General features: G+C 35.8%; 19 protein-coding genes and 1 non-coding gene across 25 annotated transcripts; 10 read left to right on the forward strand and 10 right to left on the reverse strand.

The window, feature by feature from the left end:
* Positions 1–4,422: 4,422 nt before the first annotated feature.
* On the reverse strand, positions 4,423–8,542 carry LOC106411162 (E3 ubiquitin-protein ligase ORTHRUS 2). Its single transcript, XM_048735932.1, has 9 exons — positions 8,021–8,542; positions 6,904–7,433; positions 6,628–6,753; positions 6,239–6,338; positions 6,093–6,157; positions 5,915–6,017; positions 5,640–5,784; positions 5,295–5,509; positions 4,423–4,912 (listed from the first exon to the last, which is right to left on the reverse strand). Exons 1-9 carry the CDS (start codon positions 8,471–8,473, stop codon positions 4,661–4,663), a joined length of 1,989 nt encoding a protein of 662 aa, XP_048591889.1. The 5' UTR covers positions 8,474–8,542; the 3' UTR covers positions 4,423–4,660.
* A 1,124-nt stretch (positions 8,543–9,666) lies between these two features.
* Positions 9,667–18,017, forward strand: LOC106410865 (DNA polymerase zeta catalytic subunit-like). Of its 3 annotated transcripts, none has more exons than XM_048735928.1 (22): positions 9,667–9,870; positions 9,971–10,053; positions 10,177–10,234; positions 10,311–10,360; positions 10,455–10,567; positions 10,646–10,688; positions 10,803–10,871; positions 11,039–11,182; positions 11,272–11,452; positions 11,532–11,623; positions 11,709–13,179; positions 13,307–13,501; positions 13,655–13,968; positions 14,362–14,504; positions 14,599–15,181; positions 15,245–15,391; positions 15,484–15,756; positions 15,892–15,999; positions 16,118–16,323; positions 16,398–16,701; positions 16,793–17,407; positions 17,499–18,017. In XM_048735928.1, exons 1-22 carry the CDS (start codon positions 9,759–9,761, stop codon positions 17,670–17,672), a joined length of 5,478 nt encoding a protein of 1,825 aa, XP_048591885.1. In that variant the 5' UTR covers positions 9,667–9,758; the 3' UTR covers positions 17,673–18,017. The 3 variants fall into 3 exon arrangements, with proteins under 3 accessions (XP_048591885.1, XP_048591886.1, XP_048591887.1); XM_048735929.1 differs by having other exon boundaries at positions 11,275–11,452; XM_048735930.1 differs by lacking the exons at positions 9,667–9,870; positions 9,971–10,053; positions 10,177–10,234; ... (2 more) ...; positions 10,646–10,688; positions 10,803–10,871 and having other exon boundaries at positions 11,041–11,182; positions 11,279–11,452.
* Positions 18,018–19,622: 1,605 nt separating this feature from the next.
* LOC106411018 (mannosyl-oligosaccharide glucosidase GCS1) lies at positions 19,623–25,734 on the forward strand. Its single transcript, XM_013851691.3, has 22 exons — positions 19,623–20,082; positions 20,176–20,249; positions 20,332–20,589; positions 20,686–20,854; positions 21,018–21,104; positions 21,213–21,281; positions 21,410–21,506; positions 21,704–21,786; positions 22,133–22,240; positions 22,358–22,479; positions 22,672–22,779; positions 22,862–22,935; positions 23,232–23,357; positions 23,605–23,672; positions 23,977–24,126; positions 24,203–24,256; positions 24,385–24,441; positions 24,556–24,705; positions 24,811–24,902; positions 24,985–25,094; positions 25,193–25,256; positions 25,338–25,734. The coding sequence occupies exons 1-22, from the start codon at positions 19,789–19,791 to the stop codon at positions 25,480–25,482; spliced, it is 2,559 nt and encodes an 852-aa protein (XP_013707145.1). The 5' UTR covers positions 19,623–19,788; the 3' UTR covers positions 25,483–25,734.
* A 1,080-nt stretch (positions 25,735–26,814) lies between these two features.
* BNAA07G25000D lies at positions 26,815–27,399 on the reverse strand. Its single transcript, XM_013849822.3, has one exon. It carries the CDS (start codon positions 27,214–27,216, stop codon positions 26,986–26,988), a length of 231 nt encoding a protein of 76 aa, XP_013705276.1. The 5' UTR covers positions 27,217–27,399; the 3' UTR covers positions 26,815–26,985.
* Positions 27,400–27,998: 599 nt separating this feature from the next.
* Positions 27,999–29,446, reverse strand: LOC106410829 (60S ribosomal protein L17-2). Its single transcript, XM_013851445.3, has 6 exons — positions 29,348–29,446; positions 29,220–29,256; positions 29,098–29,138; positions 28,442–28,775; positions 28,290–28,357; positions 27,999–28,201 (listed from the first exon to the last, which is right to left on the reverse strand). Exons 1-6 carry the CDS (start codon positions 29,429–29,431, stop codon positions 28,157–28,159), a joined length of 609 nt encoding a protein of 202 aa, XP_013706899.1. The 5' UTR covers positions 29,432–29,446; the 3' UTR covers positions 27,999–28,156.
* Positions 28,880–29,012, reverse strand: LOC125576809. Its single transcript, XR_007315233.1, has one exon. It is a non-coding gene; the product is annotated as a small nucleolar RNA snoR74 (small nucleolar RNA).
* A 724-nt stretch (positions 29,447–30,170) lies between the features above and the next one.
* Positions 30,171–36,251, reverse strand: LOC125576274 (endoplasmic reticulum metallopeptidase 1-like). Its single transcript, XM_048735933.1, has 21 exons — positions 35,426–36,251; positions 35,262–35,347; positions 34,961–35,062; positions 34,573–34,679; positions 34,392–34,492; positions 34,176–34,263; positions 33,732–33,820; positions 33,472–33,611; positions 33,205–33,370; positions 32,982–33,117; positions 32,802–32,895; positions 32,574–32,703; positions 32,425–32,484; positions 32,209–32,327; positions 31,878–31,999; positions 31,522–31,746; positions 31,272–31,432; positions 31,013–31,176; positions 30,688–30,770; positions 30,515–30,600; positions 30,171–30,442 (listed from the first exon to the last, which is right to left on the reverse strand). The coding sequence occupies exons 1-21, from the start codon at positions 35,642–35,644 to the stop codon at positions 30,299–30,301; spliced, it is 2,622 nt and encodes an 873-aa protein (XP_048591890.1). The 5' UTR covers positions 35,645–36,251; the 3' UTR covers positions 30,171–30,298.
* Positions 36,252–36,563: 312 nt separating this feature from the next.
* Positions 36,564–39,543, forward strand: LOC125574793 (probable arabinosyltransferase ARAD1). Its single transcript, XM_048735934.1, has 3 exons — positions 36,564–37,363; positions 37,436–37,843; positions 38,249–39,543. The coding sequence occupies exons 1-3, from the start codon at positions 36,749–36,751 to the stop codon at positions 38,663–38,665; spliced, it is 1,440 nt and encodes a 479-aa protein (XP_048591891.1). The 5' UTR covers positions 36,564–36,748; the 3' UTR covers positions 38,666–39,543.
* A 165-nt stretch (positions 39,544–39,708) lies between these two features.
* On the forward strand, positions 39,709–40,940 carry LOC125574794 (REF/SRPP-like protein At1g67360). 2 transcript variants are annotated; one of them, XM_048735935.1, is made up of 3 exons: positions 39,709–39,921; positions 40,014–40,256; positions 40,337–40,940. In XM_048735935.1, exons 2-3 carry the CDS (start codon positions 40,014–40,016, stop codon positions 40,793–40,795), a joined length of 702 nt encoding a protein of 233 aa, XP_048591892.1. In that variant the 5' UTR covers positions 39,709–39,921; the 3' UTR covers positions 40,796–40,940. The 2 variants fall into 2 exon arrangements, with proteins under 2 accessions (XP_048591892.1, XP_048591893.1); XM_048735936.1 differs by lacking the exon at positions 39,709–39,921 and having other exon boundaries at positions 39,936–40,256.
* A 689-nt stretch (positions 40,941–41,629) lies between these two features.
* Positions 41,630–45,994, reverse strand: LOC106408654 (putative F-box protein At1g26515). Its single transcript, XM_048735937.1, has one exon. The coding sequence runs from the start codon at positions 43,137–43,139 to the stop codon at positions 41,997–41,999; it is 1,143 nt and encodes a 380-aa protein (XP_048591894.1). The 5' UTR covers positions 43,140–45,994; the 3' UTR covers positions 41,630–41,996.
* Positions 45,995–46,204: 210 nt separating this feature from the next.
* On the reverse strand, positions 46,205–47,772 carry LOC106411297 (F-box protein At1g67340). Its single transcript, XM_013852039.3, has 3 exons — positions 47,471–47,772; positions 47,222–47,384; positions 46,205–47,141 (listed from the first exon to the last, which is right to left on the reverse strand). Exons 1-3 carry the CDS (start codon positions 47,686–47,688, stop codon positions 46,419–46,421), a joined length of 1,104 nt encoding a protein of 367 aa, XP_013707493.1. The 5' UTR covers positions 47,689–47,772; the 3' UTR covers positions 46,205–46,418.
* A 21,365-nt stretch (positions 47,773–69,137) lies between these two features.
* LOC106409865 (probable methyltransferase At1g27930) lies at positions 69,138–70,446 on the reverse strand. Its single transcript, XM_013850416.3, has one exon. The coding sequence runs from the start codon at positions 70,221–70,223 to the stop codon at positions 69,348–69,350; it is 876 nt and encodes a 291-aa protein (XP_013705870.1). The 5' UTR covers positions 70,224–70,446; the 3' UTR covers positions 69,138–69,347.
* Positions 70,447–72,214: 1,768 nt separating this feature from the next.
* LOC106411368 (ranBP2-type zinc finger protein At1g67325) lies at positions 72,215–75,234 on the forward strand. The gene is made up of 10 exons (XM_013852118.3): positions 72,215–72,389; positions 72,611–72,656; positions 72,745–72,860; positions 73,444–73,717; positions 73,833–73,915; positions 74,023–74,068; positions 74,185–74,297; positions 74,468–74,501; positions 74,582–74,736; positions 74,937–75,234. Exons 1-10 carry the CDS (start codon positions 72,381–72,383, stop codon positions 74,937–74,939), a joined length of 879 nt encoding a protein of 292 aa, XP_013707572.1. The 5' UTR covers positions 72,215–72,380; the 3' UTR covers positions 74,940–75,234.
* Positions 75,235–76,345: 1,111 nt separating this feature from the next.
* Positions 76,346–80,076, forward strand: LOC106409334 (probable DNA primase large subunit). Of its 2 annotated transcripts, XM_013849979.3 has the most exons (17): positions 76,346–76,542; positions 76,625–76,790; positions 76,887–76,968; positions 77,055–77,114; positions 77,208–77,265; positions 77,544–77,563; positions 77,658–77,741; positions 77,843–77,907; positions 78,009–78,057; positions 78,134–78,181; positions 78,261–78,350; positions 78,448–78,507; positions 78,709–78,768; positions 79,010–79,084; positions 79,191–79,276; positions 79,546–79,639; positions 79,750–80,076. In XM_013849979.3, exons 1-17 carry the CDS (start codon positions 76,404–76,406, stop codon positions 79,876–79,878), a joined length of 1,365 nt encoding a protein of 454 aa, XP_013705433.1. In that variant the 5' UTR covers positions 76,346–76,403; the 3' UTR covers positions 79,879–80,076. The 2 variants fall into 2 exon arrangements, with proteins under 2 accessions (XP_013705433.1, XP_048591895.1); XM_048735938.1 differs by having other exon boundaries at positions 77,055–77,265.
* A 577-nt stretch (positions 80,077–80,653) lies between these two features.
* On the forward strand, positions 80,654–81,390 carry LOC106408652. The gene is made up of 2 exons (XM_013849382.1): positions 80,654–81,040; positions 81,250–81,390. The coding sequence occupies exons 1-2, from the start codon at positions 80,654–80,656 to the stop codon at positions 81,388–81,390; spliced, it is 528 nt and encodes a 175-aa protein (XP_013704836.1).
* Positions 81,391–83,995: 2,605 nt separating this feature from the next.
* Positions 83,996–89,327, forward strand: LOC106410961 (calmodulin-binding transcription activator 4). 2 transcript variants are annotated; one of them, XM_013851599.3, is made up of 13 exons: positions 83,996–84,296; positions 84,385–84,510; positions 84,598–84,713; positions 84,789–84,877; positions 84,976–85,030; positions 85,130–85,733; positions 85,857–85,933; positions 86,019–86,106; positions 86,179–86,408; positions 86,497–87,119; positions 87,614–88,151; positions 88,579–88,872; positions 88,948–89,327. In XM_013851599.3, exons 1-13 carry the CDS (start codon positions 84,011–84,013, stop codon positions 89,065–89,067), a joined length of 3,246 nt encoding a protein of 1,081 aa, XP_013707053.2. In that variant the 5' UTR covers positions 83,996–84,010; the 3' UTR covers positions 89,068–89,327. The 2 variants fall into 2 exon arrangements, with proteins under 2 accessions (XP_013707053.2, XP_013707054.2); XM_013851600.3 differs by having other exon boundaries at positions 84,003–84,296; positions 86,022–86,106.
* A 1,413-nt stretch (positions 89,328–90,740) lies between these two features.
* LOC106410112 (transcription factor TCP1-like) lies at positions 90,741–94,862 on the forward strand. The gene is made up of 2 exons (XM_013850604.3): positions 90,741–92,287; positions 92,385–94,862. Exons 1-2 carry the CDS (start codon positions 91,240–91,242, stop codon positions 92,393–92,395), a joined length of 1,059 nt encoding a protein of 352 aa, XP_013706058.2. The 5' UTR covers positions 90,741–91,239; the 3' UTR covers positions 92,396–94,862.
* Positions 94,863–95,000: 138 nt separating this feature from the next.
* On the forward strand, positions 95,001–96,187 carry LOC106407431 (cyclin-B1-2). The gene is made up of 4 exons (XM_048735940.1): positions 95,001–95,178; positions 95,353–95,453; positions 95,587–95,684; positions 95,942–96,187. Exons 1-4 carry the CDS (start codon positions 95,053–95,055, stop codon positions 96,040–96,042), a joined length of 426 nt encoding a protein of 141 aa, XP_048591897.1. The 5' UTR covers positions 95,001–95,052; the 3' UTR covers positions 96,043–96,187.
* Positions 96,188–97,747: 1,560 nt separating this feature from the next.
* LOC106408650 (histone acetyltransferase HAC2-like) lies at positions 97,748–100,825 on the reverse strand. The gene is made up of 10 exons (XM_048735596.1): positions 100,806–100,825; positions 100,573–100,729; positions 100,370–100,498; positions 99,775–99,975; positions 99,539–99,681; positions 99,183–99,453; positions 98,961–99,100; positions 98,165–98,651; positions 98,038–98,051; positions 97,748–97,787 (listed from the first exon to the last, which is right to left on the reverse strand). Exons 1-10 carry the CDS (start codon positions 100,823–100,825, stop codon positions 97,748–97,750), a joined length of 1,602 nt encoding a protein of 533 aa, XP_048591553.1.
* Positions 98,888–103,528, reverse strand: LOC125576275 (histone acetyltransferase HAC2-like). Its single transcript, XM_048735939.1, has one exon. It carries the CDS (start codon positions 101,645–101,647, stop codon positions 100,874–100,876), a length of 774 nt encoding a protein of 257 aa, XP_048591896.1. The 5' UTR covers positions 101,648–103,528; the 3' UTR covers positions 98,888–100,873.
* Between the last annotated feature and the right edge of the window lie 2,126 nt (positions 103,529–105,654).

Consider the following 105,654-nt stretch of genomic DNA (forward strand, 5'->3'; position numbering starts at 1 on the left):
TTCCTGTCGCAGAATACCTATATAGACAAAACCTTCGAACTGATTCCACATGCTAGTCATGTAGCCATGCTTCTGAAAGCACAAATTATATGATGTTCCATTGCAGAATGTCTCTTCAGTTTTTGGACGTCTCACTTGACTTAAGCCCACCAGCCACCAGGTGATCTATCTATCTATAATAATAATTTGGAGTTTTCTCCCACCTCAAGCAGCCACGTCCTTCTTTTAGTATAGTGCTTTTACTGACACGTGGCATACTCTTTTAAGACTATTCTCTCGATGTATTGCAATGGGCTTCTGCGTTTGATTTTTTCTACACAGGCTGACCCAGATTTTTTTAGGGTTTCTTTCAAGTAGTCTTTGGGGATCAGTCACCGTACCCCTTCGGATCTCACCAAATCCGATCAACATCTATGTAACGGCTTCGATTTTCCTTAATATACTACATTAATCCAGCATTGGCGTCGTTTCCACCTCTCCTCCCACTCTTTCATAATCGGCCCAAACATCATCGAAGGTGACCGATTGAAGTTCCAACAGCTTCACAGCTCCAAAATCTGAAAGAACAATCTATGTCAAGCATCAATTCCAACTATGGTGAGTTTATGCATTCTTCTTGCCGCTTCTCAAATACGGCGGAGGTTCGTCTTGCTGCTGTTCAAACACCATGAGATTTAGAAACGTTTTAGCTTCTTCATTACCTTGATTGCATGTTTTATAGTTGTCGTAGGAGGTTCTTGTCTTAAATTTGAAAGTTTTTGATGATCAATGCCTTATGTTAGCTTTACCTTATCATTATGGCTTTATGTTTATATCAGATTCCACGATTGAGAGTGATAAATAACTTATAAACCTTGTGTGCTCATGTTTGTCAGGAATGGTTGATAGCTTTCTTGTCCTCCAGATTATAGAGAAAGTTTGTGTCGGACAAATAGTAAGTTCTGCCTTTTTTTAATCTTATAGTTAATTAGCATGGCAAATACTTTAATGGTTGGTGCAGATCTTGAAGCTTGCTTTGGAGAATGGTTGTGGCATACTCAGGATGATCCGCACGTTGGACTCTGAATCTACAAGACTTTCAGAAATCAGTAACAACTCTTAAGTGAATTCTTATCAATGGAGTATCTGCCAAGGTGAGATTATTGATCTCTTGATCTGGAAGTAGTGTTGCTCCTTCGACAGAAACTGGAATGTAAAGGTACAAGTACAAAAACTAAATGCCTTAATTTTCCTCTACAAGTCGCACTATTGACGACCTGTAAAAATGATCTCTTTACTTATTTTTTTTTTTTTGACATCAAATGATCTCTTTACTTATAAAGTTACAAAAAAACTTATTCCCTAGGTTGTAGACTTTGGGCTGTCAAAGTGGAAGAACGCAACATTCTTAAGCACTAGATCCGGGAAAGGAACAGTAAGCCATCTCTGATTCTATAAACCGATAAAACATTCTTGCGGTTCTGTAACGAACCATCATTCATATTTTTCTATGTGCAGCCACAGTGGATGGCCCCTGAAGTTCTAAGGAGTGAACCTCCGAATGATAAGTACATATTAACCCTTGCTTACTCTCTTTCTTGTGATACATTGTTCAGTATCTTAGAATTTTGGATTAAAAACTCAATACTTTTGTTGTAACAGGTGTGATGTGCTCAGCTTTGGAATCATCTTATGGGAGCTAATGCCTACTTTAATTCCATGGGACCGTCTAAGCTCTATCCAGGTACCTTATCAACTTGTGAGATTATAGCACAATAATAAAGATTCTAATCAAGTTTAAAATAGGTTGTGGGATTCATGGACCGACGGTTGGACTTGCCTGAAAGATTAAATCCTCAGATCGCATCCATAGTAGAAGATTGTTGGCAAACGTAAGACACGATATACGTATTATACATTGTTTCACCAAATATTCCCTCAAATCATTGGTTAGGGTGTCTAGGGTATCTATAACCTTTTTGTGATACGTTCTTGGAACAGTGATCCAGCAAAACGACCGTCGTTTGAAGTTATAATTAGTAGGATGATGAGCCTGTTCTGCAAAGCGGGGTCGAGTGCACAGGAAGAAGAGGATTGAGAAGGTTAAATTGGTTCATGGTCAGAGGAGATGGTTCACACAAAGCAAAGGACGTCAACAAAAGAAAAGCATACTTTTATAAAGTTAATATAATATGGTCAATGTGAGCACTTACGTTCTTTTTACTCCTGCTGTCCTAAATGTTTTATTTTTATTTCTTTGCCAAACTCGCAATGTGAGCACATACTTTTATAAAGTTAATATAATATGGTCAATGTGAGCACATACTTTTATAATGTTAAATATAATATGGCCTGGAGAGCAGTGCTGGAACCATCTCCAGTGAGACAGGGAGAGCAGTCAAAGCTCATTCAATTTGGTACAATGTATTGTCTCTGTGATCTTGCTGATGAACAAGGACGTCAAAGTTAGGAAGATGCTATAACCATTCAAGTCAGAAATTGATTTGATTCTGCACAACGTTATCACATTGCAGGTGATCATTTGTTTTTTTCTCCTACTCTCTTATCGTTATATATTGCAAAATTCATGCTGCTGATTGAGTTTTTACCTCTTTAATTTCCTTTGCAGTCCTCTATCTTGACTGTAGAAGTAAAACATATTATGAAAACCACAGAAAAGCAACTTAGGATTGCATCAAATAGTTTAGTAGGCTGTGCAACTGTGCCAGTATAATGATTTTTGGCTCTCAGTTGCAAAAAGGATATGTTTTTTCTTTGCTTACTCGGGAAAGCACCAACTTTAAGTTCACAATTTTCATACGTTTCACGGCTCGGACATGTTCCATGAGTAGCAGCAAATCCACACTAAGTGTGCTCCCAAAAGGCCAGGAGATCAGATTTTTTTTTGGTTGTTTCCCCACAAGATATAACCAAATAAATAATAAGTATTTAGTGAAAAGACCTAATTAAAGTCAACTTAGTTAGTTTGATAAAAAAAAACGAAAAAAACAAAAAAAAACTTATTAAACAATTTTCATAACAAAATAATAATTTAGTTAAACGTATATTATATTATACAAAATACATAAATTCCAAGAATAAATAGGAATTTTTTCACAAAATCAAAAAGAAGAGAACTCTATTTACAATATTTTTCTTCAAATGTCATCAAACACCCATGAAAAAAGGGAGTCTCACATAAAAAAATTTATACCAAGTTCAAGCATAGATAAATAAACAAAAAGATGATGCAGCCCACAGTAAATTATTAATACATAATAAAAATAAATATTTTGCAAAAATCAGTTCAAAATAATAATATAACAAATAAAACCATAAATTTACTCAAAATACTTAATAGAACTTGTGTTTGGTAAAAATATTAGTCAACAAATACCAATTTGGTAAAAAAATACATAATATAATTCAAAATATAACTTCAACAGTATATAGAATTTTTTTTATTAAAAATCCATTTACGCTAATATATTTTTTCCGTCTCATCAAATCCATGTTAACGTTAATAAAATAAAAAGTCAATCTCACTTACATTTCCCATTTCTGGACATCAGGTTCAATTTTTAAATAATTAACAAGAAAACTGATGTAAAATAGTGATTAATACAAAATCAAAATAAGATTTAGCACAATCAAAAAAATCACAAGATCAAACAAATAAAACAATAAAATGTAGTACCATACCTATTAGGCTATTACCATTATTGACAAACACTTCTAGAAACAACAAAATAGCACCACAATGCTTTTTATGCACTTTAAAAGATTCTATACAAAAATAAATACGGAAAATTTTTTACGCATAGCACTATTTTCTTGAACAAGCATGTGTTACAGAGTCACATTGGTTCTAGCATAGGCCGCACAAGTCCGTCGAGTTTACAAGTCCGTATAAAACTTTAACACACAATTAAGAAAATATATTAAAATACTACACATATAATCTCATGCAAATGCAAAAGAAAACGTATTTCCATCAAAAATATAATTGAAATGAATACTTAAAATAAAATAGTATAATTTCATAAAATATAGTTGATAACAAATAAAAATCTATACACGTAAGAATTATAAACAAAGGTCAAATGTTAACAAATAAATATAAAATTCTAAAAATTAATAAATTTATAATAAGATCTTAGAAAACAAATATTTATCATATTAAATTTAAAGTAATTTTCAAATGTTTTATAAAATTAAAATATACTTGATATAAAATGATTTTGTTGTAAACTTACCCGCCCGTAGGGCGGGCCAACCTCTAGTTAAATATATAGAATAGCTCGTTACAAGAGAAACTTGAATATTTTCTGAAGCTTAAACAAAGCTCTCATTTGTCCAAAAAAAAAAAAAAAAAAAAAAAAAACAAAGCTCTCCAACCAATTGGATATGGAAAATGAGAAATGACATGGCCTATAACGGTTGTTAGTTGTTACTGACAAAGCTCTCATTAATTCGATTGCATGAACAGATGAAAACAAGGCTAAAAACAAGACAAAGCTTTCAAAGTCACTTCCCGATCATAATACATACGTTCCACAATAGACGTACTAAGAGTTTTTTTTCCGTCATTGGTTCCGAGATACAAAAAAAAAACCATCTCTATTTTACCTGATGGTTCGATCCAAAAAAAAAAGCACATTAGAATGGCCCCTCTCCCTCACTACTTCATGCCAGATTCCAGCATAGTCGCAGGAACTACTGTGTCAATGTCAAGCTTGGCCCTCTTCCTCGGTTGTTCGGCTTCTTCAGTCACTACTGGAGTTTCTTCTTCAGGGTCGGTAGTCTCACAGTTTTCCTCAGACTCTGACTCAGCTTTTTCTTCCATACTTGCGTCTTCAACTTCTTCAGACTCTGCCTTGTCCTCTTCCTTGTTCTTCAGCTTCTCTATCACCTCCATTACTTCTCTGTTAACCTGTTTACACATGATTACGTTTAGAACACAATGGCAATTTCACAAGGCAGGTTATTTCTCAAATTTGTATGGACGTAACGATAAATAGCGTATAATAAAGATTTCTACACAACCACATTACAAAATGAATAATCTGGTGGTCTGACGATCTTGCTACCACTACTAGTCCAATTTTTTTAATCAAGCAAATCGCCATATTGGCAGATACTGTAATAAGAAACATTTAGTTTACGACTGAACCAAATTCTTCATCTAGTTCTAGCAAAGATGAACCAACACTAATGCAACTTGCACTTGTATTCATGTAAGTGTATGAAATAAGTAAGATACGGAAGAAAGAAATTCATTGCATAAGACCAATGCAAGAACAGATGATGTTCACCTGAGGGTTCTGGAGAAAGTCAGAGATGTCAGTGGGGCAACATGGGCAGTTCATGACGTTCTTCTGTGCACGAAGTGTCCGCCCACCTCTGCTTCTTTCTCTCACTAGAGTTTGCCCAGCAAACTTATCTTCTAAGCAAGCCTTGCAGAAGTTATGAGCACAAGGTGTTGTCACAGGAAGAGTCATTACTTGACGGCAGATCTTGCAGCTAAACTCTGCATCAAGAAAATCAGAACAAGGGTTTAGATGTGTACACAAACCACAGAAGAAATTGATAATTGGTGCAAATTCATAAACTTCTTCCCAGAAAATTAATAAAAGCAAAGGCCAGACAGAGACTCAAACCTTTCAGAAGTTTTTCTCTCACGGAATTTGAATGTGCCGCCTTTATGGCTCTCTTCATAGTCTTCCTCTCCTCAGGATCCAAAACATTAACTGCCTTTAAACTAGCAGGTGGAGGCTTCATCCATTTCCAACAAGCCTCACCTTCCTGATCAGTTAATCATCAGTAGGTAATAAAATTTGAAATCTGGTCACAAGCCCATCTGTTAATAATTGGGAATTTGATCTAGGCGTATTGGAACTAAGCTATGAGAAGATAAAAGAGAGACGAAACTTACATCAAAATTCCATGATGGACTTTCCTTTCTCTCAAAGAGCTCTGTTGCCATCTTAAGCTCTGGAATGTTAGGCAAAGGTCTTGGACGATCCCCATGCTCATCACTGCGTGCATTATATCAAAGAGTTAAAGCTCAAATTGAAAATATAAAGAAGGCGCTTTCTAGAAGTAGATCAAACCTGGTCCATGGAGCAGGCTCATTGTCACACCTAACAAATAGGTAACGACAGACCTTGAAAGAACCCTACGGAAACAGAAGAATAGGTCAGGAAAAGAATCCAGCTCTGCATAAAAGACTAGGTGAATCACTCAGACACAGACATACCTGTATTCCAACTTTTCTCCAGCACTTCTCAATCCTGTAAACCCCATCATATCTCACTCCTGCCTCAGGGGCATATGCAGAACGCTTCTCCTTGTGAGACCTACGAAGAAAGGAATTAAATAAGTAGGATCACAAAGCTCAGACTTTATTGGTGAAGGTAAAAAAGGAATTAAAAGGTGCATCCAAGGAACAGCCAGTTAACACAGAAGATAACATCAGAAAGTTTAGCTAACTCTATAGGACCAACAACCTCTTATTAACTACAGAAAGCAAATTCAATGCAAGGAAAAGCATTTGACATCACCTTACTGATTCAGTTTTTAGTACAGGAAAATAAAAGAAAAACTAAGAATGTGTAAAGATGTTGAGCGAAATTGACTTTCACTAACCTGACAACTCGAACGGGATAGCCCATTTTGCAACTAACTCTTAAAGCTTCGTTTGACTTTTCAAACTTCTGATCAAAGGATTGATCCTTGTTAGTCCTTTTGTTGCCGCTAAGGTCTCTTCCTCCACTGTGTGACACATTCGCACATATTCAAGACAAAAAAAAGAGGACAAGTCTATCAGTAAATTAAAGAATTTGACTGCTGCTATACACGTGAGAGAAGTACACCAGGACTACTCGAATGGACCAAAAAAAAAGAGAGTACTGAAAAACAAACCTTCCTGTGTACAAAAACCATTCTCCATGATCCTCATCGTCCTCGTAACCTCCAGAGAGTGCCACGGATTGAGCTCCATAATTGGATTGTCCAGCAATGCCAGCAACGTGCGGGAAATGAGCTCCCCACTGCCTACATTCCAACCTATCCTCCCAGCTTTCTCCAACTAAGACACCTTGATTTCTGACAGGATCATTTTCAGCAGGAATAGGACCAAAGTGATCAGGCGGTATCGTCACATAGATCCTGCCACTGGCGGCATTTGCCTTCCCGGTTTTCTTTGCGCGCTCGGTTGTAAATGCTTTATCTGGACGGTCTTGGTTACTTATAAAATGAAAAACTTTCCCAGTACCCGCACCAGCACTCTTCGAAACCCTGGCCAGACGAATGGCAGACACGAGGGAGGAGTTAATCCTGGGATTGCTTGCCATTTTGGGAGGAATTGGGCTACGGCATTTTGCACAGGTTCGCTTCCCTTGACCAATCCACTTCTCAAAACACTTCAAACAGAAGTTGTGCCCGCATGGTGTCTGTAAAAAATACACATATAAAGATAATCCATCAGCTCTGCTTCATAGTTTTCAACTTTTTCAAAAAATACTCATCTACAAAACTAAAAGAAAAAAAAGATACTAGTAAAAAAGTCTCGCCACTCAAAATACTCGAAAAAAATCAAAACTTTATGGTTTATCTTTTACAATAACAAGAAATTTCAACAAATAAAAAGAAACATCCATAAACTGCAACAAACCATCAAAAACAGAATACACATATACAATCATTTGCAGAAACTAAGCTGCCTAACAAACACAATAAATTAGCCACCATAAAACCTACCTACTAAGTAAATCATCAAAAGAAAGGGTAACACAAACAACAACGTAATGGTTAAGATGCCAAATCTGTTATATATAACACTAACTTATTATTAAACACAGTTAGTCAGAAATGGTAAGCCCAATAAAAGCCCATGCCATTGTAACAAACCTACTGCTGGAGTTGAGGTTTCAATCTCGAATTAGTAAATCACCAAAACTAACAAAACCCTAGATACGAAAACGGCTGCAAGAATCCAAGAATACACACTCGATCTAAGGCGAGTTGAGAGAAAGCGAACCGTGACGGGCCTCTCAGGCAGCTGAATACAGAACGAACAGTTTAAGTTTTCACCGAGCGCCTTCAAGAGATCAACATCGAGCCCACCCGCGCTCTTCTTCCCTTCTTCTTCATCATCCTCATCGGCGGCGGATTTGCCGCTGAGCAGCTCCTGCCTCTTCTTAGCCTTATCCGCGTCCGTCAGAGACTCGTCGGCCTCGATCGCGCGAATCGCCGCTACCAGGTCCGATCCGCCGCCGGATTCGACTCCGGAAACGGGGAGGAGAGGGTCGATTTCGCCGGAGCAGTCGGGGCAGTGCCACTGTAGAGTGGAAGCTAGGGTTTCGGGAGGGGAGGAGAGGCACGCCGCGTGCCAGGGAGTACCGCACGTGCCGCACGTGAGGGTTTCTTCCTGGGGAGGCTTGGCCTTGCATCGTAGGCACGCCCCGTCGTTGTCGCAAGGAAGCTGGGCCATTTCGATGGAGAGAGAGGGAGAGGGGGGAAGGTGTTTCCGAGATTCGAGGTTGGAGAGAGAGAAAGAGAGAGGAGTGGAGGTAATTAAAGAGGGAGAGACGAAAATTGCAGGGGCGGGGTTTTAAAATATTTTAAAATTCAAACAGGCGCCAAAACTAAAATATATATATATATATATATTTTTTTTTGTCATCTTTTTTTTTGTCATCAATATTTATAACAAAAAGTTTATTATTCCATTTTTTTTTTTTGAATTTTCCGATTTTTTCAAATTTTATCTTGAAATCCCAGAAAATATTAAAAATAGTTTTAAAATAATTATTTTAATCCAAATCTCCACCCTATAATCTTAAACCTTCAATTTAGATTATAAGAGTAATGCCTTTTATTTTAATAAAACATGTTTCGATTATATTTTTTACGGTAAAAGCGTTTATAGTCTTATTCTAAGATATTTTTCTAAACAGTAGTCACTAATGTTAAAATGAGAAAAATGGTGGATAAGATTAGGTCTAGCTTTTAACTTTTAGTTTTTTTTTTTTTTTTGAAAAAAACTTTTAACTTTTAGTTACACACCCATCCTTCTATATATCTACTTCTTTTGTCTTATTAAACATTTAGTAAAATAATCACATTACATGTTTGTTAATATTAAAAAAACAACTGCAACTGTGTTTTTCTAAATGCAGCTCCATGATGGCCTATGATCTTTATCAGCTTTTGGGTTTTAAATTAGTAAACGGACACTGTGCTATTTCATGGCCTATGATCTTTATCAACTCGTTAGTCTACAAACATTAGAGTTATTACAAATATCAGATCTCGAATACAAATGAAATTTGGATATTTCAAGTACCTAAAAATGTATAATGTTTGTTAATATATAAAAGTGGTGAAGTTCTGAATAATTATCGTTTCATAAATGCTTCTATGTATGGTAGTTTAAGAAAGACTCTCTTGACAAGAGAAGTTTCCACTTTCCACAAAAGAAGATTATGTAAACGATTTACCTTCTTCCCAAAGGCAACACAGCGGTTGAAATGATCCAGAGACAAACAATTGATACTATACACATCAAAATAACACTTTCTGATTAATTCTCTTTGGGCCGTCACACAAAGTTCAAATCGACCCACTAACATATCAGGCCCACTAAGTTACTCCACTACCGAACTGAACCGAACCAAACCGCTTGGCTAACTGTCAATTTCGGATTCTGTGGAGACCTAAACCCACCGGCGGGAATCACAATTTCAGGGATCCGACCAAAGTCTCAGAGGGCAGACATGGCTGAGTCTCTGTCGGGTCCGAATGTTTTCAGCTTAAGGATTGTTTCGATCGACTATTACATGGCTTCTCCCATCCCTGCCTATGATCTTTGCTACAACAGCTTCCAAGGTATTAAAAAATAAATAAAGCTTCCACTTTTCACCAACATCATCACCATTCTCGTTTAGATTAAGTTAAAGAAACAATTTTTTGTTGCTGAAATTTGAAGGTGGCGAAGTAAAGGAAGTCCCTGTCATAAGGGTTTATGGTTCCACACCTTCTGGTCAGAAGACTTGTTTGCACATTCATCGTGTAAGCTTATTCATTTCGCCCCAGCTGTCACTAGAACTCGAACTGGTGACCTCTGGTACATGCCAGTATCCTTATTACATTTGTGGCTTCCTTTGAGTTAGAAAACTTTGTTTTCTCTTGCAGGCATTACCATATCTCTATATCCCATGCTCGGATATTCCACTTGATCAGCATAACGGAGGTATGATGAAGCCACCACTCTATCGAATAGTTCAAGCAACCAATAACATGTTTCATGTTTTTTTTCTTTGCTTTAGTTGATGGAATCATACCTACCATATCACTTGAGTTGGAGAAGGCTCTAAAGGTGTGTTTTTTTTTTTTAAATACCAAAAGTTAGCCATGGTTTCTTACACTATGAGCTGCGTTTATGTATCTGTCTACTTGATATGGACTTGTAGCTTAAGGGCAGTGCTGCTTCAAAAAGGCAACATGTTCATGATTGTGAGATTGTTAGAGCTAAGAAGTTTTATGGGTACCACTCAACAGAGGAGGCTTTTGTGAAGATTCACCTGTATCCTTTGTATTTACTTTTGGTGTAGTATCCTTTTAGTTGGCAGTTTCTTGTTTGTTCACCTTGACAGTATAATAGCTACCATCCCCAAGATGTGTCTCGTGCTGCCAGTCTTCTTCTGGTATGAATATTTTGATGAGACCACTCACTCCACCGTTATTCTGTACAATGCACAAAACTCTGTGAAAATAGTATATATTAATAACGATTTTTTTTTTGTCTCCACTCTCTCTAGGCAGGTGCTGTTCTTGGTAGAAGTTTGCAACCTTACGAATCTCATATTCCTTTTATTCTTCAGTTTCTGGTAATCTTTCGTTGTTATGTATTTTCACAAGACATTGTTTAGCGACTTGGTATTCTGTTCACTTCAGCAATTTCACATATGAACATAGCTTCTAGATTGATTATACACTCTGTATTTTTTCTGAAGCTTAAGTCCACTCCTGAAGTTTCTTTGGTTCATTTCTTTAGGTTGACTATAATTTGTATGGAATGGGTCATGTGCATATATCAAAGATGAAGTTTCGTAGCCCAGTGCCTCACCAGTTCCATCCAAGGAAATTTGATTTGGATGATTGTGTGGGACAAGGGATTGACGAAATGGCTAGTACAAAGGTAGATCGTCAAATACTTGAAGCTCGGCAACATATTGTTTGATAGTTAGTTACTATCTTCTTTTATTTCACAATAATGAAACAATGTAGCAGGCAGATTCTAGTGCTGCTGCAAACGTCAGTTTCCCTGTTTGGAGTTTGTCAACAATCCCAGGTCAATGGATGTGGAATCTCTCTGAAGAATCTGATACACCGTTGAGCCAAAGCCAGCATAGTCACCAGTACAGACGTCAGAGTCTCTGTGAACTTGAGGGAGATGCTACTATTAGTGGTAATTCCTGAAACGAAGTATAGTTGTCTCTGTTTCATGTATGAAGAGCCACCCTTTGAACTAGCTCCTTCTTTTGTAGATATTCTCAATCAACAACTTAAGATGTACAACTCCCTCTCACAAGCCCAGTCAGATACTAAGATGGTTCAGTCGCTTGTGGCAATTTGGGAGGTTCATCCTTACTTTCTTAGCTTTATTCTTTTGAAGTTATTTTGTTGGTCTCTTCCCTGACCTAACCTTGTCACTGTTTTCTCAGGAGGAGTATGAAAGGACTGGCGTGTATGATGCACCTATACATCATGATCCTGGCAAACCCTCTGCAGCTGATGTGCTTAAGACTATGTCACATTATATTGGGTTTGAGAATATGCTAAAAGAAATGTACCACGAAGTTGGCATGCCTTCGCCTGATACGAAGGCTACTGCAGTGTCTTCAGCCGTTTCAGAGATGCATGCCAAACCTGAAATTACCGATCCGCAGGCGTTGGGTCATATATTTGGTACAGGGAGTGAGTTTCCTGCATCAGAAAAGCTTTCTCCACTTGATGAGAGTGGAGAAGCATCACTGGAAAATGATGCATATATGAAAACACCCACGGACATAGATATACATGCTGAAATACAAGATGCTGAAGCGTTGGGTCTCTTTAAGTGGTTTGCCTCATCCCAGGCTGCAGAGGACATAAACTCCGACGATGAAATTCTTCGGGAAACAATCCTTAGCCCTCTGGTTCCTTTAGCGTCCATGAACAAGGTTCTTGAAATGGCTAGTACAGATTATCTGAGCCAATCCCAAAAGGAATGTCAAGACATTCTTGATTCTCAGGAGGATCAAATTGACTTGGGGAGTTCGACGAAACCTGTACCTTCATCAGACAAACAATCTATTGACACGGAAGTCTCTAGTGATGTTCCCAATATCTCAACTTCAGATGCATCATACGAAAATTCATTCCAGCGATACAGAAAGAGTGAGTTACATACGACCTTCTCTAGGAGTAGCAAGTCTGTATGGGGGCCTTTACCTTTATCCTTGACTAAAAATCTTCAGAAGGACTTTGACAGTACAAATGCTAGCGATAAGCTTGGTTTACCAAAGATTAGTTCCGACGCCACGAATGAGATGAAGGACAATTTTGATGTTCCAGTCAAAGAACATCAAGCGGATGTTTGTAACACGATTGACGGAAGCGTTTTGGCTGGATATTCGCTGCGGGACTTGATGAGGAAAAAACGATTAGCCCTTGGGGACTCGCCTGGTTCACAACATAAGAAGTTTAAAAAGGTTCTACCACTGACTACAGTGACTCGAGACTCTGGGGATGGGAAGAAAAAGGAGTGCAGTGCTACTCTTTCTGCAGAAGTTAGTGATGCAGGAAATTGTGAGTTTAATATATCCACTCAGTCATCTGAACTTCATTCTGCTGATAGATGTTCGGCTAAAGAGACAGCAGCTGAAGACAGTGATGAAGCTTCGAGGAAATTTTCATCTGCCAGTGCTCCACTTTGTAAAGAATCACAAACTGTGGAATCAGGAATATTGGTGTCTAGCAATAAACTTGTGGGGAATGATATAAATAATGTCCAAAAATCTGGGGATGAGCAAGAGTTAACTGCCAATGTAGCTGTTGAGACAGGAAGATTAATATGCCTAACCTTAAGCAAGAAGCCTCCTTCACTCGATTGCTTAAGTGCTGGACTGCAGGATTCTTCACGTGATGGATATGGTACTTTTACTCATCTTGTTCTGATTCTAGTGCTAGTTTGTGCTACTTACAAATATATAAATTTGAAGTTAGGTCTTCTCTTTATCTTATGTTACTTCTGATATCTTGTTGTTTCTTCTCTTGGAAGAGGGGAGTTCCAAAGAGATCTCATTTTTTTCCAAGGAGGACACTGAAGTCAACGAAAAGAAACACCTTTCCAAAGGAGCTTCCCTTGGTATTCCCATGCATCATCTCAATGACGGCTCAAGCCTTTACCTACTGACCCCTGCCTTTTCACCCCCTCCTTTGGATTCTGTTTCACAATGGATATCGAATAACAAAGGTATTGTGTATAGTTACATCCTCTAAAAGGTTCAATATACGTTGCTTATAGCCCATTTGCCACTGTTCCTGATTAAGATAATAGTTACTGTGTTGGATGTTGTAAACGCAAGTGAAAATGATGTTTGTGTTTTGAACTTTTTGAATTTTCCAGGTCCAGTGGACTCTAGTATTGCTTCAGAAAAACAAACGTTAGGAGATGATCATGTAATGTCTGTGTCTGAGCACGTGGAGCAGCATGATAACGTTTTTGTGAATTCAGAATCAAATGCTTATACGGAGTCTGAGATAGATCTGAAAAGCAAAGGAAAGAATCCTAACCTTAATTTGCAGACCACTGTTTCACAAGAGATGTCTCAGCTCTCAGGTCCTGATGGGAAATCAGGGGCCACTCCCTTAAGTCAAATTGGATTCCGAGATCCTGCGAGCATGGGCGCTGGGAAACAGCTTACAGTGCTGAGTATAGAGGTGCTTTAACTCAATCTCTTTTTGTGAAGTTACACATAATTAGTCATGTACATTTTGAATTTCATATATTAACCCTCATTTCATGTTTATCAATTCATGCCACATTTGCCATTTCTCGAGCCTCATAGCGAGCAACATGATGTTCTGTTTTCATTGTGATGATCTTACAGTTAATAGAGTAATAATCATTTGTTCAATGCTTGAGGATACTTGGACTTAGAAAGTAAAATGTGCAGCTCGTTAAGTAGTTTGTCTTAGTACATTTATTATGATGTATGTTGTTTAATGCTTTTATTAAAATTCTCTATGTGGTAAAAATGAATGCCCTTACTTTAGGATGATGTTTTCTGGGAAAGTGTTCGTTGATATATGTCAATATCTATAAAATTACAGGTTCATGCAGAGTCTAGAGGGGACCTTCGACCTGATCCACAATTTGACTCTGTCAATGTCATAGCTCTCGTCGTGCAGAATGATGATAATTTTGCAGCTGAAGTATTCGTACTTTTATTTAGTCCAGATATCGTTTCTCAGAGGTAAACTACTTATATTTTTCAGCTGAAGTATTCGTGCTTTAGTCATTTCCTTCTCTAAGATGCTTTTCGATCTTGCTATTGTATCCCACTACAGAAATGTTGATGGCCTCTCTGGATGCAAGTTGTCTGTCTTCCTTGAAGAGAGGCAACTATTCAGATATTTTATAGAGACTTTATGTAAATGGGATCCGGATATTCTCGTGGGCTGGGATATACAGGGTGGATCCCTTGGTTTTCTAGCTGAAAGGGCTGCACAGCTTGGTATAAGATTTCTCAATAATATCTCCAGGACACCAACGCCAACCACGAGAAATGATTCAGATAATACGAGAAACCTTGGTAACAGTCTGCAGCCAGATCCATTAGTAGCTGGTCCTGATCAAGTGGAAGAAGTGGTGATTGAGGACGAGTGGGGCCGCACGCATGCCAGTGGTGTTCATGTTGGAGGTAGAATTGTTCTCAACGCGTGGCGTTTGATCCGCGGGGAAGTGAAACTCAACATGTACACTATCGAAGCTGTGTCGGAGGCTGTTTTGAGGCGGAAGATTCCGTCGATCCCGTATGAAGTATTGACACAGTGGTTCTCAAGCGGTCCTGCAGGTGCAAGATACCGATGCATAGAGTATGTGATACGCAGAGCAAATTTGACACTTGAGATAATGAGCCAACTTGACATGGTATGTACATTTTTTCAGCTTGATTTATATGTAATTTGTATCCTACTAAATCATCGTTTGCAGATAAATCGCACCTCAGAGCTTGCTCGTGTATTTGGCATCGACTTTTTCTCAGTTCTCTCCCGAGGTTCCCAATACAGAGTGGAATCCATGCTTCTGAGATTAGCACATACACAAAATTATCTTGCTATTTCTCCAGGAAACCAACAGGTTCGTTGTATCAGCATCCATAATAGATGGCCTTGCAGTTAAATCTTTAAAACATTTTCACGCCTTTCTAACTAAATCATGTTACTATGTAGGTTGCTTCTCAGCCAGCTATGCAGTGTGTACCTCTTGTGATGGAACCAGAATCTGCCTTCTACGATGATCCTGTTATCGTGTTGGACTTTCAATCACTTTACCCTTCAATGATTATAGCATATAATCTGTGCTTTTGTACATGCCTTGGAAAACTTGCTCATTTGAAGATGAACACCCTTGGTGTCAGCTCATACTCTCTAGACCTTGATGTTCTTCAGGATTTTAGTCAGATCCTGCAGACCCCAAACGGTGTTATGTACGAGTCACCAGAGGTAATGTGCATTGCTTTTCTTGAGTAAATTAGATCTTGAATCTAAAGTCGTCATATTCAATACAAACCAATGATCTCATTTCCCTAAAGCATCATTAGCTTAAGCATAACAGTCACCTCCTCTTCTTACATGTAGGTGCGCAGAGGAATACTACCGAGGCTGCTGGAGGAAATTCTATCTACAAGAATAATGGTGAAAAAAGCAATGAAAAAATTGACTCCTTCAGAAGCAGTTCTTGGTCGGGTATGGTTATTATCTTGATCAGAGTCCGTACTTAATATTATGACTAGTGATTCTGAGCTCATCTACAAACGTTTTCTGCATTTTTTCTAAAAATAAATGGTATTTGTTTTTCTTTCAGATATTTAATGCGAGACAGCTTGCTTTAAAGCTGATAGCAAATGTGACGTATGGCTATACTGCTGCTGGCTTCAGTGGTCGAATGCCTTGTGCAGAGCTGGCAGATAGTATCGTCCAGTGCGGTCGTAGCACGCTTGAGAAGGCTATTTCGTTCGTCAATGCCAATGAGAATTGGAACGCGAGAGTTGTATATGGCGACACAGATAGGTACATTTCCATATTACAGTTTCTTTATTTGCTTCTTCCGTGTGGCCTCATGCGTGTTTAATTACTTGTGTTAGTATGTTTGTCCTCCTCAAAGGACGAACTGTTAAAGAAGCTTTTGAAATCGGACAAGAGATTGCATCTGGAATCACTGAAATGAATCCATACCCAGTCACTCTGAAGATGGAGAAAGTCTACCAACCTTGTTTCCTTCTTACGAAGAAGCGTTATGTCGGGTACAGTTACGAAAGTCCCGATCAGGACAAGCCTACGTTTGATGCAAAAGGTATTGAAACTGTTCGGAGAGACACTTGTGAAGCTGTTGCAAAAACTATGGAGCAGTCATTGAGACTCTTCTTTGAAAAGAAGAACATCTCTATGGTACAAAATTTGATTTCTTCCCCTCTTCTTAAATTATCAGCTGACAACTGAAGTGGCTTGCTTACACTGCTTTTCTCTTTTGATTCTGCAGGTTAAGTCCTACTTGTATAGACAGTGGAAACGGATACTACAAGGGAGAGTGTCTCTTCAAGATTTTGTCTTTGCAAAAGAAGTTCGGTTGGGGACTTACAGCGCAAGAGACTCTTCACTCCTTCCTCCAGCAGCTATTGTGGCAACCAAAGCAATGAGAGCAGACCCTCGGACAGAGCCACGGTACGCCGAGCGAGTGCCTTACGTTGTGATCCATGGGGAGCCAGGAGCTCGCCTTGTCGATATGGTGGTGGACCCGCTGGTTCTTTTGGACATCGATTCGCCTTACCGGTTGAATGACTTGTACTACATCAGCAAACAGATTATACCAGCGTTGCAGAGGGTGTTTGGACTTGTGGGTGCGGATTTGAACCAGTGGTTTTTGGAGATGCCGCGTCCCACCAGAAGCTCTCTTGGTCAACGTCCCTTGAACTCTAGAAACTCGCACAAAGCTAGGATTGATTATTTTTATCTCTCGAAACATTGCCTCTTGTGTGGAGAAGTTGTTCAGGACTCTGCTCAGTTGTGTAACCGGTGCCTGAAAAATGGTGGTGCTGCTGCAACCATTGTTTGGAAGACTTCGAAATTGGAGAGAGAGATGCAACACTTGGCCACGGTAAGTACTCCACATCTAACATTTAAATGAGAGAGTGAATCTCTGTAGATGACTTGCTTTTTTTTTTTAATATTGATCATCTTATTTGCAGATATGTAGACACTGTGGTGGGGGAGACTGGGTGGTGCAGTGCGGAGTGAAATGCAATTCCCTTGCGTGCTCAGTCTTTTACGAGAGGAGGAAAGTTCAGAAGGAGCTTCGTGGCCTCTCCTCCATTGCTACTGAGAGTGAGCTCTACCCTAAATGCATGGCTGAGTGGTTCTGACCTTGTCACCTCGGAAGTTGATTGCTTATGTATTATATGTTGTGATCAAAGAAGCATTTTCGTCAAGGACTTGTGGACATGGATGTAAAGATAGGAGTACAATGATCAACGTGAATCTCTGTGTAAATTGTAATGTAGATCTCTGTGTTGTTGTGCAAGTCCGAGTATATAAGCAAATCTTTTTCTAAAAAAGAAAGAGAAATTCATTTTTTAGGCAGAACAATTATATTCTATGTTTATAAAAGTCCAATGCTTTTTATTACTTGTATGGCAGACGTTCGAACCTGCAGATACATGTATGAACCAATACTGTAATGAGCTTTGATAATTAGAGGGTTAAACTAATTAGTGCTTATTTTTTTTTATCTAATTCATGCGTTTTAATCCACACATGTTATATATTTATATTGTCTATTATTTTAATACGTTTTTGATAAAGTTTACAAGTACATAACCAACAAATGATGGATGTAAAAAAAAACAACAAATGGGGTGATTACTATATAAATTTTATACTTATATACTTGTTTACTCTATACTTGTTTTGTACTTCCGAATAATTTAACTAGATTACTTGCTATTTGATTTGATCAAACTAGGGGCGTTCAATCTGGATATCGGTTCGTTTTTTTCGGTTTTCGGTATTTCGGTTAGTAAAAAATAACTACTATTCTAAATCTATATTTACTTCGGTTCGGTTCGGTTTATATACCGTCAGTTTTCCGTTTATTCGGTTTTATACCAAAAAACATAATTTCTTTTTTTGAGATAATATTGTATGAATTTTAGAGTCATATTATCAACACAATCATTTATTAAAAATATATTACATGTTCAAATAAATGAACAAAAAAATAAAATGTTTTTACCATCAAATAAAATATTCAAATCTATAACTAAAATCAAAGCTTGCAATTTTGAAAATAAAAATATGAAACAAAAAAGAAACATGAAAGAAAAGTTTTTCCACTCTTCCATATTTAGTGTTCATTAAAGTCATGCTTTTTCAATTGAAAATTTTCCATTAATTATTGTCCATCAAATTTATAATCTTCATATTAATTTAGTGAATACTAAAATAAATCAAAAAGATCAAAAAAAAACTTAGAAAATAAGATGTCTGAATTGCGATGTATTGTTATTTAGTTATAGTTCAAGTGTTTTACAAATTAAGATTTTTTATTACTATAAATTTATGGTAATAGTTATTAACACAAATTTAACTTATGTAACAAATAGATTTTCATGTATTGTTATAAAATAGATACATATTTACATGTTTCTACTTTTAATCGGTTTTGTTCGGTTTATTCGGTTTAATCGGTTATATACCAAACCATATCCAAATCCTACGGTTTTTATAAAATTATATCCATTCGGTTTATATGGTATATACCAAAGCCAAACCATATTATCTATTTCGGTTCGGTTCGATACGGTTCGGTTTTACCATATTAAACAGGCCTAGATCAAACCAACTATTCGACTTTACATATCAACTATCAAGTACCGACAAAATAGCAAGTACACAGCAAGTAAAGAATAGTGTACAATGGTTTATGAGGAAGATATGGTTTGTTATTAGTGAAATCGTCTATAGTAATTAGTATACAATGTAACATTAAATTTTTTGAGTAAGATAGGAAATAAAAAGATATAATTTCATGTAATGTAAACATAATTTTGGTGGTCATTGTAGGTTGAATTTATGAAGTTCACATTTGACAGTACTTCTTACACTATGCTAAAGATTTCACATAAATTTTTTTTATAATACGATTTTACGAGATTTGAACCACAAATTTTTTAGTATAAAAACATTAATAAATTTTTAGTCAAACTATAAATTTCCGTCGAAAAAGCCTAAACTTAGATTCAAATTGAAATAATTTAACCCTCTGAAAAAAGTATATAGAATGATAATCTTGCTGAGAAAACTGATCCCGTATCAGTTAGGACTTATTAGGAGTTTAATTAGAGGAAAAATACGATTGGTCAAAGTCAACCCTTCACACTCTCCCTCCCGACTCCACTGATCGTAGCAATCAATCACAAGGCCCAAATCGTTCATAAGTTTATCGATCCGCATTCTCTCCGACCTCCCGTTCCTGCGATCATGACCGGAGCAAGCCGTCGGAGCGCGCATGGTCGCATCAAATCATCATCATCATCTTCCGGCGGCGATTCGCTTCGTTATCCACCGAGCATCCGCCGAGGAGGCAAAGGCAAGGAGCTCGTGTCGATCGGCGCTTTCAAGTCGAATCTCAAGATACTGGTTGCGTTAATGCTTTTGGGGATCGCAATCATCTACTTCGTCATCAATCGAATCGTTGTTAGCCACGAGTCACAGAAGCAGCCGCCTAGGGTTATCACTCCTTTCCCTGCTCCGAAACTCATGGATTTGTCTATGGTATACACTCCAATTCTTATATCGACGATTCGTTCATTTGCTTCTTCTTGTTGGGAGAAATTGAATTGAAATGAATCGTATGTGTGTTATCAGTTCCAAGGTGAGCACAAGGAGAGCTTGTACTGGGGAACGTATCGTCCTCATGTTTATTTTGGAGTTCGTGCGAGGTAAGATAGAGAGAGAGAGAGTTACAGTTCTTGTGTTATGTGAACTTTGGGTCCTTATTGTACTTACATATGGCAAATGCAGAACTCCAGAGTCACTTGTAGCTGGCTTGATGTGGCTTGGTGTTAAAGACGAGATGTATGTTATGCGCCATTTCTGTGAGAACTCTGATGATTTAAGCTCATTTGGATGGAGGGAACACAATGGGCGTGATTTTGGGAGGCAGGAGCTGGTTGAGAACGATATGATTTTGGAGACTAGTTTTGTCAAGTCAAAGGGTGATGATGGTAGCTTTGGTTATGGAGGGGATTGGTCTGTTCGGATCGATGTTAAAAATAAAGGGTATATTGCTGATTTTTCACTAGTGTGTTCTGCTTTTTGTATTGCACTGTGGACTGAGTGACGAAGTTTTTGTTGTTTTTCGTTGACATTGACTAGGTTGAGTGGTGATGCAAAGAGAAGCGCGCATCTCTTCTTTTATCTAGCTGATGAAGGTGGCAGTGTTCTGAATCTAGGCCGAGATGCTTTAGATTTTCAAGGGAGCTCTCTCCTGGTTTCTGGTTCACGTGAAGATGTAGGAGATTGGCAGATACACTTAAGATCAGAGGTATTTTTTCACTTGAATTGCTCTTTAGAGACCTTAGGATTTGTTTAGCTGTCTCTGCTGTAAGTGGATCTGTGTGTGATTTGACATTCTGGTGTTATGTTTCGTATGTTCATCCCCTGATGCTCATCTGGATGTAACCATTTTAATTGTTCTTTAACTGCAGAATCAGCTGGAGACACATTATTCTGGTTTTAAGACGCCTCACATATATAATCTGTCTGATCTAGTTCAGCGAAATCTCGCTCTGCAGGTCTGCTAGTTTTTCAGTTCATTACTTATTTGAAAGAGCCCAATGTAGTTGATTATATTTTCTATGAAGATGGCAATGATTAATGTCTCTTGGCTTGTATGTTTTCAGGCTAGGAAGTTTGGACGACTTCAGCTCTCTGACACATCAGAGGATTCTTCCAACATTTACGTCTTTCAGGTAATCAGTCTTAATGAGATGTATTTGTGTATACTGTTGTATAAATAACACGAATGTTCTTAATCCCTATGGAATCTATGATCAGTATGTTCGCCGTTTCCAGTGTCAACATTTCTTTTGTCATACAGATTTCTGGGAAGCTTCCATTTACCATAGATATTCCCTTCGTCTCCGGGATCAGAGGAGAAAGTTCAAACGTGGAAAAACGTCTAACAAGTCTTACAGGTTAATTACATGTAACTGCTTCACTAGGGATTACTAATTATATGTATCCGCTGTGAGCTATCTTTTTTGTCTCCGGCAATGAAAATTTTCAACATGGAAAACATTTTGAACACTAATGTCGTCGATATTGTCTAATTTTATTGTATTTACGCTGAGTTTGATATATATATATATATATATATATATATTTCATGTAGGTTTACCACTCTCTGATCTACTTAGAAAAAAACATAGAGAATTTGATGCAAAGTTTACCGAATGCTTCAACATTTCTGAAGAGGTACGTTACTTTTTTTATAAAATGTAGGGACTTCAGTTACCCATGCTAATAGATGATCTTTTAGCGCATTCATAGGTCTTGTGTCATAGATGATCTTGATGTAGTTGTGAACTTATCTCCACTAACAACATTGTCTGGATAAATTTTCTGTATTTACTGTAGCACTTTCATTGTTTACCGTTCAGAGCCTCCTTCCACTAGGAATAATTCCTCTCACTATTCTTATGTGCATTTCTGTTTCTTCTCAGTGGCCAGCATATGTTGTCATAATGTACATATAGTTTATGATTTGCATCGATGTCTACAGACCAGATAGGATCTCAATCTCAGTTTCTTGTGGTTCCAGCATGATTCAGAAACAGTGAGGGTTGGCAAGACTGCGATGGCAAACATGATTGGTGGCATTGGTTACTTCTATGGTCAATCAAAAATTTATGTTCCCAAAAGCAGCCAGGCAAGTATTTCCGTCATGTTTATTGTGTATCAATTTTTTTCTCATTTTATGTTCTTCCCATCTGCAAACTAAGTAAGACCTCTCACAGAATCATACAGTTAATATCTTCTATTGCAGCCTGAAAGTGGGGATAATCACTTGCTATATTGGCCAGCCGAGCTGTACACAGCCGTTCCAAGCCGGCCTTTCTTTCCTAGGGGCTTTTTGTGGGATGAAGGTTTCCATCAATTGTTGATCTGGTATGTTCTTATTGATCATTTGTACGTTGAAGATTTCTTTGCTATGATTCTGTTGTGATTCTTTCTTAAATTGATTCTCTGAAAGGAATGTTCTTTTTTTTCCCATAGAAAATACCACATTACAGAGTAAATAGCTATAACCATCCTACTGGTTGATCATTCTTTTGAGTATGTTGTGTGGGCTGTGAGCAGGCGCTGGGATTTTCGTATGACCTTGGATATCGTTGGACACTGGTTAGACCTATTGAACATAGATGGATGGATTCCGCGTGAGCAAATTTTAGGTGCTGAAGCTCTGAGGTATTTTACAGTCCCCCCTAGCCTTGGTAGTCATAGTTATTGACATTATTGTAAATGTTTTTGAGAGTGTCTTTAACTGCAGTAAGGTTCCAGAGGAGTTCGTAGTTCAGTACCCGAGTAATGGCAATCCACCAACACTATTTTTAGTGATACGTGGTAAGAATCTGCTGTACTTATGCCTGCGTTTTCTTTTATCATGGCTCTCGAGTTATTTATTCTAGTTTATTCTAATGGCAACCCTTGATCAGCAATATCCTTATTAGCTTCCTTCTGTTTACTTATATTTATGTTCCTTTTACTATTAGATGTTTATAACGTCTTCGCCAAGATCATATGAGTGCTTTCACTTAGCTACTCAGTTTCTGGATTAAAAAATGTAACCTATTTATGTAGAGTTAGAAAAAGGTTTCAAAATCAATATAATTCCATGTAGTGACAATCTTCTTTTCCAGATCTAATAGATGGTATAAAGACGGAAAAGTTTATCGCATCAGAAAAGGATGAAATATTGTCATTCCTTGAGCGGGCTTCTGTTCGCTTAGATGCATGGTTTCAGTGGTTTAATACTTCCCAGACAGGTAACATCATTGTTATCTACTAGTTATCTGTTGTAAACCAGTTTATAGATTTACAGGCTCATTTTAGCATTCAACTGCTCTGTGTTTTAGAGTTTGTAGTATCTTAAGTGACTATTGTTTACAATCACAGTTGGATCACTAGTTGTTAATCGTGACCACTAGATGTGACTAGCTCTTGTCTTCAGCTGGTACTACAGTCTTAAGCTACTTCATATATTATGTTTTTCATGGCTTGGTTAAATACTAGGAAAGGAGAGAGGAAGCTACTTTTGGCATGGCAGAGACAACACAACAACTCGAGAACTTAACCCAAAGGTACTGTTTTTCTATTTCTCTTGAAAATGCTATTGCAAGCTATATTATACTGCAAGTCTCGAGTCCCAAATGATAGGGTTTTCTCTAACGCAACGTTCATCCATGTGCTCTTTACCAATATATGATAACAATGATTGAAGAGTTTTTGCTGTGGTACCATATATTTTAATGATAAGATGTCTCAGAATTCTTCTGTCTGGGCGATGTTTTTAAGTAGGCTAACTGCTTAGTTCAGTTCTTATCTGCGGATTTGGCAGTTCCATTGACGTATTTTCAGAGATATAGTGTCTTATATTTTTTGCAGACGCTTTCCTCGGGGCTGGATGATTATCCCCGGGCCTCGCACCCAAGTGAAGATGAGCGACACGTTGATCTTAGATGCTGGATGTACCTCGCTGCAGATTGCATGCATTCCATCACAGAGCTTTTAGGAAAAGACGATAAATTTTCAAAGGTTAGCACAAATAGATGGCCAACGGGATGTCTCCCTTATTTTTTTCCTTCACATGTTACTGACGTAAATCCTGCAGGAGGATTACAATTCAACTGCCACGCTGCTTTCAAATTTCGATCTTCTGAATCAGGTCTACTCTCTATCTGATGTCAATTTTTTCTCTTTTATTAATAATGACGCTGTAGTTGGTATATATATATAACCTCATTTTAAAGCACATGATTGCATTTTTCTTTACATATTCTCGTTTCTGCGCAGATGCACTATGATAAGGACCATGGGGCTTACTTTGACTTTGGTAATCATACGGAAAAAGTAAGAGAAGCTTCATAATTTAATAAGCTTAAGTATCATTTTTGTCATAGAGAAGAATAAAATAGGATTCTTAGTCTTTTCGTTAAACCAGATGTTGCGTTGATTGATCCACAGGTTAAGTTAGTATGGAAGGAGGTAATTTCAGAAAATGGTCACCTATCTCGACAGCTTGTAAGGAAGACTTCTGGAAAACCAAAGTTAAGATTGGTTCCTCAAGTCGGTTATGTCAGTTTCTTTCCCTTCATGTCTAGAATCATCCCAGCTGTGAGTTTTTGTGCTAATATCTATTCCGTTATCCGTGATCTTTGAAACCTTTATGGACCAGTTACTTTATAATCTAAATCTTCACATATTTTTTGGTCGGTATAGGAATCTCCAATCCTGGAGAAACAGCTTGATCTCATTTCAAACAGGAGCATATTATGGAGTGACTATGGATTAGTTTCGCTTGCCAAAACCAGGTGAGCTCACAAGGACGAACATAACCAGTTCAGAAATTTAGTTCTTCCATGCATGATAAGAAAGAATATTTTTTTGGTGCAGTTCGATGTATATGAAACGTAACACTGAGCATGATGCACCATATTGGAGAGGTCCTATATGGATGAACATGAACTACATGATTCTTTCATCTCTGCACCATTACTCTACAGGTACTTTCCTCTCCTTTTACTTAGTAAAGAAGTCCGACATTACTCTACATGGCTTCTGTCATATTCATTTGGTTTACCTTGTGTCCAATTTCTTGCAGTGGATGGGCCATATAGCGACAAAGCAAGAGCAATTTACAAGGAACTAAGGAGCAATTTGATAAGGTATATAATATATACATAGATGTCTGTGGTATCTGCGATAGAAGTTTCGAGTGATAATAACTTGAAACATACTAAAAACAGGAACGTGGTTAGAAACTATTATGAGACGGGGTACATCTGGGAACAGTATGATCAAGATAAGGGAACAGGCAAAGGCACGCGTCTCTTCACGGGCTGGTCTGCACTTACCTTGTTAATAATGTCCGAAGAGTATCCTATCTTTTGAAATCTCTTCATCAAAACTTGAGGAAAGAAAGTTAAAACTACAGACATGTTAGTTAGAAGATCAGTTTTGATGTGTTTAGGTCTTCTGTTTCTGTATTCGATTCATAGTTGGTTTATAGAGAACATGCTGTCACAGATCTAACTTTGGTCGAGGCATGTCCCAGACTTGTGTACGTGTTATGCCCAAAATGACACTATCAAATGTTGGCATAGATATAGCAGAGAATCATATAGATTATTGTGGTATTTACTGCTTCATTTTTTGATTCCAGAGCCTACAAATGATTGAACAATTCCGAAACATAACACGTCAGGATTAGTATCAAAACCTCTGTAATAGAGTCTGGACACGAAAAGAAGATCATCTTGCCCTTTTTTTTGAATAAAAAGACATGACCTTTTGCTTTTTGGAGATAGAGAAGAAGTCACTTCCTCTCCTATGCCTTCTCTCATATCTCTGTTCGTCAATCTCTCTTCCCCTTAAAAAAGACACTTCCCTTCACACCTCTCTCGAGGCAATGTGCAATATCTTCGAAAACGATGAAAACAAAGTTAAAGAATTCGCTACTACTAAATGGTTGAATCATTCGAAGAAGCTCCTCAATAGCTTAACTTGCACAAGAAGAACTACTTTTGATAACGAAGAATAAGAGCCATGTGGAAACTTGCATAAGAAGAACATTGCCCAGTCGCTATCTCCTTCTCCTTCGAACGGTCCCAACACATCTCATTTCGATGTCTTGAAAGACCAGTTATGCAGAGACGAGACACGAATTATTATGTACTTCTTGCAAGTGAAGGGGAAGTTCCCACCCTACTATGTCGAAGCATTGTGCAATGTACTTGAACACGATGAAGAGAAAGTGAAGGTATACGTTATTAGAAAATGGTTGGATCAATCAGAGAAGCTCATCGATAGCTTAGCTTGTTCTTCTCCATAATATTTGGTTGATTAAAAATAATCAAAAACTTTACATTTAAATTTTGATCATTGCTTTTCTATTACATGTGTTACTGTTTACGATGATCTTTAAGAGCCATTTCGCCTGACCGTGAACCTTCAGATTGTGGAGCTCTAGATTATCTTTTAACATAGTGATAGTGAATTGTTAGATCCCCGTTCTGGGTGAGAGTTAACATGTAAATCGACAGTTAATCATGTTATCAATCTCATTTATCAATAATGGAGAAACCTCTTCTTTTTTTTGCTAATTGCATAACCAGTTTTAACATGATTACCAAAAAAATTGCATAACCAGTTTACCAATTACCACTTCTGTTTGATTAATAGCTAGTTTAAGGAGTCTCTTATTATTTTGCTGATGAGCGGATGATTTTTCTCCTTTGTTTTTATTTATTTATAACCAACCATTACTTTTACTTTTTTTTTTGTTTGGTGAAACCATTGCTTTTACATTATTTCCATCTACAAGACAATAATAAAATACTTGATAATTACGAAGATGCAACCAGTAAAAACGACATCACTAGACATTGTGAAAAATTACCAGCAGCTAAGTTCAAGAGCTTCTTGGAAACGCTTCTCAAGTGTAGCGGGATCGCCAAAGACTAGGCGGCTGAGACCGACCTCTTCACTGTCCGATGTCTTCTTCCATGGCAAAAGAAGATCGAACATACGTCTCGACTTAAAGACTGGCGATGATGGAGACTGATTTGTCGTTTTGTGGCTAATCAGAGGATGTGAAAGTATGAGCATTGCAGCTGATGGCGCCATTGATGAGGGCTCAGAAAATCTTTGAACTATAAAGAACTGGTGATTGTTTTTGATCTGGATTTTGGAGGATGCATGTGTGCGTCAATATATATACACACAATAATTGTTGGGAACAGATAGACATGCAAAAATTAAAGTGATGGAGGAGAGTAGTTTTCTGTGGTAGCCGCTGAATTGATTGGACGGAAATACTAAAATAGTTATATTAAAATAGTTATATGTAATAGAAAACTATGGCATGTGGTTTAACAAGTCTTGCTTGTGTCAAAACTATGTAACGTAGGAGTTGCACACGCAGTTCCTATGGGCGGCAACTGATTTTTTTCTTTAATTTTATAAGAAATTTATTAATATAATAATTATTTCAAATTTTCCGAAATAATTTAAGAGTTGAGGTCCAAATCCGTTATATTGAGATCAAAAAGGCTAAACTGCTTCATGACAGCGAAATGTAAAAGGTTTGGAACCAAGGGGAAAGGTGATGTTAGGTAACTGTTTGATTCTCGTGGAACAACAGCTTTCGTTACTGATTTTTTGTCACAGGACGAATCAGGCAGGAATCAGAAGGATGGGTGTGAAACAAGCTGAACTACAGGCACAGCCTAATAATCATAGGAGAGAGTCGGGGAAGAAGGTGAAACAGACGATGATCTCAGAGCTAGACGAGTACAACGTAAAGACAGCGACTTGGTTCTATTGTCTAAGCGATTGAGGATGACAAAAGGACACGAAGAACATTTGTGAAGACAGGGTAGTTAAATGATCTAGAAGGCAGATAGAAATTTAGCAAATAATATTAAGATAGAATAAAATACTGCCAGCACAAAGATTAATAGTTTCATAACATTGAATAATCCAAGAAAATCTATCCATTGTCTTGCAAAGGGATCAAAATCTCTTTCAGGAACACAAAAAGTAGAAACCAAAAAACAAAGAAAGCTTAGGCAGATGATTTCTTCGACTTGGCTGCCAACTGAGTCTCCGGCTACAATTATCAAAAAAACACAAACAAAATGAGAATCAATCTTATCAAGAGACTAATCCTGATATTAAAATTAGATTAGAGCAATTACCTCTTTCTTGACAGACTCTTCCTTCTCTGACAAAATCAACTCAATGTGACATGGGTTGGACATGTAAGCTGCAGTCAAAGCAAAGACCAAATGAGTCATTATATCCAAGAGAGAAACATTTCAAGACAATTATGAAAACTCAAAAGACTTACGGTTGATTCTTCCATGAGCACGGTAAGTCCTTCTCCTCTGCTTAGCAGCCTGGTTCACTTGGATATGCGAAATGAATAGCGCATCAACATCCAAACCTTTCACCTCAGCATTGCTCTCAGCATTCTTGAGCAAATCAAGAACGAACTGAGCAGACTTAGCAGGCCAACGTCCTTGACCATTGGAGTGCCTGTTCTTAGCTTGAGCAGTCCTTCCAACACCTCTGCAGAAACGGGTGAAGGGGATCGCCTGCTTGTGAGCTATCACATCCTCAAGGTACCTCTTGGCCTTGAGCAATGGTAGCTTCCTGATAGCGTGCGCTGTTTCCCGAGTGTTCTGTTTCAAACAAAAAAACTATGAGAACTAATCAACAGAACAAGAATGTGGCATCATCATTAACTGAACAACTACTCACTATAACTCTACACATCAACTATAATCAATGTACCATCATGTACTGAATCTTTAAAGCTATAAGAAAATGAAACTAAGATTCACCCAATCACGATGACCAATTCAATGTCCCTGAAGTATACGTTAGATCTGTAAATTGCTTCAAACCTCTGCTTTTTCTCAATCAGGTTTAATCTCTACAGTTCTCCTAATCTCAAATCTAACTAACTTTAAAACAGACGAAAGAGAGAGAGAGTTTATATACCTTGAAGTGAACCCTAAGATCGGATCCTCTAGCCTTGCAAGCTGCAATCATCAAAAAGCAAGTTAATCAACCAAAAAAATCGAATATAAAAGAGTGAAATGGTAGTGAGAAGGGAGCTTTACACTTGGTCTGATTGTCAGGTTCTTGCGAGTACTTCACCTGCGAAATAGCAAACGCGGTATAAGAAAACCATAAGTACGATTCGAGAGAGAGAGAGATGATGATGTGAGAGAGAGCTTAAGGAAGTTACCATGGCTGCGGCTAACGGAAGGAAACGGCTGCAGAAGCGATTCGAGTAAAGTTGTGAAGAGACTTTATAGTGCGAAAACGGCATTAACCCTAAAATATAGCGGAAACCTAGTTTTTTTCTATTAACATGGGCCTGCTTTTGTCCCTAGGATATAGCTTAATGGGGCCTTAAATAGCCCGTTAAGACTTTATGAGCCTTATTGTAAAGACAAAACTTTATGCATTAGGCCTTATTTAATGGGGCCTTTAAAATCCAAAAAAACTTAAAATTGAATCGTAAATTGTAAGTTGTTGTTGGACTTTTTTTAGGCTTCAAGTTGAACCAATCAAATTATACATATATTAATTATCAAAAAACCAAGTTAATAATTTACACAAACACTAATCAACAAAGATAAATCATTATCATATAATATCGTTCATCTACAAATGCACGATAACAAAAAACATTGAACTTAACTACAAGTGCTAAGAACAGATTATCTAAACTATTAAAACTGAAGTACAAATAAATCTTAATCCTTAGTTTTCCACAAATATTACATACCTATGCTATTACTTTATAAATATCAACTTCCATAAAAATTGTTAAGAAATTGCCTAATATTTAGCTACCTAATAAATTTAGAAGATATGCAATCATTCATTTATTTAAAAAAATCAAAAAGTTAATTTTGCAATATATAAAAAACTATAAAATAGTCAGATTAATTTATTGGTTTATTAAAAATTAAATTGATCAACATGGTTTAAATTTTTCAGAATAATAAAACTAACTCAGTTATATTTAATTAATTAGCATCTTCTAATTTAATTAGTACAATAATGTATGTATTTAATTTTTAAACGTTTACAAAAATTAAAAATAAATACCCGTGCGGAGGCACGGGTCAAGATCTAGTTCTCTATTATTTTAGAACAAACAAAAAATGGAGAGATTACAGTTTTTTTATTAGAAGAAGTAAGTAGAAAGAAAGCTAGTGTAGGCAATGACGTCCGACCATCCAGGGAAAAGACTTTTCAAATGTCTAGTTTCTTCATCAAGACGTTGATCAAGAACTGCTACATCTACTCTCACTTCTTCTTCGCTATTAGCCTGCCATTATCAACTTGGAATCAGTACTAAATACTAATTAAAGGGCTTTTAGAACAAGAAGCTTGGTGTTACCTCTAACCAGAAGATCCATTTCTCACTGCTGTTGCCACTCAGTCTCAATAGGTAAGACGGAGGACCGCCCTCTGGGAGTTCAGGAGCTGCAACATTAAGACCATTTTGGTTTTATGGATTTTCTTAAAAGTAAATGTCTAAGAGAAGGACAATTAAGGGGGTCTTTGTGTGACCTGGAAGTTTGCCATCTGCAAAGGACCATCCTGATAATGGCCCAGTTATGTTCAGAACCGTGACCCATATCTCCTCCAGCGAGCTACAAATGAAAAAAATAGAAATAGTTATTAGCAAAACATGGCCGACAGAAAGTTTATTTTTGGATCCAACCGGTTAGGTGTCGCCTCTAACGGCAAATCAGTCATAAACAAAACAATTTTTCTAAAATGTTTTCTTTAAGGTCTAGACAGAACCTATGGATCCGTCTTGGCCTAGGCACTTATCTCATGTAAAAAACTTAATCATCGCCTATCGAACTTTTAAATATTGGATCCAACTAACCCGAGAGAGAGTTCCAGATGAACTCTGCGAGTTCCGTCTTCTAATGTTGTTGGTGGTTTGTGAGTTTTTAAGTGCGGCAAGTGGCTATATCGTTCCACAATCCTGTTGGCTTTAGCAGGGAACCTCCCACTTTTTGTTACTACACAGGAAACAGGGAAAAGTGCCTGCAGATACCAAACAAATGTTTACTCCAAACTGAAAACACTTACTGTCTAGTCAACTCCACGTAAGGAGGAGAGAATCTAACTAATTAACGTACCAACCAAGCTTCCTGAGGAGACACTTCAGCGTTGCTCAATGAAAAAGAAGGGCCAGCATGAAGTTTCTCAGCCACCTCTGGAGCATGCTTAAAAACAAACTCCATAGAATTTGAATCAACGACCGCTAAATCGTAAGTTGAGTCTGTGATTTCATTTCCACCTACAAAGTCACATTTAAAACATTTACTCAGAAAAGTATGTATAAAAAAAGGATAACAGCTCCATATTGGGTGGGCAATTAAAGGCTACCTGAAGAGAAGACTGTGTGTTGAAGTACAATTCTCTTAGGTGCATCTTTGCTATAAGGAAAGAACTGTGATGATACCGCAAACATAACCACAGTGAAGTGCAGCAAGAACTTCAAGATGGAAGCTTTGGCTAGCCAACGATCACATATTGGTATTATTGGGCCTATACACAAGCCAGTGACAAGTCCAATGACTGCAGCTACTGCTACATCTGCGAGATAAAACCCTGCAAAGCAAGATCTTGTACAATAAATATCTTACACAATGACTTGCAATCACAACAAGCATTTTGATGAACTAATGGTGAAGTTCTCAAATAGCTTAATCAGGGAAACATTCGAGTGCAGTAAAACTAACCAAAAGGTGGTGGAACTCCAATCATTCCTGTCTTCTCAATCAAAAACAGTGCAAGAAAACCACCAAAATAGACAGAGTACAGAAGGCATGGAACCATAGCTATCACATAAAACATGGGTGACCTGGATAAGAAGAACTTTTATCACACAACAGTTTAAAACAAAGATATATAGTCTACAAAACATTAAACTAGAAGAACTATCAGAGGTGAAAATCTAGATTACTGTATAAATCAAATTTATGTCAAGTTTATTTATCCTCAATGTCACAACAGTTAGATAATAATGTTAAAAGCAACACTGATAGTTCAGTGAAAGACTAGCAGTCTTACTTGATCGAATCATATCCATATGACTTGACAGATAAACAGAAAGCAATCCACCCCAACAGCATAGAAACGCAGATGACAAAAGTCAAGAACCCTCCACCTAATCCGGCGAAAAAATATGCCTGAAAACGTTTCTTCAGTTAGTCATGGATTAGTCTAACAAATAACAAAATATTGGCGTAAGGTGTAAACTAAACTGATCAAACAACAATCACATACCGAAGTTACAAAAGCGTAGACCCCAAATGCTCCCCAAAACCTTGCTTCATCAGATGTTTCCTGACAGATCATAGTTTTAAGAAAAAAAAACTTTTCTAGTAATAGACAGGGATGATGCAACTGAGGCAAGAGAAGAATAAGGACCTTACAACTTTCATAATATTCTTAGATGAAAAACTTTGACAATGTGAGACACGATCAGAGATAGTTCTTGGAATTAAAAGACCAAAAAATGAGCAGGGGATGAACATCAAGAAAGCTAAGTATGAATGAGCAAACCTACATTTCCACAACAATTACAGTGAGCCTCCCCAACCAATAAAAACTGAACAGTTTAAACACCATGTGGAACAAAGTAGAAGGTATATGAAACCAACCAGCTCATGGGATTAGCAAACAACAATCTGATGACTGAAAACAGAACAGGGAATATGACACCAAGTAAGATCCCAGCGGTGTGCTGTATAAGTCCTAATCAGACAACCATTTAAAATGGTTAGATCTCCAAAACATGATAATAAAAAGATTAAGAAAATAAAAAAATTGCACATTATTACCTTTCAAGAAAGCCCAGAAGACTGATAAGAAAGGGTGTGTCCGAGAGTCCCGCATATACAAAAAGAAAGGAGCAACAAGGAACAAAGCAGATGGAACATTATGAAGTACCATGGCCACTCTTTTTGGATAGTACACCTGATATATCATGACATCAGCTTGTCAAGAGACAACTGTAAACAGGCTATGAAAAAAAAATGATGAATGAGAGTCAAAAGCACCCACCATGAACCTTGTTAAGTAATCAAATAAAACAGCTCTTTCAACCATGTCAACGTCAGCATCCACGTCAAGAGACTTTCTTTCACCTGCAACCTTCAGATTAGGAGAGCTAGTGAAGGCTTTAAGCACACTGATTAAGTTTTCTCCACGTGCTTGCATGCTTCCAGGTCTGGTTTAAAGACAAATCTGTGAAACGAGGTTTGTACTAAATAATAAACTATAGCAAGGAAAAATAAAATAATAGATATATGTATCAAAATAATGCATTACATTATTCTGTCAATAGTATCAAAAGAAGTATGGTAGTAGTAACCACCAAGAAGGAAGATAATGTCTAGCCCAGGAATGTCACCATAATCTTCTGCAAACATTCTGTAGTCGGTGTCTCCAGGAAATACATCGAATATATCCTGGGGGATATCACAGGACAACTTATAGTCAATGACTGAGATGAAATAGACACAAAATGGTTTTATCATGTGTGTGTTCATGTCTGTCATAGAGTGAAAGAGTGGGAGAGAGAGAGAGACCTGTGCAGAACTCTGCGCCATCGGATACACTGCAGCTTGAGAGTAGACACTGGACGGCCATGAGCCAGGCCCTGATTGGCAGACCAAATCTGCCAGACGTTAACATCAAGTCAAATGTACGAGCAATTAGCACAATAGAAACTTAAAAATCAATACTCATTGACAAGCAAAGGCTTTGATACTTTCAGGAATAAGTCATTTTCCTAGTCTCTAAAAATGATAATGTATGTGTATGCATGAATTTCTAGAGAAATCATGTTGCAAAAGAAGTTTAACTACAAAGACAATGGTCTAGAGAATATAAGAGAAAATTAAACTTAAGAACATCTCATCTAAAGGGAAAATGCCTGATCATAAGTAAAAAGATTTTGTTCATTTATAATTTCACATAAGCTGGACCGTTTTTTAAGGGAATGCTCATAAAACTTTAGGCCAGAAGCTTACCGATACCCCCTGTCCCAGAAGCTTCCAGGTTTATAAAAGCTCCAACGGTGTCTTTCAACTTATGCTGCGTCATGAAGCCGTGTGAGCCCTAAAGACACAACAAAAAGCCACACCACCATGTAAAGTATGAGCTTAGTTTCATCATCCTATTTACCAAACACATTGATGAAAAAAATAGTCCATGTGAAAGAGTACAAAGCACCATAAATGTGTTACCAGCATAAAAAGCTCTTCGGCACCATTGAAGAGGAAAATTATAGGTCGAGGCGGGGCCCATCCAGAATCCACAACCAGTCTTGCTATTTCAAGCAGTGATGCTGCAGACAGAGAGACACAAAGCCGTGATGTTATAGTGGTATAAATGAAAAGAAAAACTAAAGAGATGTAACAAACGCACCTACACATGACCCACAGTCACCAGCTCCAGGGGAGTTGATAGGGCTGTCATAATGTGCATTCATCAATACAGATGCATCCGTGTCATGAGAATTCATTGACGAGATACTGCAAGAAAACAGCAAAACGATGAAATGTTTAGCATTAATACGTGGGGACACAATCATTCACTGTTGATGACTGAATAAAATAACACAAACAAGGAAGTCCTAAAGTGAATGATAATTACAAAGAACGAATCTAACACAATGGACTTTACTTTGCATCATGGTCTCAGCCAAACTTGTGAACCAACAAAAGAAGAAAAAGCTGAACAAGGGTAACTGCAATATTTGGCTAGAACAAACTTTACAACTTGTAAGAATATTTTGGATTAGCAAAATCAATACCGCATAAGGATATTAGTATGGTTTCTGTATCCAAGTGATATGCTGTGGCCAATAAACATCATGCTAAAGGAGCCATCCACCTGAGCCTCCTCCACCTCAACCCTACACAAGAAGCATTTATTTTCAGCTTCAGATAAGAAAAAAGGAACATTCTTTTTGGTACTTTGGAATCAATTAATATACTATGATATATCAAATGAGTGCACAGATGTTAGTTGGAGTGAGCATTTATTAAACAACTCGTGACAAAAAAAAAACAATTGGAACCACTTTTTTGTTTGATTCAGTCAAAAAGCAAAACCTTAGATTAGGACCAGCTCTCTCCTTGACCATCTCCAACTGTGTTTTTATGTAAGCTGCAGCTTCTCTAAGCCCAGGTCGTCCTTCCTACGAATGTACAAAATCCATCAGAAACAGCTTTTTTCTTTTAGGAGAGAGAGAGGGAAGAAAACGACGTCGAATCACCTGACGACCGCTGTTCTCTTCGGACAAGACACGAATGTGCTCGACGGCTCTAGCTTCGGAGAACTGATCGAGAGGCGCGTCAAAGGGAAGCGGCGAGATATGTTTCATGTGGAGGACGAAGTAAGCAATGGCTGCCATTGAAGCGTAGAGGAAAGCGAGTGAGAAGAGGAACTTGAAGCCAGTGACGTCTCCGTAGCTCAGCCTCCTCGATAACGCCATCACTGTGGTTTAGATTTGAGATTGAGAAATCGAGTATTTTAAAAAGACAAAGGATGGATCAAATTTTTGTTTTTACGTTGATATAATACGGTGAAACGGAACGGGAACGTGCAGACCGTCGATGACGCTGAGTGTGTCGGAGAGAAAAAATGGTTTTTTTAGGTGGGTCCAAAAAGTTACTTTAAATAGTCCCCACGTTTTTTGATTAATTACGTAATTGTCCGTTTCTTTTCATCTAATTTTTAGCTGCTTCTTCCTAATTCTGTAGTAGTTAGGAAAATTGAAGTGAATAACAAAATAAAATAAAATAAAAGATGCTTTTTTCTGTTTTCAGTAATGTGGGACACAGTGACAGTATACTTAACTTAAATAAAATATATTTGACTAATTAAAATTGTTTTGGAGCAGAAGTGCTTGGGAACAAGCTCAAACAGGGGATGATATCATTAACAAAAAAAGCGGTAAACCACTCTCCGGCGAAAGAATGTTAAATCACTAGTGGTTACGTGTTATGGATATCTGAGTGTAATCGGATTCGAATTCAGCTCGTTTAGCGATGCTGAAATGCAATGCTACCACCCGACCACTAGCACGTGGTTAAGATATCATTAACAAAGTAAATGTACTACAATATAACATAAGTGCTTTGGAGCAGGCTCAAATTGACCTAAAAGAAATATATCTCGAAAAATTCCAACGCGTAGGAATACGACTTTTCTTGTGGCGTAGCGGTTTTAGAATGTCTTTGCTCTCGCCTCCTCTCGTGTATTAACCTTACAAACTATCAACATCTGAATCCATAACCTTACAAACTATCAACATAGTAATTGGCCATGTCCCCTCGTCAACTTATTTGGTTCAAAAATCAAAATTCAAATATCTGTAATAGATTGTTCAACGGCGGGATTAACCGCATTTTATATGTTTTGGATTGATAGTAGATCCATAATCAAAAACGTGTTTGTGATTGTTTTAGAAGAAATGAAACATTTTTAGCTAAAGTAGTATTGCTTAGGTTTGTCGACTCAGCTTTTGTCTCTATGATCCTCTGTTTTTTTTTGGTAACAGACTCTTGATCCATGGATCAAGTATTTTATTATTCAGATGAAAAAAAAAAATATTATTCAAATGACTGAAAGAATCTCTTGCTTTACGACTCGATACATTCCTCGTTGCAATCAAAACACGAAACAGATTGGATCCAAATCTCACCAATTTGACGAAGAAGAAGAAGAACAAGAAATGTACGGCAAAACCATAAGCATCATCGTCCTCTTCGCCTTCCTCATTGCTTCCTACTCAATCTACATGGGCACCATCGATCCAACACCTTACTTCTCTCAGCTCGGTAAACCTTCCCCTCCCTGTAACACCACCTCCACCAAAGGCCAACCTCTCCGTGTCTTCATGTACGACCTCCCACGCAAATTCAATCTCGCCATGATGCATCCTAACATCTCAGACGTCGAGCCCATCACCGCCGAGAATCTCCCTTCCTGGCATCAGACCTCTGGGGTCGGGCGGCAGCACAGCGTCGAGTACTGGCTCATGGCCTCGCTTCTTAACAACGGAGGCGATGAAGAGGAGAAAGAGGCGGTTAGGGTTCTTGATCCGGAGTTGGCTGATGCCTTCTACGTCCCTTTCTTCTCTTCCTTGAGCTTCAATACTCACGGGAAGAACATGACCGATCCAGATACTGAACTTGACCGGCTATTACAGGTAAAAGGTCAAATAGCAATGCCCTTCAGACAATGATCTTTATGGTGCATTGTCTTGTCGTGTTGTTGTCAGGTTGAGTTAATAGAGTATCTTGAGAACTCCAAGTATTGGCAACGTTCAGGAGGTAGGGACCATGTGATTCCGATGACTCATCCTAACGCTTTCAGATTCTTGAGGCAACGAGTGAACGCGTCAATCCTCATTCTTGTTGATTTTGGGCGTTACCCAAAAGAGATTGCAAATCTAGATAAAGACGTAGTTTCGCCTTATGTACATGTTGTTGAGTCCTTCGCGGATGATGTTGTTGTTGATGATGGTGCTTTGGATCCCTTTGAGGCTCGCAGTACTCTTCTTTACTTCCGTGGGAATACGGTGAGGAAAGCTGATGGTAAAATCCGTGTGCGCTTGGAGAAGTTGCTAGCTGGTAACTCTGATGTTCACTATGTGAAAAGCATACCAACAACACAAAACATCAAAGTGGTAAGCTCTTCTTATATCAAAGTGTTACTCTTGGCAAGGTTTCATGAAAACCCTAAATCAACATAATGTGCAATAGTTGGTTAATGAGTACAAATAAGATAGTGATGTGTTTAGATGTTAGAGTGTTTTAGGGAGCTTAAGGGTTATATCTTTGGTTCTTATATCGGTTAGTTCTTGGTTTTATCTTTGTTTTTGTGTCCATTAGTATTAGCTAGAGACAACATCGCATACATCACATTGAATGTTGGAAGGGATTTAATTAATATATAAAATAGATGAGGTATTCCACTTTATATTATTGGTTTTAGGTTGGAAATCTATCTAACTTATCATTAATTAGTATTTCATTTCACTGTGATAGTCATTCTTATTCTTTTTTTTTTCTTTTTTTTTGCATGTCACTAGTCTACGGAAGGGATGAGATCATCAAAATTCTGTCTGCATCCAGCTGGAGACACTCCATCTTCATGCCGACTATTTGACGCCATCGTCAGTCACTGCATTCCTGTAATCATAAGCGACAAAATCGAGCTGCCTTTTGAAGATGAGATAGACTACTCAGAGTTCTCAGTCTTCTTCTCAGCGAACGAGGCGCTTGAGCCAGACTTCATCCTCAGCAACCTCCGTCAGTTTCCCAAGGAGAAATGGCTGAAAATGTGGGAACGTCTCAAGAATGTATCTCATCATTTCGAGTTTCAGTACCCTCCCAAGAGAGAAGACGCAGTTAACATGTTGTGGAGACAGGTGAAACATAAGATCCCTGATGTCAAGCTCGCTGTACATAGACACCGGAGGTTGAAAGTCCCTGATTGGTGGCTCTGAAGAATGACAGTTTTTTTTCGCAAGGTTTAGTCTTTTTTTTCATTTTTTCTCCCTTCCAATACTGTAAATAGTTTATTCTTTTGTTACCTTTGAGTCTCATGATTTATTTATAGGCTGATGCATACTCTAAAACATGAATTTCTTATAACAAGACACTTTTATCTTTTAAGGTTTGAGATGAGAGTTCCTATTGTTGTGATATTATTATCTACCAAAATCCATAGACTCTCATGATACACTCGCTTTTATTTTCACCAACTTTCCTTCCTACAAAGACTGTTTTCATGCTTAACTGCTTAAGTATATATCTTTGTGACGTTTTGGTATGAGACTTATGGCATTAAAGGTCACACCACTGGCTATGATATTAACTCCATAATCCGTATCAGATACTTCGGTTCATCTCCCACATACTGATACCAGTTTTATGCTTGTTTTCCCTTTAAAGTATCGTTATATCTCCTACATACCAATTTCATGCTTGTTTTGACTTACTATTTTCATGCATAAGTAATAATTATTATATCTTTGTGACTTTATCGTTTCTTTTCCCCATTTTGCATTCAGTTCACCCCCCACGTATAATATTTGCATGCTTAGTATTGCTATATTATCTTGTGCTTATTGTGATCCTTGTGACTAGTTACACTAGTGTAAATCCTTTTGTCAATTTTCTGTCATTGTTTCTCTAATGCTCAAATATAGAATCATTTAAAATCTGGATCAAATAATGATTAGATACATTATAAGAATATTATGAAATGCAGAATAATTTAAAATCTGGATCAAATATGATTAGATACATTATAAGAAATGGCGGAAGGCCATAATAGAAAGCTACTTCCCTTAAAAAGTTAACCGACTAATCAAAAAAAAAAAAAAAGTTAACCGACTAATCAAAAAACCTTAAAGCTTATACGATTACTATGAGATCTGGCCGACACGTGTTCTTGCCGGAATCCCCTAGAACAATTTGGGCCGGCTAAATACTAGAAACATCCACACACGACACGAGTTTCCAGAAAATGATTCTTTCTTTTGTTCGGAGGCCCACACTACCAGATCTATTCTCGACCGTTAGATCACGTGGACGAGTCCACTCCCCTTGGTTTCTTTTAACCAGTCCCTCTCATCCCGTCACTCCTCAACGTGTTGTGAAGATACTTGCTGTTTCAAGAAGACAGGCGATAACTCCGAAGAGCAAAAAAAAAAAGAGAAAGAGTCGTTGGTAGAAATCTCAAATAAAGAACGATCAGGTAAAGATCACTCCTCACTTTCTTCTTTTTTTTCTATCGTTGGTATCTCAGTGTGATCTCTCATCATACGTTTGGTTGTTTCTTTGATCTAGATGGAGACGGAGAAGAAGAAGAACAGCCAGGAGCTAGGTCTGAAACACCTAGGGTTCGTGAGAGTTGCGGCGATCCATGTTCTTGTTAGCCTCTCGAGCCTTTACGACTACGCAAAACAAAACTCCGGTCCTCTTAAACCGGCTGTGGGGAAGGTTGAAGGAGCCGTCACCACCGTCGTCACCCCTGTCTACAATAAACTCAAGGATGTTCCAGATACCCTCCTCCTCTTTCTAGATCACAAGGTAAACATGTTAAGATGTTTCTTGATCTCATATTTTGATTGTTAGATCTGATGACCTAATTTCTTTTGTTAACTTTCTAGGTGGGTGAAGCTTCGGACAAGTTTGATAAGCATGCTCCTCCAGTGGCTAAGAAAGTAGTAAGTCGAGCTAATGTGTTGATCCACAAGACTACAGAGAAGGCTCAACGCTTTGTGAAAGAGGCTCGTACGGGTGGTCCTAAAGCTGCTTTTAACTATGCTGCAACCGAGTACAAGTGTTTCCTTGTCACTAACTCGGTCAGAGTCTGGGCCAAACTCAACCGGTTTAAACCGATTCATGCAGTGGGGAACAAAGCTTTTCCCGTGGCTGCACACGTGTCTGGTATTTACAACGATCTGGTGACGGACATGACTCAGATGGGTTACCCTGTGGTTGGTTATCTTCCTTTAGTTCCTGTCGATGACATCGTCAAGGCTTATGAAAAGGAGGAAGGTGCAGCGCAGAAGAAAGGAGATGTTACAGATGGAAACGATTCGTCGTCTGATTCGGACACTGATTGATAACGCTTGTGTGATGATTGAAGACGTTTGGTTGGTTTGGTTTGGTTACTTAATGTAAATGATCTTATTAGGCACTCTCTTGTTTTTTTTAGCAAGTGTTTCATTTCTTGGTGGTGTGACAATGTGATATGCGTTTGCTTCTGTCTTTTTTCAACCAGGAGAAATATAATATTGAGCAACAGAACTATAAGAACATCAAACACTTGTGAAAGAATCAAAACGACTTTGCTAAGAACCAATGAATGCTTTTCTCTCATTTAGTAAACAACAAGTCTAGGTTATTATTTGAGTTTATACCAGAGAAACAAAGGGAATACAACTCCGGGTATTGAAACAGAGACAAATTTTGCAACAGACAAAACAAGCGGTTCAAAACTGAGTACCTTTTGCTAACAGCAGCTAGTAATGCTTAAAGAACGGAAATAACGACGCTGGAACATAAATAAGCACTGCAGATTCTAAGTACACACATGCCATGAACAATATACACTACTCCACGCCTCTATGCGGATGACCCAAGGATACACTACTGAAACATAATACATTTACCACCAAAAATCAAGATAGCTTACACAAATTTGATCAAAGTGCAAGCACTAATAGTTCTTCACAGTTTAGACCATTTCCTCCAACCAATTCTTTCTATACGACAAAGACAAAAGCTATAATGTTATTAAGATATGCAGAGTATTATTTATATTGGATCATGGTTGTGAAGCCTGTGTTCTTCTTTTTTACATCAGAAGCTATAATGTTATTAAGATGATGTTAAGAGGATGGTCTAACCATCCAGTTTAGAACCTAGAGTCTACATGAGAAGAAAATAATACCGCGAGTTTGGTACTTTTTGCAAGACTATCGGTTCAGACATTTAAAGAACATGATACAAAAATATTGACCAATAAGTAAATTGAGAACGTAAAAGGGAGAAATTCTGTAGTTTCGGCTTAAAGAATGACCAGTCTTCATCTTTTAAGTAGATTAACTAGTTGTAGACAATCCGATTCAAAATTTGTGTTCATAGCACAGGTTGTGACATAATAATATAGAAAAACCGCATCTGGGATTAGAAATAGTTTAAGTAGACATAAATTTGAAAAGAGGAAATAGTGAATGCAACCAAAAGAAAACAACATTTTGAGATAAAGAGCCATGAAATTTAGTGGCAACATCCCAAAACAAAAACAAGGAAATAATAACTCTACCTAGCTTTAATCAGCATGGGACTCTCTACGTAATCCACGAAACAACTTGAATCATTAAACCAATCTTGCTTTACATCAACTTCAAGCTTCATCTTCGTAAAAATAGCTCCCTTGACATCATGGTGGATAACACTAAACTCACTTCTGGAACAGCTAGGTGCAAAAATAATGTCACCCATATGATTACTAACGCATTTCATACGTAAATGAAGCTGGGGAAGATTATAGAAAGACTTTTCTTTGTAGTCTTGTTTTCCTGCTTCGAAAACGAACAAATCAATTGAAGGCACTGAGTGAGAAGGTTGAATGGCTATGGCTACTTTGCCATGGTAGTTTATCAAAGTTCTAGAACCGTTGTGATGAAAATACAAAGCTTTCATTTCCTCAGATACTCTAGCATAGATATTAAACTTCTCAGAGTTCAAATCGAATCTCATCAGACACATCATTCCTACGTCCGTGCTCGCAATGTAGTACACAAATCCATCAATACACAGACCGTTACACCAAATGCCGTGAGGAATTCCACAATCGATGAATCTCCATGTTTTAGGTTTAGCTCCCAATGTGAATATTTGATAGTGATTAAACTCGAGTGTTGCATGTCCTGCAAGATCCGGGGTGATGCACAACACTTTGTACTGATTATTGACAGGATCATATCCGAAAAAGCGTCTGGCTAGCCTTGGTTTACTAGTGGCTGTTGTTTTGACAAGCTTTGGTAATGATATGGTCTTTCCGGTGCAAGGGTTACATATGATCTCACCCACGTTGATCAGACCATTGACGTAATAACTAGGGTACGAGGCTCTACGCAGAGGAAATGTTATTCTGGATAGAAAAGTGGTTGATATCAATGGTGATGACGACGATAGCGAAGAAGAAGAGAAGAAGCTGCAACTTAGGCGTCCAGTTTGGTTATCTCTATCGTGTAAAGCTAGTAGGAAACGCAAAGGCTGAGTCAAGGATCGCAATCTGATGAAACTCTTGCTTGAAATGATTTCTTGCCATGATTTAGATACGAGCATAAACCTAACTACGGATTTTGAAGGCAACCGGCTAAGAATCTCGATCTGCAGATCCAAAGGAACAACATAGGTTCTCCTCTTGTTGCAGAGACGGAGACTTCTTCGGATCATGGTGGTAACCCTAGTTCTCCCTCTCTACATATTTTTTCCTTGTTGATATGTTGTTTTAATAGAGACTCCGCAAGGCCGCAGTAGTATGGTTAATGGGCTTCCCACTTTCATTTGGATCAGTTTCCGGTCTAAAATCAAATTAAAAATACTGTATTTTATATTTAAACTAGATTTTGATCCATGGTTTGAAAGAACATAATTATTTTTATGTTCATACAATTTTGTTAGTTCATAGTAGAAATTATTAATCTACTTGTTCAACTCATTTGTACTTGATAAATATTTTACATATTTGATGGAATAACCCAAAAAATGGTGATTCTAAAAGTTCTTTTCGTTAATCGTAGATTGGTTTAGCCGTTTAAGACAGTTGGCGTTATTTTAAGTTTTAAATATTAACTTTAAAAATAAAGAAAATTTATTAATCATGATTTATATAAATTATATTTTTGTAAGCGCATATTTTGTAGATCTATGTCATATTGATTTAGAAAATAGTTATTTATGTGATTATAAAATATTTTCGATATTATGAGTAGCTATAACATTTTTTAAATAGTCTGTTTAAATATTACCTATTGTTTTTAGAAAATGCGATATTTGTGGTTTTTTGTTTTAATTAAAAATTAAATTTTGTGTGGTCATTTCTAAATGAATAAATGATAAGGCGAGCACTATATATATATATATATATATATATATATATATATATATATATAAGTACACATGTGTTTTCTTAGTGGTAAAAGTATATCTGCAATAATGATTTTGAACGCAAACTGTAAAGTATAAACCAATGATGACGGTCCAAACAAATCAAAGATATTTTTATGCTAATATTATGGTTGTGGAGACAATAACGTATCAAAGAGGGTCCACATTTACATAAATCAGACGTTAGACTTTCTGTTAATCCAAATTTTGATCTGCAGTGAGAATTTACCAGTCTCCATAATTACATAGATCGCAGACCCCATGATACTTTGTCACCCACTTAATCTTAATTTTATTACTTAATCACTTCTTATAATTATTAATTGCTGCCTTCAAGAAAGGGTATCACAATGTTCAATTTTAGCATACAACTTTACCTTGGAAGCTAAATCTCAATTATTAAGACACGTTCATGTGTCTATAATTATGCCTGAAATCTTGAATTTGGTGTGCTCTCAAACTATCCATCATTAATAGTAACCCCTCAGATTTATTTCGTCAAAATGTCAACCATCTAAAGAAAATGTGCAAGTTCATCGGCGAAATTTAAATGTATACATTTTGTGCATAAGATATCAAAATTTCATATGCCTTCGAAAACAAAGAAAGCAAAACTTAATTTTGAGAAAAAAAAACGAATTTTGTTTGTGTTTCCAAAAGAGCACGTAGACAAATTGTTAAACCATGTTTAAGTAAAGAACCTGATTTCCACTCTAATTTTCAATATTATATAGTGTATATATCAGTATTTATAGATAGGCATGCTATGATTCAAGGAATCTCTTAAAGAAACCATACACTAACTTTTGTCTTAAGATACCTAAGCTATACAAACAATATCATTGTGATACTTCCTATAAAAATCATTAGAAATCAATGATGAAACATCTTTTGACCCATGATTGTTTAAGATTTGACGACAGTTTTTTATAAATATAGGCGACCAAAAATGTACAACAACAACAAAAATATACAACGACGGTTCCACCTATCCAAAAAAGTAAAAAGTAAAAAAAAACCATCAAACTGTAAGAACTAAAAACCAACACGAGACAAAACAAGGCACATCCATTATCTTATTAGACATCTCTCATACCTTTATGCATATTATTTTCTCAATTATGTGGTTACGCTGCTTTTATTTGTCAACATGTTTACTTTTATTAACTATCATCTAACTTTTATTTTATTTTTGGTTTAGGAGTTTCTATTCTATATCGACATCTTCATTCATCTCATTTTGCTCAAATTTGAGCAGAGCGGGGCATATGCATGTGTTCTCATTTACGACTTGCCACATTAGTACTAGCAAGGGACGTGACAAGTTAAAAGTACATTTCAGAATTTGTTGAAAACCTTTTTATAACCTAATACGATGTATTGACTGAAAAAACAAAAATACATCAGATGTTGCGGGCAAATAAGGCATGAACATTAGGAAAAGAAAATTGTTTTGACAAATAAAATGAGAGTAGAATTCTAGGCGAAAATCGAGAATTGGAGCACCATGGGAGCTGAGACAACCATGGGGAAGGAAATTAAAATGGCATTCTGACGACCAACATAGCCCGGCCCAATGACCACCGAGTGAAGAACTCCAGGGATTTTGGTCCATCCACGACCAGACTTGGAGACTGCCGTATGTTACCCTTGTTGTTGGCCAAGCTACTCGTTTTCATTTTCATTTAACTAAGATTTGATTTTACGCAAATAAAAGAGCGCAAGAGAGATATAGGAGTGTCGATGTAAGCTTTAAACTTCGAGAAAAGGCAAAAGATAGCGAAAAGAGTAAAGCCCTGCCCTGGAATTTTGTGTGCTATCACATAGGATGTCTTAAGTCCGGCCAAACCAGTTGACAACTGGTGTTTGCAAAATGATTTAGCCTACGACATGACAGATTATGTAGTTAACGAATAGCAATAACCATTAAAAAAAAATCTATGCATGACGAAATAAGAAATTAATGATGGGGATCAAGATGTTCCAAATAATTAAATGTGTCTATTCGACCTTCTCTCTTTTTTTTGGGTCAAAATTCGACCTTCTCTTTATATCTATAACCCATAGGAAAAAAAAAAGCTCGTGTCCATGTTCGTATGTTCATAGAATGATCTAGCATTCATATAGTCTTTTGAATAGACACGGTGCGGGCCATGGTTTTCGATCTTTTTTTTTTGCATATAATCACATCTTTTATTGTTTTATTTAGGAAACCTCTTAATGACCAAACGAGCTCGTGTTATGTTCAAAAACAATCATATTCTGAGAAAACGATTGAACGTGAGAGAGAAACGATTGAACCTTAGAAACGTACCAAAGATATCTAAGAAAAGTAAGCACCCAATCAAAAATAAAGAAAAGTAAAACTAAATTAAAATCAAACAAGGAAATTAACATTGCAGCCGTTCGTTGATTGATTTGACGATACTCTTTACAAGCGATTAAAATACAAAAATTACTCTAACGCCGCATCTAATCTTTCCACTAATAAAACAAAACAACGAAACTAATTAAGCTTCGTTTACCTCACCTGCGTCTAATAAAACCAGCCGTTACTAGTTGCCGTTAACTCATGGGCACCACTGGTACGTTATCACCGTTAACGTTTCCCTCAATCTGAACGTTACCCTCTCCGTCACCGGCTGCACCTTGGTCCGCCGGCGCACAAGCCATCTTATGTCGGAGTTTCCAATCCAGAGCTTGACAAGCGCGTGAGCAGTAATTCACAACGCCACAAACAGAACACCTCCGGAACTCATGTTTCCTTATCTCCGGCCGTCCACACCCGCCGTGAGAACACAATCTCAACCCATCTCCGGGAGAATCTCCGCCGCGTAAAGCGAACCAATCCGCTAAAAACCGATTCGCTGGATGCGTTTCCGGCGCCGGGACATTACATCCAAAATCGCTCAGCAACGGACAACCGTGGGTTTGAGGCTGCGACAAGGTTAGCCACGACCGAGCCTCGATCCCGGAAGATAAAACGGCGGCGAGTTCACGAGCGTTGGCTTGAACGAGGAATCTCCGACCTTCGGAGATGTTCCGTGGAACACCGTAACCATCTTGGAGACAGTGACCAAGCTCACGGAGCGCGTCAACGTGTCCCAAGAAAGCCGCACGCGCACACAGAGCCACACCGGCTCGAAGATCCTTGTCGTTCTTGGAACCACCGCTTCCGTTGAACTGAATCACGGCTAGAGAGTATAAAGCTGGCGCGTGGGAGTTAATCGCGGCTTTGGCCATTAGCGACGCGCCGTTTCCTCTGTTTTGCAGACAGTAAAACCGAATCTGCACCAAATCAAGACACAAGACAAAACGTTAAACCAAAAAAAAAAGATAAAATATTTTTTATTTAATTTTGGACTAACCATTCCGAGAGTGTAGCAAGCATCGAGACTTCCGGCGTCGGCACAGCGTTTGAGAAACCGGTGAGCTGATTCCGACCAATTCAGAGCTTTTATGGCAATTGCTTTTCGAGACAATCTCGACAGAACATAAGGACACGTAGCTAAACTCTTTAATCTCTTACATCTGTTGACACATACCAAAGTTATCAATTAGACAAAAGAGCTTTGTCTGAATTATAAAAAAAATTAATGATAAACGGGAAAGCTTACGTCATCAAAACGCTGATGAAATCAGCGGGACACCGTGATGTAGAAGCAAGTTTACAAAGGATAGAAACAACAAGATCGTCCGGGATTGAATCTAACAGACCGGGTCCGGTATTAGTTTCCGGCGCCGGTGAAACAGAAGAAGAAACACATCGCCGTCTTTTCCTCGCCGGCGTAAAGACACCGGCGGAGTAGAAAACTCTATTGGTTACGGGCAACATAATCTTCTATTTTGGTCTTGAGAGGATTACAAAGCTCTCTCGCTTCTGGTCCCCTTTTATCTCTTGGCTTATAAATATACAAAGTGGTTGGGCTGTGTCTCTCTCCTCCCTGCGTACATACGTATGGGATACTGTTCAAATGACTACTTTACCCTTGTACTTTCGTCATATTTTCCGGTCAAACGCCGTTGACCCAAACGTCTGCTTTTTCCGTAGATTGATGATCCCTCTAGCTCGAATATTTATTATCAATGGAGGTACTACAAACAATTTATTTATAATCCGTTACTCGAAACGGTTTAAGAGAGGGTAAATATGAATTTTATCCATGTAAAAGGATAAAAAAGAAAAAATTAGAGAATTAGCGCGTGTGCGAACGAAGGTCTTGGGGAAGGAAGAGACTGGGGTTCACCTGAGGTTAAAGAGAGAGTGGGGGTTTAGAGTAACAAACAAAGGTATAACTTGCGAACAGAAGGAGAAGATCAGAGAGGTCAACCGTAAAAGAAACAGCCAAAATTTTACATTACAACGGTTACTCCTTTTTATCTCTTTTCCTTTTGCCGTTTCTCCTCCACGGCGTTACTTTTTCTAGTTTTCTATTTAATTTCTTTTATATTTCTAAAAAATAAAAGGACAAAAAGAAAAGTTCGTTTTTGAAACTTTGATAAAAGTTCGTATTTTACTCCAAGAAATAAGTAAAGTTTGCATTTTTTATTGAAAAATAGTTGATATACATTTCAGAATATACTATAAACATTACTGAAAATATAGTTACTCCTACCCTTCATCACAAAGATTGGAAGAATCAAGGTTACAAAAACGGAATCACTAGATAAATATAATATGATTGGTAAACCTTTCCCAAAATAGTAATTTAAGGAATGAAATCAATATAAGATTATTTTCTTGCTCTAAATAATCTAGAACCATTTCTGGAGCTTTTTGGATGGTTCATAATATACTGCAGGTTTATGTTCACATCATAGTTATCGTTTTTTTAAAACATATTTGAATACAAAGATTAAAAAATGAGGACATTTCAATTTTCACCTAAAGAACATCACGCTTGGGGCTCATATATGTAATGTCGTTTACGTACGCCACAACAATTGGATGGGAATATTTAGTTCCGAATGTCCAGTGTAACGATGAGTTTTGGAAACCTAAAAATGTCGGTATCATATGTGGTGTAAACTGGCGTTAAATGGTCAATTCTAGATTTTTTTTTGTCATCTGATAATATTAAAACCAAACAAAAAGCACAACAGGAATGCAGCAGTCTTGACAAAAAAAAAAAAGGGAATAAGCAGTCGGCTGTCGTGAAGAATCGACACCAAAGTCAAAGCCTAAACAAAGGAAACACAGTTCAAACAAGGGAATCTTACACCAACACAACACTAAACACTTTACAACAGAAAGCCTTGACGCACAAACAGTGCGCACAAAGGAATTAAAGTTACCATCAACGACCACCAAACTTGAAGGTCCTAAACTCCATTGAACACTGGGCAAAGCGGAAAGAGCAGTAGACACGGCACTACAAGCTCATAAGACGTACCAGACTGGCAGACTGGAGGACTACACCAAAAAACGGAGAAGATCCAAAGCTAAGAAAATCCACCGCACAGAAAGAGACCAAGAGCAAGTTGCTATAAACTATGATCGATGCAAACATCAAAACAGCGGCATTTTCTTTCCGACGTAGTCACGTAGATATCGGCGGCTATGATTCTACAAATTTTTATTTTTATTTTACAACTTACCCCTAATTCTTTACTCAGAAAGAGACACCCGAGGGAAAGAAAAAAGAATTTCTTGGAGAGTAAAAAAAGGAAAGTTAACCCAGCTAATCTATATCCTATTAACTTGTCTTTTTTTTTTTTTTTTTTTTTTTGATCAAATCCTATTAACTTGTCTTTCTTTTGCTTTATTGGAGAAGTCATCCCACGCCTATATTGTTTTTCCTCGTCAGCTCTATAGTGTATAATGCTCCTTGTGCATTTAAGTCACCTTTATTCTATGGATCTCTTAGGCCATCTCCATCCCTACTCCATTTTTTTCTCTAAAATAGAGTAAAAGTGATTATGGAGTAAAGAATACTCCAACCCAACTCCATATCTCACTCCATAATGAAGTTTACTCCATAAATGGATTAATATCTTTTTTGTTTGTTCATCACTCCATTATAGAGTGAGAAATGGAGTAGGATTGGAGCAATTTTACTCCATTTTCACTTTTACTCCATTTTGGAGGAAAAAATGGTGTTTTACATTGGAGATGCTCTTATAGCATCTCCAACCCCATTCTATTTTTCACTCTAAAATAGTGTTTAGAATAAAAAATGCTCCAATGATATTCTATTTTTCACTCTACAATAGAGTGAAAAAGAGGTTTACTCCAAATATAGAGTAATTTTTTTTTTTCATCACTCTATTTCCTACTCTAAAATAGAGTACCATTTGAATAAATTCAAACTCTATTATAGAATTACTCTATTTTAGAGTAAAAAATAGAGTAAGCCATTGGAGATGGTCTTAACAAGTATGTGATGATCCATATATTATTTTTACTGAATCTATAAACTCTTAATTATAAAAAAAACTTAATGGGAAATATCATAGGATAGCACTAAAAAAGTTTCTATCACAAATATATATTCTAAGAATCAAAATGACAAAAATGTTTTATCAAAAAGGTAAATATACACTTATATTCATAGGGTTAAGTAATCCAAACCTTAGGATTTAGATTTAAGGGGTGAGATTTGAGTTTGAGCTTTAAAATTTTACAAAATAGAAAATAAATATTAAAAGTTTGAAAATAAAATTTTAAAAATAGTTTCAAACAGTATTTTCGAATTACAAAAAGAAAATTCAAAAAACAAAAAATTCAAAAAAATTCAAAAAAAAATTTATAAAAAAAATCGAATTTGAAAACATATAATCTAAAACTATAAAAAAATTATTTCCTTTTAATTTTTTTTTATGTTTTAGTTTTTTTTTTAAAAAACAATTTTTTTATTATTATTTTTATTATATCTAGGGTATTAGTGTCATTTTACCCATTAAATGAAATATTTTGGTCATTTTTCTTCTTGTGATCTATTTTTGTAACCAAAACTTGAAAAATGTCTATTTATGAGAATTGCCCAAACTTAATTATCAATACAAATTTCTAGTACATTTGTTCGTATATAATTTTGTATATAAACAATTAAATCTCATACATAAAAAACAACCCATTTATATTACCACACCTTTAATAGTTTTTCCGATTTGGTAAGAAATCATCTAAAAGTTATAAAATGAAAAATAAAAGTTAAAACGGAAATCCGGTAAAATCAAGACATATAGTATATGTTAGAACTCTTGCTCTAAAAATCGGGCGCCTAGCCGCTTAGGCGGCCGCCTAATCTATTTTTAATAATATTTTTATCTATTTATTTGATTTAAAATTTGATAAATATAATTTATATTCATAATTTTGATGAAATTACACTATATTAAGTTTATATACTTTTATCTCTGTGTTTATACAGTCTTAAACATAAAATATATTAATGTTATACACAATCAAAGATTAACATGTTTTATAACATATTAAACAATCTAAAAATTTTGCGCCGCATAATTTTCGCTTAGTCTCCAATTTTCTTTCTAAGTGGTAGGCCCAACCAAGCCGCCAGCGCATTCCTGAACAGGATTTAGAACACTATACAGTTTTTTTATTTGTAACATTTTATCACATCACAAGGTGTATACTGATTATTTTACTACCAGTAAATTGTGTACAAGATAACATCAATGTAATGGTTCTTATATCAGTCCACTTCGGTTCTCTTTTACCTATTTTCTTATTCATTATAATTATTTCGTTATCGCTTATAAAAATAGTCGACGAGATTGATATGCCTTGCAGAATGTCTAATAATTATGGAAGCAGACAGGATTTGACATTAGTTTGTGCCCAAATAGGATACGTCTCAAAATAAATACGTTTTTTTAATACGTATTAGACTACCAGTTGACCTTGTGACCCTGTCACTAGATTTATCCAAAACCTACGCATACTTTCTTCGTCCATCTGAACATATCCAAAGCTCTAGTTGTTAGTTACGTCTCTTAAGCGAAAGAGGATATCCATACTTCAATATTATTTTCTCTTTGATTTCTCATATTTCCTTCAGTTTTATGAACATGAACCTCGATGTTACTGTTATGATTAGTACACAGGGCCAGCTGAGGAGGAGATAAACGGTGCGACCGTTTCGGGTCCAGATCCGTGTCCTCTGTATATTAATAGTTAAGAGATTCAATTTTTTAAAAAAATCTATATTTTATATAAAAAATTATAAATATAATAAATAAAATTGAAAAGGGTTCAAAAATATTTGATATGCATAAAGTTTTATTTTCATCACAAAATATACAAAATATTACTGATTAAATTTTAAAAATATATTAAATATTATCTGAATATAAATATTAGAAGGTAAAATAAAAAAAATTGCCCTAGAATCCATAACAATGTTAAGCCGGTCATGTTAGTACACAAACGAACAATTAAAAAGCTGTAGTGTTCTAACATATAGTATATCTCTTAAGATAAAAGTATATGTAAAGAATTAGGGATGTTATTAATTTATTCACCTTAAAGGTAAAGAAGCAAAATCTAGTCACCTTAAAATAGTAAGATCGATTTCCTAACCCACACGCAACCTAACATTTTCTGCTTCTCTATGGGCGGTTTAATATAGGAAAATGCATGGCTAGTAGCTAGTTATAGAGGCCTGATGATGATGCTAGTTCCGAATTTACTAGGGGTACTTTCAACTGACGTCCATTACAAAACGGTACGATTTGATTGATTCGTGCGTTTCATCAAATTAGTCAATGAACGTGACTTTAGATAGAGAGGGTTAAGACGTGATAAGACCGTATTACATAAACTACGGAGAGCTGAATATTGTAAAGAATAAAATTGATAAAAGTATACCAAAGATTAAGAAAAGGATGATACAACTGCAGAGGCGAGATATTATCTCTTTCCTTAACTCAAAATACGTCCCGTAGTGCGACGGTTTGATAACGTAATGAGTCCCAAGATACAACTGCAAAAATCTTCTGATTTGCGTCACTCTATCAGAAGCCTGGCGAAACTAGTTTTGTGTATACTCTCAGACTCAAAAGAGAATCAAAGAGAAAGATAAAAGAAATATGAGGGATTGATTTGTTTTGTTCGTATGTCTGAGAGTTTCACATTTCACGTATTGTTTTATAACTTGAAAAGTCAAAATGTACGTTATGTGATCTTGGAGTTAACTAATGGAATAATGAGAATTGATTCTCCATTACTCACGTTAGTGACCAAATTAATAAATGGTTTGACCAAGCAAGCCAAATATAATTCTTATGGGTTTGCATTTCTATGTTCCAATAAAACATAAAAGATCATCATAAATAAAATTTGAATGGTTAAGTTAATTGACATATTGTCCAACCAACAAAATCAATTTCAAATTCAAACCCAAACATCCAAAGTGATCAATTTGCTAAATATTTTATACTTAGTCAAATTTAAAGCTTTATAAGCTTTGCAAGTTACTCACTTTGGACCTCCATTTCTCATTCAACACAACTCTGATTTTGACCAACAAATACACTAACTCATAGTGTTTATGGTGACGATTACATCGTGTCCAAATTTCTGTTCTTCCGACAGACGTCTCCATCGAAAAACTTATAGGAAAATTGGTCCGCACCACTTTGTCAAAAACGAGTTCCAACAATCCCCCACATGAATAGAAATGACTCTATACACATGACTCAAGAAAGAAAAAGACTTTTGAGAGTATAAGCGAAAAATCCACTGCATGATGAGTTGGTAGCAATTTTTCAGCCTTGAACCAGTCATTGTTAATAGCTATCGGATTTACTCGAACAGGAGGTGGCCATGATGTCTTGAACCCCCCGGACTTTGGTGTAAACCGAGACAATAGCTATAACACAGTTTCATTCTCTCACAAAACTAATTTCTCTATTGTGTTCATTTTGGCCGTGAACATTCTTGGTAATCATGAGTGAACTTGGAGAATATAGCCTTTCCTTCATTCTCCTAGAAACGGCCCCATTTCACACTCACAAGGTGATTTGCCATTAGTTTTGTTTAGAGGAGTATCATGTACTACTCCATTCATATCTCAAAACAATGGACACAAATCATTAAAAGCTAATGCTTATCCTATATTCCTTACATGTAGCACTGTTTAATCATCCTAAGAACTGGGTATAGACCGAAGTCTGACAGTGCTTTGAGCAGATTTAGTTTGACTTAGTTGTCTCCTTGAACCTATTTCTTGGGATCTCCAGTCAATTAGGTAGAGTTACCGCCAAACCTCATCTTAGTTCACAGGCTTTAAACCCATTCCTCTTGATGATTTTTCTACTTGATCTCGTGACAAACCTTTAGTAAATGGATCCGCAAGGTTTTCATTTGTTCTGATGTAATCAATCGTTATTACACCAGTTGAGATCAAGTGTCTAATGGTTTTATGACGTCTTCTTATATGACGAGATTTACCATTATACAAACTGCTCAGTGCCCGGCCTATTGCCGCTTGGCTATCACAATGTATACGTAATGCCGACACTGGTTTATCCAGCATAGGAATATCTTCCAAAAAATTTCGAAGCCACTCTGCTTCTTCTGCAGCTTTATCTAAAGCTATGAACTCAGATTCCATGGTCGATCTGGCCAAGAGAGTTTGTTTGGAAGACTTCCAAGAAACTGCGGCACCACCAAGTGTAAAAACATATCCACTCGTGGATTTAGAGTTTTTGGAGTCGGAAATCCAGTTGGCATCACTGTATCCTTCCAAAACTGCTGGTTCTTTACCATAGGTCAGCCCATAAGTTTTAGTATGACGTACATAGTCTAATACTCTTGTTATGGCATTCCAGTGGTTATGCCCTGGATTACTCGTGTAGCGACTCAGTACATTGACTGCATGTGCTAAATCAGGTCTAGTACAATTTGTCAAGTACATCAAACTTCCGATGACACGAGCATACTCTGACTGTAACACTGCTTCACCCGAATGTTTTGTCAAGTGAAACCTAGGGTCTACAGGAGTTTTTGCCTTTCCTTTTGAGTAGGATTTAAACCTCTCAAGTATCTTTTCAGCATAATGAGTTTGAGACAAGATGATTCCTTCGGAATTGCGAAAGATCTTAATCCCTAGGATAACATCAGCTAGTCCCATATCTTTCATTTCGAACTTGCTACTTAGCATGTTCTTTGTTTGACTGACCATGTCTTTATTGCTACCAATAATGAGCATGTCATCTACATACAAGCCAAGCAATACATATCCATGTGGTGTATTTTTAAAGTATATACACTTGTCACATTCATTAATGCTGAAACCATTTGACATCATAACATTGTCAAATTTTTCATGCCATTGTTTTGGAGCTTGCTTAAGTCCATACAATGATTTTACTAGTCGACAGACTTTGTGTTCTTGTCCTGGGACAACCAACCCTTCAGGTTGTTGCATATAAATCTCCTCCTCTAAATCACCATTTAGAAAGGCAGTTTTGACATCCATCTGATGGATTTCTAGGTTTCTCAATGCTGCAATTGCAATCAGCATTCTGATTGAAGTTATTCTCGTTACCGGAGAATAGGTGTCAAAGAAATCCAAGCCTTCTTTTTGCCGGAAACCTTGCACCACAAGTCTACACTTGTACTTATCAGTTGAGCCATCAATATTCAACTTTCTTTTGCAAATCCATCTACACCCTAGGGCCTTAAACCCTTGGGGCAAATCGGTCAAATAATATGTATGATTTTGCATAATGGAGTCGATTTCACTATTGAAAGCTTCCTTCCATAAATCAGCGTCTGGTGAAGACATAGCTTCAGCGAAACTTCTTGGTTCATTCTCAAGAAGAAAGACCATAAAGAAATCTTCACCATAAGATTTTTCCTTACGAGCTCTTTTGCTGCGTCTAGGTTCATCTGCAAATATTTCTGCATCATCAAAAGATGTGCCAGAAGTACTTGCCTCATTTGTAAAGATGTTTGCATCTCTTACTTCATGAGTTCTTTTAGGATTATCTCTATTCTTACACGGAAACACGTGTTCAAAGAAAGATGCATTCCTTGATTCCATAATTGTATTAACATGAATATCTGGTACATCTGATTTATCTACCAAAAATCGATAAGCACCACTATTATGGGCATATCCGATGAAAATACAATCCACGGTTTTAGGTCCGATTGAAACCTTCTTGGGAGGTGGTACTGCTACTTTTGCAAGGCACCCCCACACTTTCAAGTATTTGTACGAAGGTACAACACCTTTCCAAAGTTCATATGGTGTTTTACCAGTGACTTTGTTTGGTATTTTGTTGAGGATATAATTTGTGGTAAGCAAAGCTTCCCCCCACATGTTCTGGGCTAACCCAGATTCCTGCAACATCGCATTCATCATCTCTTTAAGAGTTCGGTTTTTACGCTCCGCAACTCCGTTAGATTCAGGTGAATAGGGAGCGGTGGTTTGATGAATAATGCCATGCTCTTTACAGAACACATCAAATGGTCCATCATACTCGCCTCCTCTATCACTTCGAACTATCTTTATAGTTCTATCGAGTTGGTTTTCAACCTCGAGTTTATATTCCTTGAATTTTTCCAAGGCTTCATCTTTGCTTCTTAGCAAATAGACATAACAATATTTTGTACAATCATCTATGAAAGTCACAAAATATTTTTTTCCATTTCTAGTTTGAACAAATTTTAAATCACACAAATCTGTATGAATTAGACCAAGAGGCTCAGTTGTTCTCTCAACATGAGGGAATGGAGTTTTTGTGAGTTTTGCTTGTACACATACTTCACATTTCTCTTTGCTCAATTTGCATTTCGGAATTAGGTTTAAATTAATCAATCTTTGAACAGATTTATAATTTACATGCCCCAATCTTTCATGCCAAACTTTGAACGGTTCAACCAAATAAGCATTTGGTTCATCTGCGAATAAGACTGTCTTAATACACATTTTGACCAGTCCATCCTCAACAAATCCTTTGCCCAAGAAAATATCATTTTTCTTTAGGACAAGTTTATCAGACTCGAAAGTTACTACAAATCCAGCTTTGCTTAATAGCGAACCGGAAATAAGATTCTTTCGCATATCTGGGACATATTTCACATTTTTGAGAATTATCTCTTGTCCAAAAGTTAGTGCAAGTTTCACTTCGCCACAACCTTCAATAATAGACGAGCTGGTGTTACTCATTAACAACCGCTCCTCATCATTGCATTTTTGATAAGTACAAAACATGTTTTTATCAATGCATATGTGAGTGGTGGCACCTGTGTCATACCACCAGTCTTTTGAATTATTTTCAAACGTATTGACTTCTGTGACCATAGCACACATGTCATTTTCAATCTGAATGCTCTGATTAGTTTCAGCAGACATCTCAGTTTTTATAGCAAATGGAATCATAAATGGCAGACCACTCTCAAACTTAATTTGAGGCGTCGACTCATTCAATCCATTGCCGATCACACCATTTGATCTATCAAAGATTGATATATTTGTGTTGTAACTCATCCTTGATTTTCAAATCTGCTCACAAAGACTAAGATACAAATTAGTTTATTTCAATAACACTCACAAATAAGTTCAACAATTTGAAAAAATATCCGATTTGTTCAATTTAAAAAAAAACAGAAAAATAAATTCTGAGACCTTAACGTTACGCAAACGATCAAATTTTAACGTAATAACAAATCAATTGAACGTCTAATCAAACACACAGACCCAAGATATTTAAAAGTCAACTTATAAATAAAATAATATTACTTACTTTGCCACTAGCAACGATAAGCAAATGATAATATCAAAAAACAAAGAAACGATTGATTGCTGATTGGAAATTAAATTAAACCAGGAACGTAAACCGGGTAAACCAAATAATTGAACCACTACGCAAATCAACCTTTGACAAATAAAAAGACAGCAGTAAATTTTTTTTTTCCTTTTTTTCTTTTTAGCTTGACGTTAAACAAAAGAAAGCGACGAGGTTAAAGAAAACGATTTATATACTTAAGACTTTTAACCAAATCTGATTGAAATCCCGTTTAGAAATATCAACACAGAAGCGTAAATTGCAGAAATATCAATAGATCCTGCAAAATAAAAACGTTAGACCAAGAATATGACTTTAACGCTGACACCGAGAGCAATCGGAGCCCAATTCCGATTCCAACACCTTTTTAGAAAATATCAATCAACCTGTTCTTAAACAAAAAACTTATACAATAATCAGTCCGGTTAGTGCAAAGCAATAAACGGATATTTTGAGTTAAGACTGATAAGACCGTATTACATAAACTACGGAGAGCTGAATATTGTAAAGAATAAAATTGATAAAAGTATACCAAAGATTAAGAAAAGGATGATACAACTGCAGAGGCGAGATATTATCTCTTTCCTTAACTCAAAATACGTCCCGTAGTGCGACGGTTTGATAACGTAATGAGTCCCAAGATACAACTGCAAAAATCTTCTGATTTGCGTCACTCTATCAGAAGCCTGGCGAAACTAGTTTTGTGTATACTCTCAGACTCAAAAGAGAATCAAAGAGAAAGATAAAAGAAATATGAGGGATTGATTTGTTTTGTTCGTATGTCTGAGAGTTTCACATTTCACGTATTGTTTTATAACTTGAAAAGTCAAAATGTACGTTATGTGATCTTGGAGTTAACTAATGGAATAATGAGAATTGATTCTCCATTACTCACGTTAGTGACCAAATTAATAAATGGTTTGACCAAGCAAGCCAAATATAATTCTTATGGGTTTGCATTTCTATGTTCCAATAAAACATAAAAGATCATCATAAATAAAATTTGAATGGTTAAGTTAATTGACATATTGTCCAACCAACAAAATCAATTTCAAATTCAAACCCAAACATCCAAAGTGATCAATTTGCTAAATATTTTATACTTAGTCAAATTTAAAGCTTTATAAGCTTTGCAAGTTACTCACTTTGGACCTCCATTTCTCATTCAACACAACTCTGATTTTGACCAACAAATACACTAACTCATAGTGTTTATGGTGACGATTACATCGTGTCCAAATTTCTGTTCTTCCGACAGACGTCTCCATCGAAAAACTTATAGGAAAATTGGTCCGCACCACTTTGTCAAAAACGAGTTCCAACAAGACGTGACGACCATAATAGCAAAGTGAAGGCATCCCGTGCCCGATGCTATCGCGGCCGTATCACGTGCCGTTGCTTCGTCTCTGCCACCTCAATTCTACGGGTATATCGCTTTGATTGTTGGTGAGGCCACCACGTGATTCTAACAACTTCAAGCTACTCATATTTACGTTACTCATAATACATGCTACAAATAAATTATATGACTCAGGTTACAACAAAAATACGTATAATCTTCTTCTTTTTCTTCTCGGCTATGTCTAATCTTTTCTCATCATTTGAACACATTTTTCAACAAAACCACTTCTTTTTCCTCGTTAAAAATCGTAGAGGAAAACTAAAATTTCTAGTCAAATATATATATATATATATATATATATATATATATTCAAAACAAATTAATAACAATCTATATTGCATAGAATCGAAAACATTTTGAATTGCGAAGCGAAAAGGGGACATATGTGCTGCCTAGACAACAAGTATAAAGTATTTTCTTTTAAAGTATAAAGTATTTTTTGTAAAATATACTCTCGGATATACATAATCTGCTAAGTAGTCAAAATAAATAATGAGAGGATGTAGGACCCCGAGAATTCCAGCCGTTCACTCTACTAAACGAAGATCGAATCAGTAAAAGCAGGAAAGCTGTTAGGAGGCGGGACCCCATTTCTGCTGGGAAGTTTGTAGACAGGTCTTTTGCTGTTCCCTCCCTGTGGTGCACGTCTCTCTCCTCCTTTTGCCACGTGTCTTCTTTCTTTACATACTGTACACTCCCTCGAAACAACTCTAATCTCTGTATCCCTTTTAAGAAGTGATTGGAATTTCTCTTTTTTTGCTTCTAAACATTATTTGTGTTTTGGTGTTATTTTCTTTTCTCTTTTAATAAGAAAAATGATTGGAAACTTTCGACTATGTAGTCACATAATTTTCGCAAATGATACAACCATATACCATGTTATTTTGTAGAACAAAACATTATTTGTATGATATCATACTTCTTATTTTGTTTATGGCACTCTATCACATATACATTTCTTAATCATCTTATGTTGTTTTGAATGATGATATATAATTCTCTTATAACGGTGCTTTAGGAAAATAACACCAAAACTTGCACGGTCCATAATATTTTTTGTCAGTTCGAAATTTAAATGATCTTCATTCTTTGAATATTTACCATCATTATTATTTACCTGAATTCTTTTCATTTCATGATCATTTTGCGAAGTAGTAATTTTTATCTAGTAAAGAAATAATATAGCGTTAGGATCGATCAGATCAATCGTGGATGATATGTATTATTGTCACAATTGATAGAAAAAAGTTAAAGGGAGAGGTAAACATCGGCATGGTCGTGGTTCTTTTCATTAGCTACTATCGCTCTTTCTGTTGGATAAGCTTCAAAGAAAGATTATTTAGAAAAGAAGTTGTTCATTAAAGATAAGTAAAATAATTTATATGTTTAGGATAATGATAAGATTCCTAGATATACTTGTAATAGAATAAGCTTTACAAGCTAAGAGGATCCTATATAAAGAGATCTAATGTAAGATAATCTACACAACATTATTAAGAAGAAAGCGAAGAAAGAAATAAACAAAAAAACTGTTTTATAGTTTTGTGTCTTGATCTACTTTACTTTATAATTTGTTGGCTATTCTAAATTCGGCCTAACGATTTCTTAGATTTAAGACTTATCTCATCATGAAATGTTTTTCATGCAAACTTTACCAAATTTCAAGCTCTTATAACCTTCTCTTCTAATCGTTTATATTTTTAATTTAAAAGCATTTAGTCCAAAAAGGGAAAGAAATGAAAAATGGTCATAACCCCTTTTCTTCAACCGATAAAATGTAAAAGGCGTTTGTAGAAGGCTAGTAACAAAGTCGCACACGTGGGTTGAAAATATGTACAAGGCAAGTACGCCTCCTTCGTATAAACAGATGTATTTTCACGCACGTAACGTTTGTCTCTGACCGTATATACAACGTATGAATATATAAAGACGATGTAGTGTTGCTAGGAACAAACACTAAACAAATATATTGCACCTTTTAGAGATATCGCCATGCATGCAAATTAAAAAAGAGTACGTAAGAGTTATACAACCAACAGATTCTCGAAAAATATTTAATCTAACAAAAACTTTTGGGAAGATAACAAGTAAAGGCGTGATTAACCTCGGTCTCTTAACCGGAGTTCTAATTCATGATTTGATATTTTTTTAAAATAATTTTCAGATAAGAGACGATTCTTATATTTCTTATTTAATAGACAGTTCTTAGTTTTTCTTAGTTAAAATCTAAGAAAAATTAAGAAACATCTCTTAACCGAAGTTAAAAACTCTTTAAAAAACTGGGGTTAATCATGGTCGAAACCAACCTTACGCGGTAACATAAAACTCATATGCAAACAATGAATATATATTAGTTTCAAAGTTAGCCCCGCGAAAAAGTGCATTTCAATCAATTTAGAACATCGCCAATCTATACCCTCCTCATTCTTGGCGTAAGATGAAGGGATTTAATTAATGAACTTCCTTGTTTAGGACGGGACAATTTAGGCTATATTAAATGTTAGTTTGTCGAAAATAGTAATTACTTTATCTTGGGTTTTCTAAAGTTAAGACGTATATGTAGTGTAAATAGGTTAGGACGTGATAATTAGTATTAAGAGGGAAAAAGATATATGTTGCTGCGTTACGCATGCGGAGTCGAGTCAAAGCTGGCCTCGTAACTGCAGTGATGTGTACTAAGGGAATGCCACGCCTGTGAAATGTACGTTGAGTACTATTCAAGAGTCGAAGTTTGGTTCTTAAATAACCCAAAAGGGCTTATAACATTGTTATTCTACTTGTTACCGATAGTATCATTTTTTTTCTTTACAAAATTAGTATGATTTATAAATTCAGTGTGGTTGGCTAAGATCATCTCAAACCCTCAAATTTTCCCAATTTCTCTCTCTTTCCATTGATCTCGTTCTCAAACATTTAATATGGTATCAGAACAATTACAAAGCTCCTTTATCTTTTTAACATGTCTAGGAAGAGAGAAATTGGATTGGGCGGTAACGTACGATAGAGCAGAAGAAAAGATTGACTGTAACATGAGGAGTTGGTGGAATATCAAATTTGAGAGATTTTGGCATGAAATTTTTAAGTTTATAAGAAACTCGCTAAAAAAATCGAATTGAGACATCCTTTATAGTATTAATTGCCTTAGACTTATAGTTTAATCAAGTAGGTTCACATGTTATGAATTTTCATATAAGCAACTAAGTTTTATTTTATTTGAAAGGCAAGAGTGAGACATTTGTTCCTGGAAGATGAAGTATCCCACACATGCAGTAACCTATGTGCAAATTTATGCACCGTATGTGTGTGTCAGTGTATATGTATCGTATGTAATTAATATAAACAGTACAGAGAATCGATATAGCGCATGCATTAGCTTCTTTTTATAACACTATTTGGGTATCTACTGAATCGCTGATTAAATTAAAACTGAAGTATCTTTGCGCAGAAGGAATATCAGAAGCGTTATTCTTGAATTTGCCAAATCCAAAGCTCGTCTCATTTATACGTTTCTCTTATAAAATTACGCAAGTTAATTATTTTCCATTAATCAAAGAGCGGTTGGTCTTAACCATCACGCATTTACAAGAGTTTTATTAATAGTGTACCAAAGTTAATTTGAACCCTCAGTGTGTGTTTCAGAAAAAAAGATAAAAAAATCAACAGTAATACATTTGAGGATAAATAATTTTAGTTGGTGGATCCGCTATAGAAATTAGTATTCTTAAAAAAACTGTCATATCATTTTTAAAAGACTTTCAAAATATTTTCAAATGTTGATTTTGGATTTTAAAGAATTCCGAAACTTAGTATTAAAAAAAATACGAAACTTAATCGATGATTGAAAAAAAATAAACAAAGTACGGAGCACTGTATATACTTACTTAACATGCACATGCACCACGTATATAATTGATGTGCATCCTCGCCTTTTCGGTTTACACCTTTTCCCGATAGGAACTTGAGGAACGATTTCTTTTTCAATGTTAAGTTAGGAATAACATTCATAATTTGATTATGGGTTTATTCAATGAATTACGGATTGTTAAAAGCAGGAAAAATACTTAATACGTATGCATAATTCAAGCCCACCCTAAATTTGATATAATTAAGGATAGATAATATATTAATATATATCTAAACATGAAGGAAGGTAAAAGTGGGGATTTGTGAAAATTTAGCGTAACGAACCATACTTATTGATGGGATTAAGAAGAACGAAACCGAATACATTACTTAACGTTGTGGGAATCTCTTCAATAATTTAAATTCCAAACATATATTTTCCAATTAATGATATCAAGGCGCAAAACGACATTTAAATATAAACGAAATAATGATGATACAGTCAGCAACCAGCTAATATGGTCAGGTATCATCACTGGTTATTAAATTTTAAATTTTAAATTTTGAGTGATAAAGTAAATGTTGGTCCCATGAATCATATAGCTAAAAAACATAAAAGAGAGAAGAGTGGTACAAAATGTGAGACATGCGAAGAGAGAAAGCGTGCTTCCTTCAATTTATGTTTGAGTAACATTTAAGCCATCCTAACATTCTCTGTTCATCATTTCCCTTTACTCTCTTTTTAATATATTTCCTATATCAACTCTTGTCTTTTTATTTTTGTAAAGAAATAAATAAAATAAAACTCAATCGAATCCAACTTCAAATAATTTGGCTGCTTGCTAATAATAATGTCCTCTTTTCTCTTTTTGTACAAGTCTACAGAAGTCTTCTTTTGGGTCAAAGTCAAATTTATGCACCTGTTTCTCTCTTTTTTTTTTGTTGCTTTTATGGTTGAGCGTGTACTGGCCTCGAGTGGATGAGGTTAAAGATGAAAGAAAGATGTCCAGGAATCTAGATTTTTGAGTTTCCACTATTATTATCAGTTTATCACACAGAAAAGCAAAGCGAAGGGAAAATAAATTAATCAAAATCTAAGCTCAAACATATGGGTCCATTGGTAATCATTTGTGTTCAAAATTGTAAAGCAAAGCAATATATAGCAAAAATGAGTGTTAGCAAGAAGATTTCTTTTTGGATTAACTAAATTTACTTATCTCATGCCTACGAAGGACCCAGACTATGAAAATTAGATTTGGTCCATTTTAAAGATAAAAACTGCTTTATACCTCGAAAATTATTAGGACAACTCCTGGTCATATCCTTTACAAATCTGGATGGACATATGCATCAGTTTCTAAAGTGATAGTTATGTATTGTTTTAGTTAAATTCTGAACTTAGAAGATTACTTAATTACTAAACAACCCATTTGTTGACCGAGGAAAAAGGGAAACGTCTACAACATTGAGTCTTTTACCTTTTTACGCTAGAGAAGTCAAAAGTTGTAATTAAGGAAAGCTTGGGATGATACAATGAGAGAAAACATGGTCACATGATCGACGAGGGGATAGAAATGGAAGACGTACGTCAACGGCATTAAGTAAAGTTAGAATTAGGGTTTCACAAGAACGTGCTCATAAAACCAAAGCTCCATAGAAGACTCTTAATTATTGCTTAATGCCTGCTACTTCTTGGACAGCCTTTACGTGAATGATAAGTGAACAAACTTAACCTCCTTTTAAGCTATCCTCTAATTTTCCCTTTTCCGAAAATGAACATAATTGATTTAAATTATTTTATAGATATGATCATATTATATATGTATTTTTCTTTTTTGATGATAGCCAGTATTAAAAGTTTTGACAATGCAATGGTAGGAGAAAACATAACTTTTTGGGATAGTAAAAGTCCCCAAATCTGTAAATTTTTCATATGAATTTGAGGAACTCGTTTGGAATATTTAATGGAAGTTGGTCTGCGAATTTTTGGTATATATTCTTTACAGTCACTTAAAGTTAATCAAATATTCCGAAAACTCAGACATAATATATATGATATCATTCGAAAACATTTAATTAAAAGAATTTCGCGACCTAAAATTTAGGTTTTACAGATTATGAACCACTTTGCCTTCTAAAGCATGGAACCGTCCGGTTGATGTAACATGTTCTAGATGGCCAGTAACTTCTATGCACACTCCGCCAAATTGTACTCACTCACTAAAAGTAACACCAAACAAGATTTAATTAATACTCTAATTAATCCATAATTATCAAATTTGATTTTGGCACAGACCATCCTCGCTCACAGCCGTGATTAATAAATTATTTCTTTTTAACCTAAACTCGTCAACCACTTGAAAAGTATTCTTACACATATATGCATTCGCGTCATCTGAACCAACGACAAAATTTATTAATCATTTCTTTGTAATGTCAGCTGAAAACTACACGAGGCATGTAGATAGCCTTCGCAGTTTTTTTTTTCACTTTCTGTTTAATATATAGATAAAACATTTATATAAAGTTTGTCTGGATTAACGTAACTATAATATTATATAATTCGACTAACTAAAATTTAGAATTGAAAAAAATAGTAAGATAATTACTGAAATTTGATACATGAAGAGTAGATTAAAGGGTGTTAAAAAAAAAGAGTAGCTTAAAGAAGTGATCTTCTAAAACACATATCAGTATTTTAGACTGGTAATCCCGTGGTTAGTAATAACTTTGAATATATACTTTATATACTTTAACGGGACATCATCACTCACTCAGACTGATATTTCACGAGACAATCTCGATTGATACTTGGCTACTTTGTTAGAGTAGACACTCGAGATGGTAGCTTGCACGTTTAAAGCTACTTATCCAGCTTCACTTTCTTATTGTCTGGTCATTTTTGTTTTAAAACAAAAAAATACAATTATTAATTATTTTCAAACTCTTTCATCACTTAAAAGTTAAAATAACCTTGTTTTGTCTACCTTCTCCATTGTAAAATTCTTTGAATAAAAACATTATGCGTAATCAAGGGTTTGTATGATTCTTTGATAGAAAAAAAAAATCATAAACAAATGTTGCTGTCCTTTTTAATAAAACGATTCAAACACTTAAGCATGAGCTTCTTGGGAGTATTTTAGTTATTGCTATTTCTATTACTTTTCTTTCTCAACATTATATAAATTAAAACGGTTTAGAAATTCAAATTGGAGATTCATATATAATAATATCATGCAAATATGGTCGAGTATCTTATGTTAACTTGGCTGTCTTGGCATTAGAAGTACCTTAGATTTTGATTGGTTTATTCTTCATATATGTTGTGCAGATTTTTATTTTTTTGTATAAATTAAATATCATGGGAAATTTGAGTTAAATATTATAAATTAACTTCTCGGATTTGTTTTTTTTTCTTCTTCTTCCTGGTTTTGCAAAAGCATATGAGCACTTTTCTATCGGTGTTGGCAATTTTATTGAAGAGTTATGCTAATTCAGCATGCTTTTCTAATTGTGTTTGTAACTCAACCCATGCATGACTTCATGAGATTGGCAAGGGATAGAAAGGCAGACAAATTGCCTGGGGAAAGTTTGAGAGTGCCCTTTCATCTAACTTCAATCTACTCACTAATATTTTCTCGTTGACCCAAAATATAATATATTATCCATTTGCAATCACAAAAGAGCTAACTCCATATGCAAATGACATATGCAGCCGCCGCCTTTTAACCTTTGGCCTTATGATTTGAGTTTGAAAGCGAGAGGCGGTAGAACAGCTAAGTTTACAAGCCATTGTTTCCCTAAATTTCATTAAGATATACTCCAATCCAACTTTTGTCACATTTTAATAGTTCAACTTTTGAGAAGAAATAGAAAGAAAGATGGTCGGTATCTAATTTCGATCTAGATAATAGAACGCTTAGTAGTTATTACAAGACTGGTGATTTCATTTTCTACTAACTACTTGACTATATTGTTCATTTGATAAAAAAAGACTTCGCGTATTCAATTGGTCAATGTATCTATTTGTCTCCTTGTGAAAAACTGCTAATGGCATGCCGAGTAGTTGGTAATGAGTTGCATGCTAAACCTTAATATAACAATTAAAAATGTCTTGATTTGTGTAATACGGGCTTATTACTAACCATATGCTAAACCTTAATATAACTTTACCTTACAAAACCAGAACATAATTAACGCTACTAATCCATTTAATTCATCAAACGATATATATGACCCACCCATGGACGAATTCAATACATAATTTGCACTATATTCAAAACTTAAAAATTACCAAGGTACAAATTGACTAAAACTACAAAATTTAGTTTTATATAGTTATGCATAATCGTTGACAAATACCACACGTTCTAGTTAGGTGGTACCCTTCCAAACTGTTGTTGAGGAATGTTAGCACAAACAAAACAAACTACAACCGTGATACCATTATGTTGAGAGAAACAAATGTTCTAAGCACTTTTTCTTAAAATTTGCTATTGCGGCCAGAAATTACACACATGAAAATTGGCCAATCGTTTATTCTCTCTCATTTCTATCCTTTCTAGCTACACCCTCGTTGTATCCTTTGCTTCCATTTCTCTGGCGTCCGTATCTTATTCTCCGAACCGTAAGAGGTGCCTCCTTTTCCATTTCTTCCCCTAGTTTTTATATATTGGTTTTGTGGCTATTTAAAGTAGATTAAGTAACGCTCATGAGGTTTTTGGTGTAGACCTTTAGTTTGATGGTGTTTGAAGGTATGGTGAAGCTTCCTCATGGATTATCGTTGAAGTTTCAGATGAAGCTCTCTGTTTGGGTATGTTGGCTTATTGCCGCTGGAAGTGAAGTCGTTGCTCGTCTGTGTTGGAATTTTGTCAATATCGACTCTCGGGTGGAAAGTGTGTTTAGGTGAGCTAATTTTAGGGTTGTATGAACTATTGGCGTGTTGAGTGAGCTCTTTGCTTCAAGGATGGTGGAGGGTGTTTTGAAAGATTTCCTTATGACAGCTGACTACGGTGACAATCTATTACCAGATCTGAACTCCTTTTTTTTCTGCTTCAATGCTTCTTCATACAATTTGTCCTTTACAATTTTTATCGGTGGTTGGTTTCTCTTCTTCATTGTGGTGGCTTTTAATTAGCATTTTGGTTCCGGTTCAGTTTCAAGCGATCTTCCTCCTTATCAAAGTGGCGGCAATGTTTCTTTATGTCTAGTGTCTAAAAAAGGGACCATTTTAAGGTTTTTGGTTGAACTTTTTAGTTGTAAATTCATTATTGTTCTATTTATTTACTTTTTTCATTTGTACAAAAAAATCCAAAAAATTTAAATATGAAGACTTTAAAAATTCTTTTCTTAGCCTTCTTTCTTTTGAGAATTTTTTTCTGATCCTTCTTTAAGACCGATTAAAGTTGGATAGATATATAAAAATCAGTTCCAATTCAAAAGGGGTGGAAAGAAGTAGGACGCTCCAAGGATATTTTCTCACTTAAAGATTCATCTTTAAGGAGATTAATTTTTGTTTATTTTCAGTATATATAGTTTCATTTTATCTTAAGAATATCTAAAATAGTTTCCGATTTTTTTATTCATCATGGCTTTATTTCAAAATGTAACAGGTGTGAGTTAATCTTGTAAACAATTATATCAGGAACTTTTGACTAAAAAACTTATGGCTGCTTATGTACTGTGGGGGAAACTGCGATATCCAAAACTAAGGTGGAACAAAATAGTGTGATTCAACAAATGAACTAAGTTGCAGAATCATCTTGTAAGCATATAACTATAATTTTTCACTCTATTTTCCACCAAGCCTTTCAGTACACCCATGATAAAGAGTCTTATCAGATGCGTGATCATAATTACAATCACATAGCATAAAATGATGTATGAGATGGATTTGACAAAGATGTTGACAACAAAACATCTAACACGATTAGTAAACTCTTCATCATGATGGCTTACCATTGACCTATTTTCTTTGAGAACTATTTAACTATCGCGGACTTGACATTTCCTATTTGTGCAATTAGTGACTGAATCTCTCCATATTTCTTAATTTACAGATAAACGTTTTGGATTTTAAATGGTAAATGTATTGCTAGAACCAATAAGTCATTTTAATCTTACAGTTCTTTGTTTCTCTCACAGTTCACATCAACCAATCCACCATTTCATTCTCAACTCATAGCTCATAGAAAATGTCAAAATTATAACTCAATAACCGTATCAATATATTGTATTTTCCTCGTCATATCGAAAACTGCATAGATGCACTCTTCAAATATCACCACAAAGTATGCTACTGTCCAAAATATGTAGAAACCAAGTCTCATAAACCATACGAAACAAAGAGTAACATCGATACGATATATATGATTTATCTTTATGAGAAGCCTCCGGATAGTTATATTTAAAAATAAACAGTTGTAAATTCAGAAGAACTATGCGGTGTTTAATTTAAAAGTAACGAAGAATCAAAAGATCGGTTCAACCTAGCAAAATCGGTCCCCAGGCTGGTCGCTCATGTTAGCAGCGTTGGGTATCTCAAAGTGCCAGAGCCTACCAGCTGAATTGACTCTGTACTTCTCGCATAGGAACTCGTTGGCGTACGTCTTCTCCACTATGCGGTCAACATCATGAAGGAAAACGTGGGTGGTGCCCGCACCCTTCCGGTTACGTGCCATGATGGCTGCGGAGAATATAGCTGCCATCCTCCCTGGCGCGGTTGGGAAGTACCCTTTTGGTGCGTCCACCATGATGAGATCCCACTCGGTATCATAGAACTCATCAGGAAGTGAAGTCAAAGCCAATGGACACTTTTCGTTGTAGCGGATGGGGAAAGCGTTGGCAGGTAAGCACTTGGGTTCGGACCGGTAGGTCGCGAGAAGATTGTCGGCTTGAGAAAGTTGGGTCCGATACTGAACATGGTGGGCCCTCAGGGACGGTGCATCCTTGAGGACGGCCTGGATCCACTCAGGATCGTCCTCAAGGAACACAGTGGTGCCACGTGGATTGAGGGAGGCCCACATGAGGGAGTCATGGCCGAGGCCAAAGACAAGAAAATTGCAAGGTATACGTTCCTTAAGGACGTTTAAAGAGATTGATATCTCCTCGAAGGATTGTTGAGGAACGGTCTGTGAGGTCGCGTAGTGGACGATGGATTGAAGCTGGATTGGTGTGGTTGAGTATTCGGCTATGGACTGCGCCGTGGTTTTTGCGGTGGAACATAAAGATAGAGTGCTGTCCGTAGCTCGGATGATACTTGTGATGAGCAGTGCGCCACCTAAAAGACCAGCTAGAGCAGCTATGATGAACCATGGTCGCTCTAGAAGCGTGTGCTTTGCTCCTTTCCACTTCTCTGGAATCATGTTTTGTTTTTTTTATAGTTTTTTTTCTTGCTTTTGGCTAGAGAGGGTGATTACTTGATCGAGTTATACAAGGTGGATGGGATCGGATGGAAGGTGGAGAAATAATGGTAAGGGGAGAAGGCAACGAATATAAAAGCACGTTGGTCTCAGCATGCACGTTTGATTGTTGAATCATCATTTCTTTTCATAAATCTTAACTGGTCAGATATCTTTGATTATTGCTTTAGTTAGTTGTCAGTTGGAAAAATTTAAAGAAGGTTACTTTTAAGTAAACATTTACACTACTTGACATTATAAATAGTAAATCACATAATTTGGCAACTTCGTGTTTATGGCAAAAATATCGTTATCGAAAAATTATAATGAAAACAACACTCTACTGAAGAAATTTGGATGCCAAAGATTTTATTTACAGCTCATGTACGAAATTGGATTTTTTTCATATTTCCTTATCTTTATTAATGGAATAGACAATTAATTATATCAATGTATGTATAGGAAAAAAGTTATTTGACTCTTTTAAAACATTTTCATATATGATTTGATATAAAATTATGGATATAAAAAACTATAGACATTTTGAAACTATTATATTTTCAGGGTAATACATTATTTACTTATTCTTTTTATTTTTTGTTATAAATGTAAAAGTTAATAGCTGATGACTTGATGTCAAGGATAACTATAAATTCTAGTGTAACACGTGGAATTTATAATTTAAGAGAAACTTCATTAGATGAGAAACTATTGTATGATGTTTAATCATATGATTTATTGTTTTATAATTTTGTGAAACCTCTCTTAATTAGTTTTTAGATATTAAGGATGTAGATGATCTCAATACTCCTAATAGATCATAACCCGGAAAGCCACATCTTGGCATCCATTCAGGAGTTGTAGTTTTTAGGCTTTTTTAACAAAGTTAATCATTTACAGATTTGATAGTCTAATGGACAAACTTGACATGGTAACGATTTCGGTAGCAGAAACTCTATAAATTAATATCGCATATATCTAATTAACAAGATTCAGTTGACATATAATCACTACTTAATAATTTAGAGGATTCAATCGATAATTCATAGAAATTTTGATTTGTTTTATTTTTTTTAATTAAAATACATGTTGAAGTTTATGGAATAAAATCTCAACATGAAGTTTATAGAATACAAATGCAAATTTTCACAACATAAATGTTGTCCCATCCATTTATTTAACAAGAGTTGAATGGAGTTTAACTGGTAGCCTAGATGAATAACTACACTTTTCATAAGATAACAAACTGATATTTTAATTTCATCTATTATGGCTTATTTTTTTTAATTTTCATAGATTTTTTTTCTAATTTTTTTGCTGTCCTAATTTTTAATGAAAATATAAAAAATTGAAAGAAAATTTAATATGAAGTTTATAGTATACAAGTGTAGTTCTCTACAACATAAAAGTCACTTTCATCTATTTAATTATCGAGATTTTAATGGAATTTAATTGGTAATGTAGAAGGTAAAAATTGACATTATATATAACAAAAACTTAAATTTTAATTTATAATTTAGCTTATTTATTCAGTTTACATATTCAACTTGGTCTTTTTTTTTGAACAAAGTTTTTTTGGGAAACATGTTTTATTAAAGATATTTGAAAGTCTGTTATGAATTTTTAATTTAATTTTCCACAACATTAATTTTTTTTAAATAAAAAAAAGAGAAAAAGACCAAAATAGCACTAAATCAAGTTTTTGTTCCCAAACTAGCACTCAAAGTCAAAAGTCACAAAAATAGCATTCAAGAGATAGGGTTTAGGGTTTAGAATTTAGGGTTTAGGGTTTAGGGTTTAGAGTTTAGGTTTTAGGGTTTAGAGTTGAGAAGTGAGGTTTTGGGGATAAGATTTCAAATTTTGAAAAATAAAAAAATTTAAATTTTTCAAAAGATAAAATGCTATTTTGGTCATTTTAGTTTTTGAGTGCTATTTTTGTGATATAAACTTAGAAATGTGCTATTTTGGAGATTTGCCCTAAAAAAAACTTATAAAATCCCATCGTGTACCTAATGTCACATCTTTTTGCTCCTCCCGTCCAAGTTTGATCTAAGGGTTAAATCGCCGCCGTGCCTCCTCCTTCTCCGCTCCTCTCGCTACTTCGCAGACGATTCCGCCGATATGTCTCAGGTACAGTGTCCACCCTCTTTTGTTGTTCCCGTCTTATACTCTGCTGGGAGATAAATAGTATCGCAGATCTAGCTCTGAAATCGAGATGGAGCTTCTTGCGATCAATCCTACGATTCCAGTTACCAGAATCACATCGCGAATCGTTCAATTTCAGCTGAGCGATTACTGAATCAATCTCCAGAGATCATTCCTTTGATTGGTGAATTTGACTGATATTGCAGGTAGACAACAGAAACTCTTCAGCAGCCAAGCGTGCTAGAACTGACGGTACGGCGTTTGACTAATGGTTTTTACTAGAAACTATGAATATATGTTTTTTTTTAATTTTTTTTTTGGGGGGGGGGGGGGTGGATAGGGGGACGCAGGGAAGATGATTGGACCTGCCCCAGTTGTGGCAATGTCAATTTCTCATTCCGGACTACCTGCAATATGCGTAATTGCACTCAGTCTCGACCTGCTGATCACAATGGGGTATGTAGTTTGATTTGAGAATTGATTTTGCATAACAGTCATTACGTTTTTTGGTATGGGGATGAATTAGAGCATTTGTATGATGTCTCGTGATGCGTGATTGTAACCTTTATGTTTATCAGACTTGGTAGAAGCGCACATTTGTACACAAACATCCAGGTCGGTAGTAGTTTTAAGTTAACAAGGACTTTCAGGTGTTTTGTATGAACAGTAAGAACTGAGGTGAAAGTTCAGCCTTAGTGTTCTGTATATATTGCAGCCTATTGCATTTCACTGGGGTCGGTATGTAGTAGATCGTAGCTCTGTGACATCTGCAGTTCCAGCAGCACCAGCAGACGTTGCTGGAAGTTTTAGGTTCATGCATTTTCTTGACTTTTGTTAGTTCATGTGGGAGAGTTGGGAGTTTTTTGACTAATCCACTGTTTCTAGGTTTCGTACTTTGATTTCATTTAAGAAACATGAGATTTTTTTTTCAGATTAAAGAAACCCATATCTTCCAACAAGTGCAGCTATATGCAGACTACTAAATTATGCCTGTGATAAGCAGTTATCTTTTCTCTCATTATTTACTACCTGTTTGCAGAAGTCTGCTCCCAAACATATGCAATCTCCACAAAGCTTCTCATCGCCAGGGAGATATTTAGGATCTGGGGGTCCCCCTCCAGTATATATGGGCGGATCACCGTATGGATCCTCTCTCTTTAACGGGTCTATGCCTCCTTATGACGTTCCCTTTTCTGGGGGTTCGCCTTATCACTTTAACTATAGTAGCCGACTTCCTGCTGGAGCTCATTACAGACCGTTACATATGTCTGGACCACCACCACCATACCATGGTGGATCTATGATGGGAAGTGGTATGTAATTCTTTTTATCAGTTTATTTTCTTTTGCGATTTCCCAAGTGTATGAAATGTCTTTCAAGTAACCATCGTTTTACCCGTGTCTAATTTGGCTGGTGTTTTTGTTGCAGGAGGCATGTATGGAATGCCTCCACCACCCATGAACAGGTATGGCCTTGGGATAGCCATGGGCCCTGCTGCTGCCGCCGCTATGGTATTTATAACAGTTTGATTCTTGTTTCTACATGCAAATATCTTATAAGTCGTTGGACTTGTAACGGGCGCTGAATTTTTTAATAATATGTGGGCGCCATTTTGCAGATGCCAAGATCCGGGTACTATTCAGATGAAAAATCACAAAAGAGAGGTATTTGATAGTCTGGTTATGCTTTTCACTATTCTAGAACATGTCAGATGTTAAGTTATTTATCTTATTGTGATAAGAGTCAACTTGATATATTCGTTTGTGTGTTTTATTTACAGATTCAACTCGTGAGAATGATTGGACATGTCCGAATTGTGGTAATGTAAACTTCTCATTCAGAATTGTATGTAACATGAGAAAGTGCAACACTCCAAAGCCTGGGCCTCCTCAGGTTTGTGCCGCTTTTTTTCTTTTTCAGTTTGACCTTATTATATACTGAACAGATACATCTATATGAAATAATAAGGATTGACTAGCTAGTTGGGTATCAACTATCAAACAAACAGCTAGCTAAGTCATGTAGAAGGATAATTTGGATAATCTGACTTTTAAATCTTGCAGGTGCAGCAAGGTGGAAGCTCAGATCAAATCTCCAGTAAGCCTCTCATAAATCTAAAATAAGGTGGTTTATTTGAGGAAGTTTGAGACTTATATAGTGGCATGTGTTGTTGTCAGAACAAAAGGCACCGGAAGGAAGCTGGAAGTGTGACAACTGTGGAAACATAAACTATCCGTTCAGAAACAAATGCAACAGGCAAAACTGTGGAGCTGATAAACCAGGGGATCATTCGAACGAATCTCCTTCCAATGCACCAGAAGAGAACGATCAGGTTCGTTATGCAACGTATCTATGTAGTCACATCTGTTTGTTAATTAATTGTTTGCCTCGAAAACTCGCCGATGTAACAGTACGTTTAGATTTTATGTCTAGTGAAAGTAGAGGTTACTTGTTTATGAAAAAAATCAACGCAATCTGTAGAGTCCAAAATCTCTGAACGGTATGTGTTTTCAAATGTGTGGTCTATTCCAGTGAGTCTTGTTTGGGGGTTGAGAAGGGTGTCTGATCGAGCGGGTGTCGGTAATGTCAGTCAAATATTGCGTCAGGTCGTCGTCCATGTTGCAGCGGTCGTCAAGTTGCTTCTATGCATTTGTCTCTTTACCTCTCTCTGGGTTAGCTGTGTTGTATCATTAATGCCTAAATCGTTTGTTTTTATCTACATTGTGGTCGTTGTGGATCTTTGCTATCGTTAACTCCGTCTTTACCCTGTTTACATCCTGAGATCTTAGTTGGCACTTTTGTTTATACATTGTTGAAGTCCACCTGGTCATTTACTTTCTCCCTTATTACCATCTTTACAAGATTAGACACACTTCTAACGGTGCAAGTGATCGCTGTGATTATAGACTAAAGTAAGTAGGGTTAATTTGTTAGTACTTAGTATAGTAGGTTTGTAGGTAGATTATTAAGTAACTAACAATAGTGATTGATGAAATTATCTTTCTACACATGCATCATATATAAACTATACTGGACACGTATCTAGAAATTATTTGTTCAAAGAAAAGGAGCATGTTACTTGTTTGTGTAATTTATATAGAAATTCTTTATAGTATCTACTGATTTGAAAATATAACATGTGGAGTATTATTAATATTTTTTTTAATTTGCTAAAAATAACAAGCTTTTTTCCATGACTACAGTTACAAATGGTTTATTTTTTCCTGTGTTGGTTGAATATAGTTTTGAGAAATAAGGCTCAATGTTTCTTCAATAACTAAATAGGCTCACTATTATTACTTCCATAGTTGGTCTTTGTGTATTGAAGTCAGTTTAACACTTCCTGATCTTCACTAGTCACAGTTAAATGCAATAAATTAAAATAATATAATTGGATTTGACCAAGAAAAAAAGAGGGACACAGATGAGGAAGCAAACCACTGAGATTCAATAACGACAGAGATGGAGGCTGATCAACTAGACTTATATCAACTTACAAAACAAATGCTATAAATTAAACAACAAAAAAACATGGTCATCAAAACCAATCCGTACATCAAATTTATAAACGAGTTTGGAGCTAAACTGGAAGTAGAGAGAGGCCGGTGATGTCAGGATGACGTCCTTGTTGTTCCCAAGAAACAGCAGCCAAGGAGTGGATGGTACATGTGACCATCGGGAAGAAACAGAGGCTAAAAAAGGAGGGCGTCCATACCTCTTTAGCCATCCAAACATAGCGTAGCAAACATCATTCTCAAAGACATTGCGAATGCAATTCTCTTCTTGTATTTAATGATTTTGTAATCATTTTTATTATAATGGTTGCTTATATTCATTTAAACTCGATATGAAATAAAAAAAATGCAGTTATAAGCCCATTACTAGGCCCAACAAGGAAAGTCTCACTCTTCAGCCCGCATATTTTCCCGCGCTTTTATTGACAACACTTCTTGTTTAGTGCTGCCGAGAGAGTAAGAAAACGTCGAAGAAGTTAGAAAAATGGAGGTGATACGATCTCAGAAGCGGACAGCCTCCAACGACGTCGTTTCGAATCCCAAGATCCCGCTCTATCTCACGGCTCCTCCGTTGGAAGTCCGATTAGAAGAGTTCGAGCTCTTCGCCATAGATCGCTTACGAGGTTTATTCCATCCAAATTAAATTATAAAAAAATCGGTTTCTTATGAGGGAGAATCTTAGATCAATTTTGTGAATGATATTAGTTCTGAAAGGGGTGTCAGATGGATTAGCCCGTGGGAAAAACCCAAAGGAGATGGATGATGTGGTGGACGCGTTGTGGAAAGAACATATGAGACATTCTGATGCGTCTGAGATGTTAAACAAGGATATCATCTCGCATTTCGTTATACGTCTCGTTTATTGCAGATCGTAAGCTCTCTCTCTCTCTTTCTTATCTTATTTTGATTGTTTTTTTTAGTTTTTTTTTTCCAAAGTTTGACTCTTTTTGGGGTTTTGGTTGAAAAGGGATGAGTTGAAGAAATGGTTTCTTAGCATGGAGACTGCTCTTTTCCGACACAGGTTCCGCCTTCGGAACTTTGAAGCTCAGGTGCTTCTTGTTCCTTCCTTCTTTTGTTTTTGTTACCTTTCTTTTGGATGATGGTTAAAGACATTGTCTTCTCTTCTTGTTTGCAGAGAGCTATTGTAGGAGAGTTTGGACTACCGTATAAGGCAGTCACAGGAGCAGAGCTTGAGGTAACTGTTGGTTCCAGGACTGTGGTGTATGTTCTTTCCTCTTGGTGGTTATATGTAGAATCCAAATATTTGTATTTTCTTGACCATTTTCAGAGTTTGAAGGAGAGATTGGGGCAAGTCGTACGTTCACTGGGTCAAATTTCACCTTCTGGTATGTAATGATCTTATTAAACCTGACATCCCTTTTCTGTCTCTTGACATATGGATGTTTTTCCTTGTCCTGCATCTGGTGATATTATCCTTAAGTATTGGCATAATTGTTTTTTTTTTTTGTCTTAGAATTTTTTTCTGGAGAGTGTCAATAAACTAGTTGTAAATGATATTTGTTGCGTTTCCGTATGGTTTTTACCTTCAACTCTAAGCTATTTAGCAGTAAGGCTTGTACTTTTTTTCTAATGGAAAGTTTCTTTTCTTTCTTGTCCTTTGCAGTTGAAGCCGTATACTATAAGGTAGAACTGCGTCTTCTTTTGTTTATGTTCATATATCAAAGGCTATGAATTCAATCAATCATCTGATCAAGTTATCCATTTGCACCTGAAAAAGGTTCCTTTTGAAGAAGTTCCTGACCTTGTAGCTGGCCGGAGAGTACTTATACAGAAAGGCCATGCCTTTGTTGCTGGCAGTCAGGTAACTCTTGGTTTCCATTTTCAATTTCAAAACCTAACTTCTCCACTGTTGTTACTAGTTTATCCTGAGATAACTCGGCTTCCCTCCATTTCTCTTATCAGTTGGTTTCCCTTGTTGTCACACAATTTCGATCTCATATATCAAAAGCCCTCATTCTGACAAACAGGTTAGGTTATTCTGGTATATGAATATTTAAAAGCTCTTCTTATACCTCTCATGCTTTAGTTTGCACACGCGTTAACAAGATTTTTCTTTTTTTGTTTGCAGAAAATGGATGACTACCATTCGAGAGCGAGAAAAAGACAGACTGACTCCAGTAAGCACTTGAACTAATATCAACTGCTTTATTCACTGTCCCTTGCTTCCTTAACTTAACTATTGTTATCATTCAGATAGTGGAAGCGTTATCTACAACCTACGTGGGTCCTGATTATTCTCAGGTGAGGATTGTCATTTGATAATTTTTTATGTACATTTGTAGATTCGGAATCAATTGAAGTTGTTAATATGCCTCCGCAGTCAAGTGAGTACGCTGACATATCACTCAAGGACATTGATCAAGTTTCCAAGAGTTCCTTTCCACTTTGTATGAGGCATCTATTTGAAAAAGTAAGTTTTTTCAGCGCATTCAAATATTTTGTTCGTTCATTATTTACATTACTCTGCTTCCATGCAAACTGTAACACGTGAACATTTACCCACACAGCTTCGAGAAGACCACCATCTAAAACATGGAGGAAGAATGCAACTGGGTCTGTTTTTGAAGGTTTCTTTTTTATCCCTCACCCCCTTGTCAAGTTTAGTCCCATCTGATGGTGACATAGTGCAGCTAGATCCACATCTATAGTAGAGGCTAGAAGTAATAAATTTTCAATTGGTCAAACATCTAGTAAATAAGCACCGGTTACTTTTTTCTCATGTTATATCTTCTATTTGTACCTCTCTGAAGCTGTGTATTGACATGTAGGGTGTGGGTCTGAAGCTGGATGACGCCCTAGCATTTTGGAGAGCAGAATTCTCAAAAAAGGTAAAATGTTTCATCTGTTAAGTTTTTAAATCTGTTTAGAGGTTAATGTGTATTATTTAGAGTTTAGGCCAACTCTCTCAAAATAATCTAGTTTTCCATGGTCCTCACCCTCTTGTCATGGTTTTAGTGTGTGCAAGCAAATTTGAATAAGGAGAAGTGATAAATAGACTTTTGTGTGCAGAACTAAAAGTAATACTGAGCGACTGGATATGCTTATTTATCTTTTCCTTCTTACTCTTAGGTTGGCTCTGAGAGATTTGATAAAGAGTATGCGTATGGCATTCGCCATAACTACGGGAAGGAAGGCAAGAGAACGGTAAGATGCTTACGGTTTCATATACTTTCTTTATGTCAACGAAAGCTGCAGTGATATCAGTTTCATCATGTAAGCTTCTGACGCCAAAATTACATTGCAATTTCAGGATTATACCCCTTATGCTTGTCAGAAGATCATTTCATCTGCTCCTGGCGCTGGGGATCATCATGGCTGTCCTTATCGACATTTCAGGTCAGTGTTCTTAGTAAAAGTTTGTTCTCTTTCTGTAAAAGAAACAGGAAAGCATTATATTTTTTCATGCAGGATCTTCTATCCACCAATTCACATATCTTAATAACAGCAGTTGCTAGCGGCTGCAAACATTTTGAGCTTTTGCTATAGTGTCCATTTCTATTTTATTTAGGGAACATGAGGATATCTCTAAACCGAAACAATAGTTCATGTAAAGATGTGTGAATCTTGAAGTAATGTATCTCTTGCATTCTGCTGCTAAATGACAGTGAGGATAACCTGAGAGCAGCACTTGGTAGAATGGGATTGAGTTCTCGTGGAATGGAAGATGTAATGGATAAAGTGCGCAACAAACACTTTCAGGTGACTAATCTATCAAGTTCTTATCTCACTTTTTTTTCGAATTTTATTTTTTGTTTTGAAAAACTAACGTGGCTTCTTCATATGTATGTGGGGGCTTTACAATATAAAAGCTTGCATGCACATTGACCTTTGAAGCTGTTTATGGTACATCGTGTGATGTTGGTATCAACCATCCAAACCAATACTTCGAGGAGAGTCAGAAGATTTTGAAATCCAAGACGCCAGCTGCTCCGGTTTAATCCTTCTCCTTTGTATGTGTTTAATGTAGTAGATTATGAAGCCAAGTTGAAAACTAAAGTTGATGGAAAAGCTGTTTGATTATATATTTATCGTTTCATAAAAAATAAGCCTATTTACTTACTGTCCGAAAATTGGGTGGTTGTAAATTTAAAATGGTTTGTACTTCCATCTATGTAAAAATTAAAGATGCACCCGTCCATGGACACATGCATGAGATCTGCAAGGACATGATTATACGAAATTGACAGGTGTAGTTAATGTCTCAATGATGTAATTTTTTTGTTGTTTCCTTGTATCGTGTAAGTTGTAACTAATGTTTCGAGAGTGAATTACATCTAGGATAACTCTATATAAGTTTTTATTATACTGTGAGATAGTTGGTTTTACGTAGTACGTAGGTATTTTTCTCGCTGAGCATTTCCAAAAATATTCTCTATTTTTAACTTTAAAATTGTTTGTATTTATCATGATCCTTATATTTTTTCATAATTAATTTAAATTTATAAAAAAAATTATAAATAACTAGCACATATATGACTGGTGGAGACTAAAGCCAAGTGAGTCACGTAATGAAAAAACTAAAGCCAAATCAGGAAAGGGAGATAGAGATAGAGGACTTTTTGGAGATAGAGTTTTAGTTGGCAAACAGCGGAGAAAAAGACAAAATACAGAAAAAAAAAAGAATAAATGGAGGGTTGTGCGTAAATCAGATGTAATATTTAGTTAGTTTATAAGTAAAAATCGTGGGTTTAGTTAGAGAAAACTGTTAGGAGTATGTTACAGCTTAAACATCTATTACCAACGTTCCTTCGGTGTTCTGTTGGTAATGGTACCACCGCTTCCTTCTGGTTTGATTTCTGGACAGAATTAGGGCCTCTACATTTGTTATTCGGCTCTACTGCATCTAGGACACTAAGGCTTCCAATCTCTGCAACTGTTGCTGATGCAGTCAGGGATGGTCACTGGAACCTCCCTTCAGCTAGAAGTCAAAATGCAGTAACACTGCAGATTGTTCTCACCACCACTCCGGTCCCCGCTCCTGCTAACGACAAAGACTCCTTTCTTTGGAGATCTCACACGGGTGGGTTTGGGGCTAAATTCTCTTCTTCAGTCACTTGGGATTTTTTGCGTCAACGATCTCCCGCAGTTGAGTGGCATGAGGTAGTTTGGTTCAGGGAAGAAGTTCCCCGTTATTCCTTTATCACCTGGTTGTCTTTTTTGGGGAGACTACCAACTAAAGATCGTCTAATTTTTTGGGGTTTAGCAGTTCCAGATCGTTGTGTCTTGTGCTCTTCTCACCTTGAATCTCACCAGCGCTTATTTTTTGAGTGTTTATTCGCTGCGTCTATCTGGTCCATGTTTTGTGGCAGATTTATCACCTCCCCACCATCGGATCTCTCCTCTGTGGTTTTGATGATTACAAGATACAATGGCCTATATTTATCACAAGTGAAGACTATCATGAAGCTACTACTGCAGGTTATTGTGTACTCCCTATGGCGCGAGCGTAATGCAAGAATATTCAGGGATGTTGCCCACCAACCGGTGGCTTTCTTCAGGATTGTGGACCGACTTATGAGAGACAGGTTGCTCTCGCTCTCTCCGGCTCCTGATCAAGCTCACTCTCTTCTAGAGCTTTACTTTTGGTTTGTTGATCCTTTTAGTTAATGTTGTTTCTTGTTCTAATTTCTATTTCAGTTTATTTCCTCTTGCTCTTGTAATAAGTTGCTAATGCAACATGTAAAACTCAGAAAATGATTATAAATCTTAACATTTAGACCCAAAAAAAAAAAAACTGTTCTAATAGAAAAAACGGTCCTATAGTGTAAACTAGAAAGTGACCCAAGTGCAATATTCTCATGACAGTCATGAGTAATATTCTCATGTTTCAAAGATGTACGTAAAGTCTAGATAAAATAGCCAAAGATATGAAAAAAGAGTAAAACTTTTACGGGGGGCGATTACTAGTGATGGGCATGCGGGTCAACCCGCCTCGACCCATCCCGTCCTGCTGAATCAAATTATTTTTTGATCTAAAAATTTCACCTACATAACCCACAAACAAAAGGTATTATATTTGCATCCGCTCTGTCAAAACCCACATATAATCTGCCATACTCACTGGTAATATTAGTTATATTGAAAATAATTATTTTAATTGTATATTAATTATATTAAAATATATATATATTTAAAATTAAAATTATATGAATATTTATAGTATTTTATATTTTTTACAAAAATAATATGTTTTTAAAAATAATTTTAAAAAAATAATTTGCGGGTTGACGGATATCTGCGACTTCTACTAATCTGCACCCACCCGCTTAAAAAAATTACAACCTACATCCATATCCGCATTTCAAAAAATTTAAATTGATTGGCCTGCACTCGTTCCGCGGCGAGTCAAACGAAACAGGATCCGCATGTTTGATTAAAATTCTCAGCCGCGACATATCAAACGAGGCAGGACCCGCATGTGTGATTAGAATTTTCAGCTCTAGTCATCACACTGAATAGGAAAAAGGTGAATAAATAATGTGTATAAAAGTCCATATAATAGCCAAAGAAGATCAAAAAGATAAAACATTTGTGGTGGGTCATTACTACTGATGGGTTTGCGGGTCAACCCGTCTCGACCTGTCTTGCTTTGCTGCGGGTTAAATTATTATTTTTATTTAAAAATCCGATCCATATAACTCGCAGACAAAAATCTTATCAGTGCATCCGCCCGCCAAAACCTATTGATAATCTGCCATATCCAAGGGTAATATTAATTATATTAAAATAATTATTTTAATTATGAATTAATTATATTAAAATTAATATTAAAATAATTAAAATTAAAATTATATAAATATTTATCATAGTTTATATATTTTTACCAAAATATATATTTTTAAAGTAGTTTTTTTTTGCATTAAATTTGCGGATAACCGCGACTCATATTCAACTAATCTGCACCAACACCCTTAAAATAATTTCAAGATGTATCCACATCCGCAATTCAAAATTTTTAAATCGATCGACCTGCATTCGCTCTGCAGCAGATCAAATGAATTGGGGCCCATGAGTTTGATTAAAATTTATAGCTCTATACATCATACTGAATAGGAAAAGGTGAATAGTAATGTATATGAAAAGTCAAGATAACAAAGATACATATAAAATACAAAACTAATCAAGAAGATTATTTCCTAAATGTAATATTATTGTTTTGTGAAATAATAGGTTTATATTATTATTTTTATTGATATAATTTTCTTTGTGTATAGTAATTCTAATTATTTTATTAAAGTGTGAAATTAACTTTATAAAACCAAATATTATAATAGCTATGTGCTAATATCACAATAATACAAAAAAAAACAAAAAATGTTAAATACATAATCACTAAATTTATATATGTCAAGTTCCCACCTTTTAAAAATCATAATTGATTAATTATTTTACTATATTTGAAATATATTCTCTTTTATGAAAATAAAATAGGACATTCTTTGCTTGTTTTCTCTTTTTTTCCTTTATACTTGAGAAACGTTTGTTTTCTTCCGAATATAATTATTGAAACATACAATCATCGTCCCTAGTTTGTCGACGAGACGTCGGCAAAAAAGTATATTAATGAAAAAATAGTTAAAAGATAATGACAATCTTACCCACAAGTTTGTCACTGGCAAGTTGATTTTGGAAATGATCATATGTTCTAAATTGAATTATAATCGGTTTGATATCTCGGCCTACCCAGATAATTCAATAAAAAATAAAATGAATTGGTACAATTCGGTTAAAATTTTAGTTTTTTTAGATTTATTCAATATATTGATGTTTGTCCAACCGTTTGGTTATTGCATACCAAAAAAAAAAAACTGATTGAATATTCAGTTCGATGTGAAACCAAGAACCGGATATAAAACCAAAAATCCAAAAATTCTCAGTTTGGTTTTTGATTTTAGGTTCGGTTTATCTCGTGTGAACTAAATTGCCTTACCTATCTACTCGGCCTGAACCCGTCTTTGTCTTGCATAAAGTACTTTAAGCTGTTGACAAGGACGTTAAGACGGGAGTAATTAATATTATAGCGTACTCGAAACGTGGTTATCAACCAACCAGAGCTCCCCTTCGATAGTTATGTCATGTGTATCTTCGTGGCTCTGTCGGAACCCTCCTCTCCTGTTTTCATTACAAACTTTTGGTCTCATGAGTTCATTAGTCAAACTTTTACACCCTCCTTTTTTGTTTTTTTTCCTTAAAAAAAAAATACAAATCTTTTATCCTCTCTCTCTCTCTCTCTCTCTCTCTCTACCGACTCCTCTCTGTCTCTTTAGTTTGCGATCTTTATCTCTATCAATAATAGCAAACCCATCAAACTCATGTTTGATTGATCAACAATCCTCTCAACTCGCTATGCAATCCGGTGAGTTTCTGAACACGCAAAAAAAAAAAACTGTCTACTTGGATGACTAAAGGCTGACTCTTTTTCATTTTTTTCCCCGTTAATTTAGAATACGAGATTAGGACTCTGAACCAAGAAGCTCAGACTCGTTGGTTGAAACCTCCTGAGGTGTACTTCATTTTGAAGAATCACGAGAGATATGAGTTGACTCACAAAGCACCTCACAAGCCTACTAGTAAGTTTGACTTTGGATTCTCTTTTGAGATAAAACGAAAGTATTTTTTTTTTTTATAATTTTAATCATGAGTCTGCTTTTACACAGGTGGATCATTGTGTCTATACAATAAAAGGGTTCTTAAATTCTTCCGTAAAGATGGTCATCATTGGAGGAAAAAGAGGGATGGTCGAGCTATTGCTGAAGCTCATGAACGTCTCAAGGTTTGTTTTATTATCAAAGATATGTTCTTTTTGCAACCTTAGATATGGTCTTTTAAGGTTGTTAATGACTCACAGGTGGGTAACGTTGAGGCTTTGAATTGTTATTATGCACATGGAGAGCATGACCCTTCTTTTCAGAGGCGTATCTTCTGGATGCTTGATCTGTGAGTCATTTATACTCTAACTAATGCTTACACTTTCTAATTTGTTTGTGTTTACAAAATACTCAAACAATGAAATTTTATTATCTTTTTTTAATCAGGGAATACGACCATATAGTCCTTGTTCATTACAGGGATGTGAGTGATGCAAAAGAGGTGATTTGCTCCTATAAGCAAACATTTTGTCATACTGAGTTATAAAACTTTCAGTTTTATATTATATGACATTATGGTTTGGCTTTTTAACTTTTGCAGGGAAAGCAAAGTAGTGGAACCGTTTTGCAGTTCTCACTGAAACCTTCCACTCTATTTTCATCTCCAAGCTACAGTCACCACATTGGTGATTCTTCTACTGACATACAACAGCAGCATTCAGAGGCTAACTCTGGCGTTGTCTTTAGTAGCAACGGAGGTGAGGAAGGGAGTGGAAGTTCTTACGAGTTTGAAAATAGGGAGGCTTTCAAGAGGCTTGAGGAACAACTTAGTCTTGGTGATGATAATAATCTTGTTCCAAACGAAAGTTTGGATGGGCTCCAGTTTCTGGACTTTAGTACGGATGTTGACCACCTTGTTCCACCACCAGCAACTATACATCAGAGACCAGAGAGTAGTAGCAAACTAGGGAGATGTTACGGTGGTTATGTTGGACCCCAGTATAATGTAGGTCCACCACTCTACAGTCAGAATCAAAGTTTGGATAGTCTCCTATCTTTAGAGTACATTAAGGATATGAATCAGCTTGCACAACCAGAAGCTGGACAACAGAGACAGGAGAGTAACAGACTAGAGAGATCTTACGGAGGGTATATTGGAACCGAGTATCATCCCAACAATCTCATGCTTGTAAATAATGGTTCAGGTAGGCCAAAGTTATAAAGCATTTGTTTTCAATATTTTTTTTTTCTTTTTTATATTTCCTCTCTTTAGCACACTTTATAGAAGAGGGCTATTAGGAAGAGTAAAAAAGACCTTCTTGTTACAGGTGGCAGTGGAGGGAGTGGCGAGTCTTGGAAAGATGTGTTGGAGGCATGTGGGGCTTCTATAGCTCTTAACTCTCAGGTAATTCTCTCTAATATAATTAAATGAAATGTGGAATCAAGCAATGAAGACTAAGAAGTCCAGTTACTTTTTTTTTTGTTGAAAGCAGGGAAGCACACCAAGTTCGGCTAAGGTTTTGCTATCTGGAATGCAGGAAGATTCTAACTGGACTTATATCAACCAGGCTGACCAAGGTATGTCTTCATCTGCTTTGCTGAAAAATTTACTGTTAGGCTTCAGTTCTGATAGTTGTCTCAAAATTTCAGCTACATTGTTGCTGCCTCAAGAACTAGATTCTTCTTTGCAACTTCCTCCTCCTTGTTATTCTGAGCTGAGAGCTCCTGAGAATAACGGCTACTACAATACAATGTTGGACGATGAAGGGCAAACCGGGCCGCCTCTCGAGCAAGTAATGAATCCCACAGTTGCATATAATCAAAAGTTTACTATCCAGGACATATCACCAGAGTGGGGTTACGCAAATGAAACTACAAAGGTCTAATACAGAAAAATGATGTTATTGTCTTGCCTGGTTGGAACAAAGAGTTGGTGATTAATTAGATTATTCATTTTGACAAATGCAGGTGATAATCATAGGATCATTTCTCTGTGATCCAACAGAATCTACATGGGCTTGCATGTTTGGAAACGCTCAAGTTCCTTTTGAGATCGTTAAGGAAGGCGTTATACGGTGCCAAGCCCCTCCATGTGGTCCTGGCAAAGTGAATCTATGCATTACTTCTGGAGATGGACTCTCTTGTAGTCAAATAGTTGAATTTGAGTATCGCGATAAGCCTGATGACAGATCTTCCCCTAGGAGCAGTCCTGATGTGCTTTGGTTACTTGTAAAGTTTGTGCAAACACTTCTCTTGGATAGAAAAGGCAACATAGAGCCAAGCACTGATGATGATGAATGGAGGCGTATCATAGATAAAATTCGAGATGGCACTGCAACATCATCAAGTACTGTTGACTGGCTTCTACAGGAGCTGCTTAAAGACAAGCTGGCTGCATGGCTGTCTTCAAGATCCCAAGATAAAGACCAAACATCTTGTTCGTTGTCAAAGCAAGAACAAGGCATTATCCATATGGTGGCAGGCCTTGGCTTCGATTGGGCGCTCTCTCCAATTCTTGGGCATGGAGTTAGTATTGATTTTCGTGATGATAACGGATGGAGCGCTCTTCATTGGGCTGCACAACTTGGAAGGTGAGAATGTAGAGAGTACTGGGCCTAGGCCTGCGGGTTCGGGTAGTTCGGAATTTGGTTAGTTCAGTTCTATCAAAACGTCTTGTCGAATTGAACCGGAAAAAAGTTTTGTTGGTTTTGGTATTCGGGTAGTTCGTTTTTTTAAATCTTATTAAACCTAACCGAAATTTTTGGTTTCGATTATATTTCGGTTGAAACTTGGCTAAATTTGGGTAATTTTGGTTAGGTTGGTTTAATCGGTTAATTGGGTTCGGAATTTTGGTTAAGTCAGTTAGAAATTGGTTGATATTTTTTCTTCTAAAAATCAAACTAACCGATTACTGAACTGAAAACCAAAGTTTTTTATAAACCGGCTTGAACAGAACTAACCGAGATTTCAGTTTGGTTCGGTTAAAAACCGAAGGCCTAGAGAGCACCGTCATTTCAACTGTTTTATTTGTAGACAATAGTTTAACTGAATGTAATAACCGACACTGTTTTCTTTGGGGTGGCAGTGAAAAAATGGTGGCTGCCCTTATAGCTTCAGGGGCATCAGCTGGAGCAGTAACTGATCCCAATACGCAAGACCCGGTTGGAAAAACTCCAGCTTCGATAGCTGCCTCTAATGGCCACAAGGGCCTCGCAGGTTATCTATCAGAGGTGGCGTTAACAAACCATCTCTCTTCGCTCACACTTGAGGAAACCGAAGATTCTATAGAGAGTGCTCGAGCAGAAGCAGAGATAGCAGTGAAGTCCATCGCAGGAAAAAGTCATCCCGTTAATGATGATCCACAATCACTGGCTGCATTGAAAAACGCAGCTGAAGCAGCTGCGAGGATCCAGGCAGCATTTCGTGCACATTCATTCAGAAAGCGGCAACAGAGAGAAGCTGATATGTATGCTTGCTTGAAAGAGTACGGGATCTATGCAGACATGTCGAAGCAAAATGTACGGAACTACCATTCAGCAGCTTTATCTATCCAGAAGAAGTACCGTGGCTACAAAGGTCGAAAAGAGTTTCTTACAAAGCGCCAGAAAGCTATCATGATACAGGTATGTTAACAGTTCTTACCGTGGTTCTAAAAATTGGTCTTGGCGAAATGATTTTCTTAACATCCGATTTGTACAATTCAGATCCGTTTAAACCTTTCTAAATCAGTTTGAACGGTTTAAACCGATCTAAACCAGTTTAAATCTGTTAAACTAAATAATAATGTTTATTACAAATACACAAATTTGTCTAACTTCTTTTGTTTTGTATATCTAATTTTGACAATTCATCAAAATAATTTTATAATTACACAAAAACTAAAATATCTTATATAAATGTAAAATATATATGGAGCAAATCGATAATTAGTTCTCTACAGACTACCTGGTTGCCGCCTGGTGATATCTTGAACAAATTTTTACTAAGATGAATATAGTTGTTTTTCATTAGCTATGCAGTCTCTCTTTCTTATCTTTCTAAATTTGGCAGGCTCATGTTCGAGGTTACCAAACGAGGAAGCAGTACAAGGTAATCTGCTGGGCGGTAGGAATGCTAGATAAGGTAATACTGAGGTGGAGAAGAAAAGGTGTTGGACTAAAAGGGTTCAGGCAAGACGTGGAAAGTGGAGAGGAAAGTGAAGATGAGGACATTCTGAGAGTGTTTCGTAAGCAGAAAGTAGAAGGTGCAGTGAATGAGGCTTTCTCTCGTGTTATGTCTATGACTCGTACTCCAGAGGCTCGCCAACAATACCACCGTGTGCTCACGACATACTGTAAAAAAAAGGTGAGTTACTTGCAAGATAGGTTAGGTTAGTATATGTTTGAGGTGTTTCTTGAGTGAATCTTTTGTTTTTTGAAGGCTGAGCTTGGGAAAACAGAGACATTAGGAATAGGTGGTAGTGGTGGTGGTTATGAGGATGATGATGCATTATTCGACATAGCTGATATGGAAGATGACCATTTGTTTTCACTGCCTTGAGAGGGAAAGCCATGCAACAAATGTGGATTTAGAGGTTTTAATAATAAGTCTGTAGAATTTGTAAAGTTTCAAGAGCGAATTTAGTTTTATAGAATTGCAATGAAAAAGAAGGATAAAACAAGGGAAGAAGCTGTTATTAGTAGTAAGCGATTGTAAATGATCTCTATTGTGGCCAAATTTGATACAAATTTGGAAACATTGCTTCTTTTGTACAAGAAAAAAAAAACAAAGTAAATACAAATTTACAGTGTTGAGTGAAAGATAAGTTCGGCAAATCAAATCAAATGACCAATAATGAAGATATGCAGTAGAGATTCTTAAACTCTTCCAAGCCCTCTCAGGCGCCAAGACCGTCCACGGTCATTCAACAATCTTTTCTGATCCAACTAGTTTGTATATATCTTCTGATGTGAAATTTGTATTTAATCTAGCTCTTATCACAATATTATGATCCTTATGAAAGGAGTTAGCTTTGTTTCCATTAGTTTGATTTTGTTTCTTCTGCTAAAATGTGTTTTTCTTCAGCGGATTTAGCAGCAGCTTAGCTGTCATACTTTTGGGAAGGTTCTTGGTTGGGACTGGCATGGGTCTTGGCCCACCTTTAGCAGCACTCTATGTGACAGAGGTATAAAAAACGCAGGAGTCCGAAGCACTGATTATGATATATAAACCAAAGTTCTTATTCCACTAAAAATTTGGAGCCGCGTGATTGAAGCAAAATTTTCAAATTTTGAGTAGGTATGACCAGATTTTGTTAGGGGGACATATGGAAGCTTCATACAGATAGCTACATGTTTGGGACTGATAGGAGCCCCGTTTATAGGGATCACTATTTTGTGTGCTTTCGCTTATTATCTATTGTTTTATGAATAGTTTTGAGACATTGATTGGTAAAGCATTAACATAAACATTATGTTTTATGTTACTCAATCAACCATTAAACAAATGTTTAGAAAAGCATTTAAAAAATAAAATATAGATTTTTAAAAATATTTTTAATTAAAATATATTTAATTTTTTTAAAAATTAATAACATTTCAAATTTAAATATAATCTATTTTATGTAATTATATTCATTATTTTTTATAGCAAAACAATAATAATATAAATATATATATATATACTATTTAGAAATAAATAAGTTATATATCATATATTAATTTTATATATGAATCATTTACTGTTGTACCAATCATATTATTAAATATATAAATGAGAGTATATAATTTATGCAGTTTACTGCTTCTATAGCATACTGATTCTTTTTTATTATTGGCTCTACCAATTAAGGTTTGAGTCTTCAGTATTGTTTCATTTAAACCCTTTTTCTAAAGTGTTTCATTAAACTAGCTAAAGATCATTCTAATATCCACCAAAATCTGTCCAAAATTCCCATAAAAAGTAAATCTTAAATTCTAATCTTAAAACTAAACCTTAAATTCAACTCAAATATATCAGTATCAGTTAAAAAATGAAACGGTAAATAACTCATCTCGAACCTAAATTCTTGAAAATCTTTAAAAAATCATATAATTAATAATTCTGTAATTCCTCAAGTATTTAAATATTCAACTTATACTTTAATTTCATTTTTGAAGAAGAAAAGCAGATCTTATATGAGACCGGGACAAGAAAAGAACTGTACATTCATCTTTGAATCATGACTCTTAAAAGCCTGGTCTTTATCATCGAAATAGAATCTCTTCACAGGTCGTTTTCTGTGGTTATTTCTGGACCATTAGATATTGCATTGCCAAGACTTCACATGAAGGTACCTATTTGTATATGTATACGTAGTAAAAGTATATTCTACGATGATACTAAAACTAGTTGAGTTTGAGGTTAATTCCCAATATATATGCTCATTTATCTAGTATAGGATCTGCAACTAGAAACCCTAAAATCAATCGTTAACCCTAAGCTAAAAAAGGTTATACTGTAATTAACTTTTGCGAGCAGATCTTCAGCTTTTGGCTCTTGAGCTTTTTGTCTTGGTGTGAGAATTGGACGCTTACTCTCTATCTCTACCTCTCTTGTTTCTTGGTTTCTTCTTTTCTCTTTCCTGTTTTTAGCCAAAAATCTTTTTTTGATGATGTGAAACTTGTGGTTTTATTTCTAAAAGAAAAACTCATAGTCTTGATTCTTGATTTGTGTAGCTCCCTAAGCTCAGTGATGTCTTCTTCCAACAATGGTTACAATAATGGTAGTAACAACGGAGTGTACCCTCTCTCTCTTTACCTTCCTTCACTCTCCGGTCAGCAAGACATCATCCGTAATCCCTACAATCATCAGTTAACAGCATCACCGGGCCAAATGTTATCAGCAGTGCCTGAGTCCCTGATGGATTACATGGCGTTTAACTCAAACAATGTTATGAATCAGCAAAGTTTTGAGATTCCTGAGGTGTCGAGAGAAATCAAGAAGGCTGTGAAAAAAGATAGGCATAGCAAGATTCACACGGCACAAGGTCTTAGAGACAGGAGGGTAAGGCTTTCTATTGGAATTTCTCGCCAATTCTTCGATCTCCAGGATATGTTGGGGTTTGATAAAGCCAGTAAAACATTAGACTGGCTACTCAAGAAATCAAGAAGAGCCATCAAAGAGCTTGTCCAAGAAAAAAAGCTCAACAACAATGTTGAAGATTTTGGAAACGATGGAGGTAATGTAGTACATGAAGAGGATGATTATGATGATGATAATGTTGGCGATAATAGCTTTGTGTATGGTTCGAGCCCCTATTCCTTCGAAGAAGAAGTGCTATGTGAGGCCAAGAAGGCAGAGAAAAGAAAGAAGAAGACTGAAATGAGCAACATTTCTTCAAAGGGGTCAAGAGCCAAAGCAAAAGGAAAGGCTAAGGGGATAACAATAGACATGACCAATGATCATCCAGAAACCGCCTCTGAGATCATACAAACTGAAATAATGGACCCATTCAAGAGGTCTATAATCTTCAATGAAGGAGAAGAAATGACACATTCTTTCTACAAGGAATCAATCCAAGAGTCTGATAATCATGAATGCATTACCAAGACGGAGGTCAATCTTCCCATGAATATGGATCAAGGTTATAATCAGCATTATGGGGCGTTAATGTTGAAAGATCAGGGTTCTAGCAGCAACTACAATGCCATTCTGCCTCAAAACTTTGATTGTGACTACAATCCAAACCCTTTTATTGATCAACTCTTTTGTGGAGTCACCAACACAAATTTCTTCAGAGGTATAGTTTGAATTTTAGAAGCTTTTCTAACCTAAAATATGATTCATATATCTTGGCATTCTATGATATGTTTCTCATTCTTGTTTTTATTTGGCAGGGTTCCCATAAATCCTGATAATTTCGGAGAACTATGCATCAAATTCAAACATGTAAGGCAAATAGTCCTTTATTCCCCTTGAATATAAATTAAATCTTTGGTTGTCTGTGTTCTTCTGAACATGTTATCTGATCTTATATGTCATTGATCATCAAGATTTATTTTCTAAGATACTATTTGTCTACCTTAATATATTTTAGCTACAGTTTTCAAGTGGTATGTAACCTTTACAGTATTTCAATTTGAAGACGAAGCAGCAAATTATATAAATTTGATGAAACCCAATCCATTCCAAGATCCATACATAATTTTGATTAGGTACTACACACAAAATTGTTTTAAGACTAAGTAATTTACAATTTAACGTTCCGTATATAAAGCTCTACATTAATTAGTTCCTTAAGCCCTAATTTCCATTAGGACCTATTACAGTATGCATGATGATGACTGTTGATGCTCACATATACAAGACTGTATCCACACACAAACATGTAATGCTTGACTAAGTTAACATGCACAAATTGAAATGAAACTGAGCACTAGTGTGTAAACTGGAAGCGTGCCATCGAAATATGCTTAGGAATGCAGGATAGATCTTAGTGTTAATATTATTGTCTACTGATGTATATCTATTATCTTGCTCAGATAATGATATTTTCAATGATGCATATGATTTTGCCTTTTGAAGGCATACATTAATTGAGTTTATTGGCTTTTAAAGTTCGGTTTTGGACAAGAGGATTGTTAACTCCTACGTTTTTGAATAGGATATGAAGTGATCTGCTCAAGTCCCTCTCTTTTGACTACAATCTGTAAGTTCCTTAGTGCTTCAAAATTATTTTTGTAAACATTCACAACTTCCAGATATCCATTTCAATTTATAATGCAATTTAGAATCTAGTCGGAAATTGCAAACGCCATTTATCCTATAATACTATATATCTGGAACCATATTACCTCATTTGAAAAGCTAATGGAAATTTATTAGCGATATACTGTATTGCCACGGTATTATATAAGACCACATCTGAAAATGTGAGTGAGACGGCAAAAATCAAGATATATGGTTTCAAAGAAAAATGATTTAATAGTGTTTCAAAAGAAATGTTCAAAAGAATGCTGCAAAATTTGAATAAGTTTTTCTCATTACTGTAAATTTATTAATTCTAATAATTAGCTTTGCAAATAAAACATATACATGTGTGTGTAGTGTATAAATAATTTGGGAGCAAATATATGCTAAAAATGGCATGTCTTCCGAAAAATTCCAACAGGTATGAAGCATTATAATTTTGGCTTAGTCAGTCTCTTCGAAATTATTTTCGAAACTAGCTAATTACACCATTTATATGCATGATGGACCATAACTTGAAAAGAACAATAGAAAGTTTAAACTCTTTCAAAAAGAAATTCACCGTTATCTAAAATTAATCAGTCACTACTACGAAGCTCATGGAAAATGTTTAACCTAAGAACTAGATAAGAACTGAGTATATATATATTTGATGACTCACGTATGATTGTTTCTTACATATATAAACGCGTCAATCTTAAAGCTTCGTGCGTTGTTGATTTAGATAAAATTACTAAACAATTCTTGTAACGAACTAAAGACAGAAAGAAATACCCTGTATATACAAAGACAAAAGTAATGCAGCTGAGAGATAAAGAGAGGGAGACCTTTAAAACTGTTCCTCGTTGCTTCAAAACAGAATAGCACTCCAAAGCAGAGAATACAACCTTGTTATGTTTGAAGAATATAGAGTTCAAGAATATATAAGCAGTCAAAAGAACTTTAGTAAATATAAGAGAGAATTAAAGCTAGAAAGGAGAAATTATTTCATTTTTGTTGCTTTTTTTTTTGCTTCAAACTTCATCTTCATAGCATGACAGACTAATATCTAGACTTGGCTAGCTGGATTAGTTAAGTTACCTACGAATAATCAACAATATTTAATTAACAAATGCCTGAAAACTGATTATCTCAAAAAGATTTTGTTGAAAGGCGGAAGTAACTTTATTATATAAAATTTCACATGTCAGATCATCCTATGAAATAAACTCGCAGAAATAGCTGATTATAATATTCACATAATATCTTTCCTACATGTCTTTGTGGTACTATTTAATAAAAAAAAATTATTAGTCTGATCTTGAGTGGACACCCACTGCGTCCAATCTTTAAAGGATATCTTTGCTAGAGATGATAAATTTACAGTTTAATTACAGAAATTTTATAGAAAAGTATATCTACATCACATTCCAACTTCATCTATTTCTAAAAAAAGGTGTTAATTAATACATTTATTAGTCTTAGACACACATATATAATGAAAAATATGATATCCATGAAAAAATTGCTTCTTGATATAACATAAAAAATAGAAAATTTATTGAACCAAAATTTTCTTTTATTTGTGTAAAGATGTTTTGACAAATTTATAACAATATATATCTGTGTGTGAAAAAAAGAAAAAAAAACGAGTGAAGTTTAACGTAAGTCAATCTAAATGGGCCAAATTAGGATATAAATGGGCCTAGAGTCTGGCTTAATCATGAAAGAGGCCCATTACGCGTACGTTGCTTGCCCAGACAGTTGGAGAGGAAAGCTATAGAAGAAAGAAAGCAGAGGTGGGGTGAAAGGAAGGTAGGCAAAAAAAAAAAAAAAATGGAGTCACCGAAGAAGATAGCTCATGAGATCGGTGGTGTGAAGAGAGACGCTCTTCGGTTTGGTCTCAACGGCGTCAAGAGCGACATCGTCGGATCTCACCCACTCGAATCCTCTTACGAATCCGTAATCTCTCTCCCCCCGATTTCGATTTCTTTGTTTCAGTTAGCGATTGAATCTGTTTGTTTCTCGGAATAGTAAGCTTGATTAGCTTAGAAAGGAGAGTTTAAGGAAGCTTGATTAGCTGATTGGGTTTTGATTCGTTCTTAATAATATCTCACCAGTTACCTTAATTTTCAGGGAAAGAGATCGCACGAGGCGATGAAGAGGGCTATCATTGGGCATACCTACGGGACTGCACTTCCACTCAAGATGGATATGGACAGGCAAATCCTCTCACGGTAAAGCTTCTTGTTTAAGGTTTCAATGGCAATGTGCTTTACTCAAGTGTTTGCTGGATGATCCACAAACACTATTTGGCTGTATTGTTCTCATTTTTTCCCTTTTTTTTTCTCTGTGTAATGACTTTTATAGGTTTCAGAGACCTCCTGGACCAATTCCGTCGTCTATGCTAGGTTTAGAAGTCTACACAGGAGCCATTGATGACTTTGGTTTTGAGGATTACTTGAATGGTAATTGTCCTATTGCAAATTTTCTCAGTATGCTACATTCACTTCTCTAGATCAGTGGGCACCAGTTTGATGCTATCTCAGTATGCACTAGCAGAATATGTTTATTTTGGTTTGCAACGGCGAATTGTCTTCAAAGCATTTTGTTCATTTTTATTCTTTAAAGTTCATTCTTGACACCAATAGGCCAGGTTGTTTAATGGTTTTGAAATTTTATATTGTTTATCTGAATCTTGTAAAGTATTTTCCATCTTTTGCAGATCCGCGTGACTCGGAGACATTCAAGCCTGTAGACTTGCACCACGGTGTGGAAGTTCGTCTTGGTATGTCTAAGGGCCCGGTTGCCCCCAGTTTCATGTAAGGGGGGTGGGGGGGGGGGGGAGGTTTTATTGGATGTTATGTCTTTTAGCTTTTGAATGATGAATCAAGTGAGATCGTTTTGTAAACTTATTTTGACTAATCAATATGACCAATCGATTATAGTATTTTGAGGTTTTTAGAAACTACTGGTGATTCCAACAAAAGCTATCGAATCTGAAAGAATCATCAAGACCTCATAATGTTTCCTAGTGTTGAAAAAAGTTTCATTGATTCTGCTAGAAGAACTTGGGAGATACTGAGAGGAATATATAAACTTTTCTTTTGTTTTTAAATGATTCATTGAATCAGATTTACTTTCTTTTTGAGCAACGAGATTTTATAAAATAAAGCAAAGCAGGAAGAGTTTGGGCCCGAAGGCAATAACTAAACAACAGAAGAAGGATAATGGGCCTTAAGAGTCTGTTTTGCTAGAAAATCAGCTTCTCCATTTTGGAAACGAAAGATGAACTGAAAGTTGATAAAAATAAAAAGCGACGAGAGATGATCGATATCCTGTAGAACACCGTAGATCTCTGTAATCTGGCTTTTGCTGACGATTGCTCTGATGAGCGTTGAGCAGTCCGAGAATATTGTTGTTGAGTGGATTGACGATTAGATCATCCTCTCGATCCCGTTAAGGATCACAATTGCTTCGGCCATGAGTGGGGAAGAGACTGAATCGACAGTTTGAATTCCTGATAGGTTCGTAGGCGATCGGTCTCTGTATATGCACCAAGCGATTCCAGCTCGCTTCGAGGAGACGTCTCAGGCCGCGTCAACGAAGCATGTGATTTCACAATTCGAGGTCGGGCTCTAACCATTCGACATGCTCTTATTGCCTATCTTCTACACAACCCCTTTTCCCTCTCCCAATTTTTCAATCTATCTCGTTGTCACTTGGGCGTTGAAGAATCATCTTGTGTAAACACAAAAAAAGAACAGGAATATCACCTTTCCAAGTAAGTGTCATTTTCATGAACATACGAATGTTAAAATTAAAGCAATGCAATAGTTTCAAAAGAGAATGTAAAACAAGACTTATTACTTTTATATTAAGTATTTCAACATCTTGAGAACCACATGTTCTATTTTCATAACTTCTTTTACATGCTATCAGTGACGTTAGCTCTAGCTAACGCTAATCATGACCGGCTCAATGGTATTATGGGCTTTGAGACAATTTTTTAATTTTCAAACTATTATTTTTAAAAATTTTTTTGATAGATATATTTTTTTTCAAAATACTAGAAGTGTTTTTAAAAATAAATTTATGAAATAAAAAAATTGGACCCTTTTTTCATTCTTATTATAAAAATACACATATATATATTTTTTAAATTGGGCTCTTTATCTATTAAGAAATAGGAGGCAACGAATTGGGTCCGGGGCGGTCGCACCGTTTGCCCCCTATCTAAGCCGGCCCTGACGCTAATGTAAGCAATTTGAGCATTTATAAAATAAAACAATATCCAAAACATATAGTATAATATACCATACACAAAAATGAAAAAAAAAAACAGATCAACAAGCAAAACTGTTGGAAACAATGTTTTCTCTTAACTAAAAAGACAACAACACCATGAGCATTCATGATAGAACTGGACAAGATTGAATAGTTTCGATGTTAAAAAAGGTTTTTTTGATCTGTACGATTTCTTCTACAATCATCACAACATTAAGGGATGTACAGATTCGTCCCATGGGCCTTACCTCAAACCTCTCATAGCGAACTGCTCCTTCGCACAACTGAGAAGTACACAAAAGAGAGTTTGCATCAATATAAAAATCCCAACTTGCACGGGAAGAGTATAATTAAACCAATGTAAAAGTTACCTGCAACGTGGTATGGAGCAATTGGGATCTTGGCAATGATATGCGTGAATACGTATTACCATCGCAAAATGGACGCAAGTTTTACAAGCTCGCTGCTTTTCGCACACTTCAGTATGATTGAATAATATTTTGGCAACACTGCATTTAGGGTGCGAGCACGGACCAGCGGCCGTAGATCTGCATGCATGTGCATGTAACAAAGCATCCAGTATCTCAATAGTCTGCAAGTTGAGTAGTTAAAAAAAGGTCAAAAATATAAACCAAAGAAAAAGAAAGTAATATATTAAAACCTGCTTGCTACTCACCACTACAGTTCTAGGCGGTATTCCGTGAATACAAGGGGTTACGGGGAAGAGATGACGCAGACGAAGATATTTACTATTGCTATAGCATGAAGTGCAAGCTCGGTAAGATGGACAGCACAAAGAAGTGTAGTAAATCGTTGTCGAAACATCCTTTTGGCAGGACGTGCAGGTCACTACTTGAAGGAGAGCACCACTGGATATCTGAGACTGGTGAAGCTTGTTTGAAGTGTGAAGATGGTGAAGTATCATCATAGAAGAGTTCTTGGCGCGTCGAAGAGTGTCGAATCTGTAGTTATGCTTCTGAGAGAAGCTTAAGAACATTTGTCTGCTTTCGAACGTGTTGTTTCCTAGGATGACATCATTATCTTCTGTTGTAGACTGTATGTTCATAATGGCCTGTGAAAGCGAGTGCTCCTCCCCGTTCATAGTATGTGTGTGTTCCCCAAGAAGCTCTTCTTCTAGTTCATGACATCTGTTTGCATAAAAGAAAGGGTTTAGGTGAAAAACAAAATGCAAAAACAGAAATACTGAGGTGAGAAATCATGTGAATCTCTCAAAAAAAAAAGGTATTTAGTTATATATTTACATATATATATTTTTAAAACAATTGAATTAATATGTGAATGTCACATGTAGAAATGATTTTTTCAAAAACATGAAAGTTTCTTGTTAAGAAACTTTCTATATACTATCTTTCCTACTTTTCAATTATTTATATCCAATTAATGGTGAAGACAGGATTAGATACTATCATTGAAAATGATTTGTAGAGATAGAGTACCTTTGACACAATTGAAGATCCTTGCACTTCTTGCAAAACCATCTCAATCCAGACAATATGGTCTCCGAGCATCGTGTGCATGTATAATGCAAGTCCACCACGATGAAATCCTCCTTTTGGTTTGATATCCGTATTCCAAGCTATACATAAAACATAATAGTTAACAAATAAACACCCTGAAATGTATACATATTCAAACTCTAAGTGCATATGAATAACAACCTTTCGCATCAGGAGAATATTTTTAGCATCATTGGAGTCCTTAATTTTGTTGCCCTTTAGTGCTCTTCTAGAAAGTGATTTAACATTCTCGACTCCACTCTCGGTTTCTTGACTCATCAGAAGCTCAGCACTAGAGGACCAGAAAGATCCTTCAAAGTAAGGCAACCGTGCAGCTGTAATATTGCATGTCGGAACGAAGAACCGATCATACAAGTTTGTAACATTCGTCACCACGCTCTGCTCCTTGGCTTTATCCAGCATTGACACATACCTAAAATAATGTTTTTTTTTTTTGAATTTTAAGTTTAAATCCAATACTTCCACACCAAACATAAAAAGGAAGAAAAGAGACTGACCATTCACGAAGCTTCTTAGTGCTGGGGGTTTGCTGAGTCTTAGGATGAGAGTACATAACGAAGTCTTCTCCTTTCTGAGGTGGACACGACCATATATAACCCGTTGTGAAACCTCGAAACTTACAATACTCAAGATATCCAATCTATAAAAAAAAGGAAAATAAATAAATGAGACGCATGTCAATAACAGTTTAGGTCTAAAACAAAGAAAAAAAAATAAGGGAATAGATTGTTACCAGTATTTCATGATAAACGAAAGTTCGAAGAGCTTCTCCTGAAAACGTTACTCTCTCGGGTCTAAAGTACTTGACGGAGTCGAGATAAGAGATGTATACGCTGCGTTTGTTTGGTTGACTACATTCCGATCCAAACTCTTGGACTAACAACGCAAATATGCATACATCAACTCCTTCAATTTTCTGAAACAGAAGAATCACCTGAAACAATCCGAAACAAATTAAAATTTAAAATTAAGTTTGATGAGACTCAAAACTAAAATCAATTGGTATAAGTGGATAATTTAAGATCCCTCTTCCAACATAAGTTTTTGTCCCTAATACTACTAAATTTCTTTTATTAACATGGAGTATCTCAGATCTATAGAAGAGTCTAGACTAACTTTTAAAAAGAGGTGTAGTTCACATATATACACTCTCTCCGGTATTCAAATGTAAACCCTAAACAATAGGCATATATTCGTGTGACCATATGATAGAGTGTAATGGGTGCTTTCTAACCCATGTTGCTTAGCAACCCAAAGTTCGCTTGCCAGTACACCATCACTTGGTTTAATACTACTAACTCATTAAGGAAAAATGAATTCAGATGCACCTTCGATCTGTAAGGGAATTCACTAGGATAGTGTTCGTCGTGAAGAAAATCCGCAAATGTTTTGTTGATATGTGTGCTTTTGTCAGCTGAGAACACGACCCTGAGAGTAAGATCATCTGGTAGTGATACCTGGAAAGGAAAAGTAACAAGTTCAGTATATATACACTTTCAGACCAAACCTCAAGACACAAAATCATTCTTACATCATCAAGGCTCTTCCCAGTAGCCTCTGCGGTTTGGCGTCTTTCTTCTTTGAGCCGCTTCGTTAGCCTTCTCTCTATAAAGTGGCTTAGGATGGTTTCAGGCAAATCTTTCGCCTCCAAATCCGTATTGTCATGAACTCCCACGCTTTCGTTACTCCTACGCTCCTCTAACAGGCAGTAGGGACAAATGTAGTCTGAGGTTTTGTCAGTGTCTTTTTCTGGATTGTAAAGACCACATATCTGATGCTGCCATTTCCCGCAAGATTCGCAAGCAACCCACTGTTCAAACAAAACAACGTAGCTATGTAAATGTACTGAAGAAATATATATATAGAGAGAGAGAGATGAAGCTTACAGCTTCTGTGTCTTGATTGTTAGCGTTATTTAATTTAAGCATATTGGCCTTTACGATATCGACTCCAGATAACGTGAACTTTTGGCGTCTACAGTGATCGTAACATGGACTACAGATTTGATGTTGCGCACCGCTTATTGTTTCCTCTGGGATGTAATATAGAGATTCATCTTGGATGCGGTAGTTGCAAAGCGAGCAGTAGAGTGGTGGTGCTGGAAACAAGAGTTCGCTTTCGCCACACAGTTGACATGTTTCAATATTCTTGAGCTCAACACGTCCCTCGTGGAGACTCTTTAAATGCATTTCTATTTCTTCTTCTGTGAAACGTTCCACCAGTGAGACGTCTCTCTTTTTAGGCTTTTCCAAAGGCACTGTTGTGTCAGCTGTATTAGCCTCGCCCTCGCGTTTGGTCTGTTCATCACTTTCCATCGGTTCAACAACTTCCACTCCAGATCTTAGTGTCTCATCATCCTGAGGAGGAGGATGTGCTTCGACTCTCTGTCGCTTTGATGGACAGTGATGACCACTATCTGACGGTAATATTTCTCCAAGGAACACCACATCCTCATCCGTATCATCATCTGGTACTCCGAGATGATAATTAGATCTTTTGGATCTATAACACTCTTTGTCAATGTTAGCATCTGGCTGTATGCTCAACTGCTGATTAGGCACGGCGTTAAGATTTGGACGCATCACACCTTTGTTAAATTCAGGCATCGAGACTGAACTATAAACAATTGATTCTGCACATTTTTTCAATCAAAGGAACATTGACATGTCAGGATGTGCTTGAACTCTCAGAAGAAACATTAATAGAAAAAAAAAGAGATGGTAACCATCTTGTATAATCTTATAATGGTTTAGCTTGTTGCACAAGTTAGACTGGACTGTGAAAAGAGATGAACAAGCATACAGAACCCAGCTGAAAGGAATCAAGCAAAATCACACTCGGTTTCACAAAGCTACAAGCTTATTCATGTAACTAGGCGTTGGTGTTTTACCAAAAACTGAACCAATGTTCACAAATATTTATATGGTTCAAATTATCTTGTATACGAAAAATTGATAGAACTGAAAATTCATATTTGAATATCCAAAATATAATTTATATATCTAAAAAGATTCGTAAATTGGAACCAAACTTGATTGGATTTTTTCTGATGGATTAAATTTTCTTGTCAAAAACCGAAAAACAAACTAAAAACCGATTTTATAAATACCCCAATACCCCTAAAGATGCTAAAACAAAAGAAAAAATGAACCGCAAACGAAAGGAAGGTTAAAATGGATTTTAACTAATATATAAATGATATAAATCAATCAATTGATTACTGACAATTAGTTATAGGTTGGAATTTCATTTTAAAATATGATATCATAGCCAAATCAATGCAATCAAACACAAATAAGATCCAAAGTTGGTCCCATAGATAGAAGAAACGAAGTTTTAATATATATAACTATGTGCGTGTTACTGGCAGTCTATCAATAAAACAAAACAATCCCAAAATTGATGCAACATTAAAACATTGTCCCCAAAATCTAATTTCGAAACCCTAATATTTGAAGCTACAAGGGGCGATCATGATACATTAATTAGATATGGCATCCATTCTCCGACAACACCCTAAATCGAGAAAGAAGGTGGAGACGAACCTTAATCGGGTTTGTTTTTTTGAGAAATACGAACCTTAATCAGTTTCAAATTGTTTACTCTGCTTGGCTCGCGCGCAAGTGGAGAAGACAAATAAAGAAGTTGAAAGAGAAAGTCTCTGCTCTGACTTGGTTGGTCTATGTTGTTGTTATTAGGCTTCCGGCAATTTCTTAATGTAAAAGGCAATGTAATGACTATTGCTTATTAAAATATGACCACTGATTTGTAATAATATTCATTGAGGATTTTTCTGTCATTAATGTATTTATTATTCTTAGTTTTATCTGTTTAATTTCGGCTATTTTCTAATCGCTCAATTTGGGTTTAGTATTTTCTGGTCAACAAAATTTCACCCATTATATTTACTTACCTTATCTTCTGGTCAGCAAATTAAATTACTTAATATATAAAATTTAATCTTTTCAGTAAAGTAGAACTGTTTTTTTTTTGTTGTAAATAATAAAGTAGAACTTTTCACCACTTACCATTATCTTCTTTTTATTCGTGTATGATTTTCTTGTGTTTAAATTCTGCATATTAAATAACATGGTATTAATTAGGAGATCTCATCTTTGTTTATAGAACTGATCTCATGAAGGTGAAAATCTGCATACTGAACTTATCTCGTCCTTAAAGTATAAGGATCTTGAGAAATGTTAATACAACTCTCCTCAGCATATTATTAATTGAAATTAATAACATTTTGAAATGAAAACATTATAATTTGATTGATAGAAAATGTGAAATAGCTAAGATAACATGCATTAATGAGTGAAATGTGAACAATTTTATTAAATAATTAAGTATATATATAATATATCAAATTTATATGAACTATAAAGTTTATGTCAAATAAAATATATAAATATATACAATTTTATCATATTATAAAGTATATACATGATAAATATAACAAATTTATATGAACTGTATATTTTTATGTCATATTAGTTAATCAATAAATTTATATTATAATTAGTTAGTCAGTAAACTTATATTATAATGTTTAGTATTACTATTTGATAAATATTTATCACATAATCAATATTCCCTCTGTTTTACTATTTGATAAATATTTATCATATAATTTATATTATCTATGTTTCATAATACATGATGTTTTACCTTGATGCACAAATATTAAGAAATTTAACTTTTTCTAAAAAGTGATTTTAAAAATATAATTTAAAAATCATTCAACCAATTATAAAAATGACTATAAAATCTAACTGGTTTACACAGTTTTCAATAAAGTTAAAAGTAATATAAAATATTAAAATATCATCTATTTTGAAACAACAAACATTTTCTCAAATATCATCTATTATGAAACAGAGAGAGTAATATTCTAAATTGTATATATGATGTACATATATTATATTCATAAATTATAGTTTGCACAATTCTATCAGTGTATTATAAATTTACAATGTGATCTTTGTAGCATTTATGATCAGTTTGTTAATACAAAAGAATCTATTTACTATTTAATTATCTAGTAAGATTTGCCAACAAAACAATTTCTTATGGTTTGTTATATTCCCCTTTCTTAAGGGTCGAACTTTGTCCACAAGTAATTGATTCAGTGAAAAAAAAACAATTGTTGCAATCTACTCCATAGATTTTTTCTTCATTTGTTATCTATATTTGATATTTAAATATCTATAGTAAGATTTGTCAAAAAAAAATTAGTTACAGTCAACTTACGAATTATTTTTTCCTAATATCATGCATTTAATATTTAAATATATATAGTAAGATTTTTCAATCAAAATCATGATGCAAGATACTCTCAAGACTTTCTCTTTTTTAACAAAAAAAATTCAAATATACCTTTACTAACAAAATATTCCAAAATGATATTTTCTTATAATCATAATATGTTTTGGAATTTATTAGAGAATATTTTATTTCATAACTTATGAAAAAGGCGGATTACGTTGACCAATCTTATTGTTAATTGAGAACACGGTAAAGTGAAAACATTATAATTTAATTGGTCTAAAAAGCGACGTAGCTAAGATGACGTGTATTGGTCTAAAAAATGACTCTTATATTTTTAATTTGTAGATTACAAGTTAAAAATTGTTGAAAGCAATATCTTTATTGTTTTCGTTATTTTAACGGTTGCTCACATTACTGATCTTATATCTCTTGTCGGTGCATTAATATCACTTCATCCTCAATTATCATGTTATGCATTATAATGCATGTCGTGATTATATCATGCAATGCATCCTTCTTCCAGTAACGAGATGATCCTGCTATGATAGAAAATTTGGATTGCATGACTCCAAATGCCTGTTCAATATCTTCTCGACATGTTTCTTGTTTTTTTCTGCAAAAGTTCCTTTTTTACCTTGGAGAATTCTTATTGTTTGAACAAGAATTGAGTATTCTGGATAAATACCATAAACTAAATAATAATACATGTTATATTCTTTTATTTGAATAATGTAATTAACTGGAAAAGTGATACAGTCTGCAAATTGTCACGCCCATACACTTGGACAATTTTTTCACTTCCAACATTCAAGGAAATCCACGTTTTTGGCTAATATTGAGAAGCCTTGCAACGTCTTCTGATGTCGGTGAGCTGAGATACCATTCTGAAAACACTTCCACAATTCTTCGGCAAAATTTTTTTATGCATTCAATTGTTGTAGGTTTTCCTATTTTGAATATATTCGATCTGAACAAGAAAGAAGATATAATGGTACGAAAAACCGTTAAGAACAACAATAACAACAACCATCTTCGGTTATAGAAAATTTGTTTGGTCAATATTTTGATAATTTGGAGGTTTCAGATCAAATTTAAATGACCATTACTGTTGTTGTAATATTTAAATTTGTGTAATAATTATGTATTTATATAATTTTTTAAAAAAATTCTTAAGTTTTTTTTGTAATATTGTTATTTTTAAATCTAGTTTTAAATATTAAATCTTATTTTAAATATTTGTTTAATTTTATGTGTAAAAATTAATTTATAAAAATAAATTTGAAATATTTATAAAATATCATTTTTAAGGACTAAAAAATAAACGACAACATATTTAAGAATAATA

The sequence above is a fragment of the Brassica napus genome, chromosome A7 (genome assembly GCF_020379485.1).
Source record: "Brassica napus cultivar Da-Ae chromosome A7, Da-Ae, whole genome shotgun sequence".
Classification (NCBI taxonomy): Eukaryota; Viridiplantae; Streptophyta; class Magnoliopsida; order Brassicales; family Brassicaceae; genus Brassica; species Brassica napus.

Bases quoted from the DNA above. Each gene is read 5' to 3' on its own strand.
- LOC106411162 (XM_048735932.1), bottom strand. From the start codon at position 8,473: ATGGCCCAGCTTCCTTGCGACAACGACGGGGCGTGCCTACGATGCAAG. The intron at 5,785-5,914 runs GTAAGTTTCGTC...TTAACTGATCAG, and splicing joins GTCCATCATGGAATTTTGAT to GAAGGTGAGGCTTGTTGGAA. The intron at 4,913-5,294 runs GTGAACATCATC...ATGTGTAAACAG, and splicing joins ACTTTCTCCAGAACCCTCAG to GTTAACAGAGAAGTAATGGA.
- LOC106410865 (XM_048735928.1), top strand. From the start codon at position 9,759: ATGGCTGAGTCTCTGTCGGGTCCGAATGTTTTCAGCTTAAGGATTGTT. The intron at 10,689-10,802 runs GTATGAATATTT...CACTCTCTCTAG, and splicing joins GTGCTGCCAGTCTTCTTCTG to GCAGGTGCTGTTCTTGGTAG. The intron at 16,324-16,397 runs GTACATTTCCAT...TACTTGTGTTAG, and splicing joins GTATATGGCGACACAGATAG to TATGTTTGTCCTCCTCAAAG.
- LOC106411018 (XM_013851691.3), top strand. From the start codon at position 19,789: ATGACCGGAGCAAGCCGTCGGAGCGCGCATGGTCGCATCAAATCATCA. The intron at 22,480-22,671 runs GTATGTTCTTAT...GGCTGTGAGCAG, and splicing joins TTCCATCAATTGTTGATCTG to GCGCTGGGATTTTCGTATGA. The intron at 24,706-24,810 runs GTGAGTTTTTGT...TGGTCGGTATAG, and splicing joins TGTCTAGAATCATCCCAGCT to GAATCTCCAATCCTGGAGAA.
- BNAA07G25000D (XM_013849822.3), bottom strand. From the start codon at position 27,216: ATGGCGCCATCAGCTGCAATGCTCATACTTTCACATCCTCTGATTAGC.
- LOC106410829 (XM_013851445.3), bottom strand. From the start codon at position 29,431: ATGCCGTTTTCGCACTATAAAGTCTCTTCACAACTTTACTCGAATCGC. The intron at 29,139-29,219 runs GTAAAGCTCCCT...TGATGATTGCAG, and splicing joins ACCTGACAATCAGACCAAGT to CTTGCAAGGCTAGAGGATCC. The intron at 28,358-28,441 runs GTAAGTCTTTTG...CTTTGACTGCAG, and splicing joins TGCTCATGGAAGAATCAACC to CTTACATGTCCAACCCATGT.
- LOC125576274 (XM_048735933.1), bottom strand. From the start codon at position 35,644: ATGGCGTTATCGAGGAGGCTGAGCTACGGAGACGTCACTGGCTTCAAG. The intron at 32,000-32,208 runs GTAAGACTGCTA...CTTCTTATCCAG, and splicing joins TATGGATATGATTCGATCAA to GTCACCCATGTTTTATGTGA. The intron at 30,443-30,514 runs GTAACACCAAGC...TGATAATGGCAG, and splicing joins AATGGATCTTCTGGTTAGAG to GCTAATAGCGAAGAAGAAGT.
- LOC125574793 (XM_048735934.1), top strand. From the start codon at position 36,749: ATGAAAAAAAAAAATATTATTCAAATGACTGAAAGAATCTCTTGCTTT. The intron at 37,364-37,435 runs GTAAAAGGTCAA...TGTTGTTGTCAG, and splicing joins AACTTGACCGGCTATTACAG to GTTGAGTTAATAGAGTATCT. The intron at 37,844-38,248 runs GTAAGCTCTTCT...GCATGTCACTAG, and splicing joins CAACACAAAACATCAAAGTG to TCTACGGAAGGGATGAGATC.
- LOC125574794 (XM_048735935.1), top strand. From the start codon at position 40,014: ATGGAGACGGAGAAGAAGAAGAACAGCCAGGAGCTAGGTCTGAAACAC. The intron at 40,257-40,336 runs GTAAACATGTTA...TTAACTTTCTAG, and splicing joins TCCTCTTTCTAGATCACAAG to GTGGGTGAAGCTTCGGACAA.
- LOC106408654 (XM_048735937.1), bottom strand. From the start codon at position 43,139: ATGATCCGAAGAAGTCTCCGTCTCTGCAACAAGAGGAGAACCTATGTT.
- LOC106411297 (XM_013852039.3), bottom strand. From the start codon at position 47,688: ATGTTGCCCGTAACCAATAGAGTTTTCTACTCCGCCGGTGTCTTTACG. The intron at 47,385-47,470 runs GTAAGCTTTCCC...ATGTGTCAACAG, and splicing joins TTCATCAGCGTTTTGATGAC to ATGTAAGAGATTAAAGAGTT. The intron at 47,142-47,221 runs GTTAGTCCAAAA...GATTTGGTGCAG, and splicing joins CTTGCTACACTCTCGGAATG to ATTCGGTTTTACTGTCTGCA.
- LOC106409865 (XM_013850416.3), bottom strand. From the start codon at position 70,223: ATGATTCCAGAGAAGTGGAAAGGAGCAAAGCACACGCTTCTAGAGCGA.
- LOC106411368 (XM_013852118.3), top strand. The intron at 72,861-73,443 runs GTATGTAGTTTG...ACCTGTTTGCAG, and splicing joins GACCTGCTGATCACAATGGG to AAGTCTGCTCCCAAACATAT. The intron at 73,718-73,832 runs GTATGTAATTCT...TTTTTGTTGCAG, and splicing joins TGGATCTATGATGGGAAGTG to GAGGCATGTATGGAATGCCT.
- LOC106409334 (XM_048735938.1), top strand. From the start codon at position 76,404: ATGGAGGTGATACGATCTCAGAAGCGGACAGCCTCCAACGACGTCGTT. The intron at 79,277-79,545 runs GTCAGTGTTCTT...GCTAAATGACAG, and splicing joins TGTCCTTATCGACATTTCAG to TGAGGATAACCTGAGAGCAG. The intron at 79,640-79,749 runs GTGACTAATCTA...ACAATATAAAAG, and splicing joins TGCGCAACAAACACTTTCAG to CTTGCATGCACATTGACCTT.
- LOC106408652 (XM_013849382.1), top strand. From the start codon at position 80,654: ATGTTACAGCTTAAACATCTATTACCAACGTTCCTTCGGTGTTCTGTT. The intron at 81,041-81,249 runs GTAGTTTGGTTC...GTTTTGTGGCAG, and splicing joins CCGCAGTTGAGTGGCATGAG to ATTTATCACCTCCCCACCAT.
- LOC106410961 (XM_013851599.3), top strand. From the start codon at position 84,011: ATGTCATGTGTATCTTCGTGGCTCTGTCGGAACCCTCCTCTCCTGTTT. The intron at 84,297-84,384 runs GTGAGTTTCTGA...CCGTTAATTTAG, and splicing joins TCAACTCGCTATGCAATCCG to AATACGAGATTAGGACTCTG. The intron at 84,511-84,597 runs GTAAGTTTGACT...GCTTTTACACAG, and splicing joins AGCACCTCACAAGCCTACTA to GTGGATCATTGTGTCTATAC.
- LOC106410112 (XM_013850604.3), top strand. From the start codon at position 91,240: ATGTCTTCTTCCAACAATGGTTACAATAATGGTAGTAACAACGGAGTG.
- LOC106407431 (XM_048735940.1), top strand. From the start codon at position 95,053: ATGGAGTCACCGAAGAAGATAGCTCATGAGATCGGTGGTGTGAAGAGA. The intron at 95,179-95,352 runs GTAATCTCTCTC...CTTAATTTTCAG, and splicing joins TCGAATCCTCTTACGAATCC to GGAAAGAGATCGCACGAGGC. The intron at 95,685-95,941 runs GTAATTGTCCTA...CATCTTTTGCAG, and splicing joins TTTTGAGGATTACTTGAATG to ATCCGCGTGACTCGGAGACA.
- LOC106408650 (XM_048735596.1), bottom strand. From the start codon at position 100,825: ATGGCAGCATCAGATATGTG. The intron at 100,730-100,805 runs GTCTTTACAATC...AGAGGAGCGTAG, and splicing joins ATGGCAGCATCAGATATGTG to GAGTAACGAAAGCGTGGGAG. The intron at 99,101-99,182 runs GTTGTTATTCAT...TTTTATGTATAG, and splicing joins ATATTCTCCTGATGCGAAAG to CTTGGAATACGGATATCAAA.
- LOC125576275 (XM_048735939.1), bottom strand. From the start codon at position 101,647: ATGCCTGAATTTAACAAAGGTGTGATGCGTCCAAATCTTAACGCCGTG.